Genomic DNA, 144,179 nt, shown 5'->3' on the forward strand with positions numbered 1-144,179 from the left:
CAGTCCCGTTCAAACCCAGGACTCCATTGCATATCTTGATTTTAAGATCTCTGAGCACAGAATTAGATTCCAAGAGGTTTTCCCAGACTGTCACCTTAAACCAAAACACCATTTCTTAGAGCATTACCCATACTTGATCCATCAGTTTGGTCCACTAGTTTCCCTATGGACGATGCGTTTTGACGTAAAGCATAGCTTTTTCAAAAGAGTTGCCAGGAATATCAGGTGCTTCAAAAACATGCTCCTTTCCCTTTCAAAGAGACATCAGTATCAAATTGCCCATCATTTGCATGCATATAGCTTTACCAGACCTCTATTGTAAGTGACATTAGTTTACCAGACCTCTATTGGAAGTGACAAATGTTTCCACTGTACACATCGATGTTCTTAACAAGGACATTTCAAATGCTCTGAGACAGAAGTCTTCAGATATGGACACAGTGGGCTTGGCCAAAAGTGTGGCATATGATGGACTAACCTACAAGTGTGGAATGATCTTGATCCAAGGCTCACTGGGAGGACTGCCAGAGTTTGGGGAAATCATCCAAATGGTGATACTGCAGGACAAGTTGATCTTCATTGTGAAGAAGCTCAGTGGATGGTATATTGAACAATATAGAGCTTTTGATCTCAAACCATCCCCAGTTGAAGGGTGAGCCCTCTCAATGTAATGTTATTTAAGTGTGTTCTCAATATATTTTTTTCATAACGTAAGCCAAAGTTGGTCCACTCACAGTAAGTAAATTGGTAAACCTACATAATGAGAACGTTTTAACTGCATGTGGGTGGTTTTTTGATTAGTTGCTCTTAAGGGATAGTTCAGTATTTTTTAAGTCTGGTTCTATGAGGTACATGGCATAGTCTGTTACCTTATGGAGATGGTGATCAGCACAGTAATTTGAAGGAGAAGATTTGGCTGTAGCAGAAGTCAGCCTTGTACTGTTGCAGAGGGGGCCTGCAAAAAAAACTTGTTCACCACATAAATAAATGCTTACCTTAAAAAAATAAATATCCATTCAATTGTACACTAAATGAAGGACTTTTTCACTGCTGATTTCCGGACTGAACACTATACAGCACTGGCAGACAACCATTCATTTTTGCACTTTTTTCAAGCATTTTTCAGCGACCTATTGGTACGCCAACTCGCGTCGATGAAGTACAGCGTATCAATATGCAAATTTGCAGTGAAAAAAGACTAGTGTACACTTAAACAGATATTTATTTTTTAGGTAAGCATTTATATATGTGGAGAAAAGAAAAAGCCTATCAAATTTCTAAATTCCATTTCTTGCATATTTGTAAAATTACTTTGCAGCTTTATTTGTTTTATGTAGCCCAACATTGAGGTTTAGGATTTGTAATTGGCAGTACGTAGTTGTTTATGTTGTCTGCAAATGCCAATGGAAAAAGGATGTAGACACAGTTGACATTTGCCTCACACCTTATTGTGCGTTTGCTCTCTTCTCAGACTATCATGGCTCATTCCACTACTGCCAAACTTAAAGTGATTTTGGGGGAAAACAACATTGAAAAACTGACCCTTCCAGACGGAATACCACAGTCGAGCTTATCGGCAAGATAAGGACTGCGTTCGGATTAAAGTGCAGCTTCAAACTCCAGTACATGGACCAAACCTTTGGCAATGACTTTTTTAATCTGAACTCTACTACTGAACTGCTGGATTTGGGGACAATCAAGGTGATCGAGCAAAGGGATACAACCTCGAGCAGCGCCACTACATCCTTTGCTTGTGTTTCAACCGAGTCAGATGACTGTGCTTCACTGGCATCAAATGATACTATACTGCTCTCATCCCCCGAGTCTCCGTCAACTCGAACAAAGCAGTGCCAAAGGAATTTCCAATTCCTACATTTACCTCCGACACAGAGCAGCTGTTAGAGAAAGGAAATCATGAGTACCAGGTTGGATGCACATTGTTCCACAAGGCCTACCCAGAGGATGCACATTTCTCCACAGTTGCAGAGGCCATAATCAAAAAGCACCCATGTTTAGGGGAGCCTGGCTCATTTAATGGCTGCTACGGCTGGAAACAGCGACTGAAGTGGAAAATGGGAAACTTCAGGACTCTACTCAAAATGCAGGGGTGTCCAGAGCTGTCGGTAAATTCCCTGGCATCTAAATCAACGACCGACGCTTTCCCTGCTAAAAAAGTGAAGCGGCCAAAACGAGCCGAAGCTAACTTCTATCCATCCTTCCCTACTGGTGAAACTCAGGACAGTTTGGACAAAGAAAGAATAGAACTTCTGACCGACATCAAAATAAGGAACAACGAGAGGGTAATCGCTGAGAAAATGGCTCGCACGTTTGCCTACAGAGGACAAGAGGTGGTCAACCAAGAACCGAGCATTAAAGACTTTAAAGACAGGTGGCCTGCCCTGTTCCATCAGAAAGAGGTATGGAACTGAAATAACTCTTGAATTTCATGTTTCATGTAACACTGTTCACTGACATAATTTACATATTCAGTTCAACTTTTCGTTGCATTGCCATTTTGGCTGTTGTGTATGTAGGCTTCAATGTTAACGTTTTTAAAACTGAGATTGTGAGGTAGTTTGCATTTCCTTTTTATTTATTCACTGTCATTTGTTTTAGATCAATGCAGAGTTCCTGAGGCTCATGGCAGTTCCGCTTGAGGATAGGTTCTTTGCCCAGTTAGACATCCACTCAAGTCAGCTCATCAGGGTCATCCGTGGCAAGGGTGGCTCAACACGCCAAAAGACATCTGACATCATGCAGATTCTGGATCAGGTACATCTAGAGCAGCAAATGAAACAAAAAAAAGATTCCTTGGTTGCTAAGAGGGTGTCACCGTTGCCCTATCATATATTATAGATCCATCATCCGGGTTATTTTAGCTCCTGCGCCGGTATCTAAGGGGAGCAATAGCGTGCCTCCGCTGGCAGCTATAGGATTAACTAAAGTTATTACTAAACGCTCCTGCGTGCTTGTTGTGACCTGTTTATTTACTACGTTGTGTTGTGCTAGATGCACCGCAGGATGGGATGGGTGGAAAAAAAATGTCAGTGACTATAGGGTGCAGGAGAGAGGTTGCTGTGAAGATCCAGAACCGTATCGATTTGAACCAGAATAAGCCAAGGAGCAACTAGATGTTTTGGAAGGGGAGCAAGCAAGGAGAGAGGCTGAGGCTGCTGCACCGAGTAGATACATGGAAAAAAGTCTCAATAACTGCAGGTTGAGTGACTACAGCTGGAAAATCGTCACTCGTTGTGACACAATCTGTTGTTGTACTGTCCTCTTTGCCTGATATGTCAAGCCTTCCCACTCAGTGTAGCAAAGGCACTTGTTTTCTGTTGGCATGTTGACAAGCCCACATCCACACCACTGGTTCTGAATCTCCCCGCGTCCCCAGGCTGTTCACCAGCCTCATTCTCTCTCCTCTCCCGCTACCCTTCCAAAACATCAAGTTTCTCCCACATGTGTTCTGGTTCAAATACATACAGTTCTGGATCTTCACAGCAATCTCTCTTCTGCTCCATATAGTTCCCGACCTCTTTGTTTACAAACTGAAAAGCCCATCTGTGTAAATTTTCGTATGCCCGCTGTGCCGTTACCTACCGGTATGTATTTGGTTCTAAAATCACACACCATGACAAAAATCACGAGTGCTAATAAACGAGCACACACGCGTTTGTTGATAAGTTATATCTTCTGTAAGCGGAGGCAGGCTTTGTGTTCCCTTTTAGCTACCAGCTCTGGAGCTAAGCTAACCTGGATGAGCGACCCAGGGGCGGCCCTAGCACATTTGGCGCTCTAGGCGAGCTTCACTCCTAGCGCCCCCCCCACGAAAACGGAAAACTTTCAAACGCTATTTTGCCTTGTAAGACTGCAATTATTTCACATAAACATAACAACGATCGCAGCAAATAGACTGTGTTATCGTCACGCACCTGTATAAACTCAGTCCCAACACAGTACAACGACATGCAATAAGAACAGTAAGGAACAGGTAGGCCTACATCGTTAAGGCATTTTTACACTTCTACGATTCTCTCCGATTTGGTCGTAGAGGGACACTTTGGCACGCCTTGGTAACACCTTCACCCAGGTGTTGCCGCCCATCCGACCCGTCGGAGAGCTGGTCGGAGACAAACGCTTTTTTCTAACTTTTCTTAAAGAGACGGAGAGAGTCGGAGACCCCCTTGGCTGTGATTGGCCAGTTTACGACATCATTTCCAAACAACATCATTTCCGGAATCACACATGTCAGGACCTCACATTTCCTGTTTTCTGTCAGAATGTTTTAGTACGACTTTGGTAAACTACAAAGCTGCACAGCATGCAGCATTAGGCTACCGTATTGTATATAAACCCTCGAAAAGTACATTTCTCCCGACCACTGTTGGTCTCTTGGCTGGTGGCTCGGTGTTGAAAGTGCCTTCTCCAACCAGCTTCAACTGACATCTAACGTAATTTGCTACGGAGTTATGCTGGCAGCATAATTACTTTGCATCTATTAAATAGGAAATGTATTTCATGTATGTGTAGAACCTATTTAGAATGACTGACTTTACATAAAACGGCAGTGAAAGACATTTGAGTCAAACATTACTTTTGCCTCAATGAGGGTGGCGTGTGAGAGCATAATCGGCACGACAACGTTGTACTTATTAGCAGCACACTTTTGAGAGTTATTGTGAATACGCTAACGCTTGATTTAGCGGAAAATCTAGTAAACGTACGTACCACCTGTCTCCTGTTCTGTTGTTGTTGTAGTTGTCGCTCAAATCGCTACAAGCACGTCCTTTGCTTATAACTCAAACTAGTCCAGCAGCTCCACCATCAACCATTGTCTGTTAGTTGCCATCATTCGCTGTTGTGAGGATTCCCGGGAGGAGGAATTTATACAATAAACGACTACCACACACACAACGATTTCTCTAAGATCGTCTTCTTGAAAATTGGGCATTAAAGGTGTCCAGGCAGAGGATAATAAGTGAGTGTGCTCCTGTATGTGTTTTTCATCATATTCATGGTTGAAAAGGCAGTCTCACAACTGTATGTTGAGGTATCAGAATCAGAATAATGTTTATTGGCATGTGTATGCATTCTCTTGTTGTGTTTCTGATATAACTATAACACTGCATGTGGATTGGTATGAAGACTGCAGTGGGTTTAATTTTCTGCCCCTTACTTCATAGTTCTACAGGTATTTCTGTTCGAAGTGTGCATGCTTTGTTTTATAGTGACGTTTCACGCTAACACTTTTGACAAGGGCAACCGTCTCGTTGCAGATTAAACACATCGGTTTTGTCCTGGTCCTGGTCAGTCCACTCTGTCTTAAATTCGAGACTTTTGGAATCAACTTTTCGTGTGTGAGAGCCTGGCAGATGATCATTAGTAAGTGTGCTAATGTATGTGTTTTTCAACATATTCATGGTTGAAATCGCAGTCCCACAACTGTATGTTGAGGTATGCATGTTCTTGCTGTGTGTCTGATATAGCCTAACTATAACACTGCATGATGTATGATGTATGATGAATACCGTGGGTTTATTTCTCTGGCCCTGTCCTCAGAGTTTGGGGGGTAATTTTGTTCGAAGTGTGCATGCTTTGTTTCATAGTGACACATTCACGTTACCACTTTTTGACAAGGGCAACCGTCTTGTGGCCAATGAGTGCATTGTCATAGCGTTGTAGTTATTCAAAGGTTACCCAGCGATCATTGCAGTATGAATGTGACAAAAATACCAAAGAAAATAAGAACGTATTCATTTTATTTGATCGTTTTATAATAGTTTCTGTATTGTATGTAAGATAAGCATATCGTTTTGTTATAAATCGCAATGTTTTTCACAAAAAAATGACCACCACGATGGAGATACATTTGCCTACTCAAGTGAATATATAGCATTAGACATGCTAGTATTGACTGTGCTACATGTCTCCAAGGCCCATGTGACTGCACCTGCCAGATAGGTCTTGAAGCAACATCCGTGTCATGTCAGTGACAGTTGGGAGGAAAAACAATCAATGACTTCCAATGAAGAGGTTATGTGGTAGCTACGGGCTCGACAAACAGTAGTTACCCCACCCAGCGGTCTGGCGGTGAATAAGTTGAATAGGCTTTAGGACGCATAGCCGTCGGAGTAGTATGTAAGCCCGACCAGTACGTTCAATTTTTCCTGAATCAACCGCCTGCCCCCGCCCGCCCATTTTTTTTTTGAGGACGGAGAGGGATGCAGAAGTATAAATTAGGCTTTAGTTCATCATCACAAATAGAAAATGATGCGCCCGCCGCAAGGCATTATGGGGCGACTATGCCGGCACGTTACAGTATGTATTCTCATTATTTGTTAAATTTAGCTTTGTGGCGAAATTTACTTTTTCGCTTCAATGTCGTTAAAAGAATTAAGTTAATTTGCGCTTAGGCCTACGTGACATTGTTGGAGGAAGTTTGTTTTGTAATTAGTTGCAGCAGACGAGGCGCTGTTGAGCGGCTGTTCCCATAAATCCATGTTAATGTTCGTCATTCACAATAATGTTTGATAACCCCCTGAAGAAGTTGTATTAATTTTTTCCCACGTGTTGTCTATCTGCTCATTATACACTGTTTCTCCATAATTAGTTTGATCTCTGAAATACTGTGTTCATTAGTGTTTTCATGATAACATATTGTGAACCCTTAATGTGTATTGTACAAGTAGGCCTACATATGCCTGCACTTCGCGAGGATACAACATCATTCATTTCACCTGTCTTTGCAACGGTAGAGAGAGCAATTTGGTGTGTTCTGTAATCCGGCCCGTCTAATCATGCAAGCCGTTCTGTCAATACCAATGAAGAACATACCCCTCCGTTTTTGATTTTTGGCTCATATACCCTAATGTTAGATTTAGTTCTTAATGTCAAAATATTGGTTGGAGATATAGAAGGGGCGCCAATGAATGCGTCCGGGGGAAAAAAAGAAAATTATTATTGTGTTTTTTTTTCTTCTTTCGGGCGCATTATTTAGCGCTCCCCCTCTAGATGGCGCTCCCCCTCTAGATGGCGCTCTAGGCGGCCGCCTAACCCGCCTGTAGGAAAGGCCGCCCCTGGAGCGACCCATGCCCCTTACTTAATTAAAAAGCATGCACAGTTAAAGGGAAGGTCTCTGTTTGTTGCCTTATATTTAGCCGGACTGAGGCAAAGCGCAACATTTTTTAAATATTGAACTATTTAAGTTTAAGGGGCAAGAACACTCGTCTTCAGAGATTTTGAAGATTAAATTAATCAAGATTATCTTTTCCTAGACTGAGGACGTTCATCTTCGGAGGGAATGTGTCCTGAAAACCCTCATCATCTTCCTCGGAGAGGATGCTGATGACCTAATAAAGGAATATCGTGTAAGTTTCAACAGTAATTTGCATGTCATCTCATCAAAGGGACATTCACAAAAAAATACTGCATATTAATGCTGTAAAACGGATAATTTTGGATAACTATCATTACCTGGTTGGATTGACTACACGTTGTATTCATAATAAATGTAGTGACTTGTGTAGAGCTACTGTTGAAAAAGTTAGTCTAGAGTACTGAACAACATCAAGTACTTTTACCCTGTCACAAAACTAAATGGGTGGCTGAGCTCATAAAAGGCTCCAATCCATATAGCATTTTTTTGTTAAATGTAGTAGATGTGATTTTGCAGCTGTTGTCTTTTAATGTGAGATGTGAAGTAAAGTGTGAAGTGATACCAGTGATGTTTTTGTGTCATGTACTGTAGGACTCTGGACCAGAGGACATTCAAAGGGACCTGGAGCATCACACCTTGGCAGTGTTTGTCATTCGAAAGGACGAGGAAGGACCGCAAGAGCCGGCTGACGACATAGGCATCGTCATCGAGGGCGTGGCCGTCTTGCATGGACTGACTTCAGTTGCCTCAGCTTGTGCCCTGCTTCTTGGTTTGCTATACGCACTTAACCTAGCTTATCCCAAAACCCTTCATTTGACCTTCAAAGTGCTCCAGAAGGTAATTATGCAGCTTGAACAACACAAGATGTCCCCAAAAGTCCAGAGTCTGTATGGCAGACTTCAAAGCTCGCAGTAAGGACACATCACAATTGATTCCCTTTCTGGACCAAAAAATGGCACAGAAACATTAAAAAGCCTATGCGTTACACACTGGTATTCTTATTTTTAGACTGTAAAAGGAGTAACAATTTTTTCCTCTCCGATGTTGAATTACAGTGTAACTGGCTAGTTTTGTTAAAATGTTTTCAAAATACAAGCTAAAATGTTGAGATACAAAGTTGAAGTATTGAATGTCATAACGTACAGGATTTTTAAAATGTTATTTATTTAACTGGCGTCTGCCAGAAACATTGAAAGGGGCAAAAGCACCCTAAAAATTGCGGTTGCCTAAAACTGAAGGGCCTTTTTTTTTAAATAAATATACACACACATATATATATATATATATATGTGTGTATATACAATATATATACAGCCGCGGAAAAAATTAAGAGACCACTTCAAAATTATCAGTTTCTCTGGTTTTACTATTTATTGGTATGTGTTAAAGTAAAATGTACATTTTAGTTTTATTCTATAACCTACTGGCAACATTCCTACCAAATTTCAAATAAAAATATTGTCATTTAGATCATTTATTTGCAGAAAAATGACAATTGGTCAAAATAGCAAAAAAGATGCAGTGTCTTCAGATCTCGAATAATGCAAAGAAAACAAGCTCATATTCATTTTTAAACTACACAATACTAATGCTTTAACTTAGGAAGAGTTCAGAAATCAATATTTGGTGGAATAACCTTGATTTAAACTCACAACTTTCATGTGTCTTGGCATGCTCTCCACCAGTCTTTCACATTGCCGTTGGGTGACTTTATGCTACTCCTGGCGCAAGAATTCAAGCAGCTCGGCTTCTTTTCATGGCTTGTGACCATCCATCTTCCTCTTGATCACATTTCAGAGTTTTTTCTGTGGGATTCAGGTCTCGAAATTGGGCTGGCCATGACAGGGTCCTGATCTGGTGGTACTCCATCCACACCATAAGGATTGAACCAAAGCGGACTGGAGGGTCTCCTAGTTCGTCTTCTCTGATGAGTCCAATTTTCAGCTTTGCCCAACACATGGTCATCTGATGGTTAGACGAAGACATGGAGAGGCCTACAAGCCACAGAGTCTTGCACCTACTGTGAAATTGGACTCATCAGAGAAGACGAACTAGGAGACCCTCCAGTTGGCTTTGGTTCAATTCTTATGGTCTTTTACAAACCTCAGCCAGGCAAAGTACAACATTGTCCCGGAAGAAAAACTTGCTTCCTTTTGCTCTGACAATGTTCCCCAACTCTGAGAAGTGTTTTTTTCAGCAGGGCAATGCTCCATGCCACACAGCCAGGCCAGTAAACGTGTGGATGGAGTATCACCAGATCAGGACCCTGTCATGGCCAGCCCAATTTCGAGACCTGAATCCCATAAAAAAAACTCTGAAATGTGATCAAGAGGAAGATGGATGGTCACAAGCCATGAAAAGAAGCCGAGCTGCTTGAATTATTGCGCCAGGAGTAGCATAAAGTCACCCAACGGCAATGTGAAAGACTGGTGGAGAGCATGCCAAGACACATGAAAGTTGTGATTTTAAATCAAGGTTATTCCACCAAATATTGATTTCTGAACTCTTCCTAAGTTAAAGCATTAGTATTGTGTAGTTTAAAAATGAATATGAGCTTGTTTTCTTTGCATTATTCGAGATCTGAAGACACTGCATCTTTTTTGCTATTTTGACCAATTGTCATTTTTCTGCAAATAAATGATCTAAATGACAATATTTTTATTTGAAATTTGGTAGGAATGTTGCCAGTAGGTTATTCAATAAAACAAAAATGTACATTTTACTTTAACACATACCAATAAATAGTAAAACCAGAGAAACTGATAATTTTGAAGTGGTCTCTTAATTTTTTCCGCGGCTGTATATTGTTTTGAAGCAAAGATAAATAAAACTTCCTGTACGTCATTATATTGAGAAACGATACATTTTTCGTCAAAGTTTAATAATATTTGGACCTATGTTTTTTCAAATGATGCAAAGTTAAAATATTGAAATGACTTGCATGAATATTTTTTTAACGTGGCTGCCAGAAACATTGAAAAGCCTATGCGTTAAACACTGGTATTCTAATTTTTAAACTGTAAAAGGAGTACAAAATGTTCCTCTCTGATGTTCAATTACAGTGTAACTGGCTAGTTTTGTTGAAATGTTTTTCAAAATACAAGCTAAAATGTTGAGATACAAAGTTGAAGTATTGAGTGTCATAACTTACAGGATTTTTTTTTAAATTATAATTTTTTTTTAAACTGGCGTCTGCCAGAAACATTGAAAAGGGCAAAAGTACCCTAAACATTGCGGGTGTCTAAAACTGAAGGGCCTTTTGTGTTTATATTAGGGCTGTCAATAGATTAAAAAAAATTAACTAATTAATCTCACATTTTGAAATTCATTAATCTAGATTAATCGCGATTAAATTATTGTATATTTTTTTAAAACTAGTAATCACTCCAGACAGCGTGTATTTTAGACAATGTTGAAAAAACTTTTGTGACAACGCGATTTCTATTGGCAAAGCATCATGGGAAGTTTAAAAGAAAATGTCATCAGGAGAGGGATAAACGAAGGGAAATCTACTGTAAAGATATTTCTGCTACGTTGTCGATGCAGATTCTAATGAGGCTGTTCTCCACAACAACATGGATTAGACTTCGATGGTTGGACTATGATGGTAGTTTTATAACAATCGTTGCCGCAAGAAAGAAAAAGATCTTCTCGTTTGTTGTGCCTCCTCCGGTGTAGCATACAACGTGAAGGCTTGGCAGATGCCGGTCGTGTGTAATGTGTAGGCTATTTCATTCCGTTCTTGCAATGTGAATAATTTGATTTCATGCTCTTGTGCTTGTTTGTGTGAACAAGTGCATTTATCTGTTGCTGTCCGAGTTCAATAAAGGCAGGCTATTCATAAAAAACGTACGTAAATATGTGATTAGTTTTGAACAGTTGTGACATTGACTGCTTCAGACTCTGGTTAGGACAAAACATTAATGGCCGGTTGTTCTTTGTTGTGACTTCTGTAAAACACCAACGACACCTAAATTAATTAGCTGTTCGGCTCTGGCTTCTGAGTTTTCCAACCTCCCCCTCCAGAGAATGCTAGAAACACGGTCATGCCCCACACAGGTAGCTAGTTAGCCCAGCTAACATGTTAGCATAAATGCTAGCGAGACCTAGCATGTCAGGGTTGAAAATAGATAGCAAACCTCTTCCATAAAAGATTTGAAACAGGGGAAGAAGAGGTGACAGAAGAGTAACGTTAGAGCGGGAGAAGGAGGGGGGCACGAACTCAGACCACCCAGGGAACTGTGTGCGTGTGTCAAAATAAAACTCCTCTTTGACGTGTAAATTTATTCCGCACACCGGAAGTAAACAAAGTTGCGTTAACGGCGTTAAAATATCTTAACGAGTTAATCGCGGTCACATTAATCTCATAGATTAACGCGTTAACGCTGACAGCCCTAGTTTATATATATACAGCAGCGGAAAAAATTAAGAGACCCAGGGATTAAAGTATTCCGGCACCGTGCCGGATTTCCGGCGTGCAGCGTTTGGCTGCGGGAAAAAAGTCTAATATAATTTTTTTTTTATATTGAAAACTCGTTATCATCACCATTACTTTCGAGTTTATGAGTTCGTCTGCCAATGATATGAAAAAAGCACAACTCTCAGGCTGTCAAAAGAACATAATTAGCCAATCAGAAGTAGATTAGGGCGGGTCTTGGGAAAATGTGCTTTCACCACCGACTTTTCTGTATCGCTCTGCCTACGTAGATGCCAAAGTAGAGATACTGTCAGACCGAAGCAGAGTAAGTTCAAGAATACTTGGGAAGATGCCCTCCTAGTTGATGAAGGATTGAAAAAGAAATGGCGCTGGGCATGAATAGAAGAGATAGGGAAGGACGGTAAGCCTTTTGGTAGCCGGTGTAAGAAGTTAAGAGAAGCAGGTGCTCTCTTGTTGTGCTCAAGAAAGCTACTGTATGCAACTAGCGGGAAAAAGATGCTTCCAGTGCTTCCACTTATTCGTAGAGCAGCTGTTCGTGCTATCCAACACACAACGCTTTTACCGGGAGCAACAACCACATCTGATGTTCCGGCATCAATAACTGACCGTTAATGTGCCCTGAAAATATGCGTGTACGTTCATCTTAGAACACAATCCAGGCAAGCTCGCCCAACCCCTGGTGAATGTATGCCAAAAAAATAGCTGAAGACAAAATTGCTTTCACTAAACTGTCAATATCCAATCAGCATGCCAGCTATTTTAACACACACGGCATAACACCAGAGTTTAAAAGACGTATTTCGGAAAAGCTAAAGCTTTCCTTAAATGTCGACGAAGCCACCAACAAGAACCTGGACAATGTCCTCGTTCGTTTTTTTGTTGAAGATACAACGCAGTAAAAACGCAACACTTGCCAGGCAGGAACATGAATATAGCCAATGCCTCAGCAATTAGGCTACTGTATGCTAGAATAAAAGATGTATATTTTATTATACGATTATTTCTTCTGAACGAAGTCATTATGGAAATGTTGCAATACAAAACTACATTCTACAGCTCACTGTTGCTCTTTAACGGTTTAAAAAGTGAATCACTGTCCTTTTTCATATATCCTCAATGAAATGGTTGCAAATCCAATCTTCTTTCACTGACTGAATTTCACATACCCTTATAACATGTCACCTTGTGGTTGTAGGTCATCTTGAAATCAAAGCTTAAATCAAACCAAGGACAAAGCTTAGCAGCAAAACTTGATATCATCATGTGTTAGTACCATATTCTAGTGAGGTGGAGTATTGCTGACCCTCTTGGGATTGCAGTTTCAAAAGTCCCACCATAATCTGCCATCATTCATTTCTAAATGTTTTTTTGTTTTATTGTTTTTTGTTTGATTGTTTCGCACTCACCCACATAGGCCTAGAAAAAAAAGTTCAGGCTCAGGATTTTTTTTTGCTTTAACCCCTGGAGACCACTTCAAAATGATCAGTTTCTCTGGTTTTACTATTTATTGGTATGTGTTAAAGTAAAATGTACATTTTAGTTTTATTCTATAACCTACTGGCAACATTCCTACCAAATTTCAAATAAAAATATTGGGCCTCATTCTCGACAGCAGTTGGGAAGACTTTCCGAAGGATTTCAGAAGGAACTCCACTTCGGAAACATTTATGAAAACATTTGCATTCTCGTTATTTTTGACAACTTTCAGAACTCGCAATAGCAGTCGTAACTCTACCGGAATCTTCTCAAATGGGATTCGATGGGTCATCTTGTGGTTATTTGAGGAATCGCGTTGAGGAATGACATTTGAAAAAAGTCCGTATTACAGTAAAAGGGTTAACGGGCGAATTTGTGAGAACCCGTTGGTGATTGCGTTCACGTCAACTCTACAGACATCCTCGGATTAAAATAATTATGATAATAATAAATACGAGAATATTTGTATCATTAACAATCACGTTTCACATTTATAGTCATAATTATACGAGGTAGTGTTTATTGTTACACTAGGTCTATATGGCTCGTAGCTTGACTGTTCTCTCCCTTGTACGTCACTTTGGACAAAGGCCGCATCTGCTAAGTGACTGATTGTGAATGACATGAACACTGCATATGTAAGTGAATAAATAAATAAACACTAAGCTCAATCTCTAAGAACTAAGGCATGAATTTATTGCAATTTATACTACTACTGGTGGCCAGTCTTCACCCCTATGGTGGCCATTTCGAACGACAGGACGGACTACAATTTATACTCGTACTTGGGACCGGTCTTCACACCTATGGTACCTATTTTTTGATTAAAAAAAAAAATAGTGACTACTTAAATGTGTTTTTCGGACTTCGGACGTTCAACGTTATAAAATATCTCCACCTTATTAATGAACACCTGTTACGAGGTGGATTCGGGAGATTGGGACAGCACACGTTTCTAAAATTGCGTCTCCTAATAAGGAGCTGGCAGGGCGTGTATGTATGCAAATCAACTTTCACGAGAACGCGCATCAATCTAAGAAGCTAATCGGAAGGAACCCAGCCGAGAAGACTTCTGCTGCTTATGAACACATTTTCAAGCGTGCGGGAATGCAGCGGAAGCGTTTCTCTTACGTTGTTTTTGCGAAGTCGTGTAAGAAACATTTCTGAAGAATTACAGAAAAAGGTCGAGAATGAGGCCCATTGTCATTTAGATAATTTATTTGCAGAAAAATGACAATTGGTCAAAATAGCAAAAAAGATGCGGTGTCTTCAGATCTCGAATAATGCAAAGAAAACAAGCTCATATTCATTTTTAAACTACACAATACTAATGCTTTAACTTAGGAAGAGTTCAGAAATCAATATTTGGTGGAATAACCTTGATTTAAAATCACAACTTTCATGTGTCTTGGCATGCTCTCCACCAGTCTTTCAGATTGCCGTTGGGTGACTTTATGCTAGTCCTGGCGCAAGAATTCAAGCAGCTCGGCTTCTTTTCATGGCTTGTGACCATCCATCTTCCTCTTGATCACATTTCAGAGGTTTTTTATGGGATTCAGGTCTCGAAATTGGCTATGACAGGGTCCTGATCTGGTGGTACTCCATCCACACCTTTACTGGCCTGGCTGTGTGGCATGGAGCATTGCCCTGCTGGAAAAAACACTTCTCAGAGTTGGGGAACATTGTCAGGGCAAAAGGAAGCAAGTTTTTCTTCCGGGACAACGTTGTACTTTGCCTGGCTAAGGTTTGTAAAAGACCATAAGGATTGAAAAAGCGGACTGGATGTTCTTCTAAGTTTGTCTCCTCTGATGAGTCCGATTTCACAGTAGGTGCAAGACTCTCTGGCTTGTAGGCCTCTCCAGGTCTCCGTCTAACCATCAGACGACCATGTGTTGGGCAAAGCTGAAAATTGGACTCATCAGAGAAGACGAACTAGAAGACCCTCCAGTCCGCTTTTTTCAATCCTTATGGTCTTTTACAAACCTCAGCCAGGCAAAGTACAACGTTGTCCCGGAAGAAAAACTTGCTTCCTTTAGCTCTGACAATGTTCCCCAACTCTGAGAAGTGCTTTTTCCAGCAGGGCAATGCTCCATGCCACACAGACAGGCCAGTAAAGGTGTGGATGGAGTACCACCAGATCAGGACCCTGTCATGGCCAGCCCAATTTCGAGACCTGAATCCCATAAAAAACCTCTGAAATGTGATCAAGAGGAAGATGGATGGTCACAAGCCATGAAAAGAAGCCGAGCTGCTTGAATTCTTGCGCCAGGAGTAGCATAAAGTCACCCAACGGCAATGTGAAAGACTGGTGGAGAGCATGCCAAGACACATGAAAGTTGTGATTTTAAATCAAGGTTATTCCACCAAATATTGATTTCTGAACTCTTCCTAAGTGTAAGCAATAGTATTGTGTAGTTTAAAAATGAATATGAGCTTGCTTTCTTTGCATTATTCGAGATCTGAAGACACTGCATCTTTTTTGCTATTTTGACCAATTGTCATTTTTCTGCAAATAAATGATCTAAATGACAATATTTTTATTTGAAATTTGGTAGGAATGTTGCCAGTAGGTTACAGAATAAAACAAAAATGTACATTTTACTTTAACACATACCAATAAATAGTAAAACCAGAGAAACTGATCATTTTGAAGTGGTCTCTTAATTTTTTCCGCGGCTGTATATACAAAACTCTGAATATATATACAAAAGTCTGAATATATATACAAAACTCTGAATATATATATACAAAAGTCTGAATATATATACAAAAGTCTGAATATATATACAAAACTCTGAATATATATACAAAAGTCTGAATATATATACAAAACGAAGTCTGAATATATATACAAAACTCTGAAGCGCTCAATCCGTCTTTGTCCGCCATATTGGATTGAGCGCTTCCTATTAAATCAATGGTACCAAAATGTTTGTAATTACGTATTTTCTGCTTCATGAAATACTGTTTTTCTGTTATATTGTTCAATTTTGACATTGATTTCTCACTAGAAATGCAATAATAACACGTTTATTTCACACCGTTTGACTTCATGAAGGATATTTTTAGAGGCAAGTCTTCCATTGACTTGACTGGGGTCTCATCAAAACCTTCCTAATTCCTTGTTTTCTGCTTCATGAAATACTGTTTTTCTGTCCAACTGCATTTGAGTCCAACCATTCTTACCCTACACTTACCCTTACAATAAAGAAGTGATCCTATTTCATGACACTTTATGACATTTAGTTTATAGTTTAGACAGCAACGTTGACATCTATATTCAACTGCATCCACTACATAATCTCAAACTTTATTTGTTGGTATATCTCCAAAAAGGCTAACATTAAAACATTTCTTAATGAAAAGGAAACATGCATCACAATAACACTTCAGTGTAACCTGTAGCCTACCTATGTGGAGTGCAAATATGTCTTGCTATTACACTACCCAACAGCTACACCTACGTCTGCTAACACTACAGAATGCATAATTCCTACGGGCACTGCACTAGTCTATCTATAAATCCAGGAATCTCTGTGTGTCTGTCTGTCTGTCTAGGGCGTATCTCCCTGACGGTAGTTAGGTTAGTTATGAGATTTCGCATGTAGCTTACGCATGTCATGAACCTGAGATTCCTGGATTTATAGATAGACTAGTGCAGTGCCCGTAGGAATTATGCATTCTGTAGTGTTAGCAGACGTAGGTGTAGGCTAGCTGTTGTTCAGTGCAGAACTGGGAGGATAACATGACGACGTGGCCCGACATAACTAACAGCGAGAATTGCGCGTATTTCGTGGACTCCATAGCAACAGATGGGAAAGCAATGTACAATCTGAAAGCCTCCGAGGCTTATCAATATAAGCTACCATTTGTAGCGGCCATTCTTGCGTGATTTTGATTGGCACCCAGCCTTTTATTCATACACTCTGACAGGTTTAATGAACACAGAGCAAAGGCGATCACACACAGTCTCTTCCGAATGACAGCCTAAATGCAGGCTGAGGTTTATAATATTGCAATAATGCAATAACTTAATTAAATTGTGTGTTACCAATTGCCCCTTTTCAATTAAGTTGGTTCAACAATTTTCTTTTAGGTTCTACGGAAGCAATATCGGCCTGATCCAGGCAGATTTACATATGTGCCACAATCCATCCATTTCTTGATGATGGATTTAACAGAATTCCAGGGGATGTTCATGTTTGATGAAGAGAGAGAGGAGGAGGCCTATTTGTGTAACAATAGCCAGTAATACTGATTACTGAATATTGACCAGTGAATGGACCTTCCAGACACATGTGTCGTTATACTACAATCACTTGGGACACATTCACTGCACACTGATCCCCATTTCACTAATTGTGAGACTTGGCTGGACCTCTGTTGAATTAGGTCAGTCTATTTTAAGGGGGAGAATGCTTATGCAATCACTTATTTTCAATACATATTTTTATTTAATTTACATAACTGTGTAGAAATCTGTTTTCACTTTGACATTTAAGAGGGCTTTTTTGTGATTTTTTTTGTCCAAAAAGCCAACTTATATTGACCATGACTGATTTAAATCAGTTATGCATTTGAGTAGAAGCGCATTTTTACGCTTTGTGGGTGTGTGCCGCAACGAGATGGGAGGGTATAAGGAACGTGGGCGTGTAGCGCAAATATATGGGAGGAGAGAAGTTAAGTGTGCCTTATGATGTATTGCGTGGTATTTACTAAAACCGCCTGGCGAGCGCACGTCTCTAATTTGCAGGATCATTCTCACATTGAAGCACGTCTTAACCAGGAAGCGCATTCCCATTGAGTCTGAAAACGTTGATATGGCAGCAGTTATAAGAGCAAGGCGAAGACATAGACAGAGACAGTGCACAGAAAGGATTTTTTAACTCGTATAACACTTTTTCAGTCAAGCGAACCACAAATCATTAGACGGTACAGGTTAACCAGCCACGCAATACTTCAATTACTGGACCAGATCAGAGACGACATCGAACCCTCCACCCAGCGATCACATTCCATTCCATCACTTGTTAAACTCCTGGCAACATTACAAATATTGGCATCTGGATCAACAGTCATAGCATCAGCAGTTGGTATATCTCAGCCTTCACTCAGCCAAATATTCACCCAGGTACTCGGTGCATTGCTACGGCGCACTGGTCAATACATACGTTTTCCCACTACCAAAGCCGAAACAATGTTGACTTTATGCTAGCATAAGAAATTGTAAGCACGTCCACTCATGTTGTCGACTAGCACAAGAGTGACGTAAGCTCACAGTCCAGCAGGGAGTTTTCCACAGTGAGGATAGTTCATAGCTATGTTAACTGGCATGAGCCCTTGCATGTTGTTTTACACATCTCTTGTGGAGGTTAAAGCTCCATGGCATCCCGTTAAATAGGCTACAGTTGGGTGGGAATACAACACCTTTCTTTATTGTTATGGAAGACTGAGTGTGTATGAAAATGTGTTCTATCCCACATTGTTTTACCTGAAATGTTAATAGATTTTTATGTGAAAGAGGGAGAGAGATCCATTCTACCTGGCAGAGTTACTATGGGGTTTACTAACTTCCAGGCCAAATAAATTGTATGTACGGACCGCACCCGATTATAAACTGCAGGGCCACATAAATGTTACAGAATGAAAGTATAATTGATGATTAATATTCCTGAAATTACAGCATTTATTTGTGAGGTAAATACGTTAATCAGATTTGACCACTGGTGGTTTGTGATTAGCATATTAAAATGTACTCAGTCGGGGACCCACCAACTGCTTTGTATAACCATGTCAATGTTTGGACTATATTTTGTATTCTTTTTCAACTTAAAATATGAGGTTGTATAGGATGTATGTAAAATATGAACATTTTTGAGGAAATCCAGACTTTTGAACGGTAGTGTCCATTTAAATTCAGAGAGCTGTGGTGCTATGAAGCAATGATGATGTTGACTGACGTACCAAATGCGTGAAGTTAAGCCTAATTTAAACTTATGTCGCCGACACTTTTAAAATGGTCGCCAACAGAAAAATAAAGTGTCGCTCAGGCTTCTGTGTTTATATTCCAGGCGAACACCTACGTCATAAATGGAGTGGCGCTAACAACATTTTTCTGCCACTACATTCTTGACTTTTTGAAAATCAATGGCGCGTGCCGTCTACCTAGCTAATCACACTAACGCAATTATAAGGAATATTTAATGATATATATACGCTTTAACAGGCAAACGTATCTCCATCTTGGTAGGTATTATTTGTGGAAGAAGCATTCTATAATAAAAGTATATTATACAATAGCCGAAGTAACTAATTCGACCATAAAATCCAACACATTGTTGATACATATTCGCCAATGGTGTGTGCGTGCGCCTCATGCCTCATGACTAGTAAACTAGCTTGCACTATAGGCTAGAGCCCATCCTACCTTATGCCACTGACAAGGGCCTGTCATAAAAGCAGGCACCGGGGCCGTTGTAGCTACGTTATGCCACTGTGACGACATCAGCGCCAGTAGAAATTTCTCCATGTAGCCGACACGTCAATCAGCGGTTTAAAGTGTCGTCCGTGACGTAATTTATGTCGGCGACCTTTTCAAAAGCATAAATTGGGCTTAAGTGTTCACAAGTTAAGAATCACCCATAAATGTTAATGGTTTTGAAAGTCATTAACATTTTAAGTAATGGTAAGAAATGCTGGACCAATTTGTAGTGTGGTGTGAGAACAATGACCTGCTCTTGAATGTGACTAGGATGAAGGAGATGGTTGGGGGCTTTAAGAGGACCCTGACTAAGTTAAACACTATACCCATTGTCTGAGTTGAGATGGTGGTTGTGGATTCCACCTTGGATTCCACCTTGACAAATTAACCGGAATGAACAAACCAGACTCTACTCCTTCAGGAAGCTTAGGACCTTTAACCGTATGGAGAGGGTAACTTTGCTCGCCATACCAAGAAACATGAAATTGATTTTGTTTTGAATCCTGGTTTAAAGATTTGCTCCACTCCACTTAAAGAGGTATGTCTTGAGAGCATGTCTGACATATATTCAGGTGCCTGACTATGGAGTGATTCATAGACTAGTAAAATAATCTTGAAATCTATTCTGAAACCAGTGTAGTCATTTTGAGACTGTTATGATGTTTGCCCTCCGTCTAGTCTTGGTGAGGACTGAGTGACTTCGGCTATTGTATAATATACTTTTATTATAGAATGCTTCTCCCACAAATAATACCTACCAAGATGGAGATACGTTTGCCTGTTAAAGCGTATATCATTAAATACTCCTTATAATTGCGTTAGTGTGCTGCATTCTGTATTATTTGTAATTGATTAATGCCTTTTTGTGGTAGACCAGACATAAGAGAGTGACAGTAGGTTAGCCTGCCTGCTCGTGATAAAAGCATGCATAAGTATTTCAGTGTCAGCCTGAGAGAGAAACGGTTGCACCTTAGCAATGTTTCTTAACTGATAAAAATATGTTTTAATTCTATTTTTGATATTTGTTTCAATATTTACATCTGTCCCCCTAGGTTTCTGGCCTGGTGCTTGGTGTAAAGTGCTAATGTTTCTAAAAGTGCAGATAGTTGCTCTCTTTCGGCTTTTTCACCAATGACTAATCTCTGATTCATCTTGATTGAGCTGGAGAAAGTTTTGTGACACCCATACATTTAAATCAGCAATGCAATTCACCTGTTGTACTTGTTGGGTGTTACAGAAATATAGAGCTTGGTGTCATCTGCATAGCTATGATAATTGAGAGGCTTTAGCCTTTTCTTTCTTACAAAACCAACTGGAAAAATAATATGATTGTTTAGGCACCTAAAATAAGTGAAATATTCAGGTATGCAGATTTCTCAGCATCAGCACTGGTAGGACAAAGAAACATCACTTCCCTCATTTCTTGTTCTTTCTATGTGCTAACACAAAAGTGTAAAATCATGTATATCAGATGCAACACTGATTATTGTATGTACTTGTAAGGTCAGTGTGGAGAGACAGGGCTCTCCCATTCAATAAGACAGGAAATTAACATTTTTATGTTTTGTGTACATTTGCCACATATAAGCTATAATGCTTATCCTGATGTGTTTGAATTCATCTGCCATGTTTCTGATTCTCTCTACTCTCTTCCCTTGTGCCACGCCCCTCCCCTTTTTCTAACTCTACCTCTCTACCCAGCCGCCTCCAAGCAGACAGACCCCTACCTTATGAGCTGAGGTTCTCCTCCAAGCAGACAGACCCCTACCTTATGAGCTGAGGTTCTCCTCCAAGCAGACAGACCCCTACCTTATGAGCTGAGGTTCTCCTCCAAGCAGACAGACCCCTACCTTATGAGCTGAGGTTCTCCTCCAAGCAGACAGACCCCTACCTTATGAGCTGAGGTTCTCCTCCAAGCAGACAGACCCCTACCTTATGAGCTGAGGTTCTCCTCCAAGCAGACAGACCCCTACCTTATGAGCTGAGGTTCTCCTCCAAGCAGACAGACCCCTACCTTATGAGCTGAGGTTCTCCTCCAAGCAGACAGACCCCTACCTTATGAGCTGAGGTTCTCCTCCAAGCAGACAGACCCCTACCTTATGAGCTGAGGTTCTCCTCCAAGCAGACAGACCCCTACCTTATGAGCTGAGGTTCTCCTCCAAGCAGACAGACCCCTACCTTATGAGCTGAGGTTCTACTCAAGGTTTCTTCCTGTTAACAGAGGGTTTTTCCTTGCCCCTGTCATCTTTGTGCTCTGTGTGCCTGTGTGTGCGGGGCAAGTGAATTCTATTGATTTCTAAATCGCCATTAACAATAGACATTTTATGAAAGCGCTTTAAGAGCCCCTCGGCCTTACAAACTCCATTTTAGCAGGAATAGAACCCTGAACAGCACCCATCTTTACATTACATTACATTTTGTCATTTAGCTTTTGTCCAAAGTGACGTACAATGGAGAGAACAGTCAAGCTACGAGCAACAGAGACCTAGTGTACCAATAAATACTAATTTACATATGAAAAAGAAAAGAAGTGCAGGAATGTAACTGCTGTAAGTTCAAGTTAAGTACTAACAAGTTCAGTACTAACAGCTCAAAGGGGGACGGAGAGTGAGACAACAGAATCAAAAAACAGGCAGATACTTCATACATAGAATCAAACAAAAACGTCAAGCATACATCATACTGGCATGTATGGGTCAGATGCACAGCAGGTACACATACAGGGTGCAGGGTGTAGAAAGGGAGATGGTAAAGTAAGAGAGTAAAGTTAGCATACAAATATAATGCTCTTACAACATATTGAGAGCATTAATGTTCTAAGATTACTGACATTAAAATTAGTAAATGCTTGTGATGGTACATATAAACAAAGAAATAGGTATGAAGGCTGGCTGGGAATCAATATGTGCATGTGATGCATTATAGGTAGTGTGTAGTAGAACTTTGATGTGATTGTTAGGTGGAAATAGGAAGCAGGGGACTTTTTTATGAGGATCTGTGTGTGATGCGCTGCCATTTGGGAGTGGTTCTTGCATTTTAACAAGGTTTCAGGCCAGTGGCAAAGAGGCAGTCTGGGGCAGTGAGTCTGCAGAACAGATGTTTTGATTTCCCTTAGACATGACTATGTTCCCTGAATATGAATTTGTTTTGTAAAATGTCCACTTATTCTGAATCTACATTGAAAATCTACCTTGAGGGACATACATCCCTCAATCTGAATACACTCTAACAAAATGTATGACCCATATCCCACAACGTCATAATTATCTATTAAAATGAAATATGGGATGTACATTTTTCAGTTAAATTAAATTAAATTGTATTTATATAGTACCAATAACAATTGAAATTGTCTCTAGTCACTTTACAGAACCTAGAGCCTGAAGCCTAAATATAACATTATATTTTCCAAATAGGCTTACGTCAACAGCTTACACACAACTGCTCAAAAAGTAGTACACCTGATTTCCCACTAGGTGAAGTGAAACTCCAGAAACAGGAAAAGCAGAGTCAACACAACTAAATTTCTATTTTACAACATTGATTCTCTGAGGACACTTCCTTTTTGCCATGAAATATTGCGCAGAATTCCTTTGAACTTTAAAAAGTTCACTAATATCGAGGTATACAATTATGATCGATCATTATAGCTTTTGTGGGACTGATTTATAAGGAACATTCAATAGCCAATAATTAAGAATCGTCCCTAGTTTATGTAACGTTATATCGTTGAAATGTAATGTTGTAGCATATGTTTGCATAGGTTTATTATTTGGCTATATCTAATCTTAGCGTTAATGTTATACAAATACAAACAGCGTAACCCACAGTTCCTAGTGTGTTCTCTCTCTGCCCCTCTATCGCTATGCATGCTAAAGCATTACACACAGAAGAAGACCTCTGCATTTTCAAGAAAGTAGGCTATATTATGCCGATATTGCAGGAACAGTAGAAGATGCCGTCGGGCGCAGCTTTCCGCAATGGTGTGGGCGGGCGCTTCATGCAGCAGGGATAAAAGGGTAGCACTCCAGAGTTAGCTACGTAGCAAGGGTTGCAATCCTCGCAACAGTGTTGACTATGTTATGTCTGACTGGATGCTTACCTTCACCGCACTTGGCTATTGCATTTTTGTTTGTTTTCATATCATACTTTGTGGATGAGGACTTCGGATATGCGCAAGCGGGATGAAGAAACGAACCCTTTTTTCTACCCGAAGTAAAATAAAATAGGGATTTTCAAAGATTGGAATTACTTCTCCCATTCCCTATGAAGAAGTCAAAAGTAAGTGAACTATTGTGTATGTCTCCCATTCCTATTTGTTAGCTTGAGCAGTGTGATTTAAATACACAAACAGGCCTTTTATGTTTGGAATGTGGTCTGATATAGGCTAAAGGAAGTGCGGGAAAGTTTTTACTGCCCAAGTAATGAAAAGGGCACACTGAGACTGCTACGTGTGATTCAAACTGCTTGAGAAGGCACCGCTGTGTATGGCAACGCATTGCTTGCATTTGGTCAGTTTTCTTAGTACCGTTCGAATGAAATCCACAGCGGTATTTAAATCTACACACTGTAAATTGACAACTTTGGCAATTCCATGGGGCTGGGTAGCCTTCTAGACAGGTTTCGCCTATCCGTGGTGATTAAGGAAGTAGGTTAGGCGGAGAGAGAGGCTATGGTAAATAGGCTATGGTCCCCACGCTGGTATATGCCTGCTTGACAACGCTCACCTTGCTATGCGGGGATGCCGCCTGTTGTCGACATACATTATGTATACACACGCGTTTTCTGGAGGTAGACATGTCGCTATTAGTGCTTCGAAACTCTTCTGTCACGGGTTTTTACTACGACCATTACAGAACCCCCCGCCCCCTCCCCCATTTCTAGGCCTATTTGTGCTTGTTTGTGTGTGTGTGTGTGTGTGTGTGTGTACGCGTGTGTGTGAGGGAGTGTTCCTGAGAAACATTTTTATTTAATCCACATGACCTCTAGCCGATCAAACGCATGACTTTAATGAATGAATCAAATTGTATTATTTGAAAACAAAGATAAACAAAAACAAATTATGAACAGGCTATGAATGTTTTATGAACTGGTTTCAGATCATTAATAAAACAGTTTTAATTGTTTACACAAGCTATATCTAGTTAGGCATTTTTCACTTGATTCAGGGAAATGGTTACTGGATCTGTTCAGTCCTTAAGTGATATCTCTCATAGGTGAAAATACCAAGGAAACCAAAAACAGGTGTTCCAACAGGAACTACTTGCTACTGATTTTCTGCAGTAAAACATTTCCTCATGACCTAATTTACATATTTGACATAATGTTGTTTGTTCCAGTACCTAACAGAAAGACATTCCAAGCTGAAGAACTAACAGAGACATTTTTATTGCATGTGTTTGCCAGTCATAATATTTAATCATGCATGGTTAAGTGTGATTGTGCAAGATTCTACCACGAATATGTCACTATTCTGACAGATTTCATATGAAAGGGGATCATATGCTAAATATCAGCTTTGAGTACACAAAATGTTTTGAAATTACATAAGAATTGGAGAATCAAACAATATATATAATGTGTCAGTTCAGTCATCCTCAAGTACCCTATATAAATGACTTTCATCTTCAAGCATCTTGTTATAGTATGAATCATTGCTTAGCTTTAAAAAATGAAAAGATAATCATATAACATGTTTCTGTCATTCCATTGTCATTCTTTCAGCGCCTTGCACCTATTCAGGAAATCCTACAGACTGTGAATATCATAGTATGTTACAATATGATACCAATTCAAATATACTGATGCTAGCCTGTTTATAATTGGTAGCTACACGCAGAAAATGCAGTCAAAAGTGAATGTGTTCACAGTGAAGAATGTAATATGTTAAATTGTTCTGGCTAAATGAAAAACATTGTGAAGTAATACTTAGAAGTATAGTGTTTGAGGAGTAAGTGAGTTTTACCATTTGTTGTAAGTCATTACTGTTGATACAGACTAAATGATGATATAATATACAGGGCTCTCAGACAGTGTATGATCTGTGCCGAGTGTCTCTCTTCACTTTGGCAGCTCAATTGCAGATGAAAGATGACCAGTCCTGTAGCATCTTGGATGTGGAGCTACAGCTTGAATGTCTGTGCTTGGCTGAAGCTGCCTTCCGTGTGCAGAGATCCAACAGATACATAGCACTGGCATTCATGTATTATGCTCAGTGATGTATGTTAACCTGATCTCCATCTCAACTTTTCATCAAGATTTGTAGTTCATGCAGTTACTAGTAAAACTTCTGCTTATGGAATGCACTTTTGTACACTCCATAGGAGTTTCCTAACCTTTCCAAACTCAAGTGATGAACGACACTGCTGTCTTAGGAGATAAACAACAGGTTATATTGTTTAAGGGAAAAAAGGCACTGGATACTTCTGATTTGCTGGTGAGCTGAAATGACCCTCTCCCTCCTATCGTGACTTTTATTTATAGCCATTATCAATTCGGACCAGAAAACAATTTCTGAATAGGCCACCTTTGGTTTTCTACAGTTGTATTGTGAATATGAATGCTCCTGCAGTACTGAATGGCTTTTGATACATATCTGCTCTGATGGGCCCTGGTGTTGGAATGTTATGTTATAATCTGACTGTACAAACAAATGCCTCCCCCTAATGTGGATGACATCAGAGAAACGACAAGCATATGGCACAAACATTAATGTAAAGACATGACATATTACAGAAGACGCAGAAGTTTGATCTTATTTTAAAACATGACATATTACAGAAGACTCAGACGTTTGATCTTATTTTAAAGACATGACATATTACAGAAGACGTAGAAGTTTGATCTTAATTTTTAAAGACATGACATACTTCAGAAGACGCAGAAGTTCAATCTTGTGGAGACTAGGGCTGCAACTAACGATTATTTTGGTAATCGATTAATCTATCGACCTTTTTTTCGATTAATTGACTAATCTAACGATTGTTTCCATAAATTTAAAAAATGATTAAAAATGTTGGAATTTGAATTTCAAATGTATTTGAGTAACAAGTTAATACAAATGTAATCATCATAATAAATATATTAAATAGTAATACAAATTAAGAGTTCAAATATGCTTTTAAAAGTAAAGAGAAAGTCCATATAAAGTTTTAAAGTAAAGAGAAAGTGTAAATAAAGTTTTAAAAGGAACTCAAAATAGCAATCAAGCCTCTGCAAGTGCAAAATAACTGAGCTGCAGGTGACATTCAAATCCAACATATGAAAAAAAAAAATCCACAATCTTTTGTTTGAAGATTGCTAAGTGGAGGAGGTTAACTATTCAGAACAAACGAAAATACAGGCTACTCTGATAATTCACTGATATACCACATTGCACTTAACATAACTGAAATAGCGTTAGCAAGCATCCTCCATGAGACGTTCTGTTTTCAAACATGTAAGAGTAAACCTTACAATAAGTTATAGATATATGTCTATGATAATTGCTGTTACTGTTCTTATGCTCCCACAGCCCATTCTCTTTGAAATACTGAAGTAGTACTTCTTAAACTACTAATAATTGACCATCATTGAGAAAAATGACAACTTTTCTGTTAGTCATATCTGATGCAGCAGCTCCTAAACCAAGCTTTGTTTATTGTTTCCATGGTAACATGAGCCATCTCAGAATAATTCGGTTTTCGCAGCTATTTCGCACTTCCTATATGCAAATCCGAATGAAAAGTACCGGTAGCTCTGTTAGCGTCTGCAAAAAAAAAAAAAAATCTATACTATATGACGCGTCGACGATACAAATCCGCGTCGACCATTTTTCACAATCGACGTCGTCGACTAATCGTTGCAGCTCTAGTGGGGATCCTAATGTCATATCAGGTGCTGTCTGATTAGAAAACATTCTGTCACACAGCAACAGCAGAAGCAGGTATTCTATATGTTTTTGCACGTCCCGCAAATCCTATGACCCACTACCCTTTCCATCAACTCCCCAATAATCACATATGTCTTTATTATTATAGTTGTATTTTCAAAAACACAGTGGACCAATTTTTAGGTCTTTTTAAGGGAAAAAAAACACACAGTTGCAATTGTAATATAATTGTAATAATTTACTTCCAGACATTTAATAATGTAGTTACTTGTTTTTTTCATAATTATTTTCGCAGAGAACAGTCTTTCACTTAACATAAATCAACTCAGTATCCACCACTTAGTTGTATTATTGAGTACCAAGAGATGGCTACTTACATATTTGTCTATCTGGCAAAGTGACATTTGTTTATGATTTGCAAATAACATTGGTAGTGTATATGGTCTCAAAGACTGAACTTTCTCTGGTTTGCTCTACTGCACTCTACTAATGTTACCCAAAGTAAACTAAGCTAAGTGTAGATTATCAAACCTCCTCCTGAGTTGCTTTGAAGGCATCTCCTGACTGTACCCTCCCACTCAACAGCCGACTTAAAGAGAGAGAAAGGAAAATGCTGGAGATTACCCTTAACAGTACCATGGAAAGGTAAACAATAGGTACAATGAATGTTCATGTAGCGAGTCATATTCCTACTAATGAACATACATGTCTGATATGATCTTTTTAAAAATATGTTATGACTGTTCATAGGAGGCCATCATTTTTTTATCTGGCAAGGGTAGTTTTTGACATTCTCCATGTACCATTTTGAAATTGTTCTTTATTTTTCTACTTTGTAAATGGGTGGATTATGTATGTAACAAGCATGCAATACACTCATTTTGTAAGTGAAAGTGATCCCATTATGTTGATGTGCTAATCCAGTTAACTAGCAGCTCGGGCAGTGTGTCTGGATGGAAATCTGATAGCATAGTGCAATTTGTGAACCAAACTCAATTTAAGATCATATGTGGTCAATTTTGGAATCTCTAGCTTCTTCCTGTCACATTGTTAATGTTCTTTTAGCCTTTACCACCATGTGTTGTAAAGGTGAACTTAACTCATCATTATTTTTCTCTGAACTGTGTGTGGCTCGTCATAAGTATCCTTCATTCTGGTGTGCCTTGAAATGGTGTTGATATTGATATTCTATGGCAGTGTGTTATTTTAGCTTGTCATGTGGAGTGGAGGGGCCTACAAGGTTGCATTTAAACATTCAGAATATAGCGATATTGACCTCCTATGTGGTAAACTCAGTGCATATATTTATGATTTCCTCTCTTCTTCTTCTCTTGGTCATGCAAGAGTCAAAACACCAATTATGTAGGTGTGCGTGAGAGTCTGATTCAGACACTCTGGGTTTTTGAAAATATAGTAATATATAATAGTTTCAAAGTCTAGGTAAGTTAAGGTACAATAACATGTACCAATGTACATGTACAATAGCAAGTAGCAGCTATGCAAGTCATACATTGCAGGGTTTTTTATCTTTTTACTCTTACATCTGTTGCCAAAACATATTCTGAACTATGATAAAGAACTGGTTTGGTCACTTGAGTTGATTCTCTTCTATTCTGTTAGTATAATAGTTTCAACCTTTGGAGTTAAAAGCCTTATCTCAATTCCAGATTATCATTGCACTAATATGACATATTACCCTCTCTGTCCTTGAGAATTAATGGAATGATGATGTCATAAAATGTAATGATTCAAATGTATCAAACGTGGAGTAGTTACTGGTGGTGAAGATCTCAAGTGGGGTTGGTTAAAGATATTCCCACTCAAAGGGCCAGAAAGACCTTGAATGGAACTTTGCAGAACACTTTAAATGTTCTGGAAAATGGAAAAGCATGCCAAAAGACTTGCCATGCAAAGACCAAAAAAAAACAGCACTGACTGAACTAGTTGTATTTCTAGAATCTATAGAATTTCTATAGAATGACATAGCCTGGCTAACTAGTGGGAATGACCATGATAGAATGACATAGCCTGGCTATCTAGTGGGAATGACCATGATAGAATGACATAGCCTGGCTATCTAGTGGGAATAACCATGTACTATCAAATTGAATTACTGCTTACTGACAGAAATACTGCGAACATTTTAAAAGCCTGCATAATGTGGCTTCATCTGTGGTTATCATCTGTATTCTCTGGCACATTTATCAGATCAAAACAACTTCGATTCAATATCCACACCATCACATGTGCACATTATAACAGCAATGTAAATGATTTGGGGCAAAGCAGTGATTCTGTGCTGCCATCAAAAGTTTTCTACGTTTTCTTATTATTGTGTGATTGTGCAAATAATCACATATTCTTCTTATGTTATATTGTAAATATTCCAGTCATTCTTGGTGCCCATTCAATTCCCACAGTTTTCACAATATTGATTAAATTGCAGCTCTAACAGGTCCTTCTAAATGGAGTGTGCTTGTGTGCAGCTAATTGATAGGTTTGCAGTTTTGAAGCGTTTACTTTCCCAATGTTTGAAGCGTTTTCTGCTCCACATAGGGGTGAAAGATTGCTAGTTACATTACAAACATGAGGCACACCATTCACTCCGATGTGTGTTATGCTCTAAATGGCTTCATTGTTTAATTGCCTCTGCCATTAGTGTATGAAAAGGAAGATGTCTGAGGCATTCAAATGTGAAGTGTTTTGAGTGCTCTATGAATTAAAAAGCGCTATATAAATGCAACCATGTACCATTTACCATAACGATATTAGTGTGACTGTGGAATAATTGAGTAGATGTTTCGCTAGTGGCTGTAGCCAAACAAAACAGTCCATTGCTATGCTAGCTCTCTGCTCCGTTCGTTATTAACATATGCCATTTAGCATGCCAGTAGTGAGAAACGAATTTGGAATATTGTTATTTGTCCAGTGGCAACACACCAACTCCACACCAACAGGAATGGCTGTATAATGGGTGGTCCATATACATTTTGTGAGCGATGATGGAGATGTGAAAAGGTTCACTGTAACTCCTGGAACATCATGCAACTGCTGGTACTTCTACAGAACATAATGTGGTTTACTGATATGGTTATGTTAACCTTTAAATCGCTCAGTAAAAAACGAGGCAGAGAAATGTCCACTAAAAGGGGTCTAACAGGTACTCAGAAATGTTTTGCCACGATACAGCATTGCATAACTAACAGATAACAGTAACTTGGACAGGAGTACCCTACTTACAAACCCCTGCAACAACAACTATAGGTGGGCCTACTAGAACCACGCTAGCCCAAAATACAACAGATACGTACTACTGCAGTGTCACCTCATCTCATACATGTCAAGATTTTCCCCCATTTAAATGGCTTATGGACGTAAACATAAATCATATGGATTATAAAGAAATTGGTTCAAAACGTATTGTGAGCTCTTTGTTTCACGAGGGATCAAATTATGCATGAACACACAGTACTGCAAACTGCTTGGTTCTGAAGTCTTGCTCAATATCCTGCGGCAATGACCCTTCTATGATTTATCACTTTCAGTGTGATCACACCCTCAGACCTTGAACCTTGATTGTCAGCTATCGTCCCTGAAAGCCCTGAGCTGAACTCTGAATCTAAGAACGTCTGATAACTATAAAATGGCTCGGAATAAACTGCTGTGCAACTCAGGATTCTAATGACCACCAAAGTATATATTTGGGAAAGACGTTGGTTGGGTCTAGTATACTTTGTTTAGGCAAGGCAAATGTATTTATATAGCACATTTCGTACATTATGCAATTCAATGTGCTTTACAGAAACAAACAGTAATAGAATTTAAATTGAAACACAAAAAAATACGAAAAAAATCGGGGTTGAGACGTTATGAAAAAAAAATTAAAGATAAAAACAAACACAGTTACTAACAATAAATCAAAATAAACCAAGTTGATTCGTAATTAACTGAATTAATGACTGATTAAGAATAAAAACATTCACAGAAGTGCGGGCCATCACACCGAGGCAGCCATACCAGGCGCCATCACCAATGTTGTCTTATAAACAGGAATTATTTCAGGCTGCAACATGAAACACGGCGGCTGGTTCCAAAACAGTAGAAAACTAGCGATAGCTAACTAGCAGTAACGTGAGTGACGTATGTATGTATGAGTATGATCTGTATGAATTATATTTTATTTTGTTGCCAGGCATATTTCGTGGGTCACATTTCAAACTGCCCCATCTCCCAATGTTAACTTTGTCCTTTGGCGCTCACGCTCATTGGTGTTTTCATAGCAACAGTCTTATGACAGTGAAGCAGGCAGCATTTAACAGCGCAAGCACAAACAGAGCTCGCCATCAACCTTTTAACAGAGAAAATAGCGAAAGGTAAACGGTCAAAAGTGTGGCTGTATTTTGCACAAAAAGATTTAAACACCGCGACGTGCAGCAAATGCAACAAAACAATTGCGTGTAAAGAGGGGAGAGAAGGCAAGAGTCCTTGGCAGATCTGCAACCGCAAAATACAGCCACACTTTTGACCGTTTACCTTCCGCTATTTTCTCTGTTAAAAGGTTGATGGCGAGCTCTGTTTGTGCTTGCGCTGTTAACACTCTAAGGTCCAAGGCCTTTTAGACTTTTCTAAGTTGTCTGACATGCCTTGATGTTTTTGTACATTTTGCTTAACTTAAAACATTGATGCACAAATGGAATATATGATTCTATTCTAGACGACCTCAGCAATAATATCATTTAAGTAAAAGGAATGTAGTAAAAAAAAGTTTAATTTAAATCAAATGTAAACATACCCTTGGAAAATCCTTGTTTCAGAGGTGCTCAGACTTTGTACATAAACACATTGTAAAGATTTATTCACAAGACTTTTTATTTCTGAGCCTTGTAAACATAGGTGTTGGCTAAACACATGTTAGTTTAGCATTCAGAAAGTATGTCTTGTTTCACTACCACATATTTATAATTTCAGAGTGTCCTGTACCATTCCTAAATCTGTGCCCCTACAAATGCATATTGATGAGTTGGTGTGAACAAACCTGTGACACCTCTCGCAAAGACAAAGGCCATATCCTAATGGCCCTAGAATGTCTTTGTGGCCCAAACCCCCCGGAGTGAATCTTGCCACATCATGACCCAATGGAGATCACTGAATCACCATCTCCTTATCATATGAATAGCTGTCATTTGCTAATGGGTGGGTCCTTAGCAGCAGAAACCCCACTCAGATACTAGAAAGTGCAACACATCAGTTCTATTCCCCTGACAAAGTGCTTATTTATTTTAAAATTTTGAACTGTATATATTATAAAAGAAAAGGGTTCAATGTTTCCGTGGTTGTTCTTTTTATGTCTCTAAGACGAAAACTCGCGGAGCTTTACATTTTTTTTGACAAAAAAATTAAAATATCCCGTACCAGGGATATAGACCTTAGACAGTTAAATGCTGCCTGCTTCACTGTCATAAGACTGTTATTTTTATTTTGACGTTAAATAACTTTCATGACCACAAATATAAATTGGCCAGCGATTTTAATTTGCTTTTTTGTTCATAAATGAATGTAGAATGGTCGGAGCAAAGCCTCATGGGAAATGGGATGACCGACATGTCATGTTGCACTGTTCCAGACTCTTTATTATCAATAGAAAATAGAATAACATAACCTATAGTCTGCTCTGACCACCAATTTTATTAACCACCATAATGTATTACTGTGCAGATTAAATGTAGGCTATGCGGTTAGGCTAAACGTTGCTAGTTGTAGCTTGTCTACTGGCTGTTTACCCGTGTCCTCCTGTCTTCTTCTACGTTTTTTCAGTTGTCTGTAGCAGCGCTAAAGCGTCACCAACAGGCGTGGGGGATGTACTACACTCGGTCTTTACGCAAATCTCTCGTTACCAGGCTCCGTTCTTACGGAATTAAAAGATTCGGTACGTGTGAAAAATGAACCTGATTCAGTGAAACTAGACTCCGTGTAAAGGGGGCCTTAGAGAGCTCAGAGCTGCCATAGACTCCCATATGGTCGGCGCCCCTCCAGGGAGGAGGGGCTTTTCTCAGTACTGACAAATGGCAATATACAATGTTCTGACACATTTTAGTGGTTGTTGACAGGGGCTTACAGTCTACCACACATTTAACACGTAAACACAGTACATTTCTTATTTAAATTATTTTTTACATGTCTTTTTAAGTGGGGCGGCGCCCTTGCGCCCACTATTGACGCACTGCCACTGTTATTAAGTATATGACATATTGTCTAGCTCTCATAACTATCGCGCTATGGGGACACAAAATGTGATTTGTTTTCCTACCTGTCCTACCACTCTCTGCTGGACTAATAAGTAGCTTATTTGCTGTCTTGTTTTGTCTTGTGTTGCACTTGCTTGATGTTTGACTGTGGCAGGAAAGTTGTTGACTCACTAGTTTGTGAAAATTTCAACAGGTTTCGGTGGTTCCATGGCAATGTTCCGAAAGCACATTATTCCGACAGCCCGCGGTTTCGAAATTGTGAGCACAGCAACGTGAACCACTATAGCCCACATCCCAATGAATTGAACACACAATCATAAACATGTAAATGCATTTATTTCACAAGCATGAACTTTTGCATCGCGATGATAAAAATACTACATGAAAGCCAACGCCTTGCATGCTTTGTCAGTGCTTGTAATGTCCTGCGACAATCTGCCGGTGATTCTCTTCGCACGAATGGTACCCCATATTCAAAACCAGAGTTGGCTAAATTAACAAATATTGCCAAGGAAAAGTGATATGCGTGCTAGCCCGGTGAGCGTCTCCGTTGCGCAAATTAAATGCTGTGCGTGTTTTGTGCCACTTAAAATATTTCTAAATTATGCCAGGGGGACTATTTTTCAGAATATTCAGATTTCAGAATATTGGGCTTTGGGAACACTGGGCCGTCCCCGTCGTTAGGTTTAGCCGCAAGCATCTCGTTAGCGATTATCAATTCCGTTGTGCTGCCTTAAAGGCGATTTGGGCTTATTTAAAGATAAATGACGACAACAGGACTAAGGCACAGTGTAAGATCTGCACTGCTACGGTGTCGAGGGGCAGAAAGGAAAGTACTTTGTTTAACACAAGCAATTTGATGAAACATCTGAAGACGCACCATAGTGCTAAGACAGCTAAGTACACAGAGTTCACTAATGCTAGTGGCGCAAGACCGAAGCAACCAATCTTGACCTTCGTCTTGCAAAAGAAAAAAACTTGCATGCACACAGAGAGAGAGAGGTATAGAGAAAGACTTATAGTGCCAAATAGGTTAAGTAAGGGATAATGTATAGAACGCAGGTCATTGTCATAAGCCCCGACAGGGCGAACAGCACCCCGACGCGAAGCTTTCTATACATTATCCCGCTTATTATACGGCTACTTGCCAACACGAAAAAATTACTTCACACAATGTGTTTTCTTTACAATTTATTTGTCACCATTAGTATTAAAAAGCGGAGAAAGCAGAGAAATAGTTCGTCAAAGACGTTGAACTTCAAACATTTAACAAACATTCTTAAGAACACAGCTGCTCAGCCGTCCGCTGAAACTCCATTGATAAGTTACCGGACAACTTGCGGAGTGCTACGAAAGACGTGAATCAGAGGCAAAAAGGCCACTTTCCTTGACAGCAGTCATTATTGCATAGCAACGGTCCGCTATCGGTTAATAACGAACCGCAGAACGTTGGGAAGCCCCATTCGAGTGAATGGAGCATTCTACAACATTAAAAAGAGCCGTGTAATAAGTGGTAATATTTGCATTTAGTCTCATGTGATGAGTTTTGTCTCTTTGAAGGCTTTTTTTGTTGTTGTTAAAACCAGAAAGCTCTGTTTATTTTTGGCTTGGGATAGCCGTCTGTTCATTTTGTACTTTAGACTTGACATAACCTGCAGAGGATAAAATAAAATCTGCCTCCAAATAAATTGCACTTTCATGGAGACCAAATCTAAGATATATCGGTATTTGTACTCGGTATCGGCAAGTACACAAATAAAAATAGTCGTACTCGTATCGGTTTGTAAAAAAGTCCCTACTCATAACCCATTGCTCCATTGTTATACTTTCGACAGGGCGAGTGGTAAATTCAGCAAGACAACCCCTACATATGGTCACAAATGTAACACTACAGTGTAATAACAAGTGCAGATTTCAACAAAATGTGTGGCAGAATTTTTGGTAGGAAACAATCTTTATAAAATGTTTCAGTGTCAATATTAAGAGCCCATGTTGGTTCTTTGAGCACTGGCAGAATGACAAGGAATCACTAATTACCCACAACTGAGTTTAGATCCTTCTTTTAGGCTGTACAGGCCAAACAGGGTTTGAATAAGGAAGGAGGGTGGTATTCTGGATCTGTTTTTGAAGTTGTACAGGCCGAACAGGGTTTGAATGAGGAAGAAGGGTGGTATCCTGGATCTGTTTGTGAGGCTGTACAGGCCAAACAGGGTTTGAATAAGGAAGGAGGGTGGTATCCTGGATCTGTTTTTGAAGCTATACAGGATAAACAGGGTTTGAATAAGGAAGGAGGGTGGTATCCTGGATCTGTTTTCGAGGCTGTACAGGATAAACAGGGTTTGAATAAGGAAGGAGGGTGGTATCCTGGATCTGTTTTCGAGGCTGTACAGGCCTGTTTATTTAGTTTTCTTTCATGTCATTAAACTGGGGCATGCTCTTTGAATGCAACTCTTGCTTGAGCGATCAAGAAGTTCTTTCATTAAAATCTCTTTAAAGTATATTTCTGCCTACAAGTCTATTATCGGGTCCGAACACTCATTGCTGACTAGGGTTGGGTACCGAGAACCCGTACCAATACGGCACCGGTTCCATACAACCGGTACCTACTCGGACCGAAATACAACGCAGATTTCGGTGCTTCCTTTCAGTGCCTGAGCAGATTTTGTATTTTTTATTTAATTTTTTTTTTATTAAAAAATTAATAATTTAACGAAACTAGCGATAGCTAACGAGAAGTAACGTTAGTGGCGCAGATCTTTCTGAGTACGATCTGTATACTGCTCACGCTCATTGGTGATAATGTAGCATTCCATATGGGACTAGTGGAAACGGGATTTGTGTTGAAGAGTTGCCATGGTAATGGTAATGGGTTGACTTGTCGGTTTCAAGATAAGTGTGGTTGTTCTAAGCAGAAGTTGGATACGCTTTATTAAACGGAGAGCTACCGTCTCATCCAAAGGTATTCCTTCTCAATGTGAGTTCTTAAGAGAGCACTAACTCGGACGCTACAATAACATTGCAACAGTCTAATGACAGCAAAGAGCAGGCAGCCTTGCACAGAGCAAGCACAAACAAAGCTAGCCATCAATCTAACTGAGAAAATGCCGAAAGGTAAACGATCAAAAGTGTGGCTGTATTTCGCACAAAAAGATTCAACGCGACGTGCAGCATATGCAACAACAAAATTGCGTGTAAATGGGGAAGATAAGGCAAGAGGCCCTGAACCTAAACTCTTAAAGGGGCAGTACACATTCACGAAACTAGTGGGTTTAAATAAATGCAAACAAAATAATATTTTTTTTTACTCTGAAGGCAAACATGCTCATATTTCTGCAAAAGAAAGACTGAAGTGTGAAGTGTGTGTACAGAGTGTGTTTTGTATTTATTTATATGTATTTAAGTATACTGTAAACAGATGTTAAAAGTTAATATATTGTTCATAGTTTGAAGTTAAAAGGTTTGAAGCCAAGTGTTTTGTATTTATTTGTATTTATAATATACCTTAAACAGTTAATATATTGTTAAATTTGAAAAAAACTATTTGTCTTGGCAATAAATAAGGCTTTAATGTCTTTAATAAAAAATAAAACAAAATATCGGTTCTGGCACCGTTTAGGCACCGGTATCGTTTTAAAAGTATCGGTTAAGTACCGGTATCGGAAAAAACCCAAACGATACCCATCCCTATCGCTGACCCCACTGGCTGTGACTGGGGTTATCCAGCCACTGTGGACCCAGCAGACATTGGAAACCTCCCTGAGGATTTAGGAGGTGAGACATTTGTCAATTCTAATTTCAGTTATTGGGAGCACTGACGGCATTGAGTGTAATCATAAGTGTGCTTATATCCAGGACCAAGCTTTTGGGGATTCCAGGGGTGGCTTTTTTAGCAACAAAGACTGCTACACGGCAGAGGAGGCCCCAAGTCAAGTCTAAAATGGGGCCTGTTACCTCTCTGCCCTATTCTGCTCCCTAGTCAGCTAGACCCATCTTGCTTGCTCCCAGCCTGACCCAATCCAGAGTCGGCTAGCTTTATGTCTTTTAGTTCCCTGATGAACCCAGTTCCTGAGTCCGCTAGCTGCGCTCCTGCTCCTGATCTTGTTTCTGAGTCGGCTGGCTTTGGGCTGGCTAGCCCCTGGCCAGATCCTGTTTCTTAAGTACCTCAGGAGTCACCATTCTGGGAAACATGTCTGGCCATCAGACCAGAGCCATGACGTGGCTCTAGACACCTTGGCCCAGCACCATGGCCTCAGCTGCTCTGCCCTATGGCGACCACACTGCCTAATGCTCCGACCGATGCCTCACCTGAATATGCTGATGCCTCTTCGGTCCATGAGTGTGCCTATGAGTGAGCCAGATGACGTCCCGCTGGTCCCTAAATCTGCTGGATTATCAAGTGTCTTTTATTTAGGCCATGTTAGTGTGAATATCCTTGTCTAAATTTTATAAGCCAAATCTGTGGTCAAGTGGTCTACGATTTCTCCAGACTCTTGTGTTTTCACTGTCTTAACGACTCCATGACTTTTTATTTGGTGTTCAGTGTTTAGATTTTTGGCTTTGTGGATTCTGATTCCTGCTTGTCTGACCTGTGTTTGGGGAATTGTTGTGTTTTTTCTTTTCTCACCATTCTTCAAACTGCTGTCAAGCTCGTTGTTCTGTGTTTTATGAACTGTTGCTATCCTTGATTTGTTTTTGCTGTGTTTTTTGGGATGATCACACTGTGGAAACACTTCTTGTGCTGGGATCATGAACTGCTTTACCTACCTGGTCTGTGAAATCGTTGTTCAGTCTATTGAAGCTGCCTTGTAACATCGATCGATGAGGATTGCCCCTTGAATGCAATTCTTGTCTGAGATCAAGAAGTTTTTTTTACAAAATTGTATTTCTGCTTTCGAGTCTGGACCCTTATTGCGGGCCTCACCGGCAGTGATGCATACCTACAGGGTTACCAGCCCAATGGCCAATCAAAACCAGCCCAAAACCAGCCCAATGGCCAATAAAACCAGCCCAAAAAACAGCCCAATATCAGAACTCAAAATATGACCCTGCCAAACCGTATACACTGCTTTTAAAGTCCAACAGCATTGCTATCATTGCCAAATGTATTGCGTGTGTGTATGTGGGCGTGTCCCAATGGGACGCCAGATCAGCACGTACACACATGGATATATGGGACAGTTCCATGTCCATGTGTGTACGTGCTGATCTAAAGTCAGTTTGGTATGATTTGGGTATAAATAAATTATTTCATTTAAAATATGGATTTTTATTTAAAGATATTAATGTAATTTGCATGCAAAATAGGTCTACCCAAACCAGCGGACAAAAAAATTCAACACGCGACAACACTTCAAAAGTAGCCAAATTCCGCTGGAAAACCACGGACCTGGTAACACTGCATACATACCTGTGGTGTACCTCATGTGTCAATCCAGATCTGTCATGTGTTTTTAACTACACATTACACCAGTTTGACAGCCCTGGGCTCTGTTCGGCGTACAACTGAAGCTAAGATAATTCATTTAGCTCGCGACTGGAGATTAACTAGCTCGCTAATTGAGAACAGGCCAAGCCCGTCTGGCGACGGGCGCTAATTTATTTTAACCTCTCGTTAATTTATCCCAGGCTAAAATCATCAGCTAAATTGCGCGTGCACGTCCTGCTTCAAAAGGCAGGATAGGTCGATCACCAAAACCATGATTTTCTTTTCCCAAACAAAAGTCTAAACTCAAAGAAAAAGACTCATTTTTTTCTCCGCTAAGGCAGGATATGACCATGAACGCATTATGAAGAATTCAAGACCATAATCATGTCAAAATTCAACACTGCCTCGTCTGTGACCACAATATAAGAAACCGTCTTTAGACTGACTAACTTGTGATATATTTTCCAATATCTAATATGTGACTCTTGTGCAATGGGTAGAACTCAGGGTTTGCATGCTACAGATCGCTAGTTCGAACCCCTCCGCTTCCCTGGAATTCGTAGTTTTACATCTCCTTGTAAATTGCTTTGAATAAACCGTCTTCGAAATGACTAAATGTAAATGAATTAACAAGAAATTCAATAAATTGAACCATGAAACTATATTGTGTGCATTTCTCTCTTCTTATCATGCATCCACCTTTTCTACAAAAAAATATATGCTGTGAAGTAGACTGAGGTAGACTTTATTAACTAGGCTACTGCACAAAAACTAGAGACGTTTGCAAAACTATACGTTTGCAAGGATGTAAGTTGCATTTGTTGATAACGCATGGTTAATAACATCGTGATTGTGGGACAAGATCTTAAACAACTTTCGCCAATATCTCCGTAATGGAGATGGGTTATATGCTCAAATGTCCTGGGATCAAAGAAAACGTTAGTAGGCTATTCATGTGCAAATCAAGTCTCAGGCTGCGAATGAAAGTTATTTCGGGTTTATCAACTGTAGGCTACCAATGTCATATAATTATGAGTGCATCGCCGACATTACAAAAAGTGAAGACATGCAATGATCTACGCTGGTGTATGCAATAAATGACTCGAGAAGGTCTTCTAAATTAATTATTCCTTGTCGGGTGGATCGGTAGCGCTCATACAAGAACTCATCATGATGGAAAAATGGATCTTCTTGGCGATCGCAAAGAACTTTTCCTACGCTAATCAAACTACAATATGACTCCTTGTCAATGGGATCCCTCCTTTTGGCGTGGGTGTGGCAAGTTTAGCCAGCTAAACTTTGGTTAGCCTGCCCTGGAGCAGGTTAGTGCTAAGCGATTAATTACCATGGTGATTGATCAAAAGTTGCTTCCGCGAACTGGCTAAAGCGGTGTTGTCTTTTTTTTGCCTGGAATTTAGCTCGCTAAACCGCTTAGCGAGCGTCGCCGAACAGTACCCAGCACACGAACGAGTAAGTCACTGCCACGAACACAAAAGGCAAAAAGGTATAAATACAATACATAATTAGTCATGTGACCAATTAACTTGCAAACAGACAGGTGACAACAATGAACGGAAAACAGACACAGGAAGTAAACAAAAGCACATGTACAGGCATCACAAACACAGAAAGCACATGTGCACACAACATCCCACCATAAGCCTCTAGTTGGCGGCCTCTAGAGGCCGGAGGTCCCAACTCGAGACACAGGTCTCAAGTCGTGACAATAATAACATTTATGAGCCTGTTAGTGGCCAAAAGGAGCAGTTTATTGATGCAGAGGTTTGCCTCATAGGATCCCACTGTATAGCTGTTGGAGGATAGGAAGAGAAAAAGAGAGAGAGTAACCAAGCAATTTTCATTAATTTTTTATTACTTTATTACGAACTTTTCCTACGTTAATCAAACTTTATGACTCCTTGTCAATGGGATCCCTCCTTTTGGCGTGGGTGTGGCAAGTTTAGCTAGCTAAACTTTGGTTAACCTGCCCTGGAGCAGGCTAGTGCTAAGCGATTGGTTACCATGGTTATAAGCTTCGCCGAACTGGCTAAAGCGGTGTTGTCTGGAATTTAGCTCGCTAAACCGCTTAGCGAGCGTCGCCGAACAGTACCCTGGTTCAAATGATGAAACCTTTGACATGTACAAAATAATTGAGTGTGGGATGACTTTACCCTTGCTGAATTGCCAATGTTTTAATGGCCACTTTGGGCACTGAAAATATATATTTTGATGTTCATGCTGACGTTTTTTTTCAATGATAACCTTTTTTTTAGTTTCTTCATGTCAGCCATTTTCAGTGCTGATTTTTTTTTATGCCAGTACTTTTTTATGTTAACTTACTGTCTCTGTTTTGGCATGGAAGGGGTGGGGTTTGATGGAAGGGGCAAGAAATGGAATGGAAGCACAATAATAAGAAAGCAATATATTGTTCTTGCGCTGTAATAATAATAAGAAGCCTGGGAAGAACAATACAGTGCATTGCTTTGCATGTTCTGTAATAAGAACAATGTATTGTTTTCCTTTGTAAGCACTGTAATTAACAGGTAAGTGTTAACATGTTTGTGACTTCTGCTGAGAAAAAAAATTGTTCTTCACGCAAATAGAACTTCTAGTTTTAGGTGCTGCGTAGATACGTATAGGGATGGGTTGCTTGATTGGTATCTGGTCTTGGCAGGCGTCTGGAGTAACGAAGTAATTCTCACTTGAAACCACACTGTCGCGTGATCAATGCTCCAGAGCATTAAACCACACTGTCACGTGATCTTTGGAAACCAAGATTCATTTACTCTCCAACACGTCAGGCATGTCTGAAAATTGAGGTTCGATTGCCCCGTCCTATTGTAGGGATTGTGTCAACTGCAAAGTTTAATGATCTGTTTTGTTGTCTTCTGGATGATTTATCAATTTTATGTTTTGGGATTTTATGAAGAATATAGCCAACCATGCACTGAAAAGAGTAAGATAAGAGCTGTAGGTGTTATACCTAACTCATAACTTAGGTTTAGTTGAAATTCGGCTAAAATACAACTGTACGACGTGAATAAAATACAAATGTACAAGGTGAAATGAAATACAACTGTACAAGGTAAATAAAATACAACTGTATGAGGTGAAATAAAATGACAAAAAACATTGCACTCGCAGTAGGCCTACAAATTTAACCACCAGATGTCGTGAGGGAGGAGGGTGCTAAAAGCTTCGTAGCTCCAAACCACTTGTGCTATGTAAGTGTCACTGTTTCAAAAGCTTCACTTGGCATATCCCTAGCCTTCTTGAGAAATTATATAAAAAATATGTGAATCAGAAGCACCAAACCTGTTGCCACTGGCAGTGATCATACATTTTTTGCAGTGGTCATTATACAGAAAATATCGGACCGCTGAACGGTGGGATGGCCCACTGAAATCAATGGAACACTCTACAGCATTCTTGGGACCCATATAAGAAAGATGGTTATTGTGGAGGGCAGGAATGCATCAAATATACAAAAATGCAAATACATTTCAAACTATTTCAATTCAACAAATGCATTAAATAAGTACCAAGGAACACAACAGGTGGAATTGCTGAAACCATTCCAACTAATGACTGAAATATTGTTTAAATGAATGCAAACCGTAGCATTGGTGTTTTTAAGAAAGCACACAAAACATCAATTTGATGTGAACAATCAACAAAGTACACTCAAACAACACTCATATGCATGCAGCAAACTGATATTAAAGGGATAGTTCAGGATTTTTGACATGAATCTCTATGGCATCCCCCATCACCAGTGTCATGCAATCACGCTGACTTACCGACCGCAGCGTCCTGTGAGCAGAGTTCTCGTCCAGTTTTGGTCAAACCGAAAGTAGTCCGGCAGGTTTGCTAGACCCAGCAAAATAAAAAGTTTCTCCTCCCAAAACATTATGTGTTCAAAAGAGTGATATATTTTCATCCCAAAAACATGGTAGTGGAAAAAGTCACACCTCGTTATCACTTGGCCCTATTTTCAGTATGCACTATACCGCAAACTCACAGCTAGGGTCTACCTGTTTAAAAGTTGATTCGCGAAAGTTTGATTTGCCAAAGTTGCCTGAGAGAAACGTCCGTCACAGGAGGTTTCTCTCAGGCAACTTTGGCAAATCAAACTTTCGCGAATCAACTTTCGAGAATCAAACAGGTAGACCCTAGCTGTGAGTTTGCGGTATCGTGCGTACTGAAAATAGGGCCAAGTGATAACGAGGTGTGACTTTTTCCACTACCATGTTTTTGGGATGCAAATATATCACTCTTTTGAACACATAATGTTTTGGGAAGAGAAACGTTTTATTTTGCTGGGTCTAGCAAACCTGCCGGACTACTTTCGGTTTGACCAAAACTGGACGAGAACTCTGCTCACAGGACGCTGCGGTCGGTAAGTCAGCGTGATTGCATAACACTGGTGATGGGGGATGCCATAGAGATTCATGTCAAAAATCCCGAACCATCCCTTTAATGCTGCCTTTATGCTGTGTGCTGCTTGGTTATTATTGTACAAATTAAACAATACATCCTACCATCAATGACTATAGCAGCACTTCCAATACGAAATAATCATCACGATAAGAAAGTTTTGTTAAAGTACCACTGGCTTCTTTGTTTGTAGCTCGAGTTTAATCCTTTGTTTGCCTCTCTCTCTCCTAAGATGTTTGCTGAGAGAGACCTTCCATTCACAGGTGTCCTAACTTAAAGAGTAATGAGCAGCCTGCACTGGCCTGCTGGTGGTGCATTATGGGACATTTTTAGTCTTTTAAACAAAGTTAAGTGACCTGATGTGATGAGGAACTTAGATGAATCCTGATAATGTTATTTTTACCTCAACAACATCCTGTACTGGTACTTATTCCAATGGAGCGAAAGGAACCGCAGTCTGAACACATTGTATGGCAACTAGGTCGTGTAGGGAATGTTAAGTGTTATGTCCATTATGCTCAGCAGTTTGTGCAACATTCTTTTCTTCACAACCAACTCTTAAGGGCTCCAGAGTAGTCCTCAGCACAGAACCAGGCGATGTCACTGGCTCTGATGCTGCTTCCCCAATCCCCAACAGATAGCTGCAAAGAGAATTCCACTAGACACAACAGACTGATTATTACCAACCAGACTGTTATTAGCAACTTTAAAGGAATAGAAAATAGGTACAGTACAAGAGGGCATAACTATTTTGATATTTGAGCTCAACAGCCCTTCCTTCCATGCGACGTATTTATTGGTTGGAATAGTGTATGGCTCGGTTAGAGCCACTTTGTTTTCCATTTACAGAGCCAGGACTATGTATAAACACAGAATAAACAGCTAGGGTACAGCGGGAAGCAATTTGAAAAAATGTCTTTTGGATTACAATCCTGGACTTAACCTTTAATTATCAGTCCTACTTGCACGTCAGCTCTTATCACTGCTTTACAAATTTTATTTTATTTTCAATCTTTAAACGAACAAATACGCATAAATGTAACGTAATGTAATGTAAAGACGTCATGGAGTAAGTTTCTCTAAGCTCATCTTCGACAAAAAATTGCGCCACCTATTGTTCTGGCGGTGAATTGTTTTCAGCACCCACAGCCTTTGGAAAACCATAAACAAAAAAGAGTCTATAAAACCGTCCCTATCCATCCGCCCGCCTATCCGTAACGGAGTCAGAGTACCCTAATTTGGCCTTAAGGGGTAACAGGTGAGGGGTGGAGTCAAGAGCACACCGAGTAAACAAACAGCTTAGTGTCACAATAAAGTCACATGTGTTAACTAACACTGACAGGCATGGGGGAAACAAAAGAATACAAGTTCAGGTTCAGGAGTACTGGCAGTTTGTTACAGCAACCCGTTCCAAGGGGTTTGTTTTCAACCATGATAAATTAGACCCAATTTAAATTAAGTATTGTGGGAAACCATCAGCCCATTGTGTAAAGCCCTCCTCGTGTAAAGAGCTGTGAGTCTACCTGTGAGAGTCCACCCAGCAAAGACAATCCCTTTCCTCCTCATTTTCTCTCCTAGCCCTGTACCTTTTTCAGTAATGCTTTTTTGACATTCCAGTCATACATAGCCAAGTTTGTAATTTTGGGCTCACAGTTATCCCTGAAACTTGCACAAGGTCAGAAGACCCGGCCACACCTACAGTACTGTCTTTTAATTAGGCCTGTTCTCAGAGCATCCATCTATCTGGTAGAGGAGGTGGAACCAGCTTTTTAGGCTGGACTCACACGTATGCGTTGGAATGCGTTGAGCCGTTAAGGGCGACGGATCCCCATTCACTTTGCCGAACTAAATTGTGGGTCCGTTCAGTTTGGCAAAGGATGACGGCACCCCATTCAAAGTGAAGGGGGATCCGTCGCCCTTTACGGCTCAACGTTGTCACTGAAGCTTCTATCTTGGTGGCCCAACCAAGTGGTTATGGTTGAAGTGTAAGCATGAATAAGAACATTTAGTCTTCCATGCATGACACATATAGCAGGCTGGTCAAAAAGTGAAGTGAACCATTGGATCAATATTCTTAATGCTTTACATTGCCTGAAAGAGCCTCCAATAACTATCTCTATTTCATGCTCACACTAGCAAGAACTTATAGGCCTACTGCAGCTACTTAAATAGCAAAAAGACAATGTGACGGATCTAGATAAGACAATCTTAGTCCAAACGCATCAGCCCAAAAGTAACTTGGATCCACATAACGGATCTGTGGCACATACCGGCCAGTTCTGGTCCAGCTCAGTACATTTGATATTTAACTGATTCATACATGAAATATATACAATTAGTGAATTGTTTGTATTAATATGCACTGCATGCATTTGGTTAGTATTTGTTGAAAAATGCAAAGTCCAGGTACATCAAGTGTTTCTCACAATATCCAAATATGACCTCCTGAGAAATATGAAAATATCCAAACTAAGTATTTTACCTGGTCAATGATCAGATCTTTGAATATTTCGGCAGTATTACTCATTCAAACAAATATGATATAACTTGTACAAATGTATTTGTTGTTGTTTGGAAACAATTTTGCCCAACCATTTTTTTACTTTAAAAGGATCAAATCATTATTTTCACTTCTTCATATTCATTTCAAACACACTCACACACACTCACTCACACACACACACTCACTCACACACACACACACACACACACACACACACACACACACACACACACACACACACACACACACACACACACACACACACACACACAGTAAAGCCAATACCATCACCTTGCGCCACTCCTCCTCTCCAACAGCTGTTCTGCTGCCACACGTCCTGGAGGGGACTTTGGTGTCAGCATACCCAAGGTAAGAACCACAAAATATTTGGATTACAACTGAAAACTGAAACATTTTAGGCAGAATTACAGCTATAAGTTAACTATCATCAGTTGGGTAGCTAGCTTACTTATCATTATAGTGGATATCTGAGAATATTGTTTAATTAAGTTCTGTAAATATTCTGTAACAAACCTGAGTAACAAAGATAATTATTATTGGAAGGGGTGGCTTGCTAACTATTACAATACATAAACTGTTTTCTTGAGTTTGCACAACAAATTTGGTAACACTTTTCTTTAGGCAAGGAATGTTAGCCATTAACACGTAGCTAATTGGTGTATTACTGGCCAATAAGGTCCATCAGGGTGCATTTATCACCATTTTGTGTATTAGGTCAGTTTTCACCAGTTTCGTTCTCATTGAATTGGTCATTTAATCTTGGAAAAGGTCTCTGTAATCACAAGATGGTTACTTTGGAGGGATGTGGTAGCGTACTTTTTGTATGGTCTGAGGAATAGTCTTTTTTTTTTCTTAATAATAATTTCAAGCTCACACAAGATTTCATCCCTTCTACCTTGTCATTAGACAACTATCAGCTCTCTCTTAAGAACAAGGAACCTGTTTTAAACGAATAATTAGACATTTACAGTTTATTGAGAATGAATGTGTCTGAAGTTGTAGTAGGCAAATTTCATAATTTCAGTCTTATTATTACATGGAAAGTAATCCTCGACTTCAGAACAGGCAATTTATGTTGGGTCAGTAATGATATACTATGTAGGTATCACTAATTGAAGTCCATTCACTGCACTTAAGCAAGTGTCTACTTTATAAGAACAGGGGCCCTCCCTCCCAGTCACCACTAGCAGGCTGGGTGAGTACAATTACCACTACTTGTTATTCTTTCCCTGTAAGTAACATATTCAGACAATGTATTAAGAGGCTAAAAACGTTCTATTTGTATTAGGATTAACAGTGATCTTAGGTTGAGACCAACTAGTTGGTTATTAACGATATACCAAGAATATATGACATATTCAGTGACAAATTGGCAAAGGCAGGCTTAATACATGATCTATGATGCTTATTGGGCCCTTACACAGACACATATTATTTATGTGTTAATGTTAAACGTATGTTCCCTAAACTAAAGTGTTACCTTTTTTATTGTTAGAAGTCAGTGGCGTACTGTGGGGTTAATGGTTAAACAAAACACTACTGTCAGTGATAATTTGGCCCGTTTGTTTTATGATCTATTTCCAGAAGCCTGCAACAGGGCATATGAGAATATCAAGAACCAGTCAAGGACAACCTCTGAAGGCAATAAGGAGGTGATTCAGAGGCGGAAACCCTTTACAAGCTGGCTTGATAGGGTGAATTATCAATTATCAATTTTATTTAATTAGCTTCCCTTCTTTGGTTGTAAAGTACACCATCTTGATTGGGGTAGAATGTGCGCCTGTATTTGTGGGTTGTGGGTGTTGCACGCTATGGTTAGAGTGTGGTGACATGCATTGATTATGTGATCAGCTGCCAGTTTAGTGCAGTCCGTCTTCTTGTTTGTCTAGACTGGCTTAACTTTGGATTCAATTTGAATTGTTGATTTGGTTGCCTTCAGTAATTACTGTCACCCCTGACTGGCAATGCACAACCAGTACTTTAAAAGATATAAACAATATAATTATAGAGATAAACAAAAATATTAAGGTGTGAGAAATACTGTACTTCATTAATGTTCCAGTGGAACCAACCAATTATTTAATACAAAATAAATATAACCAAAGTCAAGGTTTCATAACTATTGGCCCTACTCATTTAGAACTTTGTGAACTCACCCATGGGAAGGACAACAGCATGGACCATTCCTTTATGCAGATTCTTTCAAGACCCTTCACATTCTTGGGTTTGCCTTCTCATCTGAGCCCACACATCTTTGATTGGAGTGAAGTCACTGATATGGCCATTGCAGAACTTTGATTTTGTTGTTACAGAACCATTTTTGTTTGGATCTTGAGTTACGTTTTTTGTCATTGTCTTGTAGGAAAATCCACCTATGGCCAAGTCCCAGCATTCTGGCAGAGGCAACCAGATTATCAGCCCAAATTGCCTGATACTTGATGGAATTCATTATGCTATCAATCCTAACCACTGCCTCTGTGAGGTGCCTCTGCTTCTATGCATCTCTGTTTGGATGCAAACATGCTGATGCTATATCTGACCAAAATGTTGGAATCATCTGACCAGAGATTCTTCTGGCAACCTTTTAAAATAGCCTGTGGTTTTGGAGGTGGCGTCTGAGGGTGCTTTTTGAAAACTGGTGATACCAAGACGCCACCATGATCTGTAATCGGTTCACAGTGAATCTGGGGGACTTTGTTGTTTCTGTCACCATCCTCCTCCCTTTTCTCGGGGTAAAAGATATTTTCTTCCTCAACCCACTCACTGAGTTTTTAACCTGTTGATTTTTAAAACAATGTGATTTAATGGTTCAATATAGTTTCTTAAGACTTGAAAAAGTGGAATTTAATTCCTGGTTTAATTTTGGAACATGTTATTCATAATAATCTTTAAAGGTACAGTGTGTTAGTTTTAGCGGCATCTAGTGAGTTTGCTGAGTTGCAGCCAGCCAAGGGTGAGTACCCTTCCTCTACAAGCATGTGAGAGTACCTACAGTTGCCGTCAAATGCCATAACAAAGTGAAAAGTCCCCTCTTGGCTTGTCCATTCTGGACAACTGTAGAAAGAGGGCTTGTCAAATGGCAGAGACAGGAAGAGGAACACTCCTTATGGAGAAACGGGGCTCAAGGGCTCATTCTTAGCTCACAAAAACACATATTAACAATTTATAGTTACAGGTACATACACAATGACAGGTACATACACAATGAAAACGTGATTATGAATACTATATTCCGTTTCTACTAATAAATGTCACTTAGAACTATACACTGTACATTAAAGGGTGCCATTCATTGTTAGACCTTGATGTGGAGGAAATTGAATATTAATTTAAATCAATAAATGGTTTTGGTGGGTTCATTTGAAACATTAATACAATAATTCTCATGGTATTTTGGTCTTTTGAGATTAAGTAGGAAATTCTGAAGACATTTCTTGCACACATAAGATATACATTTAACATGAACTGTAAAATTATGTTCAGTATATACACAGAATATACAGAACCAGAATGAAACAAATATAATAACAGCATACAAACAAGCAAAGAAAATTCTATTCTCTCGAAGCAGGCTAGTTGTATCATTGAAGTTACAATTAAGAAGCTCAGATCTGGAGGTCTGGAAACATCTTTTTGACACAACTACCATTATCAATCATGAACTTGTTTCAATTGCTTTGACCAAAAATGACTGGCAGTTTCAGAGAGGCTAGAGCAAATATAGTCCTCTCCACCAGATCTCTACAATGAGGTCCAGACTTCCAGGCAATATTCCTTAGATAAACTGAGAGATGTTTTAAGTCCAGTTTAAAGATAGAAAGGGTCTGGTTCAAAACAGCAGATTATTCTAAAGGTAACAAAAGGACATGTACCTTTGTGCCCAGGAGAAGAGACGGATACAACATTGGCAATACAAACAGTCACAGCTCTACTGTTTCTTTCCAGTTATTGAGGTAAACAGACGCAGGTGTATCTCTGTAGAGATCTCTTCCATGTTCTTAGACATGTATAATTGTCAGGGCCGGGCATCGGGAAGCGAACCCGGGCCGCTGGTTCTCTGGTCGAGAGAGCTGCTCACTGAGCTAGCGGAGGAAGTAGGACCCAAGTGCAAGATGTATGCAGGAATGGTTTTAATTACTTCTCAGAACACAGGGAGTTTCAAAAACGCAAAAGCAAAAATCCAAAAGCTCAGAAGATGATACAAAACGTAGAACAAAGTAGAGAAGCTGATCTTAACAAAGAAAGAGACTAGAACAAACAAAAGACTGTGACTTGACTGAAAACTGGAACTAGAATGTGTGATAATCCTAAAAGCCATGAGAGACTAGAGCCCTGAGAGACGCAACACTAGACACTTAAAACATGAAAGTTAGAATCCAGTACTGACCAGCACACGAACGAGTAAGTCACCGCCACGAACACAAAAGGCAAAAAGGTATAAATACAATACTTAATTAGTCATGTGACCAATTAACTTGCAAAACAGACAGGCGACAACAATGAACGGAAAACAGACACAGGAAGTAAACAAAAGCACATGTACAGGCATCACGAACACAGAAAGCACATGTGCACACAACATCCAACCATAAGCCTCTAGTTGGCGGCCTCTAGAGGCGGCCCAAAGTCAATCAAAAGGTCCATATAGGGTGGGTGGAGGGGGTCCAAGGCAAGGCAGGTGGGCAGGCAGGGACCAGGCTGAACAGGAAACAAGGGTCTGGCGGCCAACCGGGTGGACGGTCGAACAGGGGCAGAATGTCTGGTGGCCGACCGAATCGGCGTCCAGACAGGTGTTGAGTCTCTGGTGGCCAGCCGGCCAGGTGACCAAAAAGAGTCTTTGGCGGCCTGCCGGTTGGACGACCAGAAAGAGTCTTTGGCGGCCTGCCGGTTGGACGACCAGAAAGAGTCTTTGGCGGCCTGCCGGTTGGACGACCAGAAAGAGGCATCTGGTCTGTCTGGCTCTGCTCAGGAGGATGCCAGTTCTGGACGAGGTTGAGCCTTCTCGGAGCTGACGTGGACCTCGAGACTCTGGAGACAGGAGCTCCTGGAACAGGGGCAGGAGCCCCGGCACCTGGGACGGGGCCGGGGGCACCTGGGACGGGACGAGGAGCGGATGAGGCACTCAGGACAGGGGCACTCAGGACAGGGCCACTAAGGACAGCAGGAGCTGGGGCGCCTGGTACTGCAGGCATTGGAGCGCCTGTAGGGCTAGCGTTGGCTGGGTCTGCAGGGTCAGCGGCGGCTGCTTCGGGGGTGGTAGCTACGGCGGCTACGACAGGGGTGGTAGCGACGGAGGCTACGTCTGGGGCATCAGGGACTGCCTCGGGAGGGGCAGAGGCTGCTTCAGGGCTGCTTGGTTCACCGGGGCTTGCGGCAGTGGGACTGCTTGGTTCACCGGGGCTTGCGGCATCGAGGCTCCCTGGTTCACCGGGGCTTGCGGCATCGAGGCTCCCTGGTTCACCAGGGCTTGCGGCATCGGGGCTGCCTGGTTCACCGGGTCTTGCAGAATCGGGGCTGCCTGGTTCACCGGGGCTTGCGGCATCGGGGCTGCCTGGTTCACCAGAGCTGGCGGTATCGAGGCTGCCTGGTTCACTATGCAGTGCAAGCGTGTCACAGGAGTTGCCCTGCTCTGACCCGGGTTCCACTTTCTGACCAGGCTGAGACTGGGCAGTGGAGGGGCAAATGGTGATGTTCACAGGAGCAAGGGCGGCCTGAGAAGCCTCCTGCTGCTGCAGCCAGAGGGCTTCGACGCTGTCCTGGTCAAAGACCAGCAGCATCTTTGCCTGAAAAGCCCAGAAGCTGAAGCATTCAGGTCCCTGCCTTGACCAGATAGCAGTGGCCCATTCCAGGGCCTGGCCTGAGAGCAGGAGAATTATATAGGCAATGGTTGTTGAGCAAGGTGATGGGCTGGAGCTGGAGAACCCTATTGTACTGGGTTAAGAAGGCTCAGCACCCACCTACGTCGCCATTGTACTGTTGTGGCTCCACATAGAGATGAGGAGCTGCTGGTGGACGTTGATCTGTAACCCAGACTGGCTGGTGGGCTACAATCTCCTGCTGGCAACAACCAGGCTGTTGGTCTAGGCGATTTTGGAGGAGCACTTTCTTCTTCTTCTTCCTCCTCTCCAACCTTTCTGAAACATCTGCTGGGTCCATGTCTTGGGCGGTGACTTTCTGTCAGGGCCGGGCTCGGGAAGCGAACCCGGGCCACTGGTTCTCTGGTCGAGAGAGCTGCTCACTGAGCTAGTGGAGTAGGTAGGACCCAAGTGCAAGATGTATGCATGGTTTTAATTACTTCTCAGAACACAGGGAGTTTTAAAAACGCAAAAGCAAAAATCCAAAAGCTTAGAAGATGATAAAAAACGTAGAACAAAGTAGAGAAGCTGATCTTAACAAAGAAAGAGACTAGAACAAACAAAAGACTGTGACTTGACTGAAAACTGGAACTAGCATGCGTGATAATCCTTAAAGCCATTAGAGACGAGAGCCCTGAGAGACTCAACACTAGACACGCAAAACATGAAAGTTATAATCCAGTACTGACCAGGGCCCAGTTCGGCGTACAACTGAAGCTAAAATAAATAATTTAGCTCGCAACTGGAGATTAACTAGCTCGCTAATTGAGAACAGGCCAAGCGCGTCTGGCGACGGGCGCTAATTTATTTTAACCTCTCGTTAATTTATCCCAAGCTAAAATCATCAGCTAAATTGCGCGTGCAAGTCCTGCTTTAAAAGGCATGAAAGGTCGATAACCAAAACCAGGATTTTTTTAACAGCAACATAGTCTAAACTCAAAGAAAAAGACTCATTTTTTTCTCCGCTAAGGCGAGATATGACCATGAACGCGTTATGAAGAATTCAAGACCATAATCATGTCAAAATTCATCACTGTCGCGACTGCAACAGCATTAAAGAAACTGTCCATAGGCTGTCTAAGTAGTGATATCTTTTCTTGTACCGAACATGTGACTTTGGTGCAGCGGGTAGAGCTTAGGGCTTGCATGCAGTAATTCACCGGTTCGACTCCCTTCCCCTTCGTAAGAATTGTAGTTTTAAATCGCTTTGAATAAAACCGTCTGCTAAATGACTAAATGAAAATGTATTAATAAGAAATTCAATAAATTGAAGCAATGCAAATACATTGTGTTTCTTTCTCTCTTCTTATCATGCAACCACCTTACCATCCACATCCACCATCCACCACTGCACAAAAACTAGACACGTTTGCAAAACTAAACGTTTGCAATGACATAAGTTAAAGTAGGTAAAACAACTTCAGCCAATATCTCCGTAATGGAGATGTGTTATGTGCTCAAATTTCCTGGGATCAAAGAAAACGTTAGTATTCATGTGCAAACTAAAAATCACGTCTCAGGCTGAGCATGAAAGTTATTTCGGGTTTATCAACTGTACCAATGTCTCAACTGTACTAATAGGCTACCACTGTCATATAATTATGAGTGCTTTGTTCTCCGCATCGCCGACATTGCAAAAATGAAGGCAACGACTTGCAAGAAAGTGAAGACATTCAATGTTCTAAGGTGGTGGGCTATGCAATAAATGACTCGAGAAGGTCTTCTAAATTAATTATTCCTTGTCGGGTGGATCGGTAGCGCTCATACAAGAACTCATCATGATGGAAAAATGGATCTTCTTGGCGATCGCAAAGAACTTTTCCTACGCTAATCAAACTACAATATGACTCCTTGTCAATGGGATCCCTCCTTTTGGCGTGGGTGTGGCAAGTTTAGCCAGCTAAACTTTGGTTAGCCTGCCCTGGAGCAGGTTAGTGCTAAGCGATTAATTACCATTGTGATTGACAAAAAGTTGCTTCCGCGAACTGGCTAAAGCGGTGTTGTCTTTTCTCAAGTCGTGACAATAATAACATTTATGAGCCTGTTAGTGGCCAAAAGGAGCAGTTTATTGATGCAGAGGTTTGCCTCATAGGATCCCACTGTATAGCTGTTGGAGGATAGGAAGAGAAAAAGAGAGAGAGTAACCAAGCAACTTTCATTCATTTTTTATAATTCTTTGGTTATGTTAGCATTCATCTCCGATGTTACAAAAAAAGAATACGTTATATTTGTTTAAAATCTTGTGATATTACTCAACCTTGTCAGGGCTCAGATACACATACGCGTTTTTGTAAAAACGCGACGCTAGGAAATGCATTGATTCCTATGGTACGGGGCGCTTTGCGTGAAAGCGCGCCGTACCATAGGAATCAATGTATTTCCTAGCGTCGCGTTTTTACAAAAACGCGTATGTGTATCTGAGCCCTCAGTCAACATGCTTCTTTGGCTTAAGTGTTGTCTTTGCCGGTTCTATATCCTTCAGTTTGTCAACAAATACATGTGTATACTGTCCAATAGGGGGTCTAGAAGCGCAATTTGTATTAACGACAATGGTGTAAAAGTGAGCTACACTCTGCAACTTTAGGGGATTGCTCAATAGCAAAAAAATACCAATTCTCGTGGAATGCAGCTTTAAGTGTCCTTAGTAATATTTTGGAAAATAAAACAAAAATAAAGTATGAGAAAAAACCTAGGGAAAATTCTAATGTATTTTTTCGGTCTTTTGTAGTCAGTTGTATTTGGTAAGGAAAATCAAAATGATCCTACCAATAGACCTTTGCAGAAAAAGGGTCGGTAAAGTGGTCAGTGACACTGTTTTCTCTCACATTTTTTTTCTCATACTTTATTTTTGTTTTAGTTTGCGGAAACCTATTCATTGGGTCCAAAATATTACCAGGGACACTTTATAGGAGCCAAGGGAGAGATCAGGTTACTATCTAAATGAATAGGGAGAGATCATGCTCCTGTCTAAATGAATGGGGGAGATCCGGCTCCTGTCTAAATGAATGGGGAGAGATCAGGCTCCTGTCTAAATGAATGGGGAGAGATCAGGCTCCTATCTAAATGAATGGGAAGAGATCAGGCTCCTGTCTAAATGAATGGGGAGAGATTAATAAAATCGACTACATTGTGTGTGTGCACATTTTTCAATAACCACTCAAATAAAGCTAAAGAAGACTTTATCCTCTTACTTGCACTGCGCATGCACAAAATTTCGTGGCGCACCTATTGCTATGGTAACAGTTGAAATGAATAGAAAGTTCAGGCAAGGTAAAACTTCATCTATGCCGTTTCCGACCGTGGGATTGGCTCTTGCCCTCCAGTTGTCTTCTCCCTTCTAACATCTATGGTTTTACTCTCATAGTGCTATTGTACAGTGAATTACATGCTATGTGCAGCTGGAACTATAAACATCCTACAATTCTCTCGCAGCTATCAAATGCAGCTTTCCACCTCCACTCCCAACAAGAGCCACTACCACCTGTGTCCAAGAGTCAGACGGTAACAGGTACATTTTTATAGATATACTTTTCTATAGTGATGTTTCGTAATATTGTAAGTTATGAATATGATAAATGTATCTTCTAGTCTGTACACTGACACACATTTTGATTTGTCAAGGAAAGATTCCATTTGTTAGGACCACAGTGGCATTGTTGACTTTGGGATCTCTATTGATTTACAACTTTGATTCCTTTCCATGGCACTGGCGCCTAGGGTTGGGTACCGAGAACCGGTACCAATATGGCACCGGGACTATACAACCGGTACCTACTCGGACCGAAATGTCACGCAGATTTCGGTGCTTCCTTTCGGTGCCTGAGCCGATTGAAATGAATAACAGCAACAAATCATGAACAAAACTTACGTAAAATGTTGTCTTATAAACAGGAAATATTTCAGGCTGCAACATGAAAAACGGAGGCTGGTTCCAAAACAGTAGAAAACTAGCGATAGCTAACTAGTAGTAACGTGAGTGGCGTATGTTTGTATGAGTATGATCTGTATGAATTATTTTTTATTTTGTTGCCAGGCATATTTTGTGGGTCACATTTAAAACTGCCCCATCTCCCAATGTTAACTTTGTCCTGTGGCGCTCAAGCTAATTGGTGTTTTCATAACAACAGTCTTATGACAGTGAAGCAGGCAGCATTTACCAGCGCAAGCACAAACAAAGCTCGCCATCAACCTTTTAACAGAGAAAATAGCGAAAGGTAAACGGTCAAAAATGTGGCTGTATTTCGCATTAAAAAGATTTAAACACCGCGACGTGCAGCAAATGCAACAAAACAATTGCGTGTAAAGAGGGGAGAAAGGCAAGATTCCTGGGCAGATCTGCAACCGCGAACTAAAACGGTAGGTACCGTTTGTAGCCTATAGCTACCGGTGCCATAGTCTCTTAAAGGGGCAGAACACTTTCACGCACTCGGTGTGTTCAAGTAACAAGATTAACTATAAACAAGATAGAAAAGATAGCTAGGTATAAACAAATCAGAAAGTTGTGAAATTTCAAACTAAATAATACATGTTTGAAGGCAAATATGCTCATAAGTTTGAAGCTGTAGTCCAGGGGTCTTCAACGTTTTTCAGGCCAGGGACCCCCAAACTGATGGCGAGATGAGCAGGGACCCCCTATTATATAAATTGCATAACATTTTGTTTATAATATACTGGGCCTAGTGCCAAATAAACATAGCTACCCTGTTATTGTGTATTCAATACTTAGCTATTCAAATAATACAAAGGTTAATATATTCATTAACATTTTTATTTTTTAACATTGAATTTAACCTAACATTTTTGAACAAAGAATTGAACTTAAATTTTAACATTTAATAACATGAAAGGTACAGGGTGGCCTTGCCACTGCCATTTATACATCTTGCAAACAACAAACAACTAATAACAACTTATTAAAATAATTCACAGATGTATGTTTTTATTTCATCATACATAAAAAAGGGTGAATCCTCAAGCATCTGTCGATGGCACACATCCTCCCACATTAGTGAGATGTATCTTCTTTTCAATAACTCCTGACTGACACGATCCAACGGAAGACGGAGGAGGAGTCTGGCGCATGGAGTTGTGTTGACAACATAGATGTTATAGTGAGATTGACGGGTCAACAAACCAATCATACCGCTAGCAAGTTGTTAAGCTTGTAGGTAGTAGCATGCTAACATTAGCTAGGGGGCTCATACACCTCGCAAATCCTCTCTGACTTATTTTTCAGTTACAATTAACGTTTTTTGACCTTGTACAGTGTCTATTTCTCTTTATTTATTTTTTTAAATCTAAGCAAAAAAAATGTCAAGCTAACAATTTATTGGTACAACCAGACCAGCTATGGAGTTTGGTCCGCCATCTTTTTTTTTTTTATCTTCGCGCTCTTTAGACTTGAGCAGAAACGCGATCTAATTGGCTAGTGCCTGTGCTGTCGTATTTGCATGAAAGGTGCTGTGAGTGAACCGGTGCCCAGCTTGAGAGAGCACCTTAGGGTAGCTGAATGTGTCGATTGGACTGAAAGATAACTCTTCTCGATCAATTTATATGTTCGCTACAATATTATGTTGGATTTATGTTAATGTTAATTTAAAGGGAATAAGTACAATTCTGATTCGGAAGACATTTAAAATTGTGGGGAAAAAAATTGGTTGATTTTTTTTTTAAATTTTTTTAGAAATATTAAAAAAAAATTGTTTTATCAACCAAAGATTTCGCGACCCCCCTGCAGTACCTCCGCGGACCCCCTGTTGCAGACCCCTGCTGTAGTCTGTAAAGAGTGTGTCTGTTTTGTATTTATTTATATTTATTTAAGCATACTATAAACTGTTGTTAACAGTTAATATAATATTCATAGTTTGAAGCTGTAGTTTGAAGCCAAGTGTTTTGTATGTATTTATATTCATAGTATACTTTTAAACAGTTAATATATAGTTCAATTTGAAGAAAAAAATTGGCCTTGGCAATAAAAAAAAGCCTTTCTTTAATGTCGTCAATCCTCGTTTTGTGCTTTTTTTTTAAGTATCGGTTCAGGCACCGTTTAGGCACCGGTATCGTTTTAAAAGTATTGGTTAAGTACCGGTATCGGCAAAAACCCAAACGATACCCATCCCTACTGGCGCCTAGTCTCAAACATCCACTATAGGCAAACTCACTCTGATTAGAATAAATGAAATGACTTCCAGATCTTCCAAACCAAGATAGAGTTCTTTGTGAGAATGACCTGATTGGAAAATGTGCCAACATCATGATAACCGTGCCACCTTTTTTCAGCAGCCAATACCCAACCAACCCCTGCAGTTGAAGAGGTTAGGACCCAGGTTCTACAGGGAGAGGATTGTCCCCAAAAAGATTGTGTTGCACCTTTTCTGTGCAATAAAAGATATTCTCACATTTTACATGGCCATTATGTTACAAACTGGTAAATAATTTAAGAAAAACAAAACAAAATGTGTATTTGTATAGCCTAAATAAACACTGTAACCCACTGTTCAACAGAAATATTGTTTGTGTGTATCAGATGGCGGAAAAGTTCAACTACCATATTAAATTGTAGCAGTAGTGATGTATTCAATTATGGCATGTATGTTCATTGTACTTGAAAAATGTTGCAAGTAAAACCAGCTTAACTGATCCATGCAGCCTGTTGCCTTAATGTTTTGTAGTTGGTTATGCAAGTCATAAAACATATTCTATACTACATTTTTGTATGTTTGTTTGTATGCACAAACAGTCCCCTGTTGTGTTTTTAGAGGACATTATTAGACGTGAATAAAGTTCATAATGCTGAAGGATAGGCACGTGTACTAACTTTTGTCACACATATGATGTAACAAATGCAATGACAAAGACAAAAAATACAAACTGAGCAATAAAAGCTGTAAACGGTAAATTTAATGAATGACTTTTACACATAACATAACATAAGGCTTCCTTTTAGCACAGTCAAGTTTAAACTGGCATTTGTGGATGTAACCTCATATTGGAGTGCTTGACAAAGGTTTGCCGACGTAATTCTGAGCCCATGTGGTTATATTGCTTATAGATGATTGACGGTTCTTGATGCAGTGCTGTCTGAGGGATCGGAGATCACGGTTATTCAGCTTAGGCTTGCACCCTTGACCTTTATGCACTGAAATTCCTCCAGATACCTTGAAGCTTTTAATTATGTTCTGCACTGTGGAGGGTGAAATATCCAAATTCCTTCCCACCTTTCTTTGAGAAACATTTTTTTTTTAAACATTTCAATAATTTTCTCACACATTTGTTAGCAAACTGGCGATACTCTGCCCATCTTTGCTCCTAAAGGACAAGGCCTTTCCATTCTGCTTCTGTACTAAATCATGATTACAATGACCTATAGTTTCAAATCACATCATTATTTAATTATTCTACCTCATTAATACTACCTAAATTGCCCCTGTTGCAGGCCTGAATGGCAGGAATGGATGTATATTTACAAATCAAATGAAGTTGACCAGACAAAATATGAAATAACTTGTGTCATACTGTCTGCAATGAAATACAAGTCAAGGTAAATTGATAAATCACTGCTTTCTGTTTTTATTTGCATTTTCCATACCATCTCAACTTCATTGATCATTGTGTCGGATTTTATTTTAAATGCATTGGCACGCATTTGAGACTTGACATGAATGTCTCCCAGTTTTAAAATCGATCTTCACACAGCACAAATACGTGCGTACTGCAGGTTGTCCCCAGTTCATTATTATAAGTTGAAAGATACACTGGCTGAGGTTGAGGAGAGGGAATCTAACAGTGAGTATCAAGGCCCGATCTAGAAGTGGGCAGGGGTGCCCACATTTCTGCTCTGCCCACCCAAAATGGTCAACATTCATTCAGACTTTTGATTCTGCCATGTCAATCACTTTTATTAATTTGCCCTGTTAAAATGTTCTTATCAAATATGAAAGTCATTTCCATGTAATAATTGGAAGTGGTTTTGAATTGGAACCATGGGTATGAATTAAATTGTGAAAGTTAGAACATCTATAGTTATAACTAGTTATTGCATGGAGGTGTTGGAGAAACCAGTGGAGATAGCTAGATGGATTCTCTCCTCGAGCAGGTTCAGACTCAAAATGATTCAGACATACTGCCTGTCGAGAGAGGCATACTTGATAGAAGTACACTGAAAAGAATCAAAAATATTTGCAAACCCCGAATCAGAAAAAGTTGGGACGGTATGTTAAATTAAAATTAAAACTGAAAACTGTGATTTGTAAATTTCTCTTTGACCTGTATTACATTGAAAACAAAACAACAGCACATTATTTCATGTTTTACCTCATGAATTGTTAGCCTGGCCATAACCAGCCTGTGACTCCATTTCTTTCCGTCAGTCAGTCTGGCAAAACCCCATGCATTTTCGTTTCCGAGATGGGCGGGTGCTTAGCTTGAGGTTTAAAATCATTGGAGTTCCCTTAACCAATCAGCAACGTCTCCCCACTCTCCATTACTAACGGGGCCATCTGGTAGATTAAACTCTTCCCAAAGCCAGTTGGGAGAAGAGCTACGACGTCCTTTCCAATCATAAAACTTACAAGACAATCCTCTTGTTCTCCTTTAAATTTTCTGATGTTCTCGAGAGTTGAGACAATGCTGGTAAACTACAAACTCCGCTGGACTACATGCACCTCGGCAAGGCGAGTTTTGCGTCACAGCTCTGAACTGTTCGCTGATGGGTGCGGTTGTAGGGTGAAGCCTGGAAACGATGTTAGACGGGGCTGGGCCAGACTACGTATGAGCTTGAAATCAAATCAGGCGGAAATACGTAGGCTGGTGTCACCAGGCTAATGAATTGTATTGGTTTCTCAAAATAAACACTTAATTCTATTTCGATTCTTGCAACATACTTCAAAAAAAAGTTGGGACAGTCAAGCAGTTTCCACTTTGTAATGTTGCAATTCCTTTTCACAACATTAAAGATGTTTAGGGACTGAAAACACCAAGTGATGAAGCATTTCAGGTGTAACTTTGTACCATTCTTCCTGCAAATAAGTCTTAATGTGTGCAACGGTACAGGGTCTTAGTTTTTAGGGTCTTCGCCTCACATTCTGTATTGGGGACCAGTCAGGACTGCAGGCAGGCTAGTCCAACACCCCAACACCCTCCTTCCTCAACCATGCCTTTGAAATGTGAGCAGAATGTGGTTTTGCATTGTCTTGTTGAAATATGCATGGGCGTCCCTGGAAAGGATGTCGTCTTGAAGGCAGCATATGTTGCTCCAAAATCTCTATGTACTTTTCGCTATTAATAGTGCCATCACAGAAGCGTCAGTTACCTTTACCAAGGGCACTGACACAACCGGCGTGCCTCTGAGCCCAGATAAATCGACAGTGCTTCTGGACACGGTTAACATAAGGCTTACTTTTGGCACAGTAAAGTTTTAACTGGCATTTGTAGTGCTTGACAAAGGTTTGAAGACGTAATTCTGAGCCCATGTGGTTATATTGCTTATAGATGATTGACGGTTCTTGATGCAGTGCTGTCTGAGGGATCGGAGATCACGGTTATTCAGCTTAGGTTTGCACCCTTGACCTTTACGCACTGAAATTCCTCCAGATTCCTTGAAGCTTTTAATTATGTTCTGCACTGTGGAGGGTGAAATATCCAAATTCCTTCCCACCTTTCTTTGAGAAACATTTTTTTAAAAAACATTTCAATCATTTTCTCACTCATTTGTAAGCAAACTGGCGATACTCTGCCCATCTTTGCTCCTTAAGGAATAGGTCTTTCCTGGATACTGCTTCTGTACTAAATCATGATTACAATGACCTGTTTCAAATCACATCATTATTTAATTATTCTACCTCATTACTACCCCTAAATTGTCCCTGTCCCAACTTTGTTTGGAATGTGCAGGCCTGAATGGCAGGAATGGATGTATATTTACAAATCAAATGAAGTTGACCAGACAAAATATGAAATAAATTGTGCTCATACTGTCTGCAATAAAATACAAGTCAAGGTAAATTTATAAATCACTGCTTTCTGTTTTTATTTGCATTTTCCATACCATCCCAACTTTTTCTGATTTGGGGTTATAATCAGAATTCTTAAATCCTGCTGTAAGACAGTTGATAACTTTTACATTACTACTAGCATTGATCATTGTGGCGGATTTAATTGAATGCATTGGCACGCATTTGAGACTCGACATAAATGTCTGCACACAGCACAAACAATTTTTTCTAAGCTATCTTGTTCATGTTTCCATTTGCCTTCTCCTGCGAAATACCCCAAATCCCGGCTGTCTCTAGCTACTTTGCACCTGAAATGTTTTAACCTATATAATTACTAAATTAGTTAGGCCTAATTTATCACCCACAGCCTTATGGTGCGTTCTGACAGCTGGGAACTGGGAAAGTTCTCATTTCGGAACATCCCACTTCCAAGTGTTCACATGACGACTACAAACAGGCAACATGGCCAGGAAATCTTCTGTATTTCTACTGTCAGAATGCAAAAAAGTGAGAAAGAACTTCGTCACCCATCGAGAGGTTGAAGTGTAAATTCCTGCGGCTGGATATGGTTGTGCAACTGATTGGAGCAGCCTGTGTGCTTGACATTGAGTTAAACTTGACCAGATCCGGATCATCCTGAAATTTTAATGGGGATGTCCCAGGACCAAGATCCACCTCTTGTGAAAATTTCAGAAAGATCCGCCCAGTAGTTTCTGAGAAATCTTGTCCACAGACAGACAAACAGACGGACAAATAAATAAATAAATGAACGGACCCGATCGCATAACCTCCTTGCTGGAGGTAATAAGCGTGCAAGCGAAAATGTTTTGTATACAATGGATACCATTTTTTTCTGCACCTTGGAGGGATAGGACTTGTCTGATTTTTGCAATATTTTGTAGATGAAAACATTATGCCTTTGAGATCTGTTTTATGTGTGAGACAAGAAAGAGGTCTTGATTGATAATAACACCCAGGTTTTTGGTACCTGTGCTGGATGTTAAAGAGATGCTATCGAGTGTGGGTAAATGGCTAGATAATGTTATTCTCAATTGTTTAGAGCCTATAAGCATAACCTTCATTGTATATGAATTAGGGAGCAGGAAGTTGTTAGTCATCCATGCTTTCAATCTTTCAGGCAAGCTTCTATCTTGAATAGTTGTCCACTTCCATTAGGTTTCATGGGATAGGTAAAGTTGGGTGTCAACAGCATAGCAATGGTAGTTAATGTCATGCTCCCTTAGACATTATTAAAGGTAGTGTGTATAAAGAGAAGCGCAAGGGTCCAAACACGTAGCCTTGGGGAACTCCATAACTTACTCTGGAGTATTGAGTAATCACATTTGTAAATTCAGTCAATTTAGAGTCAAGTTCTGTTGTAGGCTATATTTCTGTCAAGCTGGTTGTAGCCAAGGTAGGAAACAATTGCTCATCCGTTTTGACTGATAGCGTGTGTTCATATGACTGCTTTAGCCAGCTCTATTTGGGATCACATCGCCAGCTATATGTCTTAAATAACCTTGATAACCCAGATGCAGTTAGTCACTGAATCATGCTCCTTCTAAATATTCTGCTCATTGGCTTGAGGTCTTCACTATGAAGTGGACTTTAAGTAATAAATCACTGGTTGCATGGTCACAGGTCCACTGTGTGGACGGAACACAACCTTCTGAAGTATGTCTTGATGTAGCCGAAGCTTGATACTTGAGCAGCACTGGGAGCTAAGTTAGCTTCTTTTGATATAAACAGGGCAGATTAATTCATACACGTATCAGGATAAGCTACATATAGATACATACAAACATAAAGATGGTGTATACATGATACAGCCAAAGCCAATAGTGTATCAAATGGGAAGAGAGAATTCAAGTATTGTAGAACAGCTTAGTGGGTATACAGTGTGCTCATGAGGTTAATAGCCAGAGGTGTACAACAGTAAAGTAAAGGATCAACCTGTAAATGTTGGTGACCTGCTGGCCAGCAAAGGTGAAAGAGGACAAAAGTAACTAGCACAGCACAATCTACACTAATTTCTAAATATACCACAGTTCATACATCACAAACATCAAATCAGTAGGCAATGTGAAAACCATGAACAAAAACCTTCTCATGAGTTCATTCCTTGCCTAGTGTTTTCTGGGGCAGTTTTAGTGAGGCTGGCAGCTTACACTCCTGTTGAAATAATGACAGCAGTGACAGGACTGTTAGGAAGGGTGCTGCTCTTTCTGTTGGCTCAGACACACATAGTGGTGACACAGGGTATTCTGAGAGAGGGGGGATGTGTTCATGGGTATGGTGTAGGTTCTGGAGAGAGAGAGAGAAAGAGTGAATGAAGTGGTGAAGAGAGAAGTTAGATGAAAGAGAGAGAAGATGATGATTGATCGATAAAGGGGAAGACATAGACATGACATGGAAGGCAGGATAGAGGACTTTAATGTAAGAGAAAGCTGATATGAAAAAAGAGGAAACAAAGAGTGGGAATTGATGAACAGAAAGAAAATGGGAAGAAGAGTGTAAAATAGTCGGTGGGAAGAAAAAGAGTGAAGAGAGTAAAGATTGAAAGAAGGTAGTGCTGGAAAAGAAGTGGTCAAAACTCTTACTTGGGCATTGACTAGCAAGCATCTTGTTTTTTCTCCAGTCTCAATAGAGCTGGCAAACGTATCCAGCACTTAAGAAGCCTGGCTCTGTGCTAGGGACCTCTCTAGAGCCCTTAGAGTTGGTTGTGGAGAGAGGGATGTTTCACAAACTGCTCAACACAATGGACAACACTTTGAGAGTTTTTGGTAAAGGGCAAAGGAAGCAATTTTTGGAGTCATATGTCAACATTTTAGAGATATATACAGCCGCTTGAGGACATGACATTGTATATAAAATGACTGTAAAGAAACTGTAGAAAATTACTCTTTCTAGAGTCTTGGTGCAGCAACATAATCTTTAACTACAGTAACTGTAGAAACAGTCAACTCATTGACATTTACACTTAAAGCATGGTGAATGGTTATAATCTTTCAACACTTTGGTCCTTGAACGTAATAAATGGATAGATGTCATGTTTTTGCCACAATAAATTAAGACTTTCAACTAATTTTGAATACTGTTTGATTAATCATAAAGCATACTGTCTACTGTATGCTCATAATTATAAAAGTCAGCGTTGGGGATGTATAATTTGTCATTTGCATAGCAAGGCTTGTCTCTTGGCACAGCTTTTGCTCCTAGTGCTGTTGAGATATCGACACCACTCCAACTTGCGCAGGTCCGTCCTGATCCTGAGTATGAGTGTTCTTGGAAAAATTGGAGACATTTGGTCAAATGTTACATTTGTGGTTCTCGTCCCCCCTATTGTCCACCTATTTATTACCATTAAGATTATCAAAGTATTTTTATTTGTCACATACATATATAGGTAGCCTATACATGTAGTGAAATGCTTGTTCCACTGCGGTAACGCTTCCCAGACCGCATGATGGAGAAGAGGCAGTTGTTGGGGTGACTGGGATCCTTGATAATGTTCCTTGCTCTTGACTTACATCTCTTGGTATAAATGTCTTCTAGGTTGGGTAGGGCACTCATAACGGTTCGTTCAGCTGATCTCACCACTCTCTTTAGGGCTTTACGGTCTAATGCAGTGCTGTTCCCGTACCAAGTTGTTATATTCTTTCGATGGTGGTTCTATAAAAGTTCTTCATTAGCTGTTGAGGTAACTTAAAGTACTTGAGGCGTCTGAGGTGGAACAGACGCTGATGCCCCTTTCCCACCAATGAATGTATATGCTTGGTCCAAGTCAGGTCCTCAGTAATATGGACACCAAGATATTTAAAACTCTCTACCCTTTCCACCTGAGTGTCATTGATCATAAGAGGTTGGTAAATCTTGTGCTGATCACGTCTGAAATCTATGATCATCTCTTTGGTCTTGTTTACATTTAAGAGGAGGTTGTTTACCTTGCACCAGTAGGATAGTATGTCTACTTCACTCATGTAAGCCTGCTCGTTGTTCTTTGAAATGAGACCAACTACTGCTGTGTCATCAGCAAACTTGACAATGATGTTAGAGTCATGCAGTGGTGGACGAAGTAAACCAATTGTGTACTTGAGTAAAAGTACAGTTACATTGCATTGAATATTACTCAAGTAAAAGTAAAAGTATTCACCTCATTTTTTTACTTGAGTAGAAGTACAAAAGTATCTGCCTTCAAAAATACTTAAGTATTAAAAGTAAAAGTATTTTTTTTTTAACTGTCACATCAAAACCCCTACTTGAACAGGTGAACAATGCTTTACATTTGCCTAATCAAACCCCAAATACTCAAAACTATATTATCTTTAAGTAAGACCAAGTGGTTTTGAAGCAACAACACAAAAAGCATTCCTTCAAGTTTCATTATTTTATTTTCCATTAATTTTACTTGTCATAAACAGAGTAGTCATAGGAATGAATTGCGAAGTTCACTTCGCTTGGCCATGAATTCGACTGTGTCCCCGGCGTTAACGTTTGGTGAGGGAGGCTGTATTAAGCTGGCACTTAGCATCTCCACAGATAATTTGGGTGCATATTGCTTTGGATAAAAGCACCTGTTAATGTAATGTATTTCAATGTAATATAATCAACCGGGGCATATTTATAACCACTCTGTTAGTAGTAGTCATGTAATGGCGAACTTACATTGATGTGCTTTTTAAAATTTGATGGCGAGTTCCAGAATGCCGACAGCGTAGTGTTCTTAATGCAGAGGCGACACTTGAAGTAATAGGACTCTTTTTTTCTTTTCGATGAATTCAAACAATTTGGCTAAATAAGGCCAGGGGTGTTGGGCACCAACTTCTGTTTCATCCGATCCGATGATGCTGCCGTCAGCTCCTCAGCCATTTACCTGACAAATAATATTAATAATCTCTAGGAGTAAGAACTCTCAATGACCACAAGCACGTACACCACCTTGTGCTTCCAGCTCCAGCGTGACTTTGCAATTCTTCAATCAGGACGACAGCTGTTGTTAACTTCAGCAGATAATCGCGCACTGGGCGCTGCCGCTGATTGGTTATAGTCGCGATACACTTTGACCTTTTGGTATTTTATTAAAAATAAAAAAGGAATGAGTGTTTCTGGAAATGTAAAGAAGTGAAAAGTAATAATTTTCGCTTTAAATGTAGTGAAGTAAAAGTATAAAGTCTTACCAAATAAATGTACTTGAGTAAAGTACAGATACATGGAAATGTTACTTAAGTACAGTAACGAATTACATGTACTTCGTTACTGTCCACCACTGGAGTCATGTACTGCTGTGCAATCATATGTGTAGAGGGAATACAACAATGGACTTAAAACACATCCTTGAGGCGCTCCTGTATTGAGGGTAAGGGATGAAGAGGTGTTACTACCCACCCGCACGGCCTGGGGTCTACCAGTCAAGAAGTTGAAAATCCATTTACACAGAGATGGATGCAGTCCAAGATTTTCCAGCTTAGTGAGTAGTTTCACAGGTTCGATCGTATTAAATGCTGAACTAAAATCTATAAACAGCATTCTCACATAATTCCCTGCCCTGTTGTCAAGGTGGGCTAATGCAGTGTGCAGTATACAACTAGAATGCGTTTCGTGAACGAACTGCGAGAGTGTGCTTGCTCTGTTGCGGCCATGACCGAGAAAACAAGTGCCTTGGAATTGGGGCAGGTGTCAGCTCTCCAGCTCTCCCTGCTGGATGAGCATGCACAAATGAGTATGCATGAGTGAGTAAACATGAGTGAGTATGCATGAGTGAGTATGCATGAGTGAGTAAACATGAGTGAGTATGCATGAGTGAGTAAACATGAGTGAGTATGCATGAGTGAGTAAACATGAGTGAGTATGCATGAGTGAGTAAACATGAGTGAGTATGCATGAGTGAGTAAACATGAGTGAGTATGCATGAGTTAGTATGCATGAGTGAGTAAACATGAGTGAGTATGCATGAGTGAGTAGACATGAGTGAGTAAACATGTGTGAGTATGCATGAGTGAGTAAACATGAGTGAGTAAACATGAGTGAGTAAACATGAGTGAGTATGCATGAGTAAGTATGCACGAGTGAGTATGCATGAGTGAGTATGCACGAGTGAGTAAACATGAGTGAGTATGCATGAGTGAGTAGAGCCCTGGTATGGAAGGTGTCTCTTAATATTCCTAGTTATACAGTTGAATGGAGAGGGACAGAGAGAGAAGAGGAGCCGTGCGCAGGTGGCAGTGAGAGTTGTCAGTGAAGCACAGGTGCAAGCCAGTTTAATTACCCTATTATGATGTCATAATGGCACAGAGTTCTGCCATGCAAGTCTATGGAGAAAAAAGGTGATGGAAAAAGAGGAATAAAAAAGGAGTGGCAAGAAGTACCGCCACGAAAAGTCATAGCAGGTTGCACCGGATCGGGCCGGACGTTTCGGTGTTTGAACGGCGTCTCTATCTCAATCGGGCGAGGCGTAGTTAGCGGCTAGAAAAACGGGGAGACAAAAGAAAAACGAAGAACAATAGTGTGCTTCCCTTCGGGCAAGCACACCAATTAATGGCATCATCAGTTGATCTATTAGTCTGATATGCAAACTGCAAGGGATCTAGATTTAGAGGCAATGAGGAGGAGATGTAATTTTTGACCAACCTTTCAAAGCATTTCATGGCTATAGATGTCAGAGCAACAGGACGGTAGTCATTCAGGCCAGCAGGATGGGAATTCTTTGGAACAAGAACAATTGTTGATTTTTTTAAACAAGTTGGTACAGTTGACTGAGCCAAAGAGAGGTTGAATATTACTGTGAATACAGGAGCAAGTTGATCTGCGCAGATTTTGAATACTCGTCCAGGGATGTCATCTGGACCTGCTGCCTTTCTGGTGTTCACGTTCCTAAACGTTATGAAGAAGTACGTGTTTCTAACTGTCTTGCGTTGAAAACATGTGCGCTACCAACCAAATTTGTATTCATGACTGCTTCAAAATTGAATTTTAAAGGCGTTTTCTATACTGATGGTGCACCACCACTCGTTTTCACAAGTCAGCTTTCTCACAGGCATTAGTTGCGTTTAGTGTTGCACCGATGCCATTTTTTGGATCCGATACCGATACCGATACCTGGCTGTGCAGTATCGGCCGATACCGATACCATACCGATACCACTCTGTTTGAATTTTAATTTTTAATTTTTTAATTTTTTTTTTTTATCAATGGTTTGGTCCCATGTATAATACAAGTGTAACAGTAAGAAAGTCAAATTACATTTCTTGACAGTTTCAGCACTTCAGACATAACTGAGTACTAGTCCTCTATAATTGATGGTTTACCTTACTGAGCAGCACTGTTGCTTTTCTGATTTTGAACACAATACAGTTAAAGTTTGGTCAGTTTTTTTTTTTTGTTTTCCCCTGTATTGTTTCTTTGTGTGTTTGTTTTGTTTGGGGTTTCTGCACTATTTGTTGGTACTCGCCGATACCGATACCACCATTTTAGTGCTGTATCGGGGCCCCACCGGTATCGGTATCGGTGCAACACTAGTTGCGTTCTATTCCTTGTCATAGTACTACCAAAGAGGACCTATTATAAGACTGTAGTATTCCAATAGGTCCTCTTCAAAGCAAGCACTCATTTATATTCTTTACACTTGAAGCATGGAGAATTGGGTAATACTTCAGCCTTTGAACATTTGAGTCTGAAATAGATGATCAAATGTTTGGCCTTGACTGGGTAATACTGGGTAATCATTTTGAATACTGTTTTATGCATTAGCGTAGTTGCGTAGGTCTATTAATAGATTAACGTTATGTATAAGCTTATCCAAACTAACGGTTTTTGAGAGAGATATTTGTCCTTCTTAACTTGTACGACACGTTTAACACCGCAAGAAAACGTATTTCTAGATATTTCTATTAATGTTAACGATGACATACGTTTTCGCCTGCGTCAATTATCAGACACTCCCACTTTGTTCCGCTCACCGCGTTGGTTTTCGAGATATTAATATGCTTTCCTCCTGCTTTTACATATACCGGTCTAATTTCTGTACAAATTAATTTGTCACAATATGTTTTGACAAGCAAACGTAAATCTAACTAGTGTTATTTTTGTTTCATTTTGGTATTTTGTGAGCTTTTCTTTGACCTGATTCAGTTGTAGGTGCAGTCTATTCACTTAAACACGCACAAAACAAAAATGGCATGATTATGTTAGTTATGTTATTAAAACGGTATTGTAATTGCATTATTGTTCGTGGAAATACGCCATTTTAATCTTATTCAACTTTGTTTTAGTTAAACTGTAAACGCAACTATGGAACGCGACCTTCCTAACAAATTTGACAGTACAACTTTAAGACCAAAGTAAATATTCGTTGCGCTGTAAATGTTCAAAAGTACAAAACTATTTCTGAGGTTTATATTAGGTCTACAGAGTAAAACATTTTCACAAGTTAAGCTTAAATGCCAAATTTTTGTGGGAGCAAAATAGTTGCCCGAAGTTGATCACAAGAGTGAACGTGATCATGACAGCGCCGAAGTGGCCGGTAATTCACGCGTGCTGGTATTTGACGCTGTTGCGATATAAAGCCTCCTGTGTGCTGTATGCTTATGTCTTCCAGATTTCATCATTGTTATAATCAGCGTTATACATCTGTAATGGCATTAATCTGTCATTTTCAGAAAATCGCTTCCTGTTTGAGGGCACCCCTTCAGAGATGTCTTATGATCACCTAAGGCACACATGTACCTAATGCCATGCTTCTATCCACTGTGTGACAACAGTTCACATAAATCCCCCTTATTAGGTATTATGTTTGTTAATGGAAAATGATGTCTGTTTTTCAGATTTGGATACACATCTGTTTCCATTTATTGCTGTTCATTGCAGTTGCTGCCCATTCAAGTGAAATTGGAAACCCTATAACAGATGATATTGAGAAAATATCTATATTGGTAAGTCATTTGATTATTCTTTTAAGTAAAGGAGATTTAACTCATGTCTATTGAAGTCCAAAAAACTCTCAATAAATCCTCCTGAACCCCTCTGAAGGTCAACAAGCAAGAGATGCCAGCACAGAATGTGTCCACAGGATAGAAGTGCTAATAAAAGCTCTAGAAATAGAAGAGTGGTAAAGAGATGCCAGCACAGAATGTGTCACAGGACAGAAGTGTTAATAAAAGCTATAGGAATAGAAGAGTGGTAAAGAGATGCCAGTGCAGAATGTGTCACAGGATGGAAGTTTTAATAAAAGCTATAGAAATAGAAGAGTGGTAAAGAGATGCCAGCACAGAATGTGTCACAGGACAGAAGTGTTAATAAAAGCTATAGAAATAGAAGAGTGGTAAAGAGATGCCAGCACAGAATGTGTCACAGGACAGAAGTGTTAATAAAAGCTATAGAAATAGAAGAGTGGTAAAGAGATGCCAGTGCAGAATGTGTCACAGGACAGAAGTGTTAACAAAAGCTATAGAAATAGAAGAGTGGTAAAGGGTGACCCTGTTCATGAGATGGGAATCAAAATGCCCACCAGGTGGTTGTAAAGATTTCAGGGACTTTCATATATTTCTTTCTCTCTTGAAGAAGAAAGGTAAATGAGTGCAACCTGAAAAGCCTCAAGCAGTAAGCCATAGAAGACCAAACTAGTAAAGGAATATGAGAACAGGAAATAAAGATGAGGGTTACATCACAGAGGCACAACATTCTCAAATTCAGCTGCCCTATGTAGTCACCAAAATACATTAGTTGTCAAATTCGCTGCCTTTGAAGTGGCAACTGTGTATTGTTGTTGGTGTTTGTAAGGCTAAAATCCAGCCTACGGATTTCTGTTGCTGCTACCTTAAAATGTATCTTTTATTTTAGTTGGGAGGGATGCTTTTCAGGAGTACTTCTACTGAAAATACTATTGACATTTTTTGGGGATTTAGAGGAGGCAATGTCATGTTGTTACCATAAAGCAACATTACACAGATTATAGTGCTTTAATGTTTCTATAACATCCTTCAAATTCATGTTGACGGTACATGGTAATGTGAATGACACATATACACACCTGCTGTTCCCACATCCTGACCCAGTTATTAACAAAATCATTTGGAAAGAACAGCTTTTTTAGCATAGCAATGCATCACATTAGTCGACAAAATAGCTAGCTATATCCAACTTTGCAGTTCTTGGTAAGGGAAGTTTGGTTGTAAATTAGACCTACACCTACAGTGCCCTAAGCACTTAATCAGTATGTACCCCAGTGCAAACAATAATGTATTCCAAGTTAGTTACTGCACGGCCCTTGCAATTGTCATCTGAAGCTTGTTATTAAACATTTTGATTTGTCTGTTGTCTCTGTATTGATTTTAGTTGCACTTGATATTGACCTATGTCAAGAATGTCATGCATTTTTTTTTATTACATTAACAGAAACAAAACATACCTAAAGATTACAAGATCACCGTAAAATATATTCCAATGGAAGAGGTGAGTAATTTGTCAATAATTGTCCAAAACCCTTGAGCACAGAAATAGAAACGTACAGCAGGTGTTCAAACTATTGGGGATATGCATTACTGTTCAAAAGTTTGGAATCAGTGAAAAATATTCTTGTTTTTGAAAGAAAGGCATTTTTTTAAAATATCATATTGAGAAATATTGTGTAGACATTAAGGATGTTTAACAGTACTATTACAATAGGAATGACAGAGCAAGCACAAGCCCATCTTCTACAATTATCAGTCCTCTGTTTCGATGGCACATTATGTTAATGCTAAATTATCATGTTAAAAAGGTTGATCCCTCATTAGAAATCCCTTTTGCAATTATGTTTGTGCAGCTGAAAAACATTGTGCTGTTTAAGGCAGGAATATAACTGAGGTTCTTTGAGCTACTTGAATATATGGAGCATCAGCATTTCTTGATGTGGTTACGGTCTGAAGAGCTTTCTTCAGAAGCTCATTGTTTTGTCTTGTTTTGTGTTTGTAATTCAGCGTGTTGCTTCAGTTTCCATAATTCCGATATCAAAGGAGAGCTCCTGAATATTTAATTTGATACATTTATATAGCGCCATCAACAATAGACCTTGGACAGAAGACCTTTGGCAGCAGAAACTTGGGCGAAAGCAGCCCATTCCATTAGTGCAGGCTTTTAAAAAAGAAAGACATTTTTGTTTTTAAAGGTTTAAACTTGAATGACTTGATAGGTACAAATAGGGAATAGGTAGTCTAATTTGTCTGACTTGAATTAAATGCTCAGGCAGCGGTAAAGGAATGTCATCCATGATGTAAATACACATTAATGACTTTTCTTGTTATTTCTATTCACATATTTAAGTCAAATTAGACTAAGTCAGAGGAAGGTTAGGGGTTGGGTTCGGTAAACTTTTGATTAAGGTTACGGTTAGGGCTTGGGTTCGGTTAGCTTATGATTAAGGTTAGGGTTAGGCCTTGGGTTCGGTTAACTTATGATTAAGGTTAGGGTTAGGGCTTGGGTTCGGTAAACTTTTGATTAAGGTTAGGGTTAGAGGTTGGGTTTGGTTAACTCAGGGGTTCTCAAACTTTTGCAAGACAGGTCCCCAAAACTGTTCTACATAGATAGATGTATCGATAAATAGATAATGACAGATAATAGATAATAGATAATATTATTATTATTAATAGAAGAAGTTGTAGGCCTAGAAGTAGTAGTATAGTAGTGGTAGTAGTAGTCTTGTTGTTGTTGTTATTATAATGAGGATATTATTATTCCTACAAAGCAACAATGTGAAACAGGAGCCTGTATTGTTAAACAAAGCTGTTTAATTTACAATTCGCAATTCTGGATATACCTAGACATTCAATTTGAGCATGATTGTGTTATTTTGATTTGAGCACCGTTAGTTTGGAAAAGACTGCCTCACACAGGCATGACCAAGCCAAAGGGAGGAGTAGCGGCTCCTTGCATGGTTGCCCCCCAATTTGAGAACCACTGGGTTACGCTTCAAAAACTCAAATGAATTTAACGCAAAGGAATACCTTTATATGTCCACTCTCTCGTTGCCCGGCTAACAGGCTTTCACTCTCCTGTTCGGTTCTGCTGGTGTTCTGGATGCGTCAACTGGACCAAATAGCCTTCTGTTAGAAGTAGAAAAGCAATGCAAAGGATAACATTTCAGTCTTATTAACTTTGAATAGCATAGTAACCATACAGGTACTACTATGCTGTTGCAGTAAAAGCTTCTTTTTCATCCCCACACCGTACATATGCTATCTTATTTGGGAAAGAAGTGAAAACAGCCTAGTGAGAAAAACTGAGGCTTTATCTGAAAACTTTTATTCCTATAGAAAACAGGGCTGACCTCTCCTGCTCCGCGCACTGCAGCATGTGCCAGAATGTTTGCTGAAACATTTAACATTTCAGCAAAGATGTAAGCTATACATTTTTATTTCAGTATCTTTTATGTATGAATTTAGATTATTAAATTGAATATGCAAACATATGCATGCAATATCACATGTTACGCATGTTTATTTTACATTCTTGGCCTAAATAAATTCTCCAGAATTCACGTGAAATGGGCTATACTAATATTGACAAAAAAAGTGTTGGCTAATCATGGAATCAAAATCACATCTATAATCACATCTATAACACTTGTGGTATCATGAGAGGCTTTACCACTGAGCGGGGTGTAGGGCAGTGCGTAATCACTGGACAGAGCAGGCAAAAATGCTTTTAAACGAGGAATCCGGTTTATTAACCAACACAAAGTCTTTCAGGAAGCAAACATAAAAGTTCTTCAAAGGCAAAACATAGGTTTCATAAAGTTGCTCCAAACTCAAATCCTACAACTGCAGCTGCAGCCTAAAGTTCCTCAGCCACCGAACTGAGTTTGTGCCACGGACAATGTCGCCCGTTTCTCTCTGTGTGTCCCCACTCTCAACGCTTTTAACAAACTCGTTCCTGCTCAGGTGCCAAACTACTCTAACCATTTGCACCTGAGCTTGCAATCAGTGGATAGCCTGACCGTCCTAATCCCCAGAGCACCTCCCCAGGGTCCTAGAGCCTGCCCCGTATAGGCCTGCTGAGATAATTCACTCCCATTTCAACCTAGTGGAACCCCAAGCACAGCTTGTGGTACCACACACTATAAATAGTTTTGAACAACAGAAGGAGCACTGTGTTTTTATTCCTTGTAATAGACTTCCTGGCAAACACTGTCCAGAACCTGCAGCGATACTGCCAGCTGCTTAGATTGTAATGTCATCTGACACAATCAGTTCAAAGGGATTGCTCCACAATACTATTGGTCGGTCAAACCTTTCACTTATAAACTTTGGCCAACTTAGTGCCTTTGACCAGTCATCTCACACATATACTGCTATACTACATACTGCCTTTGACCAGACATCTCACACATGTCCTGCTATACTACATACTGCCTTTGACCAGTCATCTCACACATATACTGCTATACTACATACTGCCTTTGATCTCTCATCTCACACATATACTGCTATACTCAGGGTGCGATCTGCCGGGGGGGATGGTGGGGATTAACCCCCCCTCCACCTCAGCTGGATGAATTTCATACATGGGGGGGATAACCCTCAATTATTAAAAAAACAATGAAAAAACAGACAGGTTGTGATAGCGTTTTCTTACACTTGCTTACATCGCTGGCACTAACGTTCACCTTACCCGAACTGTCGGCATTCTCAGAATTCGCGAACGTCCCCATGCACATAAACACATTGTATACATTGTAACAATAACATTACATACACGGAAATTAGCAAAGCCAGCTAATTAAGGCTACTGTACAATGACAGGACCCCCCCCCCCCCTTCAAGGAGGATTTCCTACTGGTGCGAAGTTTTGTTATTGTTGTCTATATGCCTTTGAAGCTCCACGATTTTTTTGTCCTAGCGTCATAAAAACTACATCCCAATAAACCTCGAATCTTCTTTACAGATACATAAAGTTTGAAAAATAATAAAAATTAGCACTTTTGGCTATTCATATGTTAAATGCATGGTAAAGAAGGCGGTGAGGACAAACGTATCCACTTTGAGCTAGTTGCTATGGTCACCTACCTAGTTATGCTAGCTAACTTGTTAGGTTATTAAGGATAACTAAGGGTCTAACATTAAACGATTGGAATGGAAGAGTTCCATTTACATAAAATGATAGCTAGTTTAGCTGATGTTAAAGTCTCCTCGATTTAACTGATCAAATTATAAAGGGAAGAGGTAGAAACCCTCAGGGTGCCTGTGCCACTTTGTATGAACAAGTTCATATTGACACATATTTACACGAAGAGTTCAGCGCATGTACAGTTGCCCTCAAAATTATTCAACCCCATTGCCCTTTTAGGTTTATTGGCAAAATATACAATTTCTCAGCTGTTTGCAATAAACAAATTACACAATAATTGTTTAAGTAGTTTAATGAAACTAATATTAAATTTCAAATCCCACCAGAGATTTTCGATGGGGTTCAGGTCAGGCGACTGTGATGGGCGCTCTAGAATCTTCCATTTCTTCTCCTGAAACCAAACCTGGGTGGACTTTAAGGTATGCTTGGGATCATTGTCCTTTTCACAAGTTCAAAGTTGAAGGAACAGTGGCTACACTACCTGGACGTGGCAGAAAGAGGAAGCTCTCAGTGGCTGCCACCAGATTCCTGAGGAGGCAAGTGGCCAAAAACCCTCGAGTGACTGCAAAACACCTGCAGCAAGACTTGGTGGCAGCAGGCACTGAGGTTTCAGTTTGCATAGTAAGGCGCGTAATAAACACTGAAGGGTTCCATGCCCGGACTCCAAGACGCACACCACTACTGACCCAAAAGCACAAGGAAAGTCGGCTCCAATATGCTGAAAACCATATAAATAAGCCACCAAAGTTTGGGAATTCTGTTCTGTGGAGCGATGAGACAAAACTGGAACTTTTCGGGCCTATGGATCAGCGGTATGACTGGAGGAAGAACAATGACGCATATGCAGAAAAGAACACCCTGCCTACAGTGAAGCATGGCGGTGGCTCAGTGATTCGCTGGGACTGCTTTGCTGCCTCTGGCACTGGAAACCTGCAACGTGTGGAGGGAACGATGGATTCAGTCAAGTATCAGGAAATCTAAGGAAAAAACATCATGCCGTCTGTGATGAAGCTGAAGCTTGGGCGTCATTGGACCTTCCAACAGGACAATAATCCCAACCATACCTTAAAGTCCACCAAGGCCTGGTTTCAGAAGAAGTAATGGAAGATTCTAGAGTGGCCGTCACAGTCGCCTGACCTTAACCCCATCGAAAATCTATGGTGGGATTTGAAAGAGGCGGTTGCAATACGCACACCAAAGAATAATACTGAACTGGAGGCCATTGCCCATGAGGAATGGGCTAAGATTCCTCAGGAACGCTGTCAGAAGCTGGTGTCTGGCTATGCATCACGTTAGCAGCAGGTCATAACAGCAAAAGGGTGCTCTACTAAGTACTGAAGATGCTTGTCATCAAGGGGTTCAATAATTTTGACACTGCAGTAAATTCATTAAAGTCATTAAAAGTAGCATTTTGTGTTGAATTTGAATAAAATCCTTTTATTATTAGTTTCATTGAAAGCTCTCAAAACATTTAAATCAGATAGCTAAGGTTTGAAAAAGAAGACACATTCTGGAGTGGGGACAAAGACCGCTTTAAAGTGGCAACATTAGGATCCAGCAGGGCTGCGAGAGGCTCCACGGCTGTACTCTGAGAAACTAACTCTTCCTCTGTCTGAAAAGGTCTCAGACAGATCACCAACCAGAAACCTTAAGCCCCCCCCCCCCCCCCCCATCAACCTGTGTCTGGTCAGCCACCTCAATGATTGATTACTACTGTTGATCTGAAAGACAAAGAGACAGAACTGACAATATCCCCATGACCCCAACATTCAACATCAAGTCCAGCTGCAGCTCTAACATCTCAGCAAGGGACATTCAGCTGCTACAGACTACAGACCTGTCGCACTGACTTCTGTGGTAATGTAGTAATTTGAGCACCTGGTTCTATCCCACCTAAAGCCATCACGACCATAGTCATAGTAGTTCATAGTAGGCGAAATGCAAGAGGCTGAACTGACAAACAAATCAAATACTGTTTCGGTACTGATCCACCTATCAAAATGGAGTCTTATCATTTGAACGCAAGTTGCACCTACGCTTCTTAGTATAAAAGTAATCGCAGGCATGGTAAGCGCTCACCCTCATTGAGAGTTTATTCGATTTCTCTTGTTTCCTCTAGCATTCAGATATTCATTTCTTTATAAACAGTATTTTTAAAGACCTTCCTAAGTAATACCTTACTGCACTTGCAGTAGGTCTATTCGTAGCCTATTCGATATTTCCCTGCATGACCTCACTCTCGGTTAGTAAGTAGTTATTATTATTATTATGATGATGATAATAATAATAATAATAATTGGTCCATAATCATTAATTTTAAAAATAATAATATAATGATGGTGTTAATAATGATGCAGACTCACAAAGCTGCTTATATTATTAGTGTGCTTGTTCTTCATAAATTTTCTTTATTCCGCCCGTTTTTCTTGCATCGAATCAGGCCTCGCTCGTTCGAGGTACAGACGCCGTTCAAACACCGAAACGTCCGGCCCGATCCGGTGCAACCTGCTATATCTTTTCGTGGCGGTTCTCCTTGCCACTCCTTTTTTATTCCTCTTTTTCATCACCTTTTTCTCTCATAGACTAACATGGGGGAATCTTGAGCCATTGTGACGTCACCCACTCTAGGACAAGAGACTTTATTTCTGTAACACGGCGGTGGCATCAAAATAAAGAAATGACTAGCTGGGCTCAGAGTTTCAACCTCCTCTTACACAGACAGTAAGAGACAGGGTTAACACAACACACAGCCACCGCATTAATTCCCATATTGTTGCAGAGATGTTTCCTTTTACCTAGATCATAATTTCTTACGAAGTGTATCAACACTTAGCTCAGTAAGTCAGTATAACGAAACTCTGGAACTATCATCACCATGACAGCTGAAATGTTTGTGCATAGTAAATATGCAAGTTCCATCATACATCTGATTTCCACCATAGATAGACAATAAATATATTTACATTTGAAGCACAGACAAGATTTATTGCAGCCGCAACACACACAATTAAAACAAGCAGATTAAAACTCAGCAAATACCGCACAATTCAGGTGCACTCATGGATTAACACGACCTTTGGAGGTAAATTACACATACACAATAAGACAAAAGTCACTTGGAGCCTATTTTAAGACTTCTCCAAGCTAAATGTAACACACTAGACCTTTCACAATAAACAAGCAAACAAAAACAGAACAACAAAGACACCGTCATATGTCTAGACGTCAGTGGAGCCAAAATATAATGGTTGAGCTTGGTTGCCATGTCTGATCTTTTGTGTGATGTTATGGCTGCAACGTCAAAGGTCATGGCCGCAACAGAGCAAGCACACTCTCGCAGTTCGTTCACGAAACGCATTCTAGTTAATATTAATATTAATAGGCCTACTACTACTGATAATAATAATAATAATAACAGCATTAATATGACTAATAAATAGTAAAAATAATTGACTGTATGAGCCTTACAATAACAATAGCTTAACCTTGTCGGTGGGGCCTATTCGTATTCAGATTTCTATCATTTCATATTCTATAATTTGTGGGAAAATGTCTTTGTCTTGTCCCCCTTTGTCAACCTATGTGTCCCACACAACCAAGAATAATTCCTTGTTTGTACTTGTCAATAATCCTATTTCTGATTTCTGATTGTGAGTCTATTGGTCTCAGAAATTAAGTACTTAAGTCTTAAGAAGTTGGCAATAGACTGAAGATTTGAAAACCGTGGGTACTACATCCTTCACAGAACAGTGCAAACAGGCTCTAACTTGGATATATGAAGTGGGAGGTCATCAGAATCTCTTGTTTGAGGACCAGAGGCCTCACAGGTCCTCAGCTCACAGTATTATATTCTATATACGTATATACTATGTATTAAATAAGTCACAGCCGAGACTGTGCGTTGAGAGGAAAGGACTCAAATGGGTCCAAGAAAAGATGTTGGGTAAAAGATGATTGAAAAAGTCATGGACCAACCAAACGAATTTGAGGTGTTTGAATCATAGAGAAGCATGTTTGTGAGGTGCTGAACGAGGAAGATACATTTTTAACAAGGAAGGCTAGAACTTAATTTTACATTGCCACGCCCTGTGGATGACGCTTGACCGGAGCCAGTCTCATTCAACAACAGGATATTTGCACCTTATCAATAACTTTTTGAAAGTGTGACTTTATCTGGGTGATTCCAAACTTTTGACCAGTAAAGCTGTCATTCTTATGGCGTATCCAAGACTTTCAAAACTACTTTTCACATTTTGACTATTTAGTACGAGTAAAAAAATCTAATATTATTGTAGCTAAACTTGTACTTAATATAGATTATATAGTAAGTCAGGCCTCATTGCACACCATAGTAAGTAGGAAGTCACATTGATATAGCATGATTATTGCCTATTTAAGGTATTCTGTTTCTTCAAACTTTGAATTTGAATAAGTAAGAAATGTGTTTTCCATGATGCATCTATTTAATTCATGCTGCTTTCTTGCTTTGCTTGTGTTCATTTACACAGAGTGGTTCATGCTGGGTGAAACTAAATGTATTTCACTTGGAGGAAAGTCTAAAAGTCTTGGCCCGCAAATTTGGAAATATCTCCTCAAACAAAGATCATATAAACACATTTATACAGATCCTACGAGAGATGCGGTATCACATTGGAAATATCTTGGTGAGTACTTCTAACTATTTAAACAAGTACCAATCAGAGAGGTTGACTTAACCATAAGCACTTTGGCACAAGAGAATTATTGGTTGTTTTTACTAGTGGAGGCTCTCAATGCCCTGCCCCCTTTTCTACATACATCAACTTATCGGTGGCACTTTTGATAAGCTAATTGGTAAATAAGACCATTCTAACTACTTCATTTAATCAAGTGTATTAGGAGCCAGGTTTGGATTGGTATATTCTAGTTAAAACATTATATGTTCAAATGCTGTCCTGTGCATCTCTCTTAAGGATGATACAATGCTGTCCTGTGCATCTCTCTTAAGGATGATACAATGCTGGAATTTCAGTGCCACTACAGGGAGGAAAAATGGCCAACAGGGGATTATTTTGAATTTGTTGAATATTTCTTTAAAATGGCCAATTCTTCCAGAGAAGATGAGGACTGTGAATCCCCACCCTGCCCAACAGTAGAAGTTACTACAACAACTTCATATCCCACAAAAGGTACTAATGCACCATGTTTGAGTGGTTAATCACTTTTGTTCATGAATGGTTGGTTGGTTCTATGCATGTTTTGAAACTTTTAAGCTTGTAATTTGGAAACCTTTTGTATGTGCTACACGCGTGTACTATCAGAAGAAGTTGTAACATACTGTGAGTCTTTGACAAGTATAACATGATTTTTTTTCACTTTGTCAATGATGAGGTTCATTATTTTGCACTGTGGTCACAATAATTTGGACTTATACTTGGCTTGAAAGATAATGGTGATTTTAAAGTGGCATTCCCCTAAGAACATCATAAAAGGAGGAAAGGAGCCAAAGCTGTACAGATTTTTGTTGCAGAACAATCTTCAAATCCTCCTAAGCACTAAATTGCCTAAACATACCCTTACCTTTTCATTTGTGTCAGCAGGTTCTGCTAGTCCACCTTCTGCAGGAGCAGGGAAGCTAAAAGATAAAGGTATCAAATCAGTTACAGATCTGATTCATTTACATAACAGGAAGGATTGGTAAATGTAGCTTTATTATGTTATGCAATATATAAATAGATCAATCAAATAAGATGGAAAGAGGATCTTGGCACTGCTTTCAAACATTTAACCCTAGCTTTCAATCCTTTCGAACAGTATTGACATCGGTACCTATAGGGAGAGAGCAGTGGTGATACCTTGAGATGGCAGAAATGATAAACAGCAATGAATGTTCCAACACAATTAGAATGATTTAGGGTTGAAGCATTACGCTTCAAAACAGGTCAATAGAACATTAGCCATAGAATTATAGAGCGCTGTTTTAGCAAAGCAACAAATGAACTTTTTCATTTGTGTTTCAGTAGATCAGAGCATTTCAAAGCTGTTGTCACAGCAGTGTCAGTGCAGCATCATCCATCACTCATTATGATGTTGCCACGTCATGTGTGAAATATATTTTCTAATCAAAGGTTCAGAGCAATTGTTTTGGTCTCCAGTGATGTGCTTTTGCCATCTCTAGTATCACCCCTTGCACTTCTGGGTTTGCTCATTAGCACATCTCAAATTAGGAATTACAAGTAATCTGTAACGCAAGTTGTGGATGTGGTCATACAGGGACACCATGAAAATGTGTAGACCTGGTGTCTTTGTGTCCATGCTAGTCTTACTTCTGTAGTGGGTTAAGGAATACCATAGATCTCTTACTAACAGCCAGAGCAATGGTTCTTGCGTCAGAAATGTTGTTTCTGCCTTTAATCTTGTGCATTGTTTCTGTACATAGAGAAGATGCAGTGGGTCCTTCCAGAAAACCTAGAAAAGAGCCTGCTATCACTTCTACTCATTCCAGTCATCGCCATTATGCTTCTGTTTGCATGGAAGGTAAGTTACTGAGTGGACGTGTCACTCCTCTGTAGCACAGCTTTTTGGAATGCTTTGCATTCTGTGTGAAATGAATCACTTTTAGTCTTCATAAAATGTTCTTCTTCTCTTTGACAGATCAAGTCTAGAAGACGTGCTGCACTGACGGACAAAGACGCAGAAGATGTCATCAAAGGAGTGGATGACAGCTCACCCCAATTAGAAGATGTCTTTGAGGAGAAGTAATATATTTATAAATTCTAATTTGAACAACAATTTTGTGTCATGTCTACATGCAGACTGCACTGTATGTATGTTTGAGTTCCCCTGTGAGCACCTGAACACTTAACAATCATGTCTTACATTATAATACCACACCAGATTACTTCATTGGTTATAGAAGTTCAAAAATGAATGATGTCACTCATGTACTCCTTCCAATGTGATGCCCCCAGTATAGACCCTAACATACAGCCACGGGTACGCCCCCAGTATAGACCCTTAAATACAGCCACGGGTACGCCCCCAGTATAGACCCTAAAATACAGCCACGGGTACTCCCACGGATACTCCCCCAGTAGACTCCCAATCATGGCAGTTAGTCATAATTCTGATATTTTAAATTAAAAGCAAATCTGTCTTTAATCAGCTGCAGGAAATATTGGATTTTAGACAAGGTGCATCCTAACTCACTTGCCAAAAGACATTTATGATAACATGAAGTCTCTGAAGTGGTGATTTTGTTAGCTTTAATGTGTTATAGTATAGAGGTTAAAGGATAAGTCTATGTCAACATTGAAAAGAAGCATTTGTTTGAATACAACAATATGGTGTTAAATAGTATTATTATATGGCAATGACAGTACAAGCTTTCTGATTGGCTAATGGGTAGTCATGTCAGCCACGTATTGCCCTCCTCAACGGTCTGATATGGTCCGTATTGCCCTCTGACGTCATCTTCAAAATGAGCGATATTGATAGACATCAAAAGCCATGAGAAAATTCAGAAGCAGCACATTTCTTTTATTGAAAGTGATGATGGAGACTAGAAACTATAGTTTGAATAATTTGTGTTGTTACTTTTTAGCTAAACAATTTTAGCTGAGCCATGTTGTCCGTTTTCAATTGATCATTGTAACTTAGCAAGTAATTGGTTGAAGTTCGCAAGTAATTGGTTTCTACGCAACACCTGCAACACACTGTGGCGTGAGAAAACTTGAGAGCTAAACAAAACAACATGTTTTCTATTAACAATTACCATTGCTTTTCATTTACAAAATGAAAGAAGCAAAAAATGCCATATGATAAACATCTTACTAACCTCATGCTGGGAAATATCAAACTTCGTCTTTGCCGTATCAACCTCGCTATCGCTTGGCTGATATTTCCTGGCTTGACCTCACTCTTGGTTAGTAAGTAGTTAGTAGCAACACTAGGGCACTACAGCCTCTACACGCAAACATATTGACAACATTCCTTATTTCAGGATAGCAAAAAAAGAGACTGGCTGCTGAGATTTGTGTCAAGGCTAATGTATTTTGGCCCATACTATTATATTAGCCTAATATATAGGCTATATGGGAAACAATAAAAAACAGAATTAAATGCTGCCATGTTGTGTAATATATAGGTGTGTGATACGGTATGATGACTGAATGAACAAAGTAATTTTAGCATATCTCTGGAAGTGAAGCAACATCCAACATCAGGCACCTACTCATATTAGTATTGTGCTGTTTGAAGTTAAAAAGGTCGAAGATGTAGTTTGAAGCCAAGTGTTTTTCCATTATTTATATTTATAGTGTACTTTAAACAGTTAATATATTGTTCAATTTGAAGGAAAGAAATTGCCTTGGCAATAAAAAAAAAGCCTTTCTTTAATGTCGTCAATTGTTGTTTTGTGCTTTTTTAAAGTATCGGTTCATGCACCTTTTAGGCACCGGTATTGTTTTAAAAGTATCGTTTTAATGCAATATACGGTACATTATTTGTGTATGTATAGATATCTTTTTAACTGAATATGCGTTCCTTTACAGGAAATGTTTGAACGTCATTGAAATTATTGAAACAGTGTAATTCAGTTACAGGATCTTCATTTTAAATGGTAAGATTTAAGCAATTTGTTATCAAAGAAACAGATAATACAGTATGTTTTCTGTTCTGTTGTATATTTTAATTCACTCTTACTTCATTTACTCTATATCCATTTCAGATCACTGTCCAAAGGCAGAGGGGACCAATAAGCAGCTGATGGTTAGTTTTTTAAGAATGTTGTTCTGGACTCACTTCTGATCCATAAATACTGCTGCTACAACACTGCAGGAAACCCTGGGTGTGTCCCATGCTGCATGAGAGTGTATTGTGTGTTGACATGATGCAGTCGTCTACAGATTTGATCATGGCATATTCACTTAGCAGCCAACCTTTTTTTTTCTGGCTGGATGATGTTCTTTTTTTTCTTTGAGGAATCTATGTAGTCAGACTCCACCCAAAAGATATATACTGAGAGACTTATTATTAAAAGCAAACATACTCACGCTGTTGCAAGCATTCATTTTTTTCAAAGATCTCTGAAGAAAACACTCTGGAAGGGCTACAATAATTTTTTCTTTAAGGAGTAAGTATAAATGACTACCTCCACATGCACTGGTCTTAATCACCGTATTGTTAATGTAACACCTTACTATTTTAAATTGGGTTACACCTTGATAACAATTGAATGATGCTATGAAAGCTTGAAATATTTCATGTGTTCTGTGTATCATGTTGAATCAGTTATAAACAACCAATGTGGATTTTATTTATTTGTTTGTCTTGTTAGACAATTTGCTGGTTATATGTGCATTTTTTATGGCAGTAGGGGGTATTTGTAGTAATAAAACTGCAAACTTGTGCCATGAACCTTTTGATATATTTAATCCAAATCTACATCCATACTAATTTCCCACTCAGATGTCCTCCATGTGTTTCTCTAATGGCATCTACATTCTTCAGTATGGTCTACTGTGGTGATTTATGGTTTTTGATCGAGTGAAATCTGAAATGAGCACTGTGTGCACTGTGTGCAGTGTGTGCAGTGTGTGTGCAGAACAGTGTGATGAAATAAAAAGTGCATTCCTATTTACTGTGTAAAATGAAATTACAGTATGGATGTGGGAATATAATATAAAATTAAAGTCATTACAATGCTACAAAACTTTACACTAAAATGTATGTATGTCTCATTGTTTACGTCCACATAGGTAGAATTTATTTAGCTCTAATACATTGTATCCAGTATAGATGTGTTGTTCTTACCCATAAATGAATTGATTTGTGCCTTTTTATGTTGTGCTTATTAGTATTTGTACAGGTTTGAAAGTAAAATATAGTATAAAAAGCCTTCATCAGAATCGCTCAATTTACCAGAAACATCGAGTAATACCATGTATCCAACTGGCTGGATTTTCCTATGCTTTGACCTTCTGTCTGTGTAATTGATTTGATAGATGATCAATTGATCAATATTTTAAAGGTTAAGTTTATATAATCAGAATGCTTCTGTAGCCACAATGACTATACAAAGTATTTATGACAAAAAATAATTCACAAGTCAATGGTTAAATAATCGGAATGCATGTTAATTCACAGGAATACAAAAAGACATATCCCTTTGCCCTCAGAAATATATTGCTATACAATAACACAACAAAAACTGCTAAAAGCCCCTTTGATCAGTAGTCAAATATCAAATTAAACTATGTTGTAGTGGTACATTTCAAAATTATATTTCCAAAGTGATCCTATCACAATCCAACAAAAGAGGTACACATACATGCAGTGAATCCAAAACTTAATAAACATTGCATGTTTTAAACTTGCATGTTGTGGAATTGAGTCACAAGCACGTGTGGTTTAACCTATATCTCAGGTTTAGGTTGATTTCAGTTGCTGTGTCATCACAAAATCTCACAACTGCCACTAGAAGTTGCTTTTTGTGTGTTGCAATTTAAACCCGGTGCGATGAGGGTTTGATTAGAACGATATTACATGCAGCTTACACAGATGACAGGCTAATAGGCTATGGATTTCCTTACCCATGTAGGTATTTACTGCTTAGGACTTATTTTGCAGTGTGAATTAAATGCTATAAAGGCTGTAGACTGGTTTCTCTTCTCACAAAAAGACATGCCAAATGCAAAAAGCAAATTTTTTATTCACCATGCGTGGATCAAGCGCCTTTGTGAATGTTGATTTCTTTTCTTTGATTTTATATGACATTCAAACACAAGCCACATTCATTTAGGCTATTATTAAGCAATATAGCACGAGTGGGAGTGGGGTAGGTAAGGGATAATCCCACGGGTGGTGTTCGGCCGTAGCCACCGAGGCCGCCAGGCCGAGTGGCGTAGGCAACAACACCCGTGGGATCATCCCTTACCTACCCCACTCCCACGAGTGCTATATCGCTTTTATAAAACAATTCTACAGTCAACAAATTAACATTTCAACACGAAGTTATTGATTAAAAATGGTTTATTTCGCAATTGTTTCTCCGCAACAAAAAATAGTTCCATTGTCAACGTCTTGGTTTGGAATTTTAAAAACTTTGAATTAACGGTTATCATCAATGCGAATGTTTCATCGCGGAGTGATTTATTTTTAGCTGTGAAAAGTCCCGTAACTGTAGGTATGTTGAAGAATAACCTATAGCATGGAACGTCTCTCGTCCAATCAGAAACAGCTAAATTACGCGCTAGAACCCAATTGTTTTATAACATTGAATAACCCAAAATAAGTAGACTTACTGTGATTAAACTTTATACAGGCTAATATTTTAAGCCATTGGTACCTAAGGAACAGATTGTAGATAACCAACACGACAGGACAATGATGACAGTGTAACAGTTATATTTGTATGCATTTTAAATAATGAAATTACATTTACATTTTGGCTGATGTGATTGTATTCATAGCCCTTTTAATAATAGCATATTGATATTTGTGCAGATCTAACTTTGTCATTTAATTTATATCATGAAGTGGCATTCTTGTGTCATTGTACAGTCTGGATATCGCAGTTCGAGTTTCCAGATGGTTTAGCAGCATATCAGCTGAACCAAAGCTGTGATCACACAGCAACCACATTCAACTTAGCACACAGCAATCACATTCAACTTAGCACACAGCAATCACATTCAACTTAGCACACAGCAATCACATTCAGCTTAGTGCATATCTGCGGTTAAGTTAAGCTCCTGAACTTCCCACTTTAAAAAACGTTAGGGATTTTTGGAAAATCATAATAATTTAAACGGTGAGATTTGTGAACCTAGGCCCTAATTTTTCAATCTTTTTGGGTCAAACTTGTACTAGGGACACTTAACTATGTAAAATGGTCCAATATTGAGTTAGAACACTAAAGTGGCTATACAATGGAATCCTATGAGGCAAGCATCTGCATCAATAAACTGCTTCTTTTGGCCACTAACAGGCTCATAAATGTTATTCTAAGGGTCTGACAACATGGAAAGAATCCCTACGAAGATAGACCTGCCCTAGTCACAAAAACAAGAATATAGCTCCCACAGTTTGAAATACTGACACTGATTTGTCCCAACCTTCTTTAGCAGTTTTTACTCATAGATCATTAACCTATGCTGGTTAGTCATGACTGATGTAAAGAAATGAGCAGAAATCAAGAGACCAAAATCAGTGATGTCCAAAACTTTAATTCATGAACTTGGTGGTTCTAAAACTGGATGGGGATCTCCTAAAATGGACATTTTGTAAAGATGTTATACATGGCTTAGGGTTATTCTGGGTATACCACTCTGTATTTGTTTGTAAATAAGAACAAATAAATGAGGCGTATCAGGCATGTATCCAAATCGTGCAATGTTCCGATTGAACTTTTCATACATAAGTGAAAATGACTCAATTTTGCAACACCCTGCTGTACTGTTCACTTAGTCTGGTCTCTGATAATGGTTCTCATTATGCGTCAGCCTACACAGTGTTTCAGCACAGTGGGTGCTCCTGTGAGGACTAGCAGAACAGAATACTTAATGGGGCACACATCCCTCTCTCATAGTACACATTTTCAAGAACATATTATTATTTTCTCATTATTGTAATATTAAATGTGCGATTGAGTGGACTGTTGTGACGGTACCTTGGGTGAAAACATCTAAATCCTGGCTCTGAATACCTGCTTTTCTTGTGAATGTGCATACATTAAGATAAAAGGTATTATCCCACACTTTGAATGTGTGACAAAGGTCTTTATAATTTAAACTTTTTGTGATGGGAATCAGTACAGGACCTTAGTCACAGGTCATGTGGTTTAAAGTTACTAATAGCTAAGACCAATAGTCTTGTGTACACATTTTGGCCTTTACAAAGCCCGTCCCTGCAGAAGCCAGAGAAAGCCTTTCCCCCCACCCTCCTCTCTCCTGCCCACCCCCCAGGTGCAGAGCGTAGGCAGTCAAGGCCCATCCCCAGAGGCTGTAACTGGAGGCTTATCAGACCACAGGACTGTGCACTAATACTCCTGTGAAAGACCTCTCCAACCATCTCCCAATATCCATTTTTCTGGACTGGCAGCTGAAATGGAGAATGCTGTGGCCCCTTCTAAGTGCTGGGATGTGAGAACAGTCTCAGGAGTGGGGGAACTTTAAAGAAGAGGGATTGGAAGAGAAGGGAAAGATGTGGGAGTAACAGACAACACCTGAGAATGATTATACTGATTATAATGTGTGGACATGACATTGAAGATGCCGTTTGGCTTAAACCGACACAAAAGCTTTCAGGTCTCCTCTTGGATCCCTCTGATAGGCGTCACTGCAGGGCGTAAGTGATACACACCTGTCATTTGAGCAGGACTACCTTTTTCCGAAAAGTTGATGGAAGTGATGCAAAAAGTTATCTTGTCTAAATGACAATGGCTTCTTCAATGTAGTATTCTTCAAAAATTCAATTCAATTCCCGTTTACAATGTTGTGAAATCTCATACATGCCGGCTATTGGAAATACATGGGTGTTGATCCTTTTTTAAGTGTATTTATGTTTGTTTTATTGTGTTCCAGGATCTGTACCATTTCACTATTTCAGCTCCAAAACCAACCATGGTGCATCAGCACCCATTTGATCTTGATTTACAAGGTACATAAATATACTTCCTTCATGTGGACAAATACTTTGCAAAGGCACATATTAAACGCATTTTCTTTATATTTGATATTTTGGTTAGTTTTTTTAGTTGTCTTTAGTCACACCCCTCGCTTTCATGCTGATGGGCAGGGATTGTTTATGGCTCTGTCATAATGTTTGCTTCCCATTTACAGAGCCAGGACTGTGTATGAACACTGGAGGGTTTTTTTTAGCACAAACACTGAATAAACAGCTTGTAAAATGTGTATAGGATTAGAATTGTGACCAGTTAAGTGTATTTTAGATATAATAATTTAAGCTATCATAGTGCTTAACTTCAGATTGAAGACAGGCACATGAAAGAGGTGTGCTTTATTTAAAATAGAAGAAACACCCTTGAACATTTTTATTGTCTGGAAAATGTGGAACATTTATTGTATTTCGTGTATGTCATTACAATCTTTAATGAAAACATTTTTTTCTATGTATCATCAACCCAATAATCAAGTAAATATATCAAACAACATGTGCTTCTTGAAGACATGTTAGATGTGTAGAGATTCATGATTTTAAAAAGCACTGTTCAAAGATTAACAAAATGCATGTTCCAATGTCCCAGCTTAAAGGACCAATATGTAATAAATTCATTGTACTAAATCATAAAATGAAGGAAACATGCTAAACTGAAATACTTTCTTCTCCAACAACAATACACAGTAAATTCTCCTTTTAAAATGTTCATTCTGTTTGTGTTTTCACCTGCGTGTCTCCTAGCCTTGTGACACCAGCCTACGTATTTCCGCCTGAATTGATTTCAAGCTCATACTCAGTCTGGCCCAACCCCGTTGACAATCGTCTCCAGGACTCAAAATCCAACCGCACCAATCAGCGAACAGTTCAGAGCTGTGACGCAAAACTCACCTTGGAGGAAGAGACACGAAAAGCTATCTGGAAAGTTGTCTCAACTCTCGAGAACATCAGAAAATTAAAAGGAGAACAAGAGTATTGTCTTGTAAGTTTTATGATTGGAAAGGACGTCTTAGCTCTTCTCCCAACTTGGGAAGAGTTTAATCTACCGAATGCTTACCAAACGTTGCTGATTGGTTAAGGGAACTCCAATGATTTTAAACCTCAAGCTAAGCACCCGCCCATCTCGGAAACGAAAATGAACGGGGTTAGGCCAGACTGACTGACGGAAAATGGAGTCACAGGCTGGTAATGGCCAGGCTACGTGTCTCCACCCTTTGCCCATTTCTCCAGTACCATTTTAACACCCTAGTTGGCAGATGAGACACGAACACAGCGTGTGACTGCCATGGAAGTAAGCAAACAAACAGAGATAATGTTTGCCTCTTGATAGGTGAAAATTCACCTTAGTTACCTCAGGACTCCGGAGCTGCATGTAAGTATACTTATTAGACAAACAACAACAACAATTGCAATCGGGCTCCCCTCCCAGCACAAGGCTGTAAGTGAAGGCAACAATAAACCCATCGCACAAGGTTTATATAGTCAGAAGTTTCGCTTTCAGCAGGGATAACCACGTGGTGGATTTCTTACGTCCGAGGCTCCCTGTCTTGCAAAGATAGCAGTTGTGCACAAGGTCGGAAGGAGCACAGTTCCCTTCTTATCACCCCTGGTCTAAACATGCTCTTGTTCATATGCAGACTAATATAAGTAGCACCTAATATTCTAGTTACACACACACAGAGAAAATCCATGCTCCTGCTTTCATAAGCACATATATTCAAGGAATATATTAATACAAGGCACTTGAATATTATATTCTTAAGTTATTAACAGTGTTTTGAAATAGTCTCTATCACCTGTACATTCTGGTATGCTTAAAAAAATTGAGTACATATTTAATTTGAAACATGGAAACAGATCCGAGCTCAGAAAGATTTAAAGATGGATGCCGAATTGGCTAATTTTCTACTGAACAAGTAAGCATTGAGCTTTAGCTAAGGTTAGCTAAATTCATCTAATGTACCATGGCTACTAGTAGGGATGGGCATTCCAGTACTCACATTCATACTCTGTGGTCTGTGTACTGCTGGGTTATCAAGGCAGCAAGTATTTTAGACACAGGTGAACACACACAGTGAAGTAGAGCTGGCTAACCCATCATGCTAACAAATGCAAATGTACTGCTATCAGTCACGCGGGCGAGGGCTAGCAATGCACCCTGAACATTTCACAAATTTGACTGTTTTGCCAACCTGGGCCAGTCTAACGCTGGAGACTCCACAAGATTGAGCTCGATAGAGGGATCAGTGCCAACTATCCGTCGCAGTACTGCAGACGATGGAAATCTAAGTATTTTTACTTTTTAATAGTTTGTTAGTTTAAGGTCTTCGAGATACATTTAACTCTAAAACACTCCTGACAGTAAAATGAGAGGCTGTGTGGAGGGGTAATAATGGTGTAACGTGTGTGTGGGCGCAGGGGCGTAGCACCAGATTCCGGGCCCTATGCACAGTAGGTTCATAGCCCCCCCCCCCCCCCCAAAAAAAAGAGTGCCACGCCCCCTCCCCCCTGACGGTGAAACGAGTGCTGATGTGGAAATGAAGGTGAGACAGAGGGATCACACAAGACTTAACTGATTTTTTTATTTTATTTTATTTATTTGCAGAATGACCAAGACCACAGTGTCAGAGGATGAGGGGTCTGCATTACCAGCTGCTTCTGAAACTGAGTGCCATGTTTCACAAGTTAACTTTGCTAGCCAACTCATTTGACAGCCTAACCTTATGAACCTATTGAGCCTAGACTAGCCCTACTAAATAAGGCTATTAGCCTAATTATGTTATGGCCCAATAACAAATATTAATTTAGCCAAATGTTCTAATTAGTATAGACCTACTATTGCAATGGTGTGGTAGGCTATGCATAAAAATGAAAGAATACCCGCACTCTGTTGCTGCAGCTCCCGTGTATTTTATTGGCACAACGTTTCGACCACTGTTGGTCTTCGTCAGGTGTTCGTCAGGTGTCAGCAGCAACAGTGTGGGTATTCTTTCATTTTTACGGATCTCTTTTTACCCTGCACCTTGATTGGATGTGCGTGCAACACACTCTGCAACTGTGGTAGGCTATGCAAACAAACATGTATTTAGAGTTTACCTCAGATTACAGATAGGGCATGTTATTTCTAATTTTGTGTAATGCCGTTTTTAGCAATGACAATCGCCGTGGTATTGATTCGTTTTATTACCACATCATGAGTTCATTTAATGTAGGGTGTTTGCTTTCACATTTGGGCTCACCTTTCTTAGGAAAGAAGTCTGTTAGTAGTTGCTTTCCCTCGTCTCTTTTTCTCTCTCTTGCCTGCCTTTCTTTTCTTTTCTGAAACCCGGATTTAACGTTCTTGGACATCTTCAATGCGCACCGTTGCTTCAGCCGAATGAACGTTAACGTTAACGTTAAAAATGCGCCTATAGGTAAAAAGCCCACTGAAGGCCGACTAAACCATTTTGTGCGTGGGCCGGGGGGGTGAGGGTCTCCAGACATAACTCAGTCCTCTCTCCCCCCCCCCCCCCCCCATGTTAGCATGTAGCAGTTGTGTTCTTGTTGTATCTGTAATTTCGCAAACCGCTACTTTTTTCCAATGTGTGGGTAGGTACGATACTGTGGGACTCCTGGCCTCGAAGCCAGCTGGTACAATCGCAATCGCTAATGATGTGGTCAGTGTGTTGTTTTTCTCTGTTGTCTATGGGGCACCGTTTGTACGTTCTAAAATCCTGTGGTATTATCTGTGGTTGATGGCGATCGTAATTGAGTAGGCTGCTCTGCTCTTAGATGTCCACCGTTGGTCGACGTCTCCGCTGTTCAGCTGTTCTGTTTGCCCGCAAGGTACCCATTGTAGTTACGTGACTGAAATCTATGAACTACTGTAAATATTGTAATGTTCTGTCATCCAGTCTGACATGTAGACTGAACATTTACATTTAGCATTTGATATTTTTATTTACATTTAACACTTATATTTAACATTTATATATAACATTTACGTTTATATTTAACATTTAAATTTAACATTTACATTTAGATGAAAGATTTATATTATTTAACAACTTTGTGTTACTGCCAAAAATGATCCTGGGAAAAGTTATCGCACAAATTTACATGAATTTCTCTTTTTATTCCATATGATAATGCAGTGGTGGAGGAAGTACTGAAGTTTAGTACTTAAGTAAAAGTACAAGTACCCAGGAAAATAAAAGTAAAAGTACTACATCAACAATACTACTTAAGTAAAAAGTTAAAAGTACTTAATTTTAATTTACTTTCAAAGTAAAAGTAAAAGTACTCATGCAATGGGTTGTCTCTCAATGTCTAGGCTGTGCCATTTTGATAAAGAAATAGCTACTGGTAATAAATGCCTCTACAGATCTCACTATGAGTAATAATTAAAAGCAACAACCTTTGTTAATTGAAAAGGTTAGTGTACTTATTGGGCCTACTGTCTGTAATACTGTTCACACTCTTTCTTACAATTCTGCGGATGACAAGTTATCTTCCAGGGATTATTTGCAAAGTTAATACCATGATGCCAAACCAAAAGACACCAATGGCATATTTTTTAATCATTTATTTAATTGTAAACGTGTACATTGCTAAACTACCATCTTTATCTTACCACTACGTTAAATAAAAAATCAAGGTACAATCATGTTATTTTGATGCTATTGCTGTATGTCAACATGTATTTTGCTAGATAACAGTATAAAATCATGTCAGTAACCGCATACAATATGCAAAAGTCATAGACATTAACTTAGCATAGCAAGAACTCTGCATAACTCGACCTGTTTCTCAAAATTTGAAGGCGAATTTTTGAAGGCTAGCAACTCCTTTTTTTTTAGGTAGACAGGAAACGCACTGAAACCTCCACAAGTCATTTTTGGGGCCTCTGAACTTGAACATGTCTTTTAAATAAGGCCAAGGGTGGCTCATATCAGAGGGCTCAGTCAAGGCTACCTCTGGATCCATGTTGAATGATTAGACCGTTTGTCAGGCTGTCTGTTGAATGTTTAGGCAAATGGCAAGTCTACCACTCGTGCTGCTGTCATACGCTTACTCTGCTATTAATGGAGCTGATAGAGACACCTGATTGGTTTAAACTTCCAACAGCAACGCGATCCATGTATTTGTGTAGGTAACATTTTGGCGAAACTGTGTTCATAAAATGTAACGAGTAACAACATATATTGTAGAAATGTAGCGGAGTAAAAGTATAGATGATAGCTCCAAAATGTAACGGAGTAAAAGTAAAAAGTATGCACTATGATTTTTACCTAAGTAAAGTACAGATACGTACAAATGTGTTTTACAAACGGCGCCCCATAGTTGTTTGTGCTTTGAACTATTAGGCTAGCCTATTCGATGTATGCCTACTTGTACAGTAGCTAGTTTGTTTAGATGTTTTTGGAGTGTAATTCGTGTCAGAATTCACATTTGCATATATAGGTATAGTGCCACTAAACAATTCCCACTTGATAAACCAGTGACATACACGCACCGACGAGCCAAGCTCTAAACCAGCACGTTGGCTCAGTGGCGAGAGCACAGTGCTGGGAACCTGAAGAACGCAGGTTCGAAACTTGTGAAGCTCGCGCAAGATTTCCTGACACAGGTTAGATACTCACGAGTGGCAAACATGTCCCAAATTGCGAAATGAATACCTCAGTATCAGAGTAAGCCCGACTCTGTATAATTACATTCCAAAAGTGAATCTCAAGAACACTACAGAGAGGAAGCTCCGGAATATGAGTGGAACAGCCTCGAAAGTACATTGCAACCCTCGAACTCTGAAAATGAAAGGCAAAGCAAGAATCGTGATAACCGCGAAATCAAAACCCTAAAGACAGCACTCTGAAAACGGAAGGCAAATCAAGAAAGACAGAATATCAATTAAATTATTATCGAGTACATTATAATTTAGTTTTTATGGGGCAATAGCTGTAAATGGGAGGGGATACGTTTTGTCAGTTGAAAGCTGACCAATAGATAGAATCTCATTCCGTCTCATCACAAGACGTTTTAATTCAATTCCTTGTTGTTTTCAACCAATGGCTGCAGCAGGGTATGTGTGGCTAGACTGCTGACAGTCAATATGCTAATAAGAGCATTTCGCACCTCTGTGAGCGGGAGGTGAGAATGCTAAACACATTGCCCCCCCCCTCCCCTCGCAGGTTCCTTCCCGGGAAATTCCGTTCGTATGCGGCAGACGGATATTTCGGGGGAATGTCCGCGATCAACCAGGAATGGTGATCATTCGCGGCTGTATCACAGCGTGTACGGGCCCGATAATCTTGGTTTTCGTGCAGTGTAACTGGTTGATTGATTCAACTACAATAACCACATGACGCATTTGTGACATAACTGTAATCATTTTACATTTACATTTACATTTAGAAGAAGCTTTTGTCCAAAGCGATGTACAAGGGAGAGAACAATCAAGCTCAAGAGCATTAACCCTTCTAGCCCCAAGGTGCCCCGTGGGGAACTTTGTGATATTTTTATTAATAGAATTAAATATATCCGCGAGTTTTGGTCTTACAAACATAAAACTTACACCCGGAGAAACCCTGAATCTTCTAGTTTTCAAATACATTCAGTTTGGAACACATAAATAAATGAGAACTTTGTAAGGAGAATGGAGCTAAAGGCTTGCATATTTCTGCCTCTGAGTGTGAAAGCAACAGGTAATGGCCCACCCATTAGCAAATTAGGGCTATTCAACGTGAGAAAACGCCCGTTTTTCCGTATAAATAAGGCAGCATGCAAGATTGTTTACATACGGACTGAGGAAATACACCATGGAGAAACCGATCTCTGCTGCCGAAGCTCTGCGCCAAATTCAGGAGGACGACCTGGTCAGTGAGGAGGAAACCACGTCCTCGGATGAAAGTGGTGACGATATGGAAGAAGAATACAATCACTTAGAGCTTCTTCTTGACCCCGCTGAGGATATTAGTGTTGAGTAAGTTTTATTCGTTTGACTCTTGTAATGAATGCTGTTGATTTACTTATAGGGAGTAAAACGCACGTCATTATGCTCTGAGTTGAATGGAATATTTTAGTGTGCTACATAGCGATTAAATCACTTTATGCCGCTAAGGCTATTGTATAGTAGAATACATATTTAATTCTCAGAGTTGCGTTAATGATATTAGTCTACACATATCAACGATTGTTGTCGACATTTCGAGTTTGTTGTCTGTGCTGAAATAAGTAAAACATAGGACTACTTGGGGACTATATTGCAGCCAGTGATGTAAAAATGCAATCGCATTTTGTCTTTTGTTGTGGTTAGTCGTTAGTGTTATTATGACGCGTATGGTAAGTGTGAATCGAAACTAGGCAGTGTTAGTGATCGAAATTGGTGTAATTACTGAGCTAAAATGTTACGTGTTGCAATGCCTGAACATAAAATGAAAGAGCAACTGTTCATTTTAGTTCACTTTATTACAGAAACTTGGAGAACATTGCACCTACACCGCCGAGGAAAAGAGCACGGTGTCAGCCTAAACCTTATGTGTTGTCATGGAAGTCAGAGGGTGACAATGACGTCAGTCCGTCAACACTGAGGTTTTTTCCTGCGAGGGAGCCTGGTGTACAGCTGAGTGCAGCAGACGACCACACTCCTTTGGACCTCTTCAAGCTGCTCTTTTCAGCAGTGGCGGTCCGTGCTTTTCACGACTAGGCCTTCAGCGATGTCCTACACGATGTTAAACTGAGTGAATCCACCTCCTAATACCATCATTACGACGCCATGGCTCTCGAACCATTATATTTATACAGAAAGGCAGTATAAGTGAGCATTGCATCACCTTAACATAGTCGAGTACAACAGACTTCATTAATATTTCCGGAGCATTTAAAATCAATACACCCGTATTAACAATACATTAAGAGTAGTAAACTCTCAGTTATGATCGCTTGGATATTACTGTCACAACTTAAAAATAAAAGGCGATTTTCAGGGATTAGTCTACAAAGTTTTATTAAGTCCACCGAAAGTAGCCTATGTGAGCTTTAACAAGTTTGTCCACTAAACATCGCATTGTCCCACCTGCAAAGCAGTTTCATTAAACTTCCCATCCTCACGATATCCAGTTTTTCTTGAAAGTTCCGTCTTGAAAATGGCGTTGTAATTGTATCAAAAACTGGAATTATCAAGTTGGTGTAAACTAGTTTATTTGAGTTGGTTAATGTAATTATATTTAGTCTTACCAATTGAAACAACTAGCATAATAAGCATTGAAACCGGTGTACGTCGTTTTCGCATTAGCCAGCTAAACTGAGCACTGAAGATCTGCACCGGTCTGCCTCAGTATCCAATCAAAGGACGTTTACGTGTCACGTTCAACGCGAGGAAAGAAATCTTCCGGGCCTTCTAGAAGGCCCAATGTCGCCAACTCGAAATCTGAATGGTTGACACAACTGTCTGTTTCAGTTCATTCAACTTAAATGAACTGAAACAGCCAGTTGTGATAACCAATCAGATGTACACGGGCCTTCAATGTGAATTCTGAAGGCCTCAGGGAAGATTTCTGTTCTCGGGGAAGATTTCCTGGAGCGTGGCAACACATGATAGCTGAAATATGATTGGATGAAAGCTCTAACATAAATTAACAACGCTGGAAGCTATGAAATGAAGATAATGGACTATGGGGAATAATTTAATACATATTAATGAAAAGAAAATATTAAAATTAAATGTATTTTATTACATTTCATTTCTGAGGATGTTTAGGCCAGCAGAGAAGGCCTTGAAGGCCCTGACGGACCACCACTGCTTTTCAGAGGATGCTGTGAAAACCGTCTGCCAGAACACCAACCAGCAAGCTGCTAGGAGCCAGAGGTTCATAGTACAAATGGGTGGATGTTGGAGTTGGTGAATTCTACCAATACATTGGACTGGTCTTCTACATGTGCATGATCAAGCTGGACCATATAGTTGACTACTGGAGGAGAAGCACCATCTTCTCCATCCCTTTCGTGGCAGAGGTGATGGCAAGAAACTGATACCAAACTATTTCCTGGAATGTGGACATGAGTGACCCAAGCGAGGACAGGGTGAATGAGGTAAGCTGAGGTGAGCTAAGAGGGGGACCTCAGCACGTGATAAACTGTTCAGGCTCAAACCCCTCATGTGCAGTATCCAGAATGCCTTGATCATCCCCGCAGGGCCATTGCTGTGGATGAGCGTATGGTGGCTCATAAAGGACATTTTATGAGGCAGTCATTGAAGGACAAACCAACCAAGTGGGGTTTCAAGTTGTTTGTGCTTGCAGACTCCAGCAATGGTTACACTTCAGCCTTTTCTATATACACTGGAAAGAACCACTCTTATAACTCTGTCAGGTCACTGCTTGACAGAAATTATTTGGCAATTATTACACAAGCCCAAAGCTTTTCAATGACTTGTATGCTGATAAGTTTGGTGCTTGTGGAACATACAGAGACTTCCGAAAGGAGTGCCCACGCAGTGCTGTCAATGCACTGACAAAGAAGTCCCCTAGAGGAACGTTCCGCTGGGAAAGGGATGGTGCACTTGTCTTTGTAAAGTGGATGGATTCACGAGAGGTTTCTGTATGTTCCACCATCCATCCAGCCCACACTGGGGTTACAGCAAAGAGAAGGGTGAAATCTAAACAGGGTGTCTGGTCTTCACAGTCCTTTCCATGCCCCACACCTGTTGTAGAGTACAACAAATTCATGGGAGGTGTGGATTTATCAGACCAGTTGATACAGTACTACACAACACAGCACAGAACTTTGAAGTGGTACAGGAAACTCTTTCTTCACTTCCTGGACATTGCTGCGACGAATGCCTACCTTCTGCACAAAGAACTCATGCAGAACATGCAGAAGAACAGCATGACACAAGGCTTTCCTTGAGGAGCTCACTGCTCAGCTGTGTGGTGTGACTGTAAAATCAGAAAAGGCTCCTGTACAGAATATTCACATTCGCAAGCCATTTTGTGTTCCTCGTTCTAACCGCAAGGTTTGTTCATATTGCAAGACACAGGGAATCAAAGTCAAAACCCCGTGGGTGTGCAAAGTTTGTGATGTTCACCTTTGCCTTCTACCGGAGAGAAACTGTTATGATGCTCGGCATCCATAGGCCATATTCTTATACTCTGCACCAGGCCCGCCGACAGGGGGGGACAAACGGGTACGTTGTCCCGGGCCCTGGATTGGCCCTGGAATGGGGGGGGCCCATAACTGGACCCCCATGAAGTTTGGATTAATTATTGTATGTGTACTTCAAAATGTGTTGATTTAGAGAAGAAAAGTGCTTTATTTGCATTCAATTAATGACTCCTAGATTGTTTGCCTTCATTGCCCTTGAAAAAACGGCCCCCTATCACCCCTATGCCAAAATGGTTTGGTCTTTGGAGAAGAAAAAAGACAACATCATTCCATTAGTGGTCAGTGTGCGAGTCGATTCAACATGCACAAGTCAGGAGCCCTGAAAAAGAAAGAAAGGCGAAAAAGAGAGAAAGAAGCCGAAAGCCTGAGGGGATCTCTTTATAAATATTTCAGAAAAGACTCAGGTGATGCTGCAGCTACCAGTAAAGGCAGCTGTGCAGCAGAGCCAGGTAAGACACGGCCAACTTAGTCCCGTCGTCAAGTAACACAGGCACAGGCGGCGTGTCAGCGCAGCACCACATGAGCAAGTCACACGGAGATCAGACAGACAGGGGGCATTGAATAATTTCATAACCACAACGGCTTTATTACACTGTGTTTCATACGCCTATATCTAATTGAATCTTAGAATATGCACATTACCCCGCAAATAGGCCCATGTCCAAATCAAATGTTTCAGGCAGGCACGCGCTGCGCACTCCATCAGGCTGAATTGATTTGAGAATCATCCCGTCAGCTGAATTACAGCCAGTGTAACGCGGCTCATGGTTTAAAATAAGCCATGTGAAATTGCCATTTAGATAGAGTTGGATGTAGCAAATGGGTTATAAACGTGACGTTTTGGGGTAGCCTGTAACTTAGTTTCTGATTGCCGTTGACTTGAAACTCGCCAGATGAATGGGCTCCGCCTTGTTCCCCAAACATTCTCTGGAAGTTCAGCGGACATACACGCGGGTCTGGCGATAAATAAAAGTACCCTTGACATGATTTCACTTGGTCAAGTGAAAAATGGTGGTGTGGTTTTGTTTCGGCGGGGGTGGGGGGGGCATTGAGAGAATTTTGTCCCGGGCCCAGCCAAACCTGTCAGCGCCCCTGCTCTGCACTCATTACTCTAAATTACTTATAATTAGTGTAGGAATCACACACACTTTCTGAATGCTAAACTCACATATGTGGAGCAAACACATATGTTTACAAGGTTCAGAGTAAAAGAGAAAACTTCCAAAAGATTTACAATGTGTTTTTTGTACAAAGTCTGAGCACCTCTAAAGCTAGATTTAATTTTAGTGTCTTTAGATTTAATTCTAGTAAAATACTTTTTTTACTACATTTCTTTTACTCTCATTTTATTATTGCTGAGTTGTTCTAGAATATAATCATAAATTCCACTTTTGCCTAATGGGTTTTAGTGAGGTGAAATATACAAAAATATCAGGCATGGCAGACTACCTAACAGAGTCAAAAAAAGCCCTTGGGGTTGGAAGTGTTAAAAACCTGGTGTAACAATACTGCTTATTTTTTTTCCCAAAAAAATAGAAAACGACATAGAAAGAATAAAAAGAAGTGCGGGCCTGTTACTGCTTAAGTGCAGGTTAAGCCAAGGTGCCAGTTAGGAAGGGAGGTGCTCTCTGAAGAGTTGGGTCTTCAAGAGCTTCTTGAAGGTAGAGAGGGATGCCCCTGCTCTGGTAGTGCTAGGCAGGTCGTTCCACCAACATGGAACTACAACTGAGAATAGTCTGGATTGCCTTGCGACGCTCACTGGATGAGCACAGCGCCCTGGGTGTTAAATTTGCCCTTACAAGAGCATTTAGGTAGGTGGGAGCAGACCCAGTAAGCACTTTGTAGGCAAGCATAAGTGACTTGAATTTGATGCGAGCAGCTACCGGCAGCCAGTGGAGCTCAGTGAGTAGCGAGGTGACGTGCCCTCTTTGGTTGGTTGAACACTAAACGCGCCGCTGCGTTCTGGGTCATCTGTAGTGGTTTTACCACGCAATGCCAGCAGGCCCGTTAGGAGGCCGTTGCAGTAGTCGAGGCGGGAACTCACCAAGGTTTGCACCAGCAGCTGGGTGGCATACTGGGTTAGGTACGGCCTGATTTTGCGGATGTTGTATAGCGCAAAGCGGCATGACCTCGCGACAGAGGCGATGTGGGCTGTGAAGGTTAGTTGGTCATCAATAATGACCCGAGGTTTCTTGCTGTTTTGGATGGAGCCAGAGATAAAGAGTCAGTGTTGATGTTGATGTTGTGGTGGATGAACTGTTTGGCTGGGAAGACCATCAGTTCTGTTTTGGCCAGGTTCAGCTGAAGGTGGTGGTTTTTCATCCATGTGGATATATCAGCGAGACAGTCTGAGATCCGTGCCGAAACAGTGTTGTCCTCAGGAGGGAAGGACAGAACCAGTTGAGTATCATCGGCATAACAGTGGTAGGAAAAACCATGCGAGCGGATGATAGGGCCCTGCGAGGTGGTGTAGATGGCAAAGAGAAGTGGTCCCATTACCGACCCCTGGGGCACCCCAGTGGTGAGGTGGTGGGGTACAGATAGATGACCTTGCCATGACACCTTGAATGAGCGCCCAGAGAGGTACGATTCAAACCAGGAGTGCTTATTCAAACTTAGGCCTTGCCTAAGATGCCCATACCTGATAGTATGGACAGAAGGATGCGGTGGTTGACTATCAAACGCAGCTGATAGGTCAAGCAGGACGAGAACTGAGGATTGAGCTGCTGCTCTAGCTGTTTTTAAGGCCTCTGTCACAGATAGCAGGGCTGTTTCGGTGGAGTGACCGCATTTTAATCCAGACTGGTTTGGATCGAGGAGACTGTTTGTTGACAGGAACTCTGTGACCTGTTTGGAGGCTGTTTGGAGGTTGCCCTCTCAAGTGCCCTTAGGGGGGGAAGACAGTTGGTCGAATTGTTTCCCCATGGCTGCCACTTTCTCTGTGAAGAAGGAAGCAAAGTTATCGGCTGTGAGGTTAGTAGCTGGGGGGGGGAGGAGGAGGAAGGTAGAGCAGAGTTTTGAAGGTGGAGAATAGTTTCCGAGCATCAGTTGCACTGTTGATCTTGTCATTGAAAAAAGTTTTCTTAGCAGCAGTGATGCTGGATGAGAAGGAGGCCAGCAGTGTCTGGTAGCTTGCAAGATCGTCCTGTGCTGCAGATTTGTGCCACTTTCTCTCAGCCGCTCTGAGATTGGAGCGCTGCGTTCGGAGGGTATCACTCAGCCATGAATGAGACTGTGTAGCTTGGGCAGGTCTGGTAGAAAGTGGACACAAACTGTCCAAGCATGAGCTTAGAGTGGAGCAGAGAGATTCTGTGGCATCATTGACACCTAGTGAGGAGAAGGTGGATAAAGGTGGAAGAGTAGAGGAAACCAGGGAGGAAAAGTGAGTGGGAGAGAGGTTGCGGAGGTTGCGCCGGAACGAGACCATAGGAGGAGGGACAGAGGGTTGCTCAATGAGCCGAACATCAAAGCAAATGAAGAAGTGGTCTGAGAGATGGAGAGGGGTTACGGTTAGGTTTTCCGTGGTGCAGTTCCGAGCAAGGATGAGGTCAAGCTCTTTCCCTGCTTTGTGAGTTGGGGGAGTGGGTACCTGTTGTAAGTCGAACGAGTGAACCAGGGTCCGAAAGTCAGCCGAGTTGGGATTGTCTAGGTGGATGTTCATGTCACCAAGGATGAGTATTGGACACTCATGGTCCTGGTGGCCGGTAGATAACAATCACATATGTTTTAACAGGAGCAGTTACCATAATTGCATGATATTCAAACGAGGCATACCTGTTTGAGGACAGAAGTGGAGTAAATTTCCAGTTTTCCGAGATCAACAGCCCCGTCCCACCTCCACGACCAGATGGCCGAGAAGTATGGGAGAAGGCATAGTTAGTGGAGAGTGCTGCCGGGACAGCAGTGTCTTCAGGTTTGATCCAAGTCTCAATGAGAGCTAAGAGCCCTAGTGAGAGGTGGTTGGCATAACCTGAAATGAAGTTGGCTTTGTTGCCTGCAAACTGGCAGTTCCGCAGGCCAACAGAGAAGGAGGTTACAGCAGATGAGGTTTGTTGAAATGGAGGTTACCCAGGTTGCGCTGCCTTCTGGTGCGCTGGGATCTCTTGTGAGTGATAACAGAGATGCTGCTGTGACACATGACTAGAAAGAAAAAAAATTGTATTGTTTTTGAAAGGTTTACCTTGTTCGTGTCCTTGCTTCGGTGGACTTGCACAGGTAGACTTGCATGTCTTTACCCGGAAATGTCTTCACACGAAAAGGGCTCAACGGGAGGGCTGACACTTCCGCTGACGCTTCAGTATCAGTCCTATTGAAATAGCAGGTTCACTGATTGCTAAAGTAAAGCCCAGCAGTTTCTTAGACAAAGGAGGCTGATAGCAATTCAGAAAAGTGACTGAAACTAGATTGATTGCTCTCAGGAAATAGTATTAGGTTAAATAGAAAAAGCAAGGCAGTACATACAGATACACACAGTCCTAGAAGCACTCACGCTTGTTCTCAAGTATTTAGGATTGCAGTAAGATTATATATAGCCTACCTGTTCCTGGTGAAAGTAGTAACGCCCAATCTCAATACTCCCCCTTATCCCTTATCTTCCCCCTTACCCTTGAAGTTGCGCGTTCATGTGAGAGCTAGTGGTGTCTCAATACCCAATTTGATCAAGATTAAGGGATAAGATTTAGGGCTATATGGCCCTTGGAGTTAAGATAATCCGAGACCTTACTTGCTCCTCCAAGCGCTATCCCAGAGCACACAGCGAAACCAGCCTGGGAATTTTCAAAAAAACATGGCTGCTTGAAGTGAGGAATATTTTACATGAATAAAGCTTTCTACATAACTTTTTATATGTTTATAATGACTCGGTTTGATCTGAAATGTGCTACACGAACGATGCAGAGTATTGTAGGTCTAAACTGAAGCTTTCAAACAGAAGTTTTAGGTTACAGCTAACGCGTATGCCACCACTTCATTGGATTATATGGTAGCTTGCTAGCTAGATGCTTCACACACCCGAAATTCTTCAAGGATGGCGGCAGCAGCTCAGAGGGAGTCCCACAAATGTAACTATTTTTGGCTTATAATTCATTTAAAAATGACGACAGTCTTGTTTCGTGCTCTATACAGTTGTATACATATATATTTGCAACCATGAGCGTTTCGGCACTCTGGTGACGTAGCAGCCAGCTGGCGACGAGGTATGATGACGTACCCGAAACCAAGTGACGTACCCCAAACCGAGTGGCGTCTCATTTCATAGGGGAAAGTTTTCAGCCCTTGGCCCTTACAATTGCAAGTGCTAGGGTTAAGACAAAGACAAAGAAAAAAGGGCAAGGGGAAGAATCAAGATTGGGCCTTACTAGCTGTCGGCTAGGGAGCGAAACTATTTTTACACTCCCCACCCAAGTAGATTGGGTGTAATGTTTGTCTTAGTAGCTGTGTCTCATAGATCGCACTTTACGAAGTACACTTTCATACAGTGCACTTTCATACGTAGTGCACTCCGTCGGTGATTAGTGCTGACTCAAATGGAACACTTACGTTAACTCTTTTAGCGGAAGTGACGGACGCAAATCTGCTCGCGCCTACCGCGAAACTTAAAAGAAAAAAAAATAATTAAATAAAAATCTAAACCTGCCGACATTTCTGAAAATAAACGTGCTTCTTGTCAATTTACTGTCCCTAGTTTACCCCTTTCTCCACCCCATGTGGAAACTATGACACAATTCTGTTTTTTTATTTGTTTTGATGTGTTTTTGTGATTTAATTGTACAGCACTTTGGTCAGTGTGAGTTGTTTTTAAATGTGCTTTATACAAACATTTGACTTGACCCCTGAAATCCTGGCAGGATCCTCCGTCTTCTGGCTGAACTCCAGCTGGTATGTACATTTGATTTTGCCTTACCTTCACAGCCTAGCCTTATGAAGTAGTTGCAATGACATTCTCAATGATCTGTCAGAAGAAGCCTATTTCTTTGCAATTCACATACACACCATATGGAAATAAAACATGACAAATCTGTACATGTATGTCCCTAGATTTCAATTAGTTTTAAGAATGATCTACTTAAATCTTAGGCACAATCTGCTTGAATTGGCCTACCTTGACTGACTGTACTTTTATACACATCTCTGTTGTAGTTAAGTTTACCCTGATACAGGAATCAATTAGCAATGGAACACAAAGGCATATGAATTGTTGTTACAAACATCAGAAAAGGCAATAATAAAAACTACAAAACCTCAATGGCACAACATTTTATTGATTAAAATACTTACATATTAATATATTAATGTAATCTTCCCTCCCCCTCCCCACATACTCTACAGCAGCCACCCAGCCCCAAGCGCCACTGCCAAATTAATCTCTCGATGCCACTGCTGCTATTGTACTTTGACGGCCACAGTGACCTGAGGGTCGACTTCAGGCTCTCCAGGGAGTCCTTCAATGCACTCATGGCTGTGCTGGGCACTGAGTGGGACCACAGTTGGCTTGCCAGCGGCACCTCCTATGGCCCTCCGTTCACCAGGTAGTGCACAGGGTGAGTGCAAAGATGCACTCCTCTTCACAGTGGTCCGGCATCCAACTGCAGAGGAACTCCCATGCCTGGGTGCCCGCTTTGTCCATCTTGCTGGATCAGCAGCCTTCAACAGAGTGTTGGTTGGGGCTACCGTCAGGGTGAAGCCCCTGAGCAGAGGATGCAGCCTATTATTTTAACAGGAAGCTGTTCCACTCCATCCAGCTGCAGGCCATCTGTGATGACACATGTATATTTCTGGATGTGTTCGTGGGGTGCACGGGGTCAGTGCACGATGCCAGGGTCCTGAGGAACAGCCCCATCCACTCCATGCACGTTTACCCTCCAACAGGCTACTGTATCCTTGGGGAAGGTGGCTACCCCTGCCTGTCCCAACCCATATCATAACCCCCTTCAGGCAGCCTGTCCGCAACCACCGCAAAGCTCGCTACAACAGCTGCCTGTCGGGATTCTTAAGACGCGATGCCTGTCCATTTTCCTGAAGGCTCTGGAGGTGGATGTGAAGTTTGTGCCAGAGGTCATTGTGTGCTGTAGAGATGGGATTTATGGGTCTTTGAGGGGAGCCGGATCTTGGTGAGCCGTTCCTTTCAAAGAGCCGTTCAAAAAACTGGCTCATTCGGTTCTTTTTTAATATTTATTACGTTTAAAGAAGCCAGCTTAGCGGTAACTCATTTTATCTGGAAATAATCAAAGTCTGATCTGGATTAACTGTAACCATTCCACAAGGTGGTGCTTCACTCTGCTTTGACAGTGACATTACTATTTTGGATATACCCTTTGTACAAATTGTGTGTGTGTAAAGCGGCAATGACTTGTTATTCATGAAACACCTAAACACCTATATAAACATTAAAAAACAAAGCAGACTAAAATTAATTTCTGTGCAAAATAGCTTTTATTGCAAACATTTCCACACAAGAACATTGTTAACAATAGGCTACAGAAAAAACATTTAACAAAACAAAGCAGACTAAAATGAATTTCTGTGCAAAATAGCTTTTATATTAAACATTTCCACACAAGAACATTGTTCACAATGGGCTACAGAAAAAACATTTAACAAAAAAATATTTCAAGTATTCGAAAAAATAAATACAACTAGAACAAATGAGAAGAAAATATGTAAACGAATACAAAGCAGTTCCATACTTTATGGCTTCTTCTGCCTCTCCCTCTTGTCCTGGGGCAAATTAGCGTTAAGGAATTCAAGTGATCTGACCTTTGCAGGCTTGAGGCGACTTCTCTTCTCTGAGATGAAGTCCGGTTTTGGAGAATATTCTCTCAGAGGGAACAGATGTCGCCACAACACACAGCTTCTTGGCCATCAGCTTGCTAAGCCTGGGGTACACAGGGACCCGACTTTCCCACCACTTGAGGGGATCCTCATTTTTTGCAACAAGAGGCTCCTCTAAGTAGGCCCGCACCTCCATGACCGCATCTGCCTGAGGATTCCTGGCTGATACTGTTCCCGCTACCTGCTCAAAGGGGTGGGAGATATAACAATGGGAGATACAACAATTTTTTATGAGATCGTGATATTAGACTGATTACTTTACTTGCACTTACAGTTCTGCATGTTGGTTTCTTATGTGAAATAGTATTTATTGTTACACTAGGTCTCTATTGCTTGTAGCTTAGTTCTCTCCCTTGTACATCACTTTGGACAAAAGGGTCTGCTAAATGACTAAATGTAAAATGTAATGTAAATGATGTCATCCTAGTAAAAAAATAAACTTTTGCCACACTTACATTCTCGTGGAAATAGCTCCAAACAACTGATTCAGTTGCGGCCGCGCTGCCTGCTCCTTCCACTGGTTGCTGGATGGGCTCGCTGCTGCTAGGACTGAGTCTTCCTGCTGCAGTTGTTATCCTCTGGAAGGTCTCATCTGCAGTTTTGGCATCAGCGAAAGCATCCTCTTAAATCGAGGGTCAAGAGCAGCAGCATCTGCAAGGATGTGATTTGATTCAATTCGATTGAATCTAGTCGTCATACTTGCACAAAGACAGTTGACCATGTCTTGTGCTGCCTGTGTTGTTGCCCTCCTCCGGAAATAATTTGTGGCTCTTTGCAGTCCCCTGGCCAGCAGTATGACTTTTGAGGCCGTCACATAGCTATTGAGAAAAAAATAAATATTACTTTATGATACAATTATAAAGCTGATAAACAATGATACATTTTACAATGAACAGATATCTATTATGGTATCAAATATTCATAATTTTGTATCAGGTAAGTTGCATGCATGCCATAGAAATCCACTGCTGACCAGCTGAACAACATACCGGTACCTTTCTGCACTTCAACAGTGACCTCCTCAAATGGCTTCAAAATGGTGCACATTTCCTACACTGTAGTCCATTCTTCTTGGGTTAAAGGACGAACTGGTGCATTGGTGACAGCCAGGGTGGACACGATGGCATTTTTGTTTGTCATAAAACTTTGCAGCATGTTATATGTGGAGTTCCATCTTGTGACACAGTCCTGTTTGGGTCGCAGTTCAGCCATCTTCATTTGGAGCTGTGTTTCTTTAAGTTTTTGTGCAGCCACTGTGCTTCTATGGAAGTATTCCACTGCCTCTTTAACTTTATCAATGCTAGATTGTGGACCTTTAAGGGCATCTCTGACCACAAGATTTATCGTATGTGCTAGGCATGGAAGGTGGCTCCATCCTGTAATTTGAATGGCCTTCCTAATGTTCGCAGCATTGTCCGTTAAGCAGCACACCACTTTCTTGTCAATCCCCCACTCTGTTGCAACACTGGGAAGCTTTTCAGCCAGGTTGTCTGCTGTGTGTCGCTCATTGAACTAAAAACCAGTAGGCAGGAGGTCATTTGGAAATCTTCAATGAAGTGGCATGTTACAGACATGAATGATGTGGTAACCCTTGATGTCCAGCAATCTGTTGTTAGGCATACTGCTGAAACGTTGGACCGGACACCCTTCTCCTTAGTGATGCTGCTTCTCTCTCATACATCTCAGACACTCTCTGGGTTAGTACCCTCCTACATGGAGGAATGTATGAGGGGTTCAGAGCATGGCAGAATTGTTTAAATCCCCTGTCTTCCACAACTTTAAATGGCTGGAAGTCAGTCGCTATCATCTTAGCCAGTTCTTGATCTATCATCCCCTGTCTGAATGGGGTCAAGACAGGAGATGCAAAGAACTGACTCAGAGATGCCTGCCTTCTTCTTGTGGAAACAGCAGTAGATGTGGGCCCAGTGGCATCAGAGGCTGCTGTAGCTGTAGCTGTGGCTTGAGTGATGGTATCACCTGATGTCGAGGCAGAAGAGTCACTTGCAGAGACTTCAGTCTCATTATCGGAGTCATCTGGCTCTCTTCTCACCTCTGACAATTTCACCATTGGGTGTTGGGTTTTCAAGTGCCTATGTAGATTGTTAGTTGACCCAGACTTAAAAGAAATATTTTTCTGGCAAATGTTGCATTTTGCCTGATTGTTCCCCAAAAGACTAAAGTGCATCCAAATGCTGCTTCGTTTTCTTTGGCTCATAATGACAACAACTGGCTCCTCCAAAAATGAGTGCTGCTGCTCTCCAAAGCATGGGCATTCACTCTGTTTCTGACTGTGGCTTTTTTTTTTTAACTGGCGCACGAGAAGGTAGTGTGCACAATGTCGTGTTGCATGTGTGTACAGGCACATGCTGTCCACATGGCAAAAGCATGATGCTCCCCAAATTCTAATAGGCAGGGCAGCTTTTGGCCGCGTTCCTCCGTATCTTTATGGCATGACCCTGCAGGCTTCATTCGGAATTACAAGCAGCGCTTGTGGGCCTATTGGGGCAAAAAGTAGTCTCAACTCAACTCAACTTTATTTATATAGCACTTTAAAACAACTGCAGCTGTCTGCTCTGCCCCATGGTAATACTCTGTTGATGTTTTAATTCAAATTATTCCGCCAGTATCTTTCGTGTTTAAATCAGATCAGATGAAGAAATTGCGAGTGGCATTGCCCCTGTAACTAACAGTGAATACGTTTCTGATACAAAAAGCCTTTTGAGAGGTTAACATTGGATGAGAAGTTATAGTTTGCCATCAAACAACTTTGGCCAGAAAGACCGGAGATAAACATTATCCAACAAACAAAGGATAGGGGGGAAACTTACAACAGATTTTCAGCAGGTATTTGTATGTTTTTCAGCTGATTGTTGAAATAAACGGGAATAACTTCCCTATAATGTCGAATTTGTCCTATGAAATTCTGTATGAGCTGAAGAGCCTTCGTAGACCTAGTTGGTCTTTCTATTGTATCCTACATCAGGCTTTTAATTAGCCCGACATGAGTGCTGACACTTTCAAAGCATTTACATGAGATAAGATACGGTAACTTTTATTAATCCCGTGAGGGAAATTCACATGTTTTAGCAGCAGGGGGTTCGGAATAGGAATAGGGATAACAACATACAATGTACAGTACATTGGAAGCAATTGAATTCAAAAGATAAAAAACAAATAAGTACAATGAAGTGAAGTGAAATGAAAAATGACAAAGATAAGATAGAAGGCCTACAGTGCTGCACAGTTGGAATAGGCTAAATACGGCAAATAAGTTGTTGCTGTTTTGGAGTCCGGAACCCTATGAACCCTAGCAAGCACCACGCAGGGCTGCGCTCCTCCCCACGCAACTGAAAAAAAACGGCTCCTAGCTGGCTGCGACTCGGTTCACATCGTTCATGTTAAAGAGCCGTTCAAAAGAATCGGTTCGTTCGCGAACGTCACAACACTAGTGTGCTGCACTGTGCTCCACAACATCTGCTTGACCAACGGTGACCTGCTGGAGCCAGATCCAGATGTCGGGAAGGCAGTGGCGGACCATCCAGCACCAGTACCTCCAGGAACCGTCTCTGGGGCAGAGAGCAGACAAAGAATAGCCATACAATGTTACACTTAAATTGATATATTAATTGTTTATATGTATGATTATAGTATTTATTCAAGCCACATCCATACTTTACATTACAATAGAAACATGTTAGCATGTATTAAATTAAATAGCTTGTTTTCTTAAAGAAGTTCAACCACATTCATGATCATTAGTGTGCTTGCCCGAAGGGAAGCACACTATTGTTCTTCGTTTTTTACTATGTTTTTTATTCTAGTAGTTTTTCTTGCAGCTAACTACTCCTCGCCCGATTGAGATAGAGACGCCGTTCAAACACCAAAACGTCCGGCCCGATCCGGTGCAAGCTGCTATGACTTTTCGTGGCGGTACTCCTTGCCACTCCTTTTTTATTCCTCTTTTTCCATCACCTTTTTTCTCCATAGACTTGCATGGCAGAACTTTGAGGCATTATGACATCATAATAGGCTCATTAAACTGGCTTGCACCTGTGATTCACTGACAACTCTCACTGACACCTGCGCACGGTTCCTCTTCTCTCTCTGTCCCTCTCCATTCAACTGTATTACTAGGAATATTAAGAGACACCTTCCATACCAGGGCTCTACTCACTCATGCATACTCACTCATGTTTACTCACTCGTGCATACTCACTCATGCATACTCACTCGTGCATACTCACTCATGCATACTTACTCATGCATACTCACTCATGTTTACTCACTCATGCGTACTCACTCATGCGTACTCACTCATGCATACTCACTCATGCATACTCACTCATGTTTACTCACTCATGTTTACTCACTCATGCATACTCACTCATGCATACTCACTCGTGCATACTCACTCATGTTTACTCACTCATGCATACTCACTCATGCATACTCATTTGTGCATACTCATTTGTGCATGCTCATCCAGCAGGGAGAGCTGGAGAGCTGACACCTGCCCCAATTCCAAGGCACTTGTTCTCTCGGTCATGGCCGCAACAGAGCAAGCACACTCTCGTAGTTCGTTCACGAAACGCATTCTAGTTAGTGTGCTTGCCCGAAGGGAAGCACAGTATTGTTATCGTCAAGTTTTCTTTATTAGTGTGCTTGCCCGAAGGGAAGCACAGTATTGTTATCGTCAAGTTTTCTTTATTTATTTATTTATTCCGTACGTTTTTCTTGCAGCTAACTACTCCTCGCCCGATTGAGCTAGAGACGCCATTCAAACACCAAAACGTCCGGCCCGATCCGGTGCAAGCTGCTATGACTTTTCGTGGCGGTACTCCTTGTCACTCCTTTTTTATTCCATTTTTTCATCCCCTTTTTCTCTCATTGACTAACATGGGGAAGGTTGAGCCATTGTGACGTCACCCGCTCTATCAGTCGTTCTCCATTCAACTGTAGGAATATTAAGAGACACCTTCCAGGGCTCTACAGTGCGAGTATTTCACTCGCATAAATAGGTACGTGCAAACTTGAAAAATAATTTACAAGCACAGTGTGCGAGTGACAGACAGTTGTCAATACGGCGCCAAAAAGTGAAGCATTCCATTGATTTCACATGGAAACAACTGACAGGGTCGCGACTCCAGGGTTTTCGACGGGACCTGCGACGGGACCAACAGCAGCAGCAGCAGCATAATCATCATCTGGATTTACTGACATTTTCGGTATATATAAACACATAATATCAATTGGTAACTGGTGTGTTGTATCCTGTTTATGTCTGATACTTTATAAACATTTATGTTTTACGTTAACTTATTACACTAGGCAGCAGTATTGTGAAGTAGAGCTAGAAATGGCTTTGCTAGCTCCCATATTGTAGCTCACACCAGCAACTGCTCAATTTAGGACAGAAAGGAGTTTGGTAAATTAGCTTGTAACTGTCAATGATAACTAGTTATTAGAATATATTAGCCAACGTTAAGTTGACTTCAAAGGGGCAGTCGAGTGTTTAGGTTGTGTCAGCTAGCTTGGAAAGCTAGCTAATAATTTTTGATTGAAGCTTCACGTTAGCCTCTGTAAACGTTTAGCTAGCTAACGTTAGCTAACTATGAGGTAGCATATCCCAAGTAACTTGTTGTGACCGATAGCGTGAGTTAACATTAACCCGTGTCCTGGGAGTAATGATTCATGAGAGACCTTGAATCATTAGGTTAACTGAAAAACGTTTGAGGATGTACACACAGCGTAGCTGTTGTAGTGTGCTCAGTTTTCGAAAACTAGACTGAAACTAAGAAGGATAACTATGACTAAATGTGACTAAAACTAATATGCACTGAATCTAAAATAGCTGCTGAATCTAAAATAGCTGCCAAAATGAACACTGAGATGTATTAATTTTGGCAGCTATTTTAGATTCAGTCTTAAGACAAAAATGCATATTAGTTTTAGTCACATTTAGTCATAGTTATCCTTCTTAGTTTCAGAAGAGGTTTTTCATGGTTGCTAGCTCTAATCAGATGTACTATAGGCTTATAAGAGAAGACTAACTTTTTATGCCAACGAACACCAATAACTAGAACTAATTTGACAGACTATAAACCAATGTGATACACGTGCTCTCTAGCTATACAGTAAAAGTGTTGCTTACGTTTGATACTAGACCTACAGTCTAACTCTAACTGCATTAAGTCTAACATATAGGCCTATCTTACAATAAACTTTAAGTAAAGCTGGCTATGTAACCGCATTCATTCCAATATTGTTGCAGAGATGTTTCCTTTTACCAAGATAACAATTTCAACAATTCACTTAGCTCAGTAAGTCAGTATAACGAGACTCTGGAACTATTAGGCTATGACCAAATGTAACACACTAGACCCTTTCACAATAAACAAGCAAACAAACAAACAAAAACAGAACAACAAAGATACCCTCATATGTCTAAACGTCAGTGGAGCCAAAATATAATGGTTGAGCTTGGTTGCTTGCCAAAATATATTGGAAGAAGGCCCCACTACACTGATTGAGTAGATGTAAATACATGTTAATTCATTGGCACTTGTTCTCTCTGTCACAGAGCAAGCACACTCTCGCAGTTCGTTCACGAAACGCATTCTAGTTAGTGTGCTTGCCCGAAGGGAAGCACAGTATTGTTATCGTCAAGTTTTCTTTATTTATTAGTGTGCTTGCCCGAAGGGAAGCACAGTATTGTTATCGTCAAGTTTTCTTTATTTCTTTATTTATTTATTTATTCCGTACGTTTTTCTTGCAGCTAACTACTCCTCGCCCGATTGAGCTAGAGACGCCATTCAAACACCAAAACGTCCGGCCCGATCCGGTGCAAGCTGCTATGACTTTTCGTGGCGGTACTCCTTGTCACTCCTTTTTTATTCCATTTTTTCATCCCCCTTTTCTCTCATTGACTAACATGGGGAAGGTTGAGCCATTGTGACGTCACCCGCTCTATCAGTCGTTCTCCATTCAACTGTAGGAATATTAAGAGACACCTTCCAGGGCTCTACAGTGCGAGTATTTCACTCGCATAAATAGGTACGTGCAAACTTGAAAAATAATTTACAAGCACAGTGTGCGAGTGACAGACAGTTGTCAATACGGCGCCAAAAAGTGAAGCATTCCATTGATTTCACATGGAAACAACTGACAGGGTCGCGACTCCAGGGTTTTCGACGGGACCTGCGACGGGACCAACAGCAGCAGCAGCATAATCATCATCTGGATTTACTGACATTTTCGGTATATATAAACACATAATATCAATTGGTAACTGGTGTGTTGTATCCTGTTTATGTCTGATACTTTATAAACATTTATGTTTTACGTTAACTTATTACACTAGGCAGCAGTATTGTGAAGTAGAGCTAGAAATGGCTTTGCTAGCTCCCATATTGTAGCTCACACCAGCAACTGCTCAATTTAGGACAGAAAGGAGTTTGGTAAATTAGCTTGTAACTGTCAATGATAACTAGTTATTAGAATATATTAGCCAACGTTAAGTTGACTTCAAAGGGGCAGTCGAGTGTTTAGGTTGTGTCAGCTAGCTTGGAAAGCTAGCTAATAATTTTTGATTGAAGCTTCACGTTAGCCTCTGTAAACGTTTAGCTAGCTAACGTTAGCTAACTATGAGGTATCATATCCCAAGTAACTTGTTGTTTAGGACAGAAAGGAGTTTGGTAAATTAGCTTGTAACTGTCAATGATAACTAGTTATTAGAATATATTAGCCAACGTTAAGTTGACTTCAAAGGGGCAGTCGAGTGTTTAGGTTGTGTCAGCTAGCTTGGAAAGCTAGCTAATCATTTTTGATTGAAGCTTCACGTTAGCCTCTGTAAACGTTTAGCTAGCTAACGTTAGCTAACTATGAGGTAGCATATCCCAAGTAACTTGTTGTGACCGATAGCGTGAGTTAACATTAACCCGTGTCCTGGGAGTAATGATTCATGAGAGACCTTGAATCATTAGGTTAACTGAAAAACGTTTGAGGATGTACACACAGCGTAGCTGTTGTAGTGTGCTCAGTTTTCGAAAACTAGACTGAAACTAAGAAGGATAACTATGACTAAATGTGACTAAAACTAATATGCACTGAATCTAAAATAGCTGCTGAATCTAAAATAGCTGCCAAAATGAACACTGAGATGTATTAATTTTGGCAGCTATTTTAGATTCAGTCTTAAGACAAAAATGCATATTAGTTTTAGTCACATTTAGTCATAGTTATCCTTCTTAGTTTCAGAAGAGGTTTTTCATGGTTGCTAGCTCTAATCAGATGTACTATAGGCTTATAAGAGAAGACTAACTTTTTATGCCAACGAACACCAATAACTAGAACTAATTTGACAGACTATAAACCAATGTGATACACGTGCTCTCTAGCTATACAGTAAAAGTGTTGCTTACGTTTGATACTAGACCTACAGTCTAACTCTAACTGCATTAAGTCTAACATATAGGCCTATCTTACAATAAACTTTAAGTAAAGCTGGCTATGTAACCGCATTCATTCCAATATTGTTGCAGAGATGTTTCCTTTTACCAAGATAACAATTTCAACAATTCACTTAGCTCAGTAAGTCAGTATAACGAGACTCTGGAACTATTAGGCTATGACCAAATGTAACACACTAGACCCTTTCACAATAAACAAGCAAACAAACAAACAAAAACAGAACAACAAAGATACCCTCATATGTCTAAACGTCAGTGGAGCCAAAATATAATGGTTGAGCTTGGTTGCTTGCTAAAATATATTGGAAGAAGGCCCCACTACACTGATTGAGTAGATGTAAATACATGTTAATTCATTGGCACTTGTTCTCTCTGTCACAGAGCAAGCACACTCTCGCAGTTCGTTCACGAAACGCATTCTAGTTTATTTATTTATTCCGTACGTTTTTCTTGCAGCTAACTACTCCTCGCCCGATTGAGCTAGAGACGCCATTCAAACACCAAAACGTCGGGCCCGATCTGGTGCAAGCTGCTATGACTTTTCGTGGCGGTACCCCTTGCCACTCCTTTTTTATCCCTCTTTTTCATCCCCTTTTTCTCTCATTGACTAACATGGTGGAAGGTTGAGCCATTGTGACGTCACACGCTCTAGCCAACTGAAATTAGATCAGTTGAGATAGAAGAAGGCGAAGCTCTCTTAAATGCCATAAGTGGTTAGATAGAGTGCAAAATATTAAAACGAATGTAGTGGCAAGTGGCAACAGTTTCAGGTACAGTTTATACACCCGCTCTAACAGTGTTAACCAGTATGTGAGTAACGTGGGTTTTATTAAGGCATAGCGTGTGTAATGTGTAGCTATTTCATTCCGTTTGTTAACCTTTCCGGCTGTCTGTATACCAGCAGCAGAGCGGAGTATTTTACTCCCATGCCATCTCGGAATGAAATAGCTACACAATACACACGCTATGCTTTAATAAAACTCACCTTTTACGAGACACCAACAGAGGCACAACCGACAAGTCTTACCATTGACGTTCGTTCTGAAACTACAGCCATCCAGGTTAATCCAAGTTGTTGTGGAGAACGACAGTTGCATCAATCATATTTCATTAAAACTTCACACTTCTTACATTGGACATATCCACCAGCCTAATTAGAATCTACTGAGCAGAAATATCTCCATACAGTAGATTTCCCTTCGTTTAGTATCATTTTAAACTTTCCAGATGACTGTATTGTCCCCGCTCGTCAAGTGATACGTGTCCAGAAACAAGGCTCCTTTGACTGGATAGCCAGAGCTAGCATAACTGCCATTGAAATCCAATGGTAATGCTACCTAGCTAGGTATGCTAATTGTCGGTATCCATCGTTAACTCGTTAATCGTTAACCATCATGTCACTGGCTTTAATTTAAGAATGGCATGTTAGTAGTACATTTAATATCAGTACACTTGATTCATTACTTCTGATGTGTTACTTATATATGTTACTTATTAGCAGCTAGCTACCTAGCTAGCCACTATGTGTTCCGATGTGTTTTCAGTTAGCGTTAGCGTTAGCGGCAAGCTAGCTGCTGGAATAGTTGAGTTGAGCTTCAGTTAAGACGCTGCGTACCGTACTTCATCATCACATTCGATTATTTATTACAAACAAATTCGAATTCAGCTGTAGGCATGAGATCTGTATCTTGGAGACTAATCCACTAATCCAATCCATTGCATCCACAATTTAAGTACTGCAAGCTAGACTACTATGCAGTTGACACAACACAGGAGGTCCCTGGGCCTGAGAAGGGAAGGGAAGGAGTTTAATGTAGCTATAATATGGAATTTTAAATGTGCCTAAAACTAGACTAAATTGTAATGAGTTTTCGAAAACTAGACTGAAACTAAGAAGGATAACTATGACTAAATGTGACTAAAACTGTTGTAATGTTTAAGATAGTAGTTCTCTGTTGTACCACCAGGCGGGGCTCTACTATAAAGTGACACTGGCATTATGCATTTCCTTTGTTCTGTGAATGCACGAGTAAAAAGACCTGTGGCTACTCTGTATGGCGACACTTCTAAGATTCTACATAAAGCTACATGTTGATACATCGTTCTCCGTTGTCCGTGTCTTTGGTCAGGTTACTACATAATATGGAATTTTAAATGTGCCTAAAACTAGACTAAATTGTAATGAGTTTTCGAAAACTAGACTGAAACTAAGAAGGATAACTATGACTAAATGTGACTAAAACTAATATGCATTTTTGTCTTAAGACTGAATCTAAAAATAGCTGCCAAAATGAACACTGAGATAGGGGACCCCTTAATCTGCAATTCATGGTTGCTAGCTCTAATCAGATGTACTACCTAGGCTTATAAGAGAAGACTAACTTTTTATGCCAACGAACACCAATAACTAGAACTAATTTGACAGACTATAAACCAATGTGATACACGTGCTCTCTATCTATACAGTAAAAGTGTTGCTTACGTTTGATACTAGACCTACAGTCTAACTCTAACTGCATTAAGTCTAACATAAAGGCCTATCTTACAATAAACTTTAAGTAAAGCTGGCTATGTAACCGCATTCTTTCCAATATTGTTGCAGAGATGTTTCCTTTTACCAAGATAGCAATTTCAACAATTAACTTAGCTCAGTAAGTCAGTATAACGAAACTCTGAGATGCCCTCATATGTCTAAACGTCAGTGGAGCCAAAAAATAATGGTTGAGCTTGGTTTCTTTTTAAAATATATTGGAAGAAGGCCCCAATACACTGATTGAGTAGATGTAAATACATGTTAATTCATAGGCACTTGTTCTCTCTGTCACAGAGCAAGCACACTCTCGCAGTTCGTTCACGAAACGCATTCTAGTTTATTTATTTATTTATTCCGTACGTTTTTCTTGCAGCTAACTACTCCTCGCCCGATTGAGCTAGAGACGCCATTCAAACACCAAAACGTCCGGCCCGATCCGGTGCAAGCTGCTATGACTTTTCGTGGCGGTACTCCTTGTCACTCCTTTTTTATTCCATTTTTTCATCCCCTTTTTCTCTCATTGACTAACATGGGGAAGGTTGAGCCATTGTGACGTCACCCGCTTTCAATTGCTTCCAATGTACTTTGAGGGGCGTCATCCGGGTACTTTCAGTGCCCTGTATTATTTTGGTTTTGTCACGAAAGTCGGTGCTCCAGGGGCTCAAGTGCGATCTATGAGACACGGCCAGTATCTCCATCAACATCAATTGAGCCTTATGGGTGCCTATAGCCCCAACAAAACATTATCTTGCCCTCCAAACAAATTTACATTCACAAGATTAAAGTTCAATGATATACACACAGATATACCCAAGTGGAGGCACACAAATCTCAGGTGAGTAGTGGAAACTTCTTTTACACTGTCTTAATGAAGTCAAGATCATGTGCAATGCCATTAAGGAATAATGGTGGACATTTCATAACTGACCTTTGCATTAACATCCACTGTTGAATCTGGGGTGGGACTTTGTGGCCAACAGTGGTTCATACGGAAATTACTGTGGATCGTTCTGGTTTCCATTGTTGAAATGCTGTGGTTACTCAATGTATTTACCCTATGAGGTGTGCTGTGTGACAATACTTTTTTGTGCACCAGTGCAATTGAATTCTGTGCTGTTAACATTTGGGCATCTGATGTTACTGCTCTGCATTGAATGTGAGATTTTTTTTTTTTCACTTTCAATTCAACAGAAAAAAGTGCTTTTACATAATGATAGTGTGATAATACTGTCAGCCAGGTGTTTTAGTTGTGCATCAACCACTGGTTTGTGTCAGTTGGGCCAGACACACACACATTTAATTGATTAAATCTGCCTGAAGGGCACACTCCATGTGAATGCACTTTGGCAGCTGGTCAGAATTAAATCAATTGGTTTTCTATAAATGACAACTTGATATTAGATCCCTCATGTGATTCTGAGCCACAGACATTGAGGCACCAACTGCTCTGAAGTGAAGGTCTTCATGAATGTCTGCTCCATTTATATTTGAAACCACTTTTACAAAATTTACAGACATATTACATATCTTAGATGCTAATTTTGACCTTCATAGCTTCACAATACGTTTCCTAAACTAAAGCCTAATTTCAATAAAAATATGAGTTGCTTACACACAGTAGTACAGATCTGTCTTGTGAAAAGTGGTGTAAGTGGCCCATGGAATAAGTCCTGTTGGAAATCGAATACATATTTCAAATTCTTGAATCCTTATTTGATCATGCTTCAGTGATGCAATGTGTCTGTGCTGTGCTGCAGCCAGTTCTAGCAGGCTCAAAAGAGTCATGCTCAGTTGGATTGGAAAAGCATTGGTTCATCTTTCTGCAGACATGGACACAATGCACTTACCTAAATTCTACTAGCCAAGCCATTACCTTCTATTACTTGTAGATGTGCCTTTCATCAACTTTACTGAAATACTGTGGCCCACTTGTGCAGTGCTTTTGTAGTTACAGGGATTACAGAAGACCAATACTGCTGACTAGGTTTACATTTTAGGTTTAGGTTTTATTAGCATCACCTACATCTCATAGAAAGAAAGATTTTTCTGTGTTTTATGTATTATGATTATTCTTATTATTTGCTTTGGCTGTACAGAAATAACTGCAGAAACTAACAATTCCTATATACCATATTATACTGAATAAATAGATAAATCTGTTTGTTTTAAGAAACCTGGACCCACGATGGGCCTGAAACATGCTGGCTGGACATTGGCCTACAGTATGATTTACACAAACCCAAGAGAGAAAGAGAAAGATTGAAGCGGGTTTTACAAGACTATTCTTGTATTTTGTTCTTTGCGGAATGGAAGGCCATACTTATTTTCACTGCCATGTCACTATCCAAGATATCCAAGATATGGATATTCCTCGAAGCATGGAGAATACTGTGATGGCTGCTGCCTGAGCCGCACGTCAGCTGTACAGACAGATGGAAAACAATTAAATAGCAAAAAATTGTATTACAGTACAAGTTCCTTACATAGAATATTGTTTACTTGTTTACAGCAGAAAGCATGTAGCCTATTATTTTGATCTTACCTTTGCTCCAGTTTGTAACCCCTGCATCTTTTTACGTAGCTGTGAAGACGACCTGTAAGAAGAGGTTAAGAATGTTGAGACAGGTGACGGGTATTTGATGCATTATTCATGGGGCTATGGGATTCACTAAAGAGGAATGCATTAAGTCTCGATATGAATATGGAAAGGGTGTCTGCATCTTGGATGGAGATCCATCTCGGATTTTTCCAGTGGAGGGGGGCTCGATAGCTGAAGGCTCTGCCTCCTATTGTGCTTTTTGATATTCTTGGAATAACAAGGAAACCTGCTCTCTGGGACTAAAGTGATCTTGGTGGGCAATAGGTGACAACTAATTCCTAGAGGTAATTTGGAGCTAAAATTGCTCAGACAACACCACACATCCACTACGCACCGTAATAAAAGTGTGGATTAGTTTTTCTGCATCTTGGGGGGATATGACTCTGCATAGCAATGGAGGTTAATGCCATGTTAATGCCAAGTTTCCTTATGACAGCACCTAAGCATGTACAAGGAGAAGAGCAGTGATCCAAGGACAGAGCCTTGGGGAACACCCGTAGCTTCTTGAGCAAAGTAGGGACAATAACAATAGAAATTATTTGTTGAATGCAGGTCACGTGAAAAGACTCGTATCCGAAGAGCCAGTCGGAAAATGAACGAATCATTTCTGCTTCCTCTAGCTACCAGTACTGAGCCTATGCAGGTCACGTGGAAAAGGACCCAAAGACCCGTATCCGGCAGATGAACGAATCATAGATCCAAAGATTTGGTTGGCAGAAGAACAAAATATTGATCCGAAGACTCGGTTGGCAGAAAAACGAAACATTGATCCTAAGACTCGGTTAGCAGAAGAACGAAACATTGATCCAAAGACACGGACGGGAGGTGAACGATTTGAACGGTCGGGAGTTGAACGATTTATCTGCTGGATACAAGTCTTTGGATCATTTTTCATGTGACCTGCATATGCTCAGAAGAGGAAACAGAAAGGACTTTGTTCAATGTTGAGGCCATAGTCTGACTGCAGGGGGGTGCTGGGAATACAAACAGTTTAGGTTGAGAGTCTCAGGTGTGACTGCTGTCTCTTTGACCCCCTGGCCAAACACAGGAGATTTGAACGTCCACTTTCTGCGTTATGTTCCAGGCATTTTCCCAGCTCATCAAATATACGACATACTCAAAATGACGGAAGTAACTAAGATGTGTGTGTGTGTGTGTGTGTGTGTGTCAAAACAACACAAACATAGATAAGATGGTCTGACACCTGACACTTCCTTCAGAGAGATGAGGCTTACTTTATTTCACAACAAAGTATGGCCTTTTCCAGCGTCCTCCATCATTCGCACGGACACCCTGAGAAAGATGAGGCTTACTTTCACAGCAAAGTATGGCGTTTTCCAGCCTCCTCGTACGGACACCCCGGATTTATCCCTTTTGCGTTTTTTCAGTTTTGTCTGTTGTTTGTCCTTTTTTTGTATTTTCCATAAAAACTAGCTGTTGCTTCCTTTTCCCAGTATGGTTTGTGTGGTTTGCAAAAACATGTGCTTCACTAGGTCCCCGCTTAGCTGGCTTAAAAAAAAAACACTTAGTTTCACTAAACAAATGCTCAATTTTCTGAACATTGAACCTGTAAATGCTCTGTGGCTTTTTGCAGATCATCTCTCTCCAACTGATACCAGTCCCTCATATAAAGAATTTGGTTTACACAGAGAATCTCTTCTGCTCTAAACTCAATCTGACACAGTTTATTGAACCGCTACTCTCTGTTGAGCCCAAAATAGCCCAAATTGAGTTCTGTGAAGTCCTACCACCGGCACCCATAAAGTTACCTTAACCTCTTAAATACACATACCAGTGCAAAACACACACTTAAAGAACGTGTTGAAAATCAAGAGGTCAAATGCCTATGGGCTTGAGATTATGGATAATGTTGTTGTTGGTCAAGAGGTCATGGTGTCATCTTCTGTTGTGGTGATCATGTGTTTGTTTTGATGTTTTCTTATGTTGTGTGAGATGACTTGAGGACAAGTTTAAAATTGTTGTTATCGATGTGTGAGACTTGAAGGGAAAGGAGGTTATTTGGGGTTGTTTGGTTGAGGTGCTTTAGGTGGACATGCAGAGGTGAGTAAGTCCTACCTTAACTAGGTGTATGTTTGATCTGGTCTGGTGCTCCTCCGTCCCCTTGGTGAAACACAGAATAAAAGAGATGATTGTGAGAGAGTGTGTGTGGGTGAAAAGCAGGTTACACAAAAAAAGTGAATACCGAATGATGAATCCTTCAGTGTCCACTGTAAGAATGATGAGGAGCAGGCATGTGCTGGTGTCTGCCTGTCCTTTAACAGTCTGAAGCCAAGTTTACACAGAGTCGAGTTTGTCTGCGTCCGAAAAAAAGAAACTAATACAGATAGCCCTATCGTTAAAGGTGCAATAAGGATCAATAGCTATTCGCTAAAGGTATGCTAGCAGCTAAAACTAACGAAATCTCTTGAAATGTGCTGACTTTGACATTATGACAAACTAGTTACTCAACGACTGTCCTTACACAGTCAAACATCAAGCAAGTGCAACACAAGACTAAGCAAGACGGCAAATAAGCTACTTACTAGATCGGCAGAAGGTAAACAAGTCAGGTCGGCGGGCTGCGGCAGGCGAAACTACAGAACGCAGTTATATGCCTATCGACCCTGCTATGCCAATGGCACCGACGCGATTCTCCATATTAAATGTCATTGTAGCGCCCCAATTTTTTTTAAGCTGTTATTTTAAGGTTAAACTGCTTATCCTAACCCTAATCCTGAAGCATAATGCACCTTTAAGACGAACACTCTCTATCGGCACACGGTATCTGCAACGATTCGAATCGGGGGTAGAAAGTGAGTAGATTTGAATCTGTACGGGGGCTGGTGTTCGTGTGCATGGATTCACGCAACCTGATGATGTCATTGCCCCACGTGATCACCTCGCAACCTCAGACTGAACCCCTATTCACCCCACTTTCCCTTCATAACAGCAACAACAATTTACATGTATGATGTGGCTACTTTTTCGTGACTTACCTTTTTCTACTGTGCTTAGCTGTTTCTATTGGAATAGTGTGCTGCTCTACCTACATGTGGATAGTTTTTCATGGTCTTACTTACAAGTAATTTTCGAGACAAGCCAGAACACCTGACACAACCGGCATTATTTAATAACTGAATGGGTTGCCATGGAGCAGCGAATGAGGCAGCCGAGTGCAGCAGCTCTCCAGCTTAGCCTGCTGCTATTACACGTGAATTTTGCTAACAGCATTAATACAAGTGTATCGCCCATCTACCCAAATCGATGTGGTTAGGAAAGGGATAATATTGACTAGCCACACTTTTATCTATCTGTTTAATCTATTTGCATTAGACCATTGTATAAAACCGCTTTTTGAAAGTGTCAGCAATAGCCTATATGAGCAAATCTGAAGCGCCACCAACAGTCGTGGGGGATGTACTACAGCCAGTTCATCCCAATCGGCTGGGTTCATCCTGACGCAAATTTCTCTTTACCAGTTCAATCATTACCCAATTAAAAGATTCGATTCGTGTGAAAAATGCCCATACTAGCAGAGGTGTTGGAGGAAATCTTCAAAAGGTGCCTGTGCAGATGAATAGGCTGTGTCATTCTTGTGCATCTTTTAATTGGGAGGAAATGGAATTTATTATCACAACAATGATACCTCAGCAATAAAAAAAGAATACAACCAAACCGTCACAGGCAGTCAGAGAGGTGAACTTAATGTGTAAAGAGAGAGTGGAGGCACTAAAACAAGTTGATCATCAAAGAATATTCAACGGGGTGTCTGCAGGGGCGTTTCTACATTAGGGGCAGGTGGGGCTGTGCCCCACTAGAAGGCGCTGTTGTGCAGAAGTCTCAATCCATTCCTACTTCGTAGCAAACTATATATTTTTTTATATATATATATATATATATATATATATATATATATATATATATATATATATATGCAAAGTAGCGTAAATATTTGTGTGAATACACTTGACACACAAGCATTATAGTCTTGTTTTGGAGTAATTTGATTCATGTGTTTTTCTGCCTGTGTGCTTGCCATAGACATGAATGAACGTTTATGTGTCTATATGGTGCTTGCTTTGTGCAACGTTTCGGGGAGGGCAAAGACCCAGGCTGCCCCACCGTTACCATAAAAACACCAATGAACGCGAACCACACAGTCCAAAGTTAACATTGAGATGTGGGGCAATATAAAATGTGCCTCTAGAAGTAAACTGCATAATCTACGTATTCTACGTAATATAGACTGGAATAATGCGAAACCCGCGAGAACTGTCCCCCGAGACATACAGTGAGTGTGAGATCAATTCCAGTTGCAGGTTAGTTAGCTATCGCTAGATTTCGACAACTTTGGAAGAGTTTTTTAATACAATGGATAACGTTGATTATTGAAAAGGATTAAGACTTTCAGACTAAGACTTTCACAAGGAACACGATGGGACAGAAGAGACTGAACGCCCTCTCCATGCTTTCTATTGAAAACTCGTTCATTAATGGACTGCTGGATTTTAACAACGAAGTCATCGAGAGGTTTGCTCAAGCAAAGAACCGTCGCGCCAACTTCCTTATTAAGTGATCGGCATTGGTGAGTCAAAACTTTTTTTTTTGGAGCTGAAGGAGATCGTCTTTTTGTTTTACAAAGTTTTGTTTAATATAAGCCATTGAAGCTATGTCTATTTAATCTTTTTACTTTAATGCTATATTATTATGCGTACCATGTTGGCGTTCTGAGATTCTTTGCAACGAAGAGCGCGTTTAAAATGTATCGCAATATTATTATTATTATCTTTGTGTCGTGCTGAGCGCTAAAGCATGTGAAATGTATTTGAAATAGGATGTCTGCTCCCTGCTGGCACTAAAAATGCAGCCCATACAGTACCTTGCAGAAGTATTCACCCCCTTGGATGTTTTACCCTTTTATGGCTTTTATAAATCAGTCATTGTCAATATAAGTTGGCTTTTTGGACAAAAAAATAATCACAAAATAGCTCTCTTTAATGTCAAAGTGAAAACAGATTTCTACACAGTTATGAAAATTAAATAAAAATATGTAACGAAAATAAGTGATTGCATAAGTATTCACCCCCTTTAAATAGACTGACCTAATTCAACAGGTGCTAGAAGTCTCACAATTAGTGAAATGGGGATCAGTGTGCAGTGAATGTGTCTCAAGTGATTGTAGTATAACGACACCTGTGTCTGGAAGGTCCATTCACTGGTCAGTATTCAGTAATCAGTATTCCTGGCTACTGATACACCATGAAGACCAAAGATCACCCTAAGAAACTCAGAGAAAAGGTTATTGAAAAGTATAGGTCAGGGGAAGGATACAAAAAAATGGCACTTAACATCCCCTGAAATTCTGTTCATGGAAGAGAGCCACTGTTGAAAAAATGCTCCACTTTGGTCTCATCAAACCACAGAACCTTCCTCCACTTGACCATGGAGACTCCCACATGCCTTTTGGCGAACTGTAGTCGATCCTTTTTTTCAACAGTGGCTCTCTTCCATAAAGCTTTGATTGGTGAAGAACCCAGGCAACATTTGTTGTATGCAGAGTTTCTCCAATCTCAACTGCTGAAGCTTGAAACTCCTTCAGAGTAGTCATAGGTCTATTGGTGGCCTCTCTTACTAGTCTCCTTCTTGCACGGTCACTCAGTTTGTGAGGACGGCCTGATCAAGGCAGATTTACACATGTGCCACAATCCATCCATTTCTTGATGATGGATTTAACAGAATTCCAGGGGATGTTAAGTGCCTTGGACATTTTTTTGTATCCTTCCCCTGACTTATACTTTTCAACAACCTTTTCTCTGAGTTGCTTAGAGTGATCTTGGGTCTTAATGGTTTAACAATAGCCAGGAATACTGATTTCTGAATATTGACCAGTGAATGGACCTTCCAGACACAGGTGTCGTTATACTACAATCACTTGAGACACATTCACTGCACACCGATCCCCATTTCACTAATTGTGATACTTCTAGCACCAATTGGCTAGACCTCTATTGAATTAGGTCAGTCTATATAAAGGGGGTGAATACTTATGCAATCACTTATTTTCATTATATATATTTATTTAATTTACATAACTGTGTAGAAATCTGTTTTCACTTTGACATTAAAGAGGGCTTTTTTGTGGGGTTATTTTGTCCAAAAAGCCAACTCATATTGACCATGACTGATTTATAAAAGCAATAAAAGGGTAAAACATCCAAGAGGGTGAATACTTATGCAAGGCACTGTAGTACACCTGACTGGTCTATATACGTATAGGTCTACTGTTATAATAATCAGCTACCTCTATTTTTGTGATGTGACATGACGTCATACAAATTTGCCCCACCAGAAATTTCAGGCTAAAATCGCCACTGGGTGTCTGTTATCTTTAAACTTTCTGTCAAAAGCAGCCACATCCTGATCAATAGGATCTAGGTCTTTGAAAGTCAGAGGATGTGGGTCAAGCACTGTAGAGCTTGAAGAATGGGTCTCTGTCATGTCAACCCTTAGGCAACTATGGTTCTGAGGAGGAGAGTTTTGGGAGGGGAACTTAGGTTGTTTTGTTGTAACACAGATTGCCGACTGTTCATAAAGGCTCTATAAGAAAATAGATTAATCAACGCAAAGGTCCCTTTTTTTCCATGACCTGTAGTTTGTCGTAATGTGCATTCGAGGAAGAGGGCCAGAGAGACCATGATGGGGCCTGTGCAGGGAGAGTGCTGGTGTGTGCATGTCTGAGAGGGAGAGGGACAAGAGCCTATGAGTGTGTTTATCAAGGTTACTGACTGTCTTAAACAGTAAATAGAGAAAAATATCCCTTTTCAGAGATCCAAACTCAAAGACCTTCTAAAGACAATATAGCTGGTTGTCAAGTTTGAGGTTTCAGATGCAGGGCAGGGGCTCCTTTTTGTATTTCAGATATACACAGGGCAATATGTTATTTGGTCCAATAGCTTGTGCTACTGGTTGGATATGTACAATGGTCATACCTCTCAAGGTAACATTAAAGTCATCGCACTCAACAACCTAGCCTATGTATATCAAGTTGCTCTACAACCACCATACTGATACTTAACAACACTTATCAACAACAAGATTAGATTAGATTACATTGAACTTTATTGTCATTGCACAGAGTACAAGTACTGAGACAATGAAATGCAGTTTAGAATGACATTAGAATTTACAATGACAAAGAGATGATTTTGTGAGCATTTTCAAGGGGCCACTTATCTTTATCTGTGAAGTAGGCCCATGGCACCTCCAACAGCTGAACAGATGAGTGAGCAGGACCATGAGTGAGATGAGTGAGTAGAACCATGAGTGAGATGAACCATGAGTGAGAAGAACCATGAGTGAGAAGAACCATGAGTGAGAAGAACCATAAGTGAGCAGAATGCAGCCGCATCCACTGCCGCATCCACTGCGTAGGTGTAGCTAGTTAGAGCTTACAAGCTAATATGGTCTACATTGAGGAGATTGCTTCCAGACTTGCAATTGCCTGAATTTGTTACGAGTATTGTGGTTGCTACTGAAGTTCAGAAGCAGTTAGCAGCAGCCCAAGGCTGGACTGCACAGTAGGTAGGAGCATAGATATCTATATAAAGGCTAGATGTCTTACGGCGGAGTCTAGAATGTCCTCACAGGCAGCCGTCTTGCCACAGGTAAGCTTGCTGGCAGGATTTGTGGTACCTGAGGTAAGGTCAGTGATCTGCACAAACGCTTCCTGCTGAAATCTCAACGGATTTACAAATGGTTTGGTTTTTGACAAACGTTATTAACGTGGTTATAATCCTGGGCTGAACTCAATTCAGCATGAGAAATTAGCATGTTTTTTGCAGTATTAAAAGTGTGCTTAGATGACCAATACACATGGCACCACACACACACACACGAGAGCAAGCTTGCAATGCAATAGTATACGTTTACAAATTAATAGGAATATCAATTTTTATCGTTTAACGTTTGATTCCTAATTTACCATTGACCTCTGCGGGCCGGTCAGAGACAGCCAAGGGGCCGCAAATAGCCCTGGGGCCGCACTTTGCCCAGGTCTGGTCTAGATAGCAGCTGGCTCATTTCATCAGGACCTCATGTGCTCTGGCTTTTATAGCACTGTCTAGATAGCAGCTGGCTCATCTCATCATGGCCTCATGTGCTCCAGCTTTTATAGCACTATCTAGATAGCAGCTGGCTCATCTCATCAGGACCTCATGTGCTGGAGCTGTTTTAGTACTGTCTAAATAGCAGTTGGCTCATCAGGACCTCAGGTGCTGGAGCTGTTATAGTACTGTCTAAATAGCGGCTGGCCCATCAGGACCTCATTTGCTGGAGCTGTTATAGTACTGTCTAAATAGCAGCTGGCTCATCAGGACCCCATTTGCTGGAGCTGTTATAGTACTGTCTAAATAGCAGCTGGCTCATCAGGACCTAATGTGCTCCAGACTTCCATGACCTCAGATGTACATATTTGATAACAACAATTGTGTTTAATGTATTCATTTTGGAATTCATGCTTCTATTCTCAATAACTGATTCAAGATGATTTGAAATTGATCAAGAAATTGCTTTGGGCTGTCTAAAGCAACCCCTTTCACATTCTTAAAATTCTGTGCACATTCAGAAACATTTTGTATCATTGAAGTTTGAAGTTAACTTATTTCAGTAAAGATCCTAGACAACCACTGCTGCTTTAATACGAGTGATTTACTAGTGGTTGCTGCTGAAGAAACTTCCTGCTCGGGAACTTTACAGCTGCAATGCAGTGTTTGACATTGGGACCAATGTCTGAGCTGAGTCTCCCACAAGCCACTTGGGGAATTCCCACAATTGTTTTTAAGGTCATTACATGCATGTTTACAGGACATAGTGAATGATCGTGTGCCTAAAAATAACTGTTCCCTCACAACAGTCAGGATACACAAGAGTCACTGTGTATTCAGTGGCTCTATTTCAAGGAAACGGATCATTGAAATCAGCAAGGATTAGATGTAGATTATTTACACAATGGCCCCTGGACAATTATTATGACCACCGCGCGACAGCGCTGCGGCGGTCATATAGGTGTAGTTGTATTTTTTTTTTCTGTTTGCCGATTTTCTGTCTACGATTCCCGGGACACTGAAACACCTGGTTGCACGAAATTTGGTGGGCATGTAGCCCCACTAGATTAGCGTGGAACCACTGAGTTTTGTTTTGATCCGTTGCACCCCCGTCGGACTGGACCCCTTTTAAAGAGGGTGGGGCGATTCAGTTTTCTGTGAATAAGTCGAAAACCGTAGGGCCTAGGAGGACCATATTTTTTTTGTATGTTGGTCTTAAGAGGCCACGTCAACCATTCCACTACCACTTATTTCATGTATAGCGCCACCTAGTTACAAATGAAAAAGCAAAAATGGAGTGTTGTAAAACATTTTAATTGTTAGTTGACAAGGTCAGAACTGCACAAAATCGGAGGTGTGGGATCATTATGACACCTTCTGACTGCACGTTAAGTTTCGTGGAATTCCGTTCACGGGGGGGGCATGCAATAAATTGTTTTATATGATTATACACCAACTGGCCTGTAGGTGGCGCAACACAGTTTTCTTCGAATATCCCGAGAACCGTAGGGCCTTGGAGGGCCAAATTGTTCTTGTATGTTTGTGTCAAGGGGCCATGTCAACCCATACCATAACCAGTCATTACATGTATAGCACCACCTAGTTAAAAATTTAAAAGCAAAAATTAGGTGTTTTAATCACATATATGTCAAAGTGCTCGAACATTTGCCAGGGACATCAAGCCTGTAACCGTCCATCTTCGGTAGAGTTTTTGTCCATGGATGGAGCAAAATGGCTCTGTAGCGCCCCCTAGAACATTGCGAAAACCCCTGCGCATAGGGCTTATTTTGGTGAAGCTTGACGGAATTCGGTACACGTCTTCATCATGCATTGACGCACCAAAAAGTCTCTTGACGCCATGGTGGCAGGTCCACAGGAAGTCGGCCATTTTGAGTGGAAGATGCGTTTTGATGACGTTTGCACACCTCGCATCTGATCGAACTCCTCTGACAGATTTAATGGTAACGCCTTGAAATGTGGTCTGGCTACTCTTCAGCCATGGGCGACCAAAAGTTGTATTGGATTTTCTCATTAGTCGGAAGGTGTGGGCGTGGCAGACCCTCAAACTTTGCCAACTTGTTAGTGCTTGCCACAAAACACAAAGTCTCTTATAACTCAATCGCATATATGTCAAAGTGCTCGAAAAATTACCAAATTTGCCAGGGACATCAAGCCTGTAACCGTCCATCTTCGGTAGAGTTTTTGTCCATGGATGGAGCAAAATGGCTCTGTAGCGCCCCCTAGAATATTGCAAAAAAACCTGCGCATTGGGGTTATTTTGGCGTAGCTTGACGGAATTCGGTACACGTCTTCATCATGCTTGGACGCACCAAAAAGTCTCTTGACGCCATGGTGGCAGGTCCACAGGAAGTCGGCCATTTTGAGTGGAAGATGTGTTTTGACGGCGTTTACACACCTCGCATCTGATCGAACTCCTCCGACAAATTTAATGGTAATGCCTTGAAATGTGGTCAGGTTACTTTTCAGCCATGGGCGACTAAAAGTTATAGAAGAATCTCTCATTAGTCGGAAGGTGTGGGCGTGGCAGACCCTCAAACTTTGCCAACTTGCCAGTGCTTGCCACAAAACACAAAGTCTCTTTTAACTCTTGCGTACATTGTTTGATCCAGAGAAAATGTCGTAGGATCCGGCCCGAACGCGTACATATGCCTGACTGATATCACCTATAGCGCCACCTGTTGCTGGTTGGAAACTTCACTTTGTTTCCACACCTCTTTATGTTTTTACAAACTACATTGCAAAAGAAAAATATACCAAAACAATCCACAAAAAAGTAGTACACAAAACATTACATAACCAAATCATCAAAATCTATCACAAATAATTCCTTTAATACATACAAATGAAACACAAACCAATTTACAGACACAAAACACATAAAAACAAACACACTGACAACCATGACTCATTCTGTGCCAAAACCTACTGAACAGTTCGGCGGTCATATTTTGTAACGCTTTGCGTTACGTCTAGTTAATAATAAGATATCAGAAAGGTGCAGTGTTTACACCTAACGTCTAATGTTTCCAGAGTCGGATATAACCAAACTTTCACTATGCCAAAGTCACAAGAATTGCACTTAACTGATATTTCATTGCAGTTCATTAAAAACCTATTATTCAAAACAAGCAGCCAAAACCAGTTCTAAAAGGCATGTGATCTTTGTCTGGGAATTCCCCGTCCCTTCACTGCATTTCAATAGGTCTGGCGAACTACTCAATAGCGATCCACTTCAGTCACGTAATTGGACACGCCTTTAACCAATCAGACCAACGATACTATACAACGATACAACGATCGGTAATAAAGCAAACACATATTTTTTCTGTATGAATTGTTCCAGGGCAAGTTTCTGTTCTGTTTTCAAAGAAAACTTGCCTTTGAAATCATCCAAGACAGCCGCGAGAGCAGTATCGAAGTTTTGCGGTGTTATGTCCAATGTTTAAAAACTCTCTTTGCAGTAGCTTTTGTTACGTAGCCGTGGTTAGTTGAAATCCACCAATGGCGCGCCAGGTAGCCAATTGCCAGTTTGTGATTGGCTCCAAGGATCCTTACAATGCTGAACTAAGTTTGTATAGCTGCTTCGCCAGACTGACTTCTGAAGGCAAAATCAAATTGGCCGGAAGAAGAGGGGCGGGACTTCCCAGACAAATGTGATCTACCTATGATGGTCATATTCTAAAAGGCTTGTGATCTACCTACGGCGGTCACGTTCTAAAAGGCATGTGATCTACCTATGATGGTCATATTCTAAAAGGCTTGTGATCTACCTACGGCGGTCACGTTCTAAAAGGCATGTGATCTACCTATGGTGGTGCCCTGGAAGCTTGCGTGTGGAACAGGACCCATGCAACGTTTTGAAATATACCCATGTGATCAGATGATATTGAATTAAACAGCTCAGTAATCCTCTGTTACATTTGAGGTCAGAACAAATCTTGTGATTTCAAAACATTACCAAGAAAATCCCAAACCTAAATACGTTAATACATTGCATTAAAGACTGAGACTCAAAAGAACCATATCCATGACAATATTTTGTCATAACAAGAGTTACGCATTAAACCTCTGAAAAGGGATACATTGTTTTCCAGTTCTGACCAATAAGGGTAGTGTTATTGTGCAAATACACAATTTACCCAATGTAGAAGTATATCACTGTTACAAATAGTTATTCAGTTTCCCTGAGGAACTTGAGGAAATGAAATCTGTCTTTGAGGCAAAGGATTTAACTATAGACATGTACATATGTCAAAGGAACTAACTATAGACATGTATATACGGTATGTCAAAGGACTTGCCTATATGGGGAAATTACCTCAAACTACTTTATGTTTTGTGGTTTAACTGCTTTCTTATTTCTCTGTGTTTTACTAACCTCATTACATTTTGCCATCACAGTTCATGATCATGGTTAAAATACTTTTTTTAAGCAGCTCTGGATAAAGCTTGCAGAGTCAGAAAATGACACATAAAGTTATTGTTCAGTTTGTAGTGAGTCAAATGAGTCAAACCTGCAGCAGGAAAGTACAAGCATGTTCAGACAAGCTTAAAGTTATCTATATCAAAGAGCCCAGGTAGGACAGGACATCGCTGTGCTGCCAGGGATCGTACAATGAATAACCCCTGATGTGTTCAATGCAGAGAAGGAAGACAGGATGAGAAGCCAGAGGAGATGGATTCTGCATTTAATCATCTTCCTCTGGACAATTCATGGTAGTGTCTGAAATGGAGTACTTGAGGTAAAAAGGCCTACCTAAAAATATTCTGATATTTTCAGTCATCTTCTGGCACTAACTCTTAAACAACAGGAAGGTCTATACCAGCAATTAGATGTGCTAAAAATGAACATATAAATGGAGGAAATGAACAAGACCTTTAAAAATGACTCTGTTCCTTCTGGAAATGACCAATTTTGTTGGTGAATTAAATCTCCCCAAGCTGAGGACACCCAAAGGCTCGACTCTCCTATCACAGAGGAGGAGCTGCTAAAAGCAGTCAAAGTCACAAACAAGGGCCTTACACTAGGCATAGATGGCATACCTTTAGAACGTTACCTTGCACTATGGGATATTCTTGGACGAGTATGGTTAGAGATGTTAAATTATGCTATAGAAAAAGGCTCCTTCCCTGGAGATCTGAACACAGCCCTGATAGCGGTTATGCTTAAGGCCCCTTCCATAGAGATCTGAACACAGCCCTGATAGCGGTTATGCTTAAGGCCCCTTCCATAGAGATCTGAACACAGCCCTGATAGCGGTTATGCTTAAGGCTCCTTCCATAGAGATCTGAACACAGCCCTGACCACGGTTATGCTTAAGGCCCCTTCCATAGAGATCTGAACACAGCCCTGATAGCGGTTATGCTTAAGGCTCCTTCCATAGAGATCTGAACACAGCCCTGACCACGGTTATGCTTAAGGCCCCTTCCATAGAGATCTGAACACAGCCCTGACCACGGTTATGCTTAAGGCCCCTTCCATAGAGATCTGAACACAGCCCTGACCACGGTTATGCTTAAGGCCCCTTCCATAGAGATCTGAACACAGCCCTGATAGCGGTTATGCTTAAGGCCCCTTCCATAGAGATCTGAACACAGCCCTGATAGCGGTTATGCTTAAGGCCCCTTCCATAGAGATCTGAACACAGCCCTGATAGCGGTTATGCTTAAGGCCCCTTCCATAGAGATCTGAACACAGCCCTGATAGCGGTTATGCTTAAGGCTCCTTCCCTGGAGATCTGAACACAGCCCTGATAGCGGTTATGCTTAAGGCTCCTTCCATAGAGATCTGAACACAGCCCTGACCACGGTTATGCTTTAACGTCTTAGCTAGCAGACTTGAGACGGTAGTTGGAAAAATAATTAGCCCGGATCAAACAGGATTAATTAGGGGGCATCTCGCTTCTGATAATATTCATCAGCACTTAAACACACTGACTTCGACACATAAACTACCTCCTGCTTGTGGCCTGTTCTTTCTAGATGCTGAAAAGGCATCTTTATTAGTCATATCTTGAAAGGGTTAAGTTAGGGTGACCATATGTCCGTATTTCACGTCCTGTCCCGGGTGTCCCGGGTTATTTTTAGAAAGTGAGGAAATGTCCTGGTTTTTAAAATTACCTTCTTTGGACCATTACATTTACATGCACTAGGGCACTGCCCACGGCGCTGCGTGTGACGTAGCCTAATCCCCGCCCCTATGCTGTCAGCCCTATTAATCAGAACGTAGACAACGTGACTGTCAGTCATACGCAAGCAACATGCCGAAGCGCAAGAATTACAAAAGAGTTTCCCGGCTTTCAGACCGGGTCGAGACAAGAGATCTGAAAATCCACCTGGACACCGAGAAGCACAAAATTATCATTTGTTATTGGAGTTATTGTTATTGACTTTTACTGAAAAGCATTTTTAATAAACCAACCCCACCTTCACCGGCCCACCCACCCCCCCCGGACAAGGTGCCCTGGTTTTTGTGTTGGAGGAGGCATCTCAGAGGTACTTAACATACGACTGGGCACACAAAAAGGGTACCCTTCTTCTACTTTAATTTTTACTATATCTATTGAACCACTTGTACATGGAATTAGAAACTCCCTCAAATCTCCCCTATAACAATAGTTGCAACTCAATATGGCCCTAATGCAGATGACACATTGTTTTATATGGCAAAAGTAAGCCTTTCCCTGAAGGCAAACCAAAACCGTTGGAAACCTCCTGATGATATCTCAAGCACTCACTGACTCAGAAGCTTTTTGGACATGTCTTAACATGAACTGTAATCAGCAAGAGTAAATGATGCAATACCAAACAAAATTGTACTGTAGATACAATTGATATCTGTCAAAATAGGAATGTGGTGCAACGCACTTGTCTGGGAATTCCCTGCCCCTTCACTGCATTCCATTTGTTCAGTTGGTCTGGCCAACTCTCAACGGCGCTCCACTTCAGCCACCTGATTGGACAGTCCTTTAACCAATCAGACCAACGATACTATACAACGATACAACGATCGGTAATAAAGCAAACACATATTTTTTCTGTATGAATTGTTCCAGGGCAAGTTTCTGTTCTGTTTTCAAAGAAAACTTGCCTTATCGAAGTTTTGCGGTGCTTCGGCGGCCACCATGTCCAATGTTTAAAAACTCTCCGTGCAGTAGATTTTGTAACGTAGCCGTGGTAAGTTTAAATCCGCCAATGGCGCGCCAGGTAGCCAAAAGCCAGTTTGTGATTGGCTCCAAGGATTCTGGAAATCTTGAAATGAACGGGTATGCAAACTTGGCCAGACCCAGTTCTGAGGCAAAATCAATTTGGCCGGAAGAAGTGGGGCGGGACTTCCCAGACTAGCAACGCACTGTATTAACAAGCAAAACAAGACAGTTCAAATAATTTCAAAGACATTGGCACCATCAGAACAATGCAGCCATCCGTGCACCACTGTGAATCCATTTTCCCCTCTTGTTATCTTTGAAGAAGAGTGTTGGAATGGAATGTTGATGTCTAGAATTGAACAGTTAATTATTACTCAAATTATTAGTGGTGAAGAATCTGTGTGGGGTTGGTAAAACATATCCCCACTCATGGAATGCCTCTAGTCCAATCAGACATCAATAGTGTGACCGTAGTTAACTGTTCTATAATTATTTTTTTTACAAAGTTGTACTTTGGATACCTTTCCCATGTTATGCAGGTGATATACAGTCGGATACATTATATATTCTATATATTCTGATATTTAATTCATAGCAACGTGTAAATATGGTGGAGTAAAGTAGACATGAAGTAGACATGAATGAATTGCGTCAAAATGATCAGGAATAATAACTCCATGGTTAGGAAAACATTTTTCTTTCATTGTAATAAGATAAAAATGCTAATGATGGCGACCCCCACATATATATGATCTTATTGTCGTCCACCTCAGGCCTTCTTTATGGGAGCTTTTTTTTAATCCAGACCTACTCCATCTTGATGTTATGTTCAACTGAACTAGGTTAACTGTTAAGGTAGCATCAGAATGGGTTGTTCTATTAATGTCACATTAGCAGTTGTACAAACTGGATCCAGTTTAGCTTGTTAAACTTCTAACTGCTCTCCTTTTCTTTCATATGAAAACAAAGTGTCAGACTTTGTCTTGTTCTGGCACAAATTAACCCCTGGTTGGGCCCTTTGGCGCTTTAGGTGCTGGACTTGTGAGTTACTATTCTACCTCACCAAGGGTAGGCCTACCACACCTGTTTGCTATAGTACTTTTCCTTCCTTCCTTCCTTCCTGACCCAGTGTGTTTGCTTCTCCTCATCCCCACCCTGCCACAGAGGAGCCAACCAAGACACCCTACAGGACTTCCTCCAGACCGACCCTGTGGTCAATAGTCCAACACCCACTGTGACACAAGAATTAATTCACTTTGCACCTTTTAATTATTACATTACTAGTATTTAGATTCGTTTTTATTTGTAATCTTAGGACCATTATATGTATTTATTCTGTAAAGCACTTTGGGCATCTAGCCAGAAAGGTGCTATATAAATAAAAAATATTATCCTCCCAACAACATTCATGTTTTTCACGGGGGTTAATTATAGATAAGGAATGGAAGTTCACAGTGTCTGTGTGTAGCCTTTGTCTTTAATTTGCCCTGATATACATCATTCACAATGTGTTTCAGAGCAGTCAAGAAATGTATCACTCAGTGGGTTCCACACTCTGTTCACTTTTCTGTGTACACTGTATTCATTTTATGTTTTTAATTTGCTTGACTTGACACTTAGAGTTGTTTTGTGGCCTGCCAATCATGGACTATGATATAAATTACTGGGACAAGTCAGATACAATTTCAGGAAATGGTTCTTTTCTGTCATTATTTTGTGTGATATGTAAAAGTACATTGAGTGAGCAATGTCTTTGTTTGTAGATGTTTGTACATTTGTATCGTCTCCTGGGTTTTCTGTTAATTGCATCCGTAACTCCAGTGCTCCTTGTGCCTGATGGTGGTTTAACATCCTTTTCAATCATCCAAGCTATTCTTCACAGATGTTTTCTGTAAGGTTACTGTATGCTGCAAAACTGACTGGAATGAAAGGCTATTTCAAGACCACTGGCTCATCTCAGTTTGGACTGATGGGTGAAGCTGATGTCCCCATATTTCAGTTACATCTAAATATGCAAAATCACATCTACTGAGAGTTGTCCTCTTATACAACGTCATCATCTTTCTGATATTCATGTCCTTTTCCGAGGGTAAACTATTGAAGGATAGGACATGGCCATTAAAAAATAATCAGAAGAGTCGCAGAAGAGTCAGTGCACATTTAATCCAATAATAATACAAATTGTCTCCTCACATGGACAGAGACCATAATGATGTTAGACTTCCTGTGTGATCAAATGTCAAATGAGATTAAAATCAGCCCAGGCCCTGGGCCCAGCAGTCTGACTCGATTCATTGCAGTACCCTGAAGTTCACATCAATGTAGCTTCAGAGTTGTTTCGAAGCTGTGCTATACAAATTCATAATCATTTACTTTGAAAATCATCCTGGTATTTTAAGTGAATTTAAGTTAAATTCAGACTTAAATGAGAACCACAGCATTTTGACAGATTTCACAATCAGAACATCTCCAGGTTAACAAGCAATTAATATCAAACATTTAAGTTGTATGTACTTTTTGATGTATGTACAACTTTAATGATAGTTTTCTACTTCATAGTTCTGCCTATGTAAATGATGGTATTAATTTATATTACAGGCCAAATAGTCTGGTACACAATGTAATTAAAATGTATAGTCTGGTACACATGTATATCAAATGTATTTTAAGCATAGTAGGAATTTTGCGTAACAGTTTGGTGGGAATAGTAGTAGAGTAGGAGGGGAAGAAAAGAGACAAAGTCAATGGCCGAGCTAGGTTGCCTCATATGTGCCTCATATGTGATTATACATTATGGTGATGAGGAATAATGTTGGTGATGAGGAATAATGTTATCACAGCCAGCAGCTAAGGTCCTACTACACAGGAGAGAACTGAGACTGGCTAGTAAACAGAATATCAGTCATACACAGTCTGACAAGATTTCACATGCATATCTCAGTGTCTGATTGATGCACTGCCTAATTGACCCTTCGCTAAGCCACGCCCAAAAACTGCCCCAGGCCAATCGTAGTTTAGCAACGGGTAACTAAGCGCGGAGGACCTGACAAACATTTGGTAAAGTGAAGATTCCGAAGCACTGTGCCTATGGGTTGTGCAAAACCGACAGCCGATACCCAAAGAGTTTGGGTGGGGTTGAATTTTTGCTTTCCCAAAACCCAAAACTCAATATGAGAAATGCCGTGAGTGGATAAAGAAGTGTGGGAGGCCCCGATCGTAGCTGAATGTTTACAAAGAACACTTATATTTGCTTACAACAAGCTAATGTTAGCAAGCGAGCTAACTCATCTCAGTATTGCTTGCATATAATTACAGTTCTTTGTTCACAATGCACATATTTTAACGTAAAATGAGACTATAAGATACATATCTACTGTTCGCGTTTGACATACTGTTGAATGTATTTTGGCACTTTGTTAAGTCTCCAACATGAGGACAAGCTAATGTTATCAAGCTAGCGGATAGTTAACTCATCTCAGTATTGCTTGCAAATGATTACGGTTCTTTGTTTAGAATGCGTACATTTTAACGTAAAATAAAATGGTAAGAGACAAGATGCAGGCTCGCTTTGACATACTGTTCAATATATTTTAGCATTTTGTTAAATGACGGCCGACACACGACTTCCCCAATCCGATTGCTGCTCTCCCTGTGTCAGTTCCTACGTGGGAGCATCAGGGGGGTTGCCGGAGGTTTTAATATGTATTTCCCCATTGTCTGACTTCGTGCAGATATCATGTATGTATCCCTCAAAAGCATACTGAAGCCCCTTTTGCCTCGTTCTTTCAGAGATCTCCCCTGAACTCCAGAAATTAGTAATTATCTCTCTGCGGACGTCAGATAACGGCACTTATCATTGAGATTGATATGCCAGGTACGAAAGCTTGTCAGGCGTAGCAACAGTAGTTAAGGTGGGCGGGGCTTAGCGAAGGGTGAATTATCGAAACATAAATCTAACTAGACGTAACGCAAAGCGTTACAAAATATGACCACCAAACTGTTCAGTAGGTTTTGGCACAGAATGAGTCATGGTTGTCAGTGTGTCTGTGTGTTTTTATGTGTTTTGTGTGTGTAAATTGGTTTGTGTTTCATTTTTATGTATTAAAGGAATTATTTGTGATAGATTTTGATGATTTGGTTATGTAATGTTTTGTGTACTTCTTTTGGTATATTTTTCTTTTGCAATGTAGTTTGTTAAAACAGGTCACATAAAGTTGTTAAGAAAAGTTAAATTGACCCAAACACATATGTCTACTGTGTGTGTATGTGTGCATACGAATGTCTACTGTGTATGTGTGTGTATCTGTTGCAGATTTGACCATGCAATATGGTGCAGTTTTGACCATGTCAGCCAGAGATACCTGCAATTGCCTATATGCCCCGAACTTCCGCTCCACGGGCTCGGATCGTACTCACTTCCTGTCTCTCTATCATCGCATTAACAATGGCTGCATATTTTACCTGCTAACTCCTGGATCTCCCAACCATAGATATCTATATAAAGGCTAGATATCCTGCCTGCGTTTCTGGCCGACGGAGTCGAATGTCCGCACATTTCGGCCATTTTGAGGACGGTATAGCTCACTCCCCCTTAACATTGTGTTGGTAGTGGTACTTTTTAAATAACCAGAACTTGCTCAATTTTCAACTGATTTTCAAACGGGTTGGTTTGTTATAAACGTAAGCTATTTCTTATGGCACTACATACTTATGAAGAATTATAAACATGGGTTTTCATATGAAAATAACATTCTCATGCTCAAGGTCTCGTTTCAAGGGAGCGTTCAATAGAGCAGGCTGCACAGAATTATGGCATCTTCGTTGGCAATAAAGTCAGCAATTTCCTGTCGAAATCATAATGTAAGATGTTTCACAAACCAACCCGATTGGAAATCATGTGCAACTTCAGTTTTATTATGTGCAACTTAAGTTATATTGAAAAGAAAGAACAATTATGCCTCGTCAATTCATGTAAAATGACTGATACACAATAGCCGTGATACACAATTAAGCTGCACATTTCAACATGTTCAAGCATCCAGAATTATTACCAAGGTAATGACGATTGTAAACCAAGTCATTTGTAAATCCATTTGTAAAAATGTTCGCGAGATAAGAGTGTAAACGATTGTGAAGATCACTGACGTTACCTAACGTACCACTGATCCCTCCCGGAAGCTATACCGTCCTTAAAATGGCCTCCTGTGCGGACATTCAAGAGTCTGCCGTTGCACCCCCTTGCTCCCAACAATCTTACTGACAGATGAGAGCAGAATCATCAGGGCTATTTCTTCCACAGCCATCGCAAGAAAGGACAAAGGATTCAAACTTTACGTTTCAAATTATGTCCATAATTATGAAGGTATGGTGAAAATAAGTGTTTTATGTTAGCCTAGCATACATGTTACAAGTAGCTAACGACGTTAACGTTCATTGACATCATGGACATCAGTTACAATAAACATCGTTATAACTGTTGTATTTTGTCCAGTGTCTTATTGGTATAATGTATTTAAGCCTAATTCAATGTTATCACAGTTTCAAACCAGGGTCTGACAGGGCTAACAATTAGGTGTCAGTGCTACCACTCCATGAGGAAAAGTCAGACCTCACAGTCTGAGTGTCATCACACAGCTTCAGTTCAGGTTCCTGAAAAACAAGTTACTCAAGTATTGTATTTAAGTTATTACGTGTTTGTGCTTACTTGGTGGTGGGTCAAAGCCTCGTATCTGTTCAGCTTTGTAATTCAATGTGGGAGTGACCTGGATTTCTTAAGTTGGGATGATTATTGTATTTCTAACGATAAGACAGTTGTTGCCACCTCAACTTTTTGCCCATTTTGTCAAAACGATAGTGTCAAAGTTGGTTAAATTTGCAGGCAAACAGTTTTTTTGCAGGGGCAGTGAACCAATTCAAGGATCACCTCTGGATCTGATGGAAGGGTCGTCCAGTGTCATAATTATTGTCTTTATTCATCATCTTTATTCATCTATCAAACATCCTCATTTCTTTGATTTTTAATAAATGCACATGACTTCTAACAATGGGTAGCGCCTCTCTAGCTTGGTGGAGCTTTTATGAGAGGTGGCTAACCCGAATTCTTAAAATAATTTAAGTGTGCCTTCTTATTCCACAAATGCCAGACGTTTGCCAGTAAGCCTGCAAAGGACAAGAGACAGGTCATCTTTGACAACAAACTTTGTTTTGGCTGCCTTAGGAAAGGGCATAACTCGAAAGACTGCAAACAAAAGGCTACCTGTAGAATATGTAAGAAACATCATCCAACCGCATTACATGAAGACCGTCCACCAGCAGATAGCGTTCCAAATGTTAGGCAGGTTGAGGAGAAAACATGTTCTCTGTCTTGCTGTGTAGATAGAGGTGATGGTGGGAGCACATCTATGATAGTGCCCGTCTGGATTTCTTCAACGAAGACGCCTGAAACAGAGAGTCTTGCATACGCTTTACTTGACACTCAGAGTAGCAACACCTTTGTAGATCAAGAGGTGTGCCAAATGATAGGAGCAAGCACAGAGCCAGTAAAGTTAAAGCTGACCACTATGATGGGAAAAGACTCCATTATCCAGAGTGCAAGAGTTAGCAGTCTTAGAGTCAGAGGGCTATCATCCAAAGATTGGATCAACTTGCCGCCTGCATATGCCAGAGATTTCATTCCCCTTGAGCGCTCCCACATTCCCACACCAAAAACTGCTAAGAGGTGGAATCACCTGAAGGGAATAGCACCGGAAATACCAGAGTTAATGGACTGCAAAGTGGGACTTCTCATAGGCTATGATTGTTCCAGAGCATTAGCTCCACGCTCAGTTATTACGGGAAGAGACGATGAGCCATATGCCGTCAGAACCGACCTGGGCTGGAGTATTGTCGGAAAATCATCTCAAGGTGCAAAATCAACAGAGGTCACTGGCCTGTGCCACCGCATAGCAGTCAAAGAACTTTCACCATTGACACCAGCTACCGTAATCAAAGCCCTTGAGTTTGACTTCAGAGATCGCAAACCCCATGAAAGGGAGATAGTCACACCAACGTTAACTCCAGAGCTCATGGTGGGAGACCCTGAAGTAAGGACAACACACGTCTTACACACACAAGTAGAGAACAAAGAGAGTTTTCTAGTCAGGCTTGAGCGCTTCTCAAAATGGCATACTGCCTTAAACGTTGTAGCTCGGATCCAGCGGTTAGCTAAAAGAACCAGAGAGACTGGCCCAGTCAGTGTTGAAGAGAGAAGAGGTGCCAGTCTGGCTCTCGTAAAGCTGGCACAAGATCAAGCTTTCAAAGAGGAAATACAAATGCTGAAGAAGGGCAAACTACCATGTAATCATCCGTTATATCAGCTTGACCCAGTGTTGGAAGATGGTGTCCTTAGGGTGGGCGGGAGACTAAAAAAACGCCTCTTTACCTCTCGATCTGAAGCATCCAGTAATTTTGCCAAAAGATGGAGTGATTACTCGCCTTGTTTTGGATTACTGTCATGGAAACACACAACACCAGGGCAGAGGACTAACTCTAAATGAAGTCAGAGCTAATGGATACTGGATTGTCAGTGGCAGCAAAGTTGTGGCAAGCTACATCAAACAATGTGTTACATATAGGAAAGCTCGCAGGCCGACAGAAACACAAAAGATGGCAGATTGGGGGAGATGGAGAAAAGAGTATTTAGCAAACATT

The 144,179-nt window shown here is 40.4% G+C and overlaps 1 protein-coding gene across 2 annotated transcripts; it reads left to right on the plus strand.

The window, feature by feature from the left end:
* Positions 1-23,700: 23,700 nt before the first annotated feature.
* On the plus strand, positions 23,701-85,583 carry kitlga (kit ligand a). 2 transcript variants are annotated; one of them, XM_080841914.1, is made up of 10 exons: positions 23,701-23,832; positions 70,719-70,826; positions 72,289-72,345; positions 80,505-80,660; positions 80,984-81,164; positions 81,573-81,623; positions 82,415-82,512; positions 82,630-82,733; positions 84,528-84,595; positions 84,704-85,583. In XM_080841914.1, the coding sequence occupies exons 1-9, from the start codon at positions 23,818-23,820 to the stop codon at positions 84,565-84,567; spliced, it is 810 nt and encodes a 269-aa protein (XP_080698040.1). In that variant the 5' UTR covers positions 23,701-23,817; the 3' UTR covers positions 84,568-84,595; positions 84,704-85,583. The 2 variants fall into 2 exon arrangements, with proteins under 2 accessions (XP_080698040.1, XP_080698041.1); XM_080841915.1 differs by having other exon boundaries at positions 81,576-81,623.
* The last annotated feature ends 58,596 nt before the right edge of the window (positions 85,584-144,179 follow it).

This window comes from Sprattus sprattus (genome assembly GCF_963457725.1).
Source record: "Sprattus sprattus genome assembly, chromosome: 7".
Taxonomy (NCBI): Eukaryota; Metazoa; Chordata; class Actinopteri; order Clupeiformes; family Clupeidae; genus Sprattus; species Sprattus sprattus.

Bases quoted from the DNA above. Each gene is read 5' to 3' on its own strand.
- kitlga (XM_080841914.1), top strand. The intron at 81,165-81,572 runs GTACTAATGCAC...CATTTGTGTCAG, and splicing joins AACTTCATATCCCACAAAAG to CAGGTTCTGCTAGTCCACCT. The intron at 81,624-82,414 runs GTATCAAATCAG...TTCTGTACATAG, and splicing joins AGGGAAGCTAAAAGATAAAG to AGAAGATGCAGTGGGTCCTT.